This window comes from Amphiura filiformis, chromosome 2 (genome assembly GCF_039555335.1).
Source record: "Amphiura filiformis chromosome 2, Afil_fr2py, whole genome shotgun sequence".
Taxonomy (NCBI): domain Eukaryota; kingdom Metazoa; phylum Echinodermata; class Ophiuroidea; order Amphilepidida; family Amphiuridae; genus Amphiura; species Amphiura filiformis.
In genome coordinates, this window is record NC_092629.1 from 22870 (window position 1) to 167048 (window position 144179).

Consider the following 144179-nt stretch of genomic DNA (forward strand, 5'->3'; position numbering starts at 1 on the left):
ATTCCTTTTTATGTGATGTTTGATTGATTTTTTGTATAAATGTTATTTGTAACTTTATAATTTCTAGGGGAGGCGATATATCTGGCCTTATTGGCCTTCCAGCCTCTTCCTCCATAATGTGTTGTTTTCTGTAAATTTTTAATTTGATTGTTTTTGTGAATGTCAGTTTTTTATGGAAATAAAATGAATGAATGAATGAATGAATGAATGTTCATGTTAAGCTTCTTGACGCCGGAACTGTGATTCAATATCTTCTTTAATCTGCATTATAATAAAGTCATCCTACCATTCAAGCACACAGAAGAGAGTCCAGGAGAGTTTGTGGTTAACATGACAAACTCTTGATGTCCATTAGGATGGCATTCACTGCCAAATCTGGAGACATTTGTCTCCCGTAAATTATGTCACCTATCACACGATGACATCCATTTTGTCAGTCCTCATATTCCAGAGTTTTGTATCATGACATCATATCTCTTTATGAATATGCAAATTAGAGTCTACTTCTCATTGATATGCAAAGTAAGAGTCTGCTGCCCTCTGGTTGCTGTAAATCATCCATAGAGAATATCTGCTGCCCTCTGGTTGTTGTAAATGATCCATATAGAGGGTGTACTACTAAGTTATCAACCTTGGCACCAATTAAGATCATTATTTCTTTATGATTACTTTTATATAAGTTTTCCTTGCACAATCATTCAATATAATATCCAACTTCAATCAACTGGCATGACAAGGGTCAAGGGCGTAACACCACCCCCCTTAAAGGAAAGAAATCTTCACAAAAGATTTCTTTACATACTTTTTACTGAAATTTTTAAATCATCTAAAGTTACTTGCATGTAATTTACACTGCAAGTTTTACAGTGTAAGAACTAGTTAAATTGTAACTAATTCATGTTTCACAAATCTTTCAGAACATCCAAATTTCAACCAAAAATATACTGATCAAAATTTCCATACATAAATTCTGTGGTGTCGAAATAACCTTTTCTTAATTTTCATGGAAATTAAGTTTTTTGAATTAAATGAATCACCTTTTCCTGAACTGGTGATTATTACACTTTCAAAACAATATTTCAAACACACTTTTATCACCACACAATGTTTTCATAAGTCACATTTTAACTAACATTGTGACATAATTCAACTAGGCACTATTATATTCAATATTGATGTACATACATTTTAACATCAGAAAATCCTGTGTCCTTTTATTGAAGGTACACAAAGTATGTACACTTAATATGCTCTTGAAAGAGCATCTGGGATGACATTGTCCTTCCCAGCAATATGCTGAATGTGGAGGTCAAATTCCTGGAGGAAATGGACCATCTCATGATGCGTCTGTTTTTGTTCTTTAATTTGTGTAAGAAGGTCAGTGGGTTGTGGTCAGTGAATACCAGGATGGGGAATGCAGCGGCGCTAAGGTACACTTCAAAATGCTGAACCGCCAGAATCAACCCAAGGCACTCCTTTTCTACAGTGCTGTAATTTCGCTGGTGCTTGTTGAATTTTTTGGAGTAATAGCACACAGGGTGGTCAATACTATCAGGACCTTCTTGAAACAGCATAGCACCACATCCCACATCACTAGCATCCACAGCCAATTTGAATTGTTTGTCAAAATCAGGGGCAAGCAAAACAGGTGAACTGATCATGATTGACTTAATCTTTTGAAATGCATCGTTGCATTCATCAGACCATACAAATGGTGTATCTTTCTTGAAAAGATTGGTCAAGGGGCTGGCTATGGTGGAGAAATTTGAGCAAAACTTTCTGTAGTAGCCCACCATGCCAAGAAACCGCATCAAGTCTTTCTTCCCTTTTGGTGGGGATATTTCTCAATGGCTTCTACCTTTGCCTGCAATGGCCTCACTTTACCCATACCAACTTCATGACCTAGATACTTCACTGTTGCATGACAAAATTCACTCTTGAGGAGATTTATGGTCAGGTTTGCCTCTGATAACCTTCGGAATAGCATATCGAGTGCTGCCAAATGCTCCGGCCACGTTTCCGTGTGAATAATCAAATCATCTACGTAGGCTTCGCAATTGTCAATGTCTGATACTAGATTGTTGACCATTCTTTGGAATGTGGCAGGCGCATTTTTTAACCCAAATGGCATGACTCGATACTGATACAACGAAAATGGTGTGCAAAAGGCAGATATCTCTTTTGCTCTGTCTGTTAAAGGCACCTGCCAATATCTCTTGAGTAAATCAAACTTACTGACATATTTGGCGTTTCCAACCCTATCTATACAATCGTCTATCCTAGGGATTGGATATGAGTCTGTTTTGGAACACTTGTTGACTTGTCTCATGTCTGCCACAACTCTAAATGAGCCATCAGGTTTTGGGACCATTATGCATGGTGATGACCACTCACTTTTGCTCGGTTCAATTATCCCATTTTCAAGCATGTAATCAATCTCCTGTTTGAGACATTTCATTTTCTGAGGATTGAGCCTATAGGGATGTTGCTTGATGGGTGGAGTGTCACTCACATCAATATCATGCATAGCAGCACAAGTTACTGATGGTGTATCTGGGAATAAACTCTCATCTCTCTGAATCAAAGCTTTGATTTGCTCTTGATGATCTGGTGGCAGATGGGAAACTTTGTCATCAATGTTTGCCAAAACATCTGAATTCTTCAATTTCACATTATAGTCATTCAATTCCACGTCAGGTGGTTGACTACATGTACCTGTGTGCAAGCTTTGCACAGTTGAATTATGTGCAATTTCAGACTCACTGTTTATAGTTTCTCTGGTGTCAGAATTCACAGCCACACACACAGGATTACAATTTGGAGATTCTTCTCTCTCCACAAACTTCTTTAACATGTTCACATGACATAATTGTGTTTTCTTCCTACGATCTGGGGTTTTCACAATGTAATTCAAATCTCCCTCCCTTGTTTTCACCACATAAGGTCCTGAAAACCTAGCCTGCAAGGGGTTTCCCAGAACTGGAAATAACACAAGCACCTTGTCACCTGGATCAAATTGTCTGGATTTTGCATGTTTGTCATACCAAACCTTCATTCTTTGTTGGCCCTGTTTCAAGTTTTGTTTTGCCATTTCTGATGCCCCCTTTAGTCTAGTTTTAAACTTCGACACATAGTCTAGCAAATTGACATCCATGTCTTCACCCAACCACTTCTCTTTGAGCAACTTCAGTGGACCTCTCACACTGTGACCAAACACGAGCTCAAATGGTGTGAATCCCAAAGTTTCTTGCACTGAATCTCTGACTGCAAACAAGAGCAAATGAATTCCCTCATCCCAATCCTTTTCATTTTCAAGGCAGTAGCATTTGGCCATATTCTTCAATGTTTGATGGAACCGTTCCAAAGCTCCCTGACTCTGCGCATGATAAGCAGTTGCTAAATTTTGCTCTATGCCTAATTCTTTGAGAATTTGCTTGAACAATCCTGATGTAAAATTGCTACCTTGATCTGACTGAATGGTTTGGGGCAATCCAACAAGTGTGAAAAACTTCACCAGTGCCTTGACTATTGTTTGAGCTCTAATATTCCTAAGTGGGATGGCTTCTGGAAACCTTGTTGCTGCACACATTATGGTGAGGAGGTACTGATTACCTGAACGTGTTTTGGGCAAGGGCCTACACAATCTATTATCACCTGACTGAATGGTTCAACAAAAGCAGGAATAGGCTGCAACGGGGCTTGGGGCACCCTTTGGTTTGGCTTCCCCACAATTTGACAGGTACTACAAGACCTACAATAAAGGGCCACATCCTTACTCAAGGAAGGCCACCAAAAATTCTGTAATATACGATCCTTGGTCTTTCTAACACCAAGATGTCCAGCCATAGGACTGTCATGACCTAAAGACAACACTTCAGACCTGTACACTCTAGGTACAACTATTTGATGGACTACATTAAAGTCCTCATCTACCTTGGACTCTGGGGGTCTATATTTCCTCATCAACACCCCATGTCTCTTGTAGAAACATACAGCTTCACACTGCATTTCTTCAGTACTGACTGCTTTTTCCGCAGCTTGTAACACATCTGGATCCACATTTTGCTGTTTTATCAGCTCTTCCCTGCTAATCACATCATGCACATTTGGCTCTGTGTCAATGTCACTATAACTTGAATCCAATTTTGACCCTTTGTCCAAACTTGGCTCTTTGTCCAACCTGGGACCCTGTGACTTGATCAACTCTTCAGCCTCAACTGCCTTTTTATGCATAGCACGCGTGACTGCACATGACGGAAATATTACACCATTGTAATCCCCACTGTCTTCAAGACATGGTTTATCAGATACTATTGGTTCTGCATGAACTTTATCACCAGCCAAGTCATTTCCAAGAAGCATATCAACTCCTTCAATAGGCAGCTCCTTCCGAACTCCCATCTGGACTGACCCTGACACCAGACTTGACTTCAAATTGACTCTATGAAGGGGCACACTCAGTACCTCCATGCCTATACCTTGTAATAGCACATGGTTTCCAGTAGCACTATTTTCATCAAAATCAAGAGCCCCTCCAATATCACACTTTGTCCAGAACAAGTATCTCTCATTATTTTGACTGAGATTTCCTCACCGTTTGCATCCAGGGACACAGTGCCATTACTAACAAATGGTCTAAATTCCTCCCTGACTTCATTATAGTCATGTTTTGACTCTATTTTTGGAGGTCCTTCCCCTCCCACAACTTTACGTTGACCTGAAATAGCTGTGACACAACCCACTCCTTTCGAGCTTTGATTTGAAGGTTTGCCATGCAAACTCCAACAATCCCTTTTCTTGTGCCCAACTTTTTCACAATGAAAACATTTCATCTTTGATTTGTCATCTTTAGCAACCCCGGTGGTGCTCTTGTTATTACCAGCATTAGTACCACTGCTCCCCTTTTGTGCTTGAGTATAACTGTGACTCTGTGTGTGACTATAATTACTGTAACCAGAACTCTTTTCTTTGACTTTATACAACTTGTGAGTCATCTGATACTCGTCAGCTTTTACAGCTGCCTCTTGTATAGTTGCCACTTGTTTTTCCTCTAGATACGTTTTTACATTATCATATATGCAGGTTTTAAATTGCTCTATCAGAATCAGTTCTCTAAACTTTTCGAAGCTGTCTCCAACATCCTTGGCTGAGAGCCACTGGTCAAACAACTGTTCTTGTTTTCTCGCAAATTCCACGTGGGTTTGTTCCCCAGACTTTCTTTCTGATCTGAATTTCTGTCTATAATATTCTGGAATAAATTGGTACCCTTTTAGAATTTGTTGTTTCACAATGTCATAGTTGTTAATTTGGTCCGCCTTTAGACTGGCGTATATCTCTCGCGCTTTTCCAATAAATTTGTGTTGGACCAACAACGTCCAGTCCTCTTTAGGCCACTGATGTAGGCCAGCAGTCTTCTCAAAGTGTTGAAAGAACTGATCGACTTCAGTCTCCCTAAATTCAGGCACCATTTTTAGGTGCTTGGCTACATCAAATTTTGATTCTGGTTTTGCCTCAGTTTTGGTTTTTTTTCCAATTCTTTAATTTGTACCTCTAGATGTTTCATTTCAACAGCCTTTTGGTTTTCTAATTCTTTCATTTTTATTTCATGTTCCAACTCCATTTGTTTCAAAGTGACCTGAAGTTTCATTTCCATTTCACTCATTTGTGATTCTTGTATTTCCACCTTTTGTCCAAATATGCCACATCAAATTTCTTTGACTTCACAAAATGGTCTATCAGTTTGTTTTTGAAAGCCTGTTTTTTCTCATTTGAGCTCATTTTTAGCCCTACATGCTCTGCCAAAACTTGAAGATGAGACTTCTTTAGTGTATCAAACACTTCAAATGTACCTTCTTCAAGAAACGTTTCTGGATTAAAAGCCATGTTTAGTTTTTAATTTGACATACACTGCACAAATCACTATTTGTAGATCTCTTGTAAACTTGTAACTTACCACAAGATATAATAGGCCCAATTAAACTTGTAGGCCTACAATAAATTTTTGCTCACAAACAGGGTCAATATCAAACAAGTAGTTCATGTACACTTTTGATATACCCGGTACTTTACATAGGCATTACAATATTCATAACACTTTTCAAGTGGGGTGAAAATTTACCATGCCAGCTGATTGACCTTTTGATTTCACTAATTTTGATTTTCATTTTCTATTCCCAAGATGACTTTGCATTTGAGAATATCTCGCGGACGAGCCCCCATGTTACAAGCCTGGCTCACTGACTTGTAATCAATTGAAACAAAACCACCAAAACGACATATTAATTGAAGAATCTATGACCAATATATATATTCTATGGTGTTTAATATCACCAAAACGTTGTATTAACGTAACAGATCAAAGTTGTTACATAAACAATAAAACAATGCAATTACTGATTTAGGTTATTGTAAATCTTTATAGTTTTGATGGTGCAAGGTTTTAGTGAATATTCAGAGTTCCAGAGTACTTTAAAGTGATCACGTTGGAGCGCTCATGGAAGCTTGCATTGAAGTTACCACATTACTTGCTGTTCATGTTAAGCTTCTTGACGCCGGAACTGTGATTCAATATCTTCTTTAATCTGCATTATAATAAAGTCATCCTACCATTCAAGCACACAGAAGAGAGTCCAGGAGAGTTTGTGGTTAACATGACAAACTCTTGATGTCCATTAGGATGGCATTCACTGCCAAATCTGGAGACATTTGTCTCCCGTAAATTATGTCACCTATCACACGATGACATCCATTTTGTCAGTCCTCATATTCCAGAGTTTTGTATCATGACATCATATCTCTTTATGAATATGCAAATTAGAGTCTACTTCTCATTGATATGCAAAGTAAGAGTCTGCTGCCCTCTGGTTGCTGTAAATCATCCATAGAGAATATCTGCTGCCCTCTGGTTGTTGTAAATGATCCATATAGAGGGTGTACTACTAAGTTATCAACCTTGGCACCAATTAAGATCATTATTTCTTTATGATTACTTTTATATAAGTTTTCCTTGCACAATCATTCAATATAATATCCAACTTCAATCAACTGGCATGACAAGGGTCAAGGGCGTAACAACAGTCAAATAGAACTTACGTCTGAGCACGAATTTTGAAGACGTGTGGAGAAATTTCGTGAATTTATTTTTAGTGCATAAGAATAGTTCGAATAAAGAATAGTTATAACAAACTGTAATGACTCGTTACCTAGGTAAGCATTCAGAGAAGTACCAGTAGGTCAACATCAGTAGGACTCAGTTGACAATGACCTATTTTAATGTGTTACCAAGGCAACAAGTCATTCTAGGTAGTTCAAACTATTCATTATTCGAGTTGTGGTACAGAAAGACCAATTTGAAACCATTTTCATTAAAATTGGAGCATTTTTCAATTTCAACCCCTGTGGGAGTTCTCTATTTAACCTTTGACCTTTTTACTCATAACTCCACAATGATAAGTCGTAGATATGTAAAACTATATATTTTCTGAATCCTTATGACAAGAGGAATAATTTGACATATGTTTGGACAAAATTGGACAAGTTTATAATTTTGACCCCTGTATAAACTTTGACCTTGGATATCTCGAATTGCCCAGGGTGGCAATTTTACATCCCTCGAATCTCATTTTGTACTACCAACAGAACAATAATCCAGAAACAAAAACACTTTAACGGGCAAAACCAACCTACCTTGGTCTGCCACCGGACTATATGGTTTTGTTTAATTTGCCATTTATTCAATTATGAAATATGGAAATTACACAAAAAGTAATAATATATTATATAAAATAAAGATCCCAGAACACACAAAATATTTTACACAAAACGTTTAAATGTCAGGTTATATAAAAGGTATAAAAAGTTTTTCGGTTGACTGGTTAATATAAACGTGTTTTCTTTCTAAGAATTGAGCAAAATACAAGATGTCCCATAAAAAGGTTACATGTCGAAAATGAACTGCATTTTCTGATGGTACAATAAACCAACGTCAATTTTTCAGATAACATTAACTCATCTTTCTTGTAATTGTGTGCCAAGTTTCAACTCCTCATCTTAAAAGCAACTAAACTTATAAGTGCAACATGCCGGGGATATCAAGTGTGACTAACCATCAAAATATAACTAAGTATTCCTGTATGTCCTTTTGAATGGGGGCACAGTGGACCATTCACGAAGGAGACTACTACTGGCTTGTACAGGTTGCGGCAAACAATGAACATCAACTTAGTCAAACCAAAATCTCGAAAATATCAACTAAACAAAATTAGTATAATGTCGCGACGACTTTACACCGATTTCGTGGTAGCAAGTCAGATATAACACGTTTATGTTCAAGAAAGTTCATAACAAGTTTATATCGTTTTAAAAATATTTTGTGTATTTGCTGGGGATACTGTGTACAAACAAAAGCTACTAGTTTAAGTGGTTTCTAATTTACAATTACTGTTAATTTATGATGCCTTACCAAATACCAAATTATCAATACAAACTTATATTTACAAGGAGTTCAATTTGCTTCTGACGGTGATAGGATATACATATACCTTCATATAAGCAATATTTTAATATGCCCCCTGAGCAGATTACTTAACGAAAACCTTGGACTATGAAGTATATAAACTGAGCTCAAAAAGAAACTTATAATTTTTCACAAAGTCATATTTTAAAATCCTGTCCATCAAAATAAACAAAAATTACACACATGTTTTCTTAAATGCTCTACTCTAAACACATGTCAGTAACCAATCAGTTCTCCAACTGACATAACAGCAAAATGCACGATCATGGAACAGCTTCCCGGACCACATTCACAGCCCAATAATTGGCACCAAGCAAAAGAAATTTATGAGAATGGGTACAAGATCCTTGCACATAAGATAATTCCGAAAGAGTAAGTGGAATAGTGTGGAACAAAATTTGTTTCTTGAAGAAAGTGTGTGAAAAGAAAAAAGTAACAACGTTTCATCATATGTGCCAGGATCTTGCATACTCGCAGATTTTTGTGCTGGATGTTAAATATTGGGTTGTAAAAGTGGTCCAGGAAGCTGTTCCCTGTCAGTGTCTTTTGTTGTTGTGTCAGTTGGACAATTGCTTGGTTACTGACATGTGTTTTGAATAGAGTATTGTAGTAATCCTGGGTGTAATTTTGATTCATTTTGATTGACAGGCTTTTAAGATATGACCTTGTGATTCACAAGTTGTGAACAATTAGAAGTTTCTTTTTGAGCTCAGTTTACTATAATCAGGTAATTTCTTTTGGACGCATCAAAACAATAATAACATTGTTTAAACACGTTTGAGGGTTTTTGTAGGTACGTGGTATAATGCTTCTGCCACACACAAACCCACATACATCAACTTCACAGTTATAAGGCCCAAAATGTTCCCATAATACCTGGCTTAAGACCAACCATGAAAATTCCTGGAAATTCATTAAGACATATTAAAGCCTTAATGTACGATCTTTTTAAATTTAAATTTTTTTCTTCCAAAATGATAATATGCAATCATTATGAAAGTTCCCAATACATTTGGACGCGAAAAACAACATCATAAACTTCACCTCCATCACTCGAAACATCTCGCACTATTTGGATTAGGACAGCGAGTGCGGCCTCAGAGTTAGTCTCCTACGCGGCCAGTTTGGTTACTCTCCCTCCACAAGTGGAGGGAGCGTAACCAAAATCGTTTTGTAGGAGACTACGGTAGGCGATCGTGGCCGACATAAAATCATAATCTAAAAAATTGTGATTTTATGTCGGACCAACAGAAACTCATCCCGTTTTACTACAAATAGGGCGAATTTGACAGTTTGCTCATAGATTTAAGTTAGAACATGTGTAAGTATTACTAATATGCCAAAAAATCCGATTTGAAAAAAATAAAGGCAAATTCTGAAAAAATATCGTACATTAAGGCTTTAAGTAATTAAGATTTGTGTTATACAATCACAAAAAGCAAATAGATAATACATACGAGTGGATAATACATATTTTACAGGGTTCGCAGGTTTTTCCCGCAGGTGGAAAAACGCGGTTTTACCGCTTGGCAAAAACATTTTTGCCAGTTTCTACCGGCGAAAACTAAAAGAGTGATTTATAATTTCATCTCAAAACAAAATATCAAGTTACACAAATATTTGCCTGAGTGTAACAAGGCCAGATTTTGTAAGTAACACGTGAAGATATTAATGGGTTTTCATTGCTCAAGTGAATTTAACCGAAATGTGGCATATATCAAATCAAAACTTTTTAATTTTAAGAATTTGATGAGACAAAAAATATGTTGAATGATTCATTCAAAGTTTTGTGTTAACTTTTTATGAGCTTTCTGTGTTACTTTTTAATATGTGTGTCACTACGAGTGAGTTTTGGCCTGTTTTGTCATTTTTCCGGTTTAAACCGGGCAAAAACTTTTGACAGCTTTTGCCACCCTTGCCGGCAAAAACCGAACCCTGATATTTTACATCTTTGTTTTCCGATTATAATATATTTTCTACAGCTACAAAAAACTTAAACACATTATTAAAATTATAATAAACTAAAAAATATTTTGTATATATTTTTTTGACAATGAAACCCCGTTGAAACCCTGTTGAATTATTGTTACATTACAAATGTACAGTGGTTATAGTAATACCTATATATCGGATATATGAGGTTTGATGTCATAGTAACTTTACCCAATGTTGGTGAAATTATCACCACACATAGTCGCCAAATATAATTGCATACCGAATTAAAAAAGACTTGTTTGCGTCAGGGCAACGGCGCGTTGTGATTGGTTGCTGACCTGTGTAGTACGGCATTTTTGGTCTGGTTGACAGAATGTCAGACGCAAACTAGTCTTTTAAATTCGGTCTTCAATTATAATTAGCACTGATGCTATTTCAATCAACGTTGCGCAAAGCTAATGTGCATTGGATGTATAGAGGTTGACCGTTAGTAAATCGTGTTTATAGAAAGACAATGATTAAACACCAAAATATCATATCTTAACTATGTACATTTTAGATTATTACATAAAAGAGCCTTTTAAGTTTCCAAACAATGAAGGGGCTGAAGTACCAATGTATGGTTGTACCACTGTTTAATTTGAAAACCAAACCTTATTTAATGTTCAACGCTAGTCGTGGGTAGTGAAGAAAAATAGTCATCACAATCATGTTACCTGGTGATTTTGAGTTATTTATGACGGTTTGTCTTCTTAATCTTATTTATGACGGTTCTTAATCTTATTTATGAGATATTTCTTCAGCAAATGTAGCTTTTACAAGTCTTAAATACTTTATTCTAATTATCGCCAAACATTCTCATAGGACAAACAGCGGTACAACCATAAAAGAATAAATTTTGTTCCGAAGCAAACTTAGTTTAGAAGTCATGCCCAGGGCCGTCGCCATGGGGGTGTAGGGGGTGCGACACCCCCTGGCGATCCCTAAAAAGGGAAAAAAAGAGAGAAAGGAAGAAAGAAATGGAGAGAGAAGGGGAAGAGAGAGAGGGAGGGAGATAGAGAGGGGGGAGGGGAGTGAGGGGACAAAAACTACATTCAGTTCGTAATATAGGACCCAATGTCAAAAAGAACTTCATACTCCACCAGTTTAGCTTCAATCAGGTAAATTTTTCTCGCGCTTCGTGCGCATTTGCATCATAAACTGATTTTATCACCAAAAGGTGCTGGATTCACTATGTTTAAGAGATACTTTCCAACCCCATTCCCCAATGTTAAATAGAAATCTATGCCACTGGTCATAGGGCAGGGTACGGTGGCAAGTCAGTCCCCTGCTCAGTCGACTGAAATGTTGTGACAAAATTAACCATTTGCATCTTCCTTTTGGTCTATTTTAGACCCAAAATAAGCAATTTTTGGAACATTTAGTATTAAAATGTCAAATTGCCGCGCACTTCGCGCGCATTTATATCGACAAACCCATTCTGGGAGTAGATCAGCGGGACGCCCCATTGGTAATTCCTTTTTTTTTTATCTTTATAACTCTATCCTTTCTATTATGTAAATCATTAATATGAGTGATAGGGCAACTCCTGGAATAAGCATAAAACTCTTGAGCTCGATCAAAATGCCGGTACTAAATTAACCAAAAGTTTTAAAAGGCCTATGCATCTTCCTTTGGCACGATTATCCTCAATTGTGTTCATTTTAGCATCAACATTGCATTTTTTTTGCGCGCTTCGCGCACATTTGTCCCAGTACCGGGTAATGTTCTTTTAGTGGCAGATCAGTGGGACAATGTGGTAACTTTTTTCCCCTGGCTCGGTGACTCAGGTAAATTTATCTTCCTTTAATTTCAGCATTGAAGTATCAAATTTTTGAAAATTGTGTACGTTTTTATAACGGTAATGGAATTCTGGGGATTGAAAAAAAATTGGGTTACAGTGTGTGGGAGGGATGTCTTCTATCCGAAGAGCTAGGCAATCATGTTGCGAAGGGGCCAGCTAAGGTAAATCAGGAATAATACCAGAAAAAATGTCTTGCCCCCCCCCCCCCTATGGGAAAATGGTCTAGCGACGGCCCTGGTCATGCCAGACAAATGTGTAGAGTTGAAGTGGCTCAGTCCGCCTGTTCCTATAGGGCTGGGCGGTAGCATTATGTTCACTTGGTGCAAAAGTAAACTTTAGCCCGGTCAGGTTAGATATGTACTTTCTCTGTGGGCAATTCTTTTACAGAAACTACAAACATGGAAAATTCTTGACACTAACTTACTCGAAATTTACCCGGACAATTACTAACAAATACAATATACAATATATTTTGGCCCAATATATTTTGGCCCGTAAGTAAATATTTAGATATGGTGTAAATCGGGCCAAGAGGGGTGGGGTGGGGTGGGGGGGGGGGGGGGTCACACTGCAATGGTGGTTCAATTTCTGTACGGTAGATCGGATAGGTCATCCTGGCAAGCCGCCCTTCCGGCCTGAATTTACCTTGTGCACAATCTGTAACCTACCTCACCCCTTTTTTTGCTGGCTGCTTCACTATGCTGTTATTTCCGTTTGTGTGGGAGAGGGGAGTCTTTCGGTCGTTATGCGTATGAATCATGCAAACTAGCAGGGAAGAAAATAATGACTTCATGACCTGATAACTATTACTAAATATTGCAGCTTTTCAGGCTACACGGTTTTACAATAAGTAAATAAATGGCATAGCTGAGCAAAATTCAGCAAATAAGCATTGAACTCTCTAAAATATATTTACATTTCTTTACCGTATCGTGTAGCACTTTATACAAAATAATATGCCTGCGCTTAACTAAGCAAAATCACTTTTATCTCATTATTGGATAAAAGAAATAATATTATAACTCAAATAGTCAATTATTATTGAATTTGATTCAATATTTTCTTTTTCGCTTAGTAATTTATTATGTTTTTGTATAATTATATTATAACTTTAAGTTTCATTTGATTCACTCGTCCGGCGAAACTTTTAAACTATATGCGTTTGTTTGTTTGTTGTTTTTTCCTCGTCGTGTATACTGATGTGTCTTATTGTTATCTATTTCACACTAATTTTTATTTACATTTTATTAACTCAATTACAGGCTCACGATGATTTTAGAGTCATATTATTCCAAACATTACGTAACTGATTGAGATTCAAAATTAATTCAATATCAAGATATCATCGTGATTCCCGCATACTGACAAACCCAGAATGACTATAAACCGTCCATTTATGTTATAATGACAATAGAGGATCACGTTAGATCAGTGGACAGCTTTATTTACCATGGTGGCTACAATACACGCGCTGAATGAAAACTGCCACGGTTTACAAAAACTGCCACGGGTTATATACATAGCGAAGGTTATATAGTAAACCGATAATAATCAATGTGCGGAAATCACAGTATCGCGGTATCGAATAAGATAAGGTGGTCATCAAATCCAGTCTGCAGCCTCAAACATCCACATAGGCATCGTTGACTGTTCCAGTATTCGCCATATTCTGTAAATAATAAAAAAACATGAACTATATTATATTATTATTATTATTATTATTATTATTATTATCACAATAACCATAGTAGTAGTAGTAGTAGTAGTAGTAGTAGTAGTAGTAGTAATGGTCCTTAATGTGAATTGTCCGCTAATGCGCAATAGGTGTCCTTATACGTCAATATATTCCACCTTCATTCAACAGGTTTAAACTATAATATAATGCTATAATTTGTGGTATGATTGCACAATTCCAATACGTAATACACGTTTAAAAGGAGGCTGGTGAAGAATTGGGGCATTGTTATTTTATTCTTTCCTTTATTTATTTATATATCTATTTATATATTTATATAATTATATTTATTTTATTTTTATATATTTATTTATTTATTTATTTATTTATTTATTTATTTATTTATTTATTTATTTATTTATTAAAAGAATGATACATCCTATAAAGATGGGACATTTATTTATTTACTTATTTATATATTTATTAATATTAAAACAACGATACATGCTATGAAGATGAGATATCTAAATGCAAAATAACAACGCCATAATCTTTAGTGCTCATCACGGGCAATGATAAAAATGCAAGATGAAACATACAATTATAACAAAAGCACATTACACAGCTATTTTTATTTATTTATTTATTTATTTATTTATTTATTTATTTATTTATTTATTTATTTATTTATCTATTTATTTATTTATACTAAAAGAACGATACATTCTATAAACATGAGAAATTTATCTATTTACTTATTTATTCATTAATATTAAAAGAACGATACATCCTATAAAGATGAGACAACTAAGTGTAAAATAACAACGCCATGATCCTTGGTGCTGGTATATTTAATGCTCATCACATGCAATGATAAAAATTCAAGATGTAACAATGCTATTGTGATATTATGTAGGCCTATACAGTATAATACTGTAGTATACCCTTTATACTAGACGACAGTCTCATTAGGCATAATACGTAACAATTTTAAATTGAGGTATATTTCAAGAAGAAAAAAACAAAAATCAGACTTTGTTTTTACTACATTCACAATCGCTTCTACACATATTGCTCTTTTACCCTCCCCCTCTTATTTTTTTTAATTAAACATAAACTCTTCGTGCGCGTACATTAACAGTCATCATTTTAAAGTCCTCGCCAAATGAAAGTTACAAGCTATTTCATAACCTCTATTGCAGATTGGACCTATAGAATTTAGCCTTTAAAAATAAATCTCTGCACGCACTTGTTTGCCATTTTTGTTACCCACAATTTGCTTGACGTATCTTACTATTTTTTTTACACAGCTTCAGTAATAATAAAACAGGAATTATTATTGCTTTGTCTCTAAATGTACACTATGAAATAATCATAATTATGCCTATTATGTACCAGTATAGGCTACAGTATAGTAACTGAACATTCTGTTCTTCAAAACATGTGTAAGGCACTTTAACATGTTTAATAGGGAACATACCCCGGCTGGAGTGAATGAGTAGAGCGCCATCATGTGATGATCCCAAAATGCATATGCATTTAGCATGTTAGTATGGTCGTTGGACATTTTGACCAGGAAAAAATTGGTAAAAAGCTGATTTTTGCACCAGACAAGCAGAATATATCATAGAACATCATATCCAAAATCCCCAGAAATCCTCCTTGGGGAATTTGTTTTATCCAAGATGGCCGCCAAAATGGCCGCCACAACATATAATTAGCAGTATCTTAGCTTCTAAAGCAGATATGATGATGATTTTAGTGTCTTTGAATAGGTCTAAGAGGTCAGAGAATTCAAATTTGTACAAATCTAACATACTGATGTCTTCAATCACACTGAAATCCAAGATGGCCGCCAAAATGGCCGCCACAACATATAATTAGCTGTATCTTAGCTTCTAAAGCAGATATGATGATGATTTTAGTGTCTTTGAATAGGTTTAAGAGGTCAGAGAATTCAAATTTGTACAAATCTAACACACTGATGTCTTCAATTACACTAAAATCCAAGATGGCCGCCAAAATGGCCACCACCACATATGATTAGATATATCTCCGCTTCTGAAGCAGATATGATGATGATTTTAGTGTCCTTGAATATATTTCAGAGGTCAAAGAATTCCAATTTGTACGTATCTAAAACACTGAAGTCTTCATTCACACTGGAATCCAAGATGGCCGCCACCACCACGTTTTTAAGAGAATGTAGGTTTTAGGGGTTGCAGATTTCAATGTTGCAATTACTTAAATCACGGAAGTAAGTGCTCAGTAACAATAGAATCCAAAACAGCTCCCACCACATGATTTTCTATATCTCAGTTTCTGAAGCAAAAGTATCTATCTTCGACTTCATCTGCAAGTATAATCGCCTCAGCGTTTTGGCAATTTTCTCCTCTGCAATCTCCACAAGCTGTGACACATTTAAATCCCTTTTTGCGACAGGAACATCCGTTATTTCCACAAGGACTCCTGGAGGATAGTTTACATATGTATCGTACAAACTTAAGCAAGCCTTGTGGTGCTGTATCTCCATCCGTAAGGACCGGTGCTAGTACGGTGTCAGACAGTTTCCAACCCCATTGATTTGGATCCAAGTTATTGTTTGTGAGCTTTCTCCAAAGTATGACCTCCAAAAGAACACTCAGACTGTGAAAATACGCTGCTCTTTTTAACTAGGTGGAAGCTTTTTTGGATCAAGTGATGCTTTATTTGATGATACCATCGCCATGAATTAAGCGAACCGCAGACCGTTTAATGAATCTTCTTTTCTGCCACCACATAAGACAATAAATACTCTGATGCCATTTGTACCAATCTGTTCTAATGTCGCCTCAGGATCGCTCATCTAGGATGATATCTGCTGTAATTCTTCTTATCTTCTGCAACAAACTTGTCTTTCCATGTCCAAATGTTGCAGAAGTGGAGTCACAACCACTCCATGCATGGATAAACAGGACCTGCGATGGAATGTCAATACTTCACCAACGTTGTTAATAAGGTCTTGAACTTCCCAACCCACCGATATCAGCTATATTCTGGTCCCCAGTGGCACCTGGTCACCAGTGGCACTTCTCTTCCTTGTCTTGAACATTGAAGGAGTCTTGAAGGGTACATTCCAATATCAATGTGTCAGCATCTCCGGTACTATTGTGCACCGTCCATCGACTCAGCAGCGACATAAACTGGCATTTGTTCTTATCATATTCAGCTCACAGAATCTATGAAGGTTCTCACCATGACCAGCAGACCTTCCTCTTGAATGAGAAGAACAACAATCAGTTTATCTCGCTGCTGAGTCGATACTTGGAAACCAATGGTCAGATCGTGCACAATAGTACTGGAGATGCTGACACTTTGATAGTGAAATGTACCCTTCAATTTGCAAGACAAGGAAGAGAAGTACCTGTAGTAGCAGATGACACAGATATACTTGTCCTTTTGATGTACCATTGAGACCAGACTATGGCTGATATCTACTTCCATTCAGAGAAGAAAGGGTTGGTGGTTTATAAAGTTCAAGACCTTGTTAACAAAGCTGGTGAAGAAGTGACATCCCATCTCCTGTTTATCCGTGCATGGAGTTTTTGCGACTCAACTTCTGCAACAAGAAGATAAAAGAATTGCAGCAGATATCATCCTAGATGAGCGATCCTGAGGCGACATTAGAACAGATTGGTACAGCTGGCATCAGATTATTATTTTGTTGTCTTATATGGTGGCAGAGAAGAAGATTCTTTAAACGGTCTACGGTTCGCTTAATCCATGGCAATGGTATCATCAAATAAAGCATCATTTGATCCACAGCTATCGACAAAAGCTTTCACCTACTGAAAGAGCAGCGTATTTTCACCGTTTTTTATTTCTGCGGGTTGTTTTACAGGTCATACTTTGGAGAAAGCTAACAAACAATGACTTGAATCCAATTTAAAGCAATGGGGCTGGAAAAATTCAGACATCGTACTAGCACCAGTCCTTACGAATTTAGATGCAGCACCACATGGCTTGTTAAGCTTGTACGATACAATAAATTTATTGTAAACTTTCCTCCAGGAATTATTGTGTAAATAACGGATGAACCTGTCGCAAAAATGGACTTAAATGTGTCACAGCTTGTGAAGATTACACTGGAGAACATTGCCAAAACGCTGAGGCGATTATACCTGTAGATGAGAATGAAGACAGCTACTTTTGCTTCAGAAGCTGAGATAATATTATTCACATGTGGTGGCAGCTATTTGCGATTCTATTGCGACTTGCACTTCAGTGTTATAAGCCCGGGTTTTAAGTAATTGCAACAATTCTCTGACCCTTAAAACCTACATTCTCTTAAAAACTTATTCAAAGATTAAAACCACCATTATATTGGCTTAAGAAGCTGAGATATTTAGCTAATCGTGTTTGATTTGAGCAATATTGAGGGCCATGTTGGATTGCAGTGTCAGTGAAGACATATACTTATGAAGATAAATACAAAATTGACTTCTACGTCACCTAAAACCTATTCAAAGACACTAAAATCATTATCATATCTGCTTCATAAGCCAAAATATACCTAAACATAACACGTGGTGGTGGCGGCCATTTTGGCGGCCATCTTGGATTCCAGTGTGAATGAAGACTTCAGTGTTTTAGATACGTACACATTTGAATTCTTTGACCTCTGAGATATATTCAAGGACACTAAAATCATCATATCTGCTTCAGAAGCGGAGATATATCTAATCATATGTGGTGGTGGGATTTTGGCGGCCATCTTGAATTTCAGTGTGATTGAAGACATCAGTGTGTTAGATTTGTACAAATTTGAATTCTCTGACCTCTTAAACCTATTCAAAGACACTAAAATCATCATCATATCTGCTTTAGAAGCTAAGATACAGCTAATTATATGTTGTGGCGGCCATTTTCGCGGCCATCTTGGATTTTAGTGTGATTGAAGACATCAGTGTGTTACATTTGTACAAATTTGAATTCTCTGACCTCTTAAACCTATTCAAAGACACTAAAATCATCATCATATCTGCTTTAGAAGCTAAGATACTGCTAATTATATGTTGTAACGGCCATTTTGGCGGCCATCTTGGATAAAACAAATTCCCCAAGGAGGATTTCTGGGGATTTTGGATATGATGTTCTATGATATATTCTGCTTGTCTGGTGCAAAAATCAGCTTTTTACCAATTTTTTCCAGGTAGCCACTGTTTTTCCTCTTCAACGACCACACTATGTTTAGGAAAAATGTCTGGGATACTAGCGTATTAGATTTCGGTCATGCGGATTCTACAAACGCGTTTTTAAAAATACTAATGCGATTAGGCCTATATTACATACCTTATATAAAAGCAGGCCTAAAGTGGCTTTACCGTAACAGTTACAAAATCAAAATGCAAACCAATAAAAAAAATGTACAATGTAGGCCTTAAAGAAACCCACTATAGTATAGTGACAGTATGTATCCCAAAATAATTTCAAGGTTTTATATTTTTAAAGTATAAGCGTTTTTTTATAGTCATAATTCATTTAGTTATCTTAAAGGGGATTTATTTTAGTTAAATAGATTATGGATTTTACTCGAGCTTATGTGAAATATCGCCCTTTTATGCATCCAGGTAAAAACAATAACATTTTTAGTGTAAATGGGATTAATTAACATAGGCCTAATTATAGCAAGGTTTACATACGCTGCCCGTCCTCCTAATCCACTAATGATTAATTACATAATTACTGCTTTCTATAGTATAGATAGTAATAATGAATTGAATGATTACTGTCAGTATAATAACAATAATAACATGCATAGGCCTACTTCTTCTTCAGTAGATTCAGTATAATTATTCTATTATGACTGTCTTCAGGAGATAGTAAGAATACATTAAATAATTACTGTCTCCGGTAGATAGCAATATACAATTGATCACTGTATTCAATGGATAACGATATCAATATTGTCTTCAGTAGATAGTGGCTCCAAATGACGCTGCTCCACAAAGGGACCTTAATTAGTCTGTCTTCAAAGTGACCACAAATGACTACTGACGCCACAGTTACCTAAAAATGTTCTTTAACCCAAAATGACCCTTACCCCAGACCCCAAATCCAAAAATGGATATACTTACTCCCAGAATTAATTAAATAGGGTCTAATTGCCATCTCCAGTAGATTGCCATATAAATTACCTAATAACTGTCTTCAGTAGATAGCAATAATAAATTGCATAATTTCGATGACACCAAATGACCCTGCTCCACAAAGTTACCATACTCCGATAAAAGTTGCATAATTACTGTTTTAAACATTAATGAATAATTTCATAATTGCTGTCAGCAGTAATAACATTAACACATTTGCATAATTTGCAAGCTAATACGTACTAAAATTCACGAATGGTTTACATGCTGAACCTGTCCTCCTACTTTACATGGGACCAATGGCGTAGTGGGGAAGGTGTGGGTGAAGCTGCTCCTGTGGGATATATTGCCCTTCCCCCACGTGCTCGACCCCCGGGGTCCGCCGTGATATTTTAGACATTTAGGACTTGTACTTTTAGCCTATATAGGTACATTTTAGTCACATTTCCCCTTAAACCAACCCCCACGCCCCTCTCCCTCCCAACAATCCTGGTAACGCTACTGATCGTAGCTACTTCCAAGAGCTAATGTTTAATTAAGCATGCAATGATGAAAGAGGGTGATATTTAATAGGGATTCATTTTAGTGCACAAAATTGCAGTATGGTGGTGCAAGATGCACATTTTGCATACATTGACATATCTTTATTGACCCTATACAAGTGGTCACATTTAATGAAATAAATAATCATTTTACTTAATGAAGTGTTTTAGCGCCCTCAACGGCGTTTTTTCTTTTTCATTCACTGACGCTTTAGTTCCTTATATTTGATTTTTAAATTGCGTGCAATTTGCTTTCATAATGATTTACTAATAAATCATTAGAGTGTTGATCAATTGTATAGTTTATTTAAAAGAATATTCGACTTTCCCAAAATGGTCTATGTGCATTGACGTAAGCGGGCGTGAACATTGCACATCAGAGGACATGATACGTGAAAAACGCAAAATCGATTAAAAGCTCTTTATTTGAATAGTATTTAACCCATCATCTGATAGGTGTATTAGGGCGTGTCAGGCCTCCTTCCCTGAAAATTTGAGCCTAATTATGATGGAAATAAAGAAACTATGGTCTATTGGTGTTTTGCAAAATTTCATCAAAATAAACATTTCATGCATGTTAGGTCTTAATATAAGACAACTTCATTTTTTCGTCAGGTGGTTGTATAGGGTCATTTTATAATCAGTAGTAGAGTTATGATGCTAAAATATCAAAATAACAATTAAACTATGTATTTCTGTCTAATTTGTACCTGAACATCATCTATAAAGATCAATTAACAGGCCATCACTTTTGGTCCCTAACAGTGTCCACTAATGGCCAATACTTAATAAAAAATAACAAATTTTGCTGATACGATTATCAAAGATCAAATTTAATGTGTTTATAAGAATGGCAATTGTTTATTGTGTATAATTACCTTTTTATTTGATTAAAATCGGTTAATAAATAAAGAAAATAGCACAAATTTAAATTTAAGGACCATTGTAGTAGTAGTAGTAGTAGTAGTAGTAGTAGTAGTAGTAGTAGTAGTAGTAGTAATAGTAATGATAATAATGTAATAATAATAATCTGTCCTATTACCCGGGAGTAGTAATGTTTAACTTAAAAAAAAAGACGAGAAATCTGGGGTAAGCTGCCCTATTGCCTGAGAGAAGAAATGTTTAACTTACCAATAATGACGGGAAAGCTGGGGTAAGCTGTCCTATTGAATGGGAGTGGTAATTTGTATTTACTAATAATGACGGGAAAACTGGGGTACGCTGTCCTATTACCGGAGAGTGGTAATTTTTAACTTACAATGTTGATGGGCAAGCGGGTGTAAGCTGTCCTATTGCCTGAGAGTACTAATGTTTAACTTAACAATAATGACGGGAAATCTGAGGTAAGCTGTCCTATTACCTGGGAGTAGTAATGTTTAACTTACCAATAATGACGGGAAAGCTGGGGTAAGCTGTCCTATTGCCTGGGAGTAGTAATGTTTACTTACCAATAATGACGGGAAATCTGGGGTAAGCTGTCCTATTACCTGGGAGCAGTAATGTTTACTTACCAATAATGACGGGGAAGCTGGGGTAAGCTGTCCTATTACCTGGGAGTAGTAATGTTTATTTACCAATAATGACGGGAAAGCTGGGGTAAGCTGTCCTATTACCTGGGAGTAGTAATGTTTATTTACCATTAATGACGGGAAAGCTGGGGTAAGCTGTCGTATTACCTGGGAGTAGTAATGTTTAACTTACCAATAATGACGGGAAAGCTGTTGGAAGCTGTCCTATTGAATGGGAGTAGTAATGTTTATTTACCAATAATGACGGGAAAGCTGTTGGAAGCTGTCCTATTACCTGAGAGTAGTAATGTTTAACTTACCAATAATGACGGGAAAGCTGGGGTAAGCTGTCCTATTGAATGGAAGTAGTAATGTTTATTTACTAATAATGACGGGAAAGCTGGGGTAAGCTGTCCTATTACCTGGGAGTAGTAATGTTTATTTACCAATAATTACGGGAAATCAGGTGTAAGCTGTCCTATTACCTGGGAGTAGTAATGTTTAACTTACCAATAATGACGGGAAAGCTGGGGTAAGCTGTCCTATTACCTGGGAGTAGTAATGTTTAACTTACCAATAATGACGGGAAAGCTGGGGTAAGCTGTCCTATTGAATGGGAGTGGTAATTTGTATTTACTAATAATGACGGGAAAACTGGGGTACGCTGTCCTATTACCGGAGAGTGGTAATCTTTAACTTACAAATGTTGATGGGCAAGCGGGTGTAAGCTGCCCTATTGCCTGAGAGTACTAATGTTTAACTTCACAATAATGACGGGAAATCTGGTGCAATCTGTCTTATTGCCTGGGAGTAGTAATGTTTATTTACCAATAATGACGGGAAAGCTGGTGTAAGCTGTCCTATTACCTGGGAGTAGTAATGTTTAACTTACCAATAATTACGGGAAATCTGGGGTAAGCTGCCCTGTTGACTGGGAGTAGAAATATTTAACTTACCAATAATTACGGGAAATCAGGTGTAAGCTGTCCTATTGCCTGGGAGTAGTAATGTTTAACTTACCAATAATGACGGGAAATCTGAGGTAAGCTGTCCTATTACCTGGGAGTAGTAATGTTTAACTTACCAATAATGACGGGAAAGCTTGGATAAGCTGTCGTATTACCTGGGAGTAATAATGTTTAACTTACCAATAATGACGGGAAAGCTGGTGTAAGCTGCCCTGTTGTTCTGTAAATGCTTTCCAGTGGCGTATCAAGAATGAGTTGACTAGGACCTTCCACTTCTATGTAAGGGTCCCTTACTACGTAAGACGGTAGGGGAGGTTCTATGTCGAAAGGTATGTTAGTTCTTCCGACTCTTCCCATACGGCAATAAATACAACAGAGAGCTGCTAAAAGTGCAGCTAAAGCAGAACAACCAACCCCATATCCGAGGGCGATCCAACCATGCGTTGTTATACCTATGTCATTGAAATAAATATAAATAATTCGTCATGGTTATACAAGGTGTCTCAAAACATAGTATTTACACACGGTAAAACCAATGGGGGTAAAATGCAGTAGTTAGCATTGCGTTATTATTCATACAAGATACCGTATAATATTAAAGTATATATATTTCAAAGAATCTAAACTGTTTAATACAATAGTATCGGTTATTAAAAAAAAACCCGTATATTAAATAATCTTCGATTTTTGCTTTTATTTTATTTTTATTTAGTTTTGTTCTGCAGTGCGATATTCTTAAACAGATCAACTGTAAGCGCGAGCATCCCATGATACCCTTGAGCAATCATCCGCGCACAATATACACACAAAAACTGTGACCGGTTCACCAAGCACTCCCCGATATGTATGTGGCTCGTAACCGGGCCGAAGAAAACAAAAATCTCTCAAGCTTTTACATTTTTAGAGCATGAGCAGCGACGTAGCTTGCGGTGCCATCACGGCGACTTCATTCAGTGTAGTGATTACTCTCCTCCGATCACCTGACCACCTGGTGGATAGTCAGATGACATTACATCGTCATAGATGACGGGTAGGTCATATCAGGTATCTCTGTTGAGTGTGAGTCTGTGGGTCTTTATTTCCCAGGCTTCTCTGATCCAAAAGTTATCCTCCATGCCGATAACTTCAACATTGTCCAAACTTATGTTATGTTTGTGATTAGATGTATGTTCACCAACTGCAGTCAGCGGGGCTGTGGATCTAGTATGTTCATTGAACCTAGTGATGAGTGTTTATATAACACCATATTTGTTAGAGTCCTGGGCCGATATTCATAAAGCCTTGCTAAATTAGCAACCAACTAGTGCTTAGCAAGATGCTAAATCCACTAGTTGATAGCTACGTAGCAATCAACTAATTTCTTATTCATAAAACCTTGCTAAACACTTTGCTAACTAGCTATCAACTAGAAATATTTAGCTGATAACTTATTTGGGTGTTTTGGGTGCTATGGCCTTCAACAGTTGTGTAACATCTAATACAATAGGCTTATATAATACATGTCTATTATACTTGAGCTCTGAACCACAGTCAAAATGATCAAAATGTAATGACTCATTGCTGATTGTCTTCATTGAGATTTCGTTAATAAAATTACATGTGTATTTTGTAAGCTATATAGGCCTACAAGGTTGTTACGGCAAATTAAATTAAAAAAGATACTCTGAACAAGTAAAGTTCATATACATGTTAAGTCCTTGGTTTGTTGTAAAAACATACTATACATACTATATTGCTTCATCTAATAGAAAACAACATGCATCCACTTAACGCTGCTCATTTAGCTTCATGAGCAACACTGTGTAAATAATATTAGATAATTTAATAGCATATGATATATCTTGCTTGTTGTCCTGACAAAAGCCAAGCATGATTTATCTTTATCAAATTGACATATAATTTGTTATTGAAAATAAGTCATGCATCTTTACCAAAGAGAACATTGGTAACATGTCTCCAAAATATATATTTTACGTATCAAACAATTGAACAGAATTGCTTCGATTGAACATATCTGCTTAACTAAAGATTACTTGCTATATCATAATCATTTTTCTTGTGCAAATTTGGTTAAACAATACTGGCTTAGTTCAATGTTTATTCATTCACCCTAAATTTGTTGTGTGTTTTTAAGACAGTTTCTTATGTGTAAAACACACTGAAGACCTCAGAAACAGAATATTCTGAGAACATTATTTTTCATAATTGACAACAGTTAATATGAAATTAAAACAATAAATCATGTCAAACTTAGTTCAAAATCATTAAGACTAGTTGTCAACTAGTGACTTAGCGCTGCCCCAGATCAACTCTAAGTTTTGGCAAAATTTTAGAATGTTGCTAACTCTAACTGGGTTTTATGAATAAGAATTAGCAATCAGCTAGGCTTAGCAGCTTGCTAAAGTCAATTTTAGCTGTCAACTAGGCCTAGCGTGGTTTTATGAATATCAGCCCTGGGTTCTATCCTCAGGATGGACTAGGAAAGACTTTATCGACCGTATTAAGCGGCTTGTGGTCCGCGTTGACCCTGTTGTCACAGATGTTTGTTAGGTTTTCCGACAGACCCTTGATATATGGAAGGGGGACATTGAACGCGTGGTCATGTGACCGAAAGAGAGTAATCACTACGATGAATGAAGGCGCCGTGATGGCGTCGCAAGCTACGTCGCTGCTAAATAAAAAGTAGCTTTTTAAGCTTATATCAACATGGCAGAGTCTAATATCAGTCTACATGCTCCAACCTTTCTCTTCTGCCTTTCTTACTTTTTTCCTTCTTTCTTTTCTCTCTGTCAAAAGGAAGAAAAGTATAAGCATTGAATATTTACCATTTGCAGTGTTGCCAGTACCGTTGATTCCTTGGCATCGACCGCCACTTACACCAGCATCACATCTGCAAACAGTAAATGTATAAAGTAATGAATATATCCAAAGCTATAAATAAGAACTGTCTTTAAAAAGACAACGCCTTGATGAAGAACATGTTTCATAATTTTACATTGACAAGTACTGGGAATGCTAGTAATTTTTTGTGCGTGGCACATCTAAACCGGGTGGGATATATCGGTGCTTATTGGTGAATACCACCAATGATATAGGCCTACTAGAAGATACTCGGTAATTTTCATGTTCAAAGCTGAATTGAAATAGTTGTGCTAAATGGGTGAAAAAAAGGTACGAATATGAACTTTTAACCGCATGAGATCTTAGGAATGGTACACAACTAATGTACCTAAAGGTATAATTAATAAATATACTTCCAAGCACACCCCCATACAGACACCCCCCACACCCACCCCAACCTACAAATATTTCTACACAAAACCTACGCACATCTCACTTACACAACTGTACATTCACAATCCACGGCTACAAGAGCCTCTCAACGAACAATTCTAAAAAAAAGTAAATTAATAAAAAAATCTAAATAACGTTACCTCGGCCTTAAAAAACTCACCCTGTGGCTTTCTACTTTCCGTTCTTGAAAAAATGGACACACTTGGTGGAAATGCCGTGTACGAGTTGTTTTTAAGATCATGGAAATAATAACGTATAGTGCAGGATGGAGAAGGGATGACAGTTTCATTTCTTGATATGATGTGTCCCAAGACTGTTTCCAAGATCATAGACAGGTTTTCATATAGCCAGAGGCAAGCATGGCTTTCATTTGACACCAATAAGACATCAATACCTCAACAAAATACTGATGAAATTGTCGAAATACTAATTTTAATTTCCCTCTTCAAATGTAGACAGGTAAATTTATGAAAAATACACCCGAACAAAAACACAAAAAATTACTACAACATTTTTTTTCAACTGTCTTTGGTAGTAATTGGCATCAAATATAACATGTTAAAAATCTTTAAAAAATCGGATTTCCGCAGAAAGCTGCTTTTAAGATGGCGTCCAGGGTGGTCACCATTGAGTTGTAATTTTGGCGACAATCTTCAGGTTTTTGGGGTCTGGAAACCCGTTGGACCAATAAAAATGTTATTGAGTAATCAGGTAACCTTCAAATCTATAATGGCGTCCAAAAAGACCACTTATACACTAAAATGGCTATAATTCGTCAATTACAATTCACCTGAGAGTTGTAATTTAGATGTGTATGTGTATGGGGATGAGGAAACCCATTTAGACCAATTAGAATGTCTTTGAGTAATCAGGTAACCTAAAGATGGCATCTACGCAAGTTAATGTCATAAACTACTCACCTTGGAGTTGCAATGTTGGTGTCTATACTATGATCAGGTCTTAATAGGCGGGAATTATTCCGTTTTTGTTACTGCGCTAGTCAATAAAGTTCCAACTTACCTACGCGTAAATTCACAAAAGCACGCGTCATTCACGCAAGGCGCAATTCGCGTAGGTGCTGCGCCTAGCTGTGTGTACGCCATTCTGTATCAATCCACGATGTTATGAGTCCGGCCTATTAAGGGGGTACTACACCCATGTGGTAAATTTGTGACTATTTTTGCATTTTTCTCAAAAAATAATTACACACTGGTAACAAAAGTTATGTATATTATTGGGGCAAGGAATCCAATTACTACGTTGAAATTGCAGTGACTCAAGGCAAGCGGTACCTTATTTCTGATCATAAATAACAAACCGCTTGTCTTGGGTCACTGAAATCCAGTGTAGTAATTGGATTCATTGCCCCTATAATATACATAACCTTTGTTACCACTGTGTTATTAGTTTTTGAGAAAAATGCAAAAATAGACACAAATTTATCGAGGGGTGTAGTACCCCCTTAAGAGCTGATCAGAGTATACCCTATGTTGAGGAGTTCTATAAACGCCTTATTATTTTTAGTTCTGTGCCCTGACATATTTGTGCATCTATCGCTTTAAGCAAGTTCATCAAACTGTGGAAACAACCCAATCGGCTATTCGGCTATACATCAATGATTATCTCAACAGCCTTCCAAAATAGGGGTTGTCCAATGTTATTATTGATAAAAGGAGTTGCTAAAGGAACTCCGAAGTGGATAAAAGGCAAGTGTATAATACATGGCTGTCAGTGGTTCATTCCACCGATTACAGATTTATGATAATAGACAAATTTAATTCTCATTGAAGTGTTTTGGCAGCCATATTGATGAAATCAGGAATTATTGATTACCTGATTACTTGATGATACTTAAAATATTCTTAGTGAGTTGCATGGTCCTATGCCCTAAAACCTAGGGGTAGATATCAGCATTGCAGATGGTAAATGACTTAAGAGTATTGTCAGTCTTGGAATTGAAGGTTACCTGATTACGCAATGACATTTTTATTGGTCTTAGAGGGTTTCTTGAACTCTAAAATCAAGAAGTAGACGCCAAAATTACTGCTCTATGGTGTATACATAATGACCTATATCCATTTTGGCTAATTGCGGCCATCTTGAACGCCATCAAGTACTACCAACAAGCGTTGAAAAACCTTTTGCAGCAATTCTTTTGAGGTCAAACTGTATTATTTACCCGACTAATTGAGGTTTTGGGTTTTAAAAGATCATTTTCACCCCCCCACATGCTCAACGTTTTGATAAGTAAGTTCCTGTGTATTCTACGGAAAATTCTGAACAAGATGCTAGTTTGCTTCCGACATGGTTTATTATATAAGACTCTTTTAACGTAGCAGTAAACAACCTAACTATATGACTTATAACCACCACCCCCTCCACGCACACACATGACTTGCAAACTTACATGCAACTAAAAGTGAAATCAGCTTGCACGGTACAAACACCTCCATTAGCGCAAAAGGAACTTGGGCATCTATCTAAAGAGAAAAAATGAAAAAAAAACCAATTAATTAAGTTAACAATAAATAATTTAATTCAATCAATGACTAATAAATTTAGCAAAAATAGAAAAACAAGAGGAACAAAATGTAAGTCATTAACCAGCTTGCTTGAACAGCGGGTCAAGAGTCATTGTGAAATTTTAAATTTCAGGGTCCAAACACGGCTAATTTTGCACTGATTCACTGGACAACAAAGATTTTGCTACTGGGGTAAAAGTATGTGTTCTAGGCCAAATCGAGCATCCGTATTCCGAATCAGGCTGAAGTCAGAATTTGCCCATCACGTTGATTTTAAGATATATGTAAGGTTGCTTAAAATGAGTCTAAAAATGTGCTTCTTGTATTGTCACTTTGCTAATGAGAGTGATGGAAATGATGAGAATGGTAAAAGGTTCCATCAAGACATTTCAGTGATAGCAACTAGGTATCAAAGACAGTTTAACCCTAACATGATGGCGGATATATTTTAAATATATTTTTATAGAGCATTCTCAATAAAAAACTGTAACGTGCTAATGGACTTTCCTCAGTAACAGATAAATGTTTAAAGAGTGATAGAGTTACGCAATCTGCTGTTTAGTTATCAATTAGAACTTTGCAGAGAAACATGACAAGATAGCTTTTCACTGTACCTGATTGAAATACCAAAAAGTATGTCAATATTTTGGTGCACTCTTAGCTATAATTTTTGCTTTTGCAAAACATGCATGCATGGAGGCCGGATTATGTGGTTTTATATTAAAATTCCACTCAGCCAAAATTATTCCTAAAATATATAGGAATATCGAATAGACACGAGAGGTTCTTTAAATATTTTAAGAAACTCGTTGGAAGCTATTGTAGGACGCGTTTCCATTAACTGTGATCAAATTAATTTGATCTATTTTGGTTAATCTCATCAGCTACATTTTGCTGTGTTTGATCTTAGGATAGATGCCCATTTTAGGCTGTTTTGTCGCACATATATACCAAATGACCGTCTAGCTTTTTGATATTCAAATTGGTAGATGTGCGGATCAAACACAAAAGCGTGTTATATTTTAATCTTCACTACTTATATGGATGTATCTGGTCTTGATAAGACTAAGAAAACAAACCGATATAATGAACAAGTTTGAAAATACAACATACTTTGGTTTTGTTGGTTGAAACTATGATTATGAGCCCGTTTTAGGCATGTTTTTATAAAGTTCTATACCTAGGCCTACAGTGCAGCGTTATAAATGTGCATATAAAAGAGCCTTATTATGAGGACCATATGATTACCCGATTGGGTGTGGTTTTATTATGGTTCATTATAAGGTCTATATATTTAAAATAACATGTTAACATGCAGATCAGGTACGTATAAGAACAATGGAACTAGTGTAACCAACTAAAGTGTCAAGGAAGCTCGTAAGGAAACATTCATGAAGATAATGTGATGATAGATAATTAATTTTCATCTAATAGATCCAACAAATCTCTCAGTGTAGGAGACATAGGGCAAATTCCGGTTTTGGAGTTAGCATCCGCTATACTTTGCAAAGTCGGAGTCAAAGATATATTAGGGTTTTGGTCTAAAGTTATCTTTGCTCTGATAAGACGCTCTCCTGTGTTTTGAGTGCGTCTTAAAGCTAGTATAGGGGGGCAAGGGAAGAGTTTGCACAGGTTATGATTATTTGATATAAAATGCCAGTTCCTGAGAAGTGCCTTTTTGATTTTTGCATTACCTCTTAGGGGGTAGTGATGCGTGCAGAAAACTAGAGGTATTTCCTCACGTTTTTTGGAACATCCTCTAAGTAAATATTTCGTCTATTGTATGAAATATCTGCTAGGCATGCGAGCACTTCTGGTTTCTTATATCCTCTTGTGAGAAGTTTTGAGATAAAGAAATCAAGTTTGTGCTCATATTCTGTCTCCGAGCTGGAGTTTCGAATATATCTTATAGCCTCACCCTTAACCATGCCACGAAAACACGAATTTGGGTGAGACGAATCTCTTGAAAGATATTGAAATGTGTCACAGGGTTTGCTGTAGCATTTTATATCTAAGATCTGTTTGTCATGAAATCTTTCATCCTTGTATAGAGTTAAGTCTAGAAAATTAATTTCTGTTTTTGACCACTCATGTGTGAATTTCAGAGTCGGGTGCATAGAGTTGATACGACTTATGAAATTAGCTAACTCGTTTTTATCTCCTAACCAAAACATAAGAATATCATCACGATAACGGAACCATTTGAAGATTTTATCGCTAAGGGAAATGAATTTCTTTTCCAACGAATGGAACATTATGTCACATAGTTCTGGGGAGCATTTTTGTCCCATAGCTACGCCTGTCGTTTGCAAATAGTATTTTTCATTAAATGAAAAACAGTTTCTATGCAAAATCAGTTTTAATAATGCTTCCATATGACGGATATGTGGCATTCTAGGAAAGTACATTCCTGGATTAACTTCTGAAAAAGTCTTTAAAACTTCTTTTTCAACTTCATTTTGAAGAACATTAGTGAACATTCCAATGCAATCTATTGTAACCAAAAGACATTGGGCTGGAAGTTTTAATTGCTCAATTTTTCTTATCGCATCTTTTGTGTCTCTCAAGTATGTGTTTTGTTTTTGAACGAGAGGGACTGCAAAAAAGTCGATAAATTCACCAATTTTTTTCACATGGTCCACTAACATTACTGACTATAGGTCTTCCAGTAAAGACCCGGCCAGTAGGGGTGGTTTTGTGAGCTTTTGGCAAAAAGTAGCAAGTTGGTGTTCGAATTTTATGTTCTATCGGATACAGATAGTCGTGTGTATTTTTATCAATACTTTGATCCCATAACATGAGGTTAAGCTGTTTTTGAACCAATTTTACCGTATCAAATGTCATGTCTGCATCGATTACAGTGTATTCATTTGTTGTCCAGTGAATTATTCGTCTCCATTTGGGCTATTCCATTAAAGGTAGGTCTGAACACTGGAAATATGCAAATGTTCGTGCCTCATAACTGCTAAATTGTTGGTGTAAGGTATATAAAAGTATACATATTTAGAATGGCAAAGACTTGATAAGTTCATCTGTGAGGTCAAATTTGGGCCAAAATGCTCATTTTTGGCCCCAAATCCCCAAAAACGGTTTTTGGACCACTTCTTTTTCGTAAATCGTAACAAAAATATTCTTGGGCCATTTTTTAAAATTAATTTGTAAAAACTAGATAACAATATGTAGGAGCCGTTTTTTATTTTTTGGAATTTCGACCAACTTTGCGAAATTTGCACCAAAAATGGTAAAAAAAAACCGCTGAATTTTCAAAAAAAAATCATACTAAAGCCCATTTTTCGCCCAAGTTTCAAATATAATTGGTCACAATTCAAAAAAATAAAAAAAACGGCTCCTAGATATTGTATCTAGTTTTTAAAAAATGATAAAGAAAATGTTGGGCCCAAGAAATTTTTTGTTACGTTTAACGAAAAAGAAGAAACAAAAAAAACACAAAAATTTGACCTCACAAATAAATTGATCAAGTCTTTGCCATTCTAAATATGTATACCTTTATATACATTACACCAACAATTTAACAGTAATGACGCCCGAAAGTTTTCATAATTCCAGGGCTTAGACCAATCTTAAAATCCACACTTTCCCTGTGGATTTTGGAAATATCTTCCAATGGGGGGAGTATGAATTTCAAATGGAATGAACACATTTGAAAAGTACCCTCCCTCTGTGGAAGATTTCCTTAGAGGGTGCATGTAGTTCAAATAGAGTGGCCATTTTGTATTCATTCTATTTGAAATTCATACTTCCGAGATGGAAGAAATTTCCAAAATCTTCGACAGGGGTAGTGTCAATTTTAAATAAAATAGCCTATTTCACATCTTCCTTTCACATTAGTAGATTTAAGTCATGATGTAAAATGTCATAACGCTATTACGTCATGTCCCTCAAATTGTTGTTTAAAATCTAGACTACAGCACAAACATGAAAATATCTGATTCGGATGCAATTTATATGGCTCCACATCTCAAATGTTCACCCTGCTTAATAGTAGTGTGGTAATTACGCCACATTCTACACTGTCAGCGTGATTTTAACGGTTCTTAAAACAATCAGATAGTTGTAACCTTTTCTGTAGCCAGATATATCTTTAGTTCTTACCACCAATCGACAAAAGTAGTAGGTCTGTGTTTCCTAAATATCCAGACAAACCAGTAGTACGCGCGAAAACCTCATCGACGTCGCTAACTGTTGCCGGTGAAGTGCTTGCTACCGGAACTTCGTAGACCACACCGATCATGTCTCCGAGCGGGTAAACTTCCTTTACTCGAGGAGGACCTTGGAGTCCTTCAAGATCATGGAATATTGGTGCCAACTGTGACGAAACAGGAGAGGATAAGAACAGGTGACACTCTTGGAGCTCATTCTTCTATTATATTTCCAAAGTTTTGATTACAATTCGCTGACGTAATTGATATTACAATCTCGAAACGGCCTGCCATGTATGTCATATTTAGGCCTTTAAACTATAGGGAGGTTAAGCATAAACATAATAACATGTACTCCTGACGTTTAACTACAGCATTATTTTGTACTTCTTTTGTCCTACTATATACCAGTGTCAGGCCTTTAAACTATAGAGAGGTTAAGGATATTTGGATAGCGTTCTTCCCAACCTCACTAAATATGTTTCATACCATATTGTACAACGCGCATTTTTGAAAAACGTGGCTAAACAGGAACAATATTTAGTAGGTTGATACAGCAAGGCGCTCGAAACATGGTTTCTGTAGCATTTTAAACCAGCTCATCATCTATGCCAAATCTTGATCGGACCTTCTTTTGAGTTACGTTTTGTCCGTGGTTAGGCAGAGGCCAAGCTTCGTTATCATGGCACCAATAGGGTAAAATACACGTTTTCTAAAACTAAGCGTCATAGTTTAGTACACTATTGTTCTGAAAAACGCTCTTCAAAATAACCCAAAAAATCTGGAAACACCCTAAGGGGACAGATCAAATGAACTGTATGCGTTAATAGTGGTTTCCTATACACCATTTAATGAAACTTTGCAAAAAGCCTTTTCCGAAATTGTGCCTGTTTTGAATGATACAAGCAATTGTTACACGTACTGCTGGGTTAACTTCACTGGCAAATTGAAGAAACTCGGGACTATTCGTGTCCAGCAATCTCGGGTCGAACTCCTCTCCATTGCTCGCATAAAATATGCCTTCGATACTTCGTGCGTATTGTCCTTGTTCTGTGATAAAGTAAAAATATGACTAGATCTAGCTATATATCGTAGCCGTTAAGCAGAAATGACCCCTAAATTATCTTTGACATGTTTTTAACATGTTTAGACTCCTGTAAGGATCATTCCTGTTGAATCTGAGCTCGATCAGACCAATTTTAACATTTGACCTTTGACCCCTAAACGTTGACCTTTGCGGTCATAAATATTTTTAACATGTTAGGAATGTCATAAGGATCATATCTGTTGAATTTGATCTCGATGGACCAAATTTAAAATTTGACCTTGTACCTATAAACTTTGACCTTTGGGGTCATAAATATTCTTAACATCTTTAGGATGTAATAAGGATTATATCTGTGCAAGTGGTATTAACATAATATGTAGTAGATATGAATTTTTGAAGATCTTTTAAATTTTAATCGGAAATGACCCTTAAAATGACTTTTGACCCCAATTCTGTGAACACCTTATAGCCAATACATATGTGCAAGTGACGTCGTCGTGCTATGTAATTTGTGGCAGAAGCATTTTGAAGATATTTCGTTTTAGACCGGAAATGACCCCTTAATGACCTTTGACCCCAAATCTTTGAACACCCTCATTCATTCATTCATATTTATTCAGTACTCACATAAAAAATATTACAGCACATATGATAAAAAAATATACATTATAAATACATACAAGATGTGGTCAATTGCATGAAAAACCAGATATAGCAACGAAATGTATGGATTATGGAGTAAACACCAGACGAGTACCAAGGATAACCCAAAAAGCCTCAATAAAATTGAGGCTTATTTCCATTGGGGTCCTTAAAGAAAAAAGAAAATGGGGGAAACAACCCTATTATCCCTATAGTCACTGCATATAGTCTATCCATGTGCAAGTTGTTTGTAATTTGAAGCATTTTTAAGATATTTGGTAATATACCGGAAATGACCCCTTAATGACCTTTGACCTCAAGTCTGTGAAAACCCTATAGACACTGGACATATGTGCAAATGACGTAGTTGTAGCATGTAACATGTAGGAGAAGAAGCATTTTTAAATTTGTATCAAATTTATTTTGCCAGAAGAAGAAGAAAGATCCTATAGCATGCCAAGACCTAGCCGTGACGCAAGTTTAGGTTAGGTAATGGTTGTGGCGGTGGATGTGGTGGTGGTGGTGGTAGTGGCTGCGATGGTGGTTGTGGTGGCTGTGATGGTGTTTGTGGTTTTGGTGGGTGGTGTTGGCGGTGGATATAGTGCTGTGATTGTGGTTGTAGTGGTTATGGTTGCGGTGGTGGTGGTGTTTGTGGTGGTGGCGATGGTGGTGATAGTGGGGGTGGTGGTGGAGATGATGATGATGATGAGGATGATGATGATGAGGATGATGATGAGGACGATGATGATGATGATGATGATGATGATGATGATGATGATGATGATGATGATGATGATGATGATGATGATGAGATGATGATTATGATGATGATGACGGCGATAACGGTGATGATGGTAATGATGATTTTCGGTTGCTTGCTTATATTAGTATTACCTATGGGTTTGGCAATTCTCAAGGTACTGTCTCCCAAATACCCATCTGGTGTTATACTCCCTGCGACGAGGGTGTCAATATCCGTCGCGTCAGTGCGTGAAGCGGCAGCCACACTCGTTTCAAATACTACTCCCACGTGTCCGTCTGACGTAGGAAATATTCGTGCAACAGATACGTCATCAAAACCATCGACGGCAGGTGGCAGTATATTGCGAAGCTACAGAAATTTCAATACGAGACAAAAGAGAAAACAAAATATATAATTATATTGTTGTACTTTACAAAAGAAGCGTTAAAGAAAAACACATACAACTTAGACCCTCCCTCGGGTCCATGGAGAACGACTGGTAATGTTGATTATATAACCGTAAAAAAAACTCGATACATGGACCCTCCCAATCTGTAGGCAAGTTGCCTTCCATTTCCCTGCATTTTGTGGGAATTCACTTTTACCGACCCTGGGTCAGTCGAGTTTTCTATATATCATGTCCGTGGTCTCTCTGTCTTGTCGTTTGTGTAAGCGGCTACTTGGCCTGACCAACCAATGTAGATCTCAGCAAGCAAGGCGATATTTGAAGTGGTTTTCATTGATAGTCTAATGATCATAACCAACGCGCGCGCAAAATGACAATAGAACTGGGTCATGCATGTTGTGTGCCTACCATATTTGAATTGACGCCCGGGCGTGCTATCATAATTGACGCAACAGTCACGTTACATAGCTTGATAATTATTTGGAAGGGACTTCTCTATTCAAAATGTAACAGTCTCGGATTAGAAAAGCTATTATAAACAAAACAGGTTGATCTGTAGATTAATTGACTTTTCGTCGACATACAGTGCTCCAGAGCACTATTACTTGGTTGCTGGCAGTATAGGGCTTGGTGGTGTGTTGGTATTAATCAATGGAGTGAAGGAGAAGGTGTGTTTAGCGCTAATTATTTACCAAGAGATGGAACCGAGATTAACATGATGTTAAAATATTTGCAGTAGGTTTCCAACAAATGTTTTTGAATGTTATGAAAACGTTTTATACCCTTATAATGTCCTTTATATAACACGACATTTAAACGTTATCTGGCAACCTTTTCTAACTTTTTGCGAAAAAACGTGAAAAACGTTTTGTGTTTGCCGGGACCTATATCACGCACCGAAAATTCCTGTAGTTGTAACTATAACGTATGAAACATGTCGATTCAATATCGTTGATTCTAGAATGAATCTCATCATGACCATCGACATACCCATGTGATGGTGTGTGTGTGGGGGGGGGGGGTGGGGAGGGGGTAACGGGGGGATAATGGGATTCCGCGCATGTCATATATTTAACGTGGGTATTACACATCTGCGGATAATACGGAATTCGCGAAATTAGAGCCTTTATTATATAGTGAGATTATCAGCAATTGGACAATTTTGAAGATTGTGTGCGATTTTTCATTTATTCCATGGACATGGGACATGGGACCTATCAATTATACTAACTTGAGTTTCAACAATATCCGCCAGGTTTTTAAATTCTTGACTATCAGGGTCATACATTTCTCTCACAAACTGGAGTGGTAGGCCATCTAACTCATCTGCGTAGATTCGTCCAATAAAAGTTTTCGTTTCACCTACATGCAGCAAATACAAGAAAGTGATACGCATTTATTAACCTATTTTATATACGAGCAAAAATCCATGATTTTGGCTATTATTATAACAAAATCAACTTCTCAAAAAAGTTTGGAAACTTTCAGAAACGGCCGTATATCAGAAATGTTTGAAATCTATCTCCATATGGTTTCATATCAGAGAAATAATTGTTATTTCCTGTCAATAATGACACCTCATTTGTGACTATAATGTATTCCACGGCTGTGTAATATTCTTCGAAAGACAGAGAGGTCTCAAAGAAAATGTGCCAAACTGACCATTGTCTGCGATCATCTTATTTCTTTGAATGAATACTTTAATACTTGAATAAACGAATGAATGAAACGTTGTTTGCATCATGTTGATTGATGGGCTAGGATGGGATTAACAGTTATACATGTGGATTCAAATGGATCAACGCAAGTCAATCTCTCTTGCTGGTCACTTCTTCATAGTGGTCATATGCTAGAAAGTTCTAATCAACCATGGTTCGATTATCAGACCTGGATAAGGCTCGAGCTATTCATGGTCTGCTTGAGGTTGCCATACCTCAGAATCAAGTTGCGGTGTTTTTAATTAGGTCCATTATTCCCTATCCCAACATTAGTAGGACTACAGCTGCTCAGTTAAACTCTCACTTCCTAATCTGTTTTTAAGTGATGGCTTTAAAAAACATATTTTGTCGCTTATGTTTAATCAGAGCTTGTTCTAAAATACAGTACTTTTCTCATGACCAGCTGTTTTGATTATATGTTCAATCGCATAATTAGATATGCATTTATAAGATGGTCAGATCAATAATCTCATCAACACTTTATTACCACTCAAATGGATATTTTGGTATCATCTGAAAAACCTTTTGATACTTGACTCTGTAAAATATTAAAACTATAAGATGCTTTGTTTTATTTACATCATTCCATAAGGGCACCTGTCATATGGGTTGAAATACACGACTATGAAACTCTATAGATGGATAGTAATGGTCAAGGTGTCTCAGCTTAAGGGATCTAAAATGAGCGTTTATTGCGTTTCGACAGTATTTTTTGTGGGTCATGAGAGCACCTCAGACCTATCGAATTGCATTCTGAATACGAGCCATGTCTTTCTGATATCAAATAATTTTCATTTTTTGAAAATCACAATATAATACAAATTTTATGACAAATTATAAAAATTTGATATTTTTCAAATTTTTGATATATAACAGTCCTTGAAGTAAAATCTAATGTTATATTCTTAAAGTGTATGTAGCAGGGAGGAAAAGCCGACGGTCAATTGAAAATTTTAACCTTTCATATTGAAGATATGGACTTTTTTCCCAAAAAGACCTAATTTTTTTTGGTGTTTTGGGATTTTTCAATACGAAAGGTCAAAATTTTCAATTGATCGTCGGCTTTTAATCCCACCTACATACACTTTAAGTATAAATCATCAGATTTCTAAAGTTTACTTCAAGTACTGTTAAATATCAAAAATATCAATTTTAATGATTTGCCATAAAATGTGTATTAAATTGCGAATTTCAAAAATCAAAATTATTTGATATCAGAATGACATTCTTCGTATTCAGAATGCAATTCGATATGTCTGATGTGCTCTGATGTCCCAAAATAAATACTGTCCAAACGTTCATACCCACCCCTTAAGTGAAAGTATAATCTAAATTCCAATATTAACTTACGAACACATCGATTGCCTTCAAGCATATATTCTGGATCCGTGCAAATGCATTTGTAGGTTCCAACTTTGTTGAAACATTCTATGTTGTTGCCAATGCACATTGGTGGATTTAACTCACACTCATTTTTATCTATATTGAAAGGAAACGTATACAAATAGACAAAAATTATCAACCATAATTTGAATCACACCCTCATTAACTTGACATAGTTAGTACTTTGCAGTTAGTGGCGTCCGGTTTTCAAAAGTGAGGGGGGTACTGGTCTCGATTCCCCAGACTCTACAAAAGTGTTCGGCTCGCTTCGTTCACCGTAATAGGTGCTTGTGGGCCCACAAGCCCGAATTTTCCCAAACTTGCTACGTTCCTTCACCCACATTGACTAACAAAAGTCCCCTCTACTCTGCACACGTCACTCTTTGCGGTGAAACTTCAATAACAAGATAATGTTGTTTCTCTCTGCTTTTTAAATTATACGTTACACTACTATGACACACACACAAATAATTACAAAATAAAATATAGCCCTTATCATTCTCGCATAATGACGAGTCCCGATTACAAACCGTCCCTTTGTATTATAATGACTATACAAGGTGACTATATAAGGCGTCACTTTCTTCTCCGTGTTTTATTTTCAAAATTTGCCAATTTTGATACTTACAATTCATCGTTTTGACTCTTATAAGCTAAATTTATACTTCATCGCTGAACGTCGAGCAATTGGTTTCTAGCCATGTTTTGAGCTTTTACTTTCGTTGGGAAAAGCTCTCTACCTCATTGGTCAAATACAACTCGCTCACTGCACAGCAATTGAGTATTAATCAAGTTTCATAATAATCTGATAATGAACATTATGAGGAAATCACGATGAGTTATATGGTACTCGTATTTAGATTGATCTACTGCTATGTTTATTCAAATGAAATAAATTCCAGAATTCCTACCGTCATCACAAAATTTGCCTGTATATCCATCTGGACATTGACATTCATCTGGCCCAACACAGAAGCCGCCATTTCGACAATCTAAAGCGCATGTGACTGAAATATTGAAAGAGAAAGTGGCATGAATAGAATCGGCTGGTAAGACTACGATGATACTGCATACACTTTAGCTCACTTTTGTGTGAAGCAAACTCCTTACTACAGCTTAATGATTTTATTAAACCCAAAATGCGTTCACTGTGTATCATCTAAAGTGCAAGCGTATTTTATGATATACGAGTGGATATGGTTGTAAGTTTTTGCCATAATTTTGGTGTCCCACTTGGAGAGTTATGTTGGTCAATTTTGATTGCTCGTAATTTGCCTAAGGTTGCTCATTTGGTAATGAATGAAGTCTCCTCAGATGACCACAAGGTTAACCTTAAGACATGATATCATGTCTTCGGAACTCAGAAACTTTTGCTGATGGGCATTTGAAATGTTGGTCATTTTCAGTGTATAAACAACATAAATTGGTTGAAACTGGGACTTCTGATATTGATTTACAATGCAAACAGTGTTTAATGTTATGTTTTAATATTTGCTGGCCAATTTAGTATTTTAAGTCAGATATATAAGATATCACACAATTGATAAATCAATTATTCTGGATTGAAAAACATCCAATATTGTAACAAATATGCTAAAAACTGAAGTAAAGTTGAATTTTTGTACTTTTTTGCAGTGTTGAAAAAATAATGCAATTTTTAAAATGATGTAGAACTTTTTCATTTTCTCATTATAAAGGATACTAAATCACATTCAAATATGAATTTTAAGTCATTTCGAGATGTTTTCTATTTCTGAAAATGAAGTAAAAATATACATTTGGTGTCACAGTTATGTTGGTCATTTTTTCATGTTGGGTCTGAATGTGAGTTTTCAGTAGAAGCCCAGCAAATTTAAAACCATTTATTTTTTTTGCATATTTTAGACAATGCTTTATCTAAAAGCACCTTTCAAATTAGTTTTATGCCATTTTGAAATTTTGAGTCATTGTCACACTTTTGGACCCCTTATTAATGGACATGCCGATAAACAATCTGGGATCGTATATTAAATCACATACGCTAAAAAAATGTCACGCCAATTACATTGGTGAATCCGCCAGGAAGCTTGGGAAAAGGCTTAGCGGACGCAAGTCTACTGCTGGCATCTCCAAATCAGCGACCAGGCAACATGTTGTGAGATCAAAAGGTCACCAGATTGATTGGGGAAAACGCCATGGTGCTCGAACGGGAATAAAACGAATGTTCCCGGAGAGTTCTTGAAGCTATACACACAATGATCATAAACGAGACTGAACAGTGACTAAGGATAAGATACAGATCCCATTTGAGATAACCTGCTGATACCCATGTCGTCACCAGTGAGGAATGTCCCGAGTGCAGACAAGATATCATCACATCATCACCATCTTCTGAAAACGTTAGTTGAACTAGTGAAAACCTTCCAGGTAAGCAAAAAGTTTAGCGTCGAAGTAAAACTAGTATGATATCAGGGTATTTGACTCAAAATCGGAATATCGCATAAAAGAGTAAAGCATTCAATATTTACAATATTATATAAATATTGTGTCTTTTACAGTCCATATGAATGGTAAGTAATGTGTGAATATTTAAATCATATTACATTGTATTTCAGTTCCCTCCAGTCAAACAATAAATTCCCATACGAGTCGTTTTATTGGGAACTTGGGGACCATTTGGTTTAATATCATTTCGTCTAATACCTATTTTGTCTACATCCATTTGGTCTAAACAAATGAGCTCTATATCCATTGCGTTTAATATCGTTTGGACCATAACCATTTGATGATCTTATATAATAACCGATAAGTTTAAAATCATTTAGTTCAATAACCATTTGGTCTGATACCTATACAACTATACAAGTAATTCTACTGACAATTTCTGGGAACAATGTATAAGATTTGATAGCCTTTTTGATAATTGAGCAATGTTTTGCTAATATGATAATTGAGACTAAATGGGAATTAGACGAAACGATATTATACCGAATGGCGATATAAATTTTCAATAATATCATGTTTATGACTCACTATCATCACTTATGATGGTAACCACAGCACTACTTGGTGCACTGAGTTGAGCGGCTATGTCACTCGCCAGTATTACTTCAAACTCCTCAGGTAATTCATAGAATGTATCATCCACAATATCGATGGTCACAGTCTTAGAGGTTTCACCCGGAGCAAAAATCACATTGTGAGAAAGTTCTTCCAGAAGTGGCAGGTAGTCTTGGTTGGGCTCAGATGAAGATGCTGATATATCTCTGGTGAAAATATCTGTAACAAAAAATGTATTGAACGTATTTGAGGTAACTGATTCGCTTATCTGATCGTATTATGCTGAGTTTGTAATACAAGTGGGGTCAAAGACCTTTATACAACTTTTAAAATATGTAATGATCTTTTAACTCTCAAGATGTTTATATTATACTAATAAATTTAATTTCCCGCTCATTATAAGTTAAGGCAGAATGTACTATATTCCGGTGGTCGTTTTCACCCAAATGTGGTAGTAACGTCAGCGCGTTGAGACAGCTGTTTCGCAGCGATGCGACGTTTAATCATGTGCGTGTGTAGACATGTACTTTAAAGCTGCACGTCACTGCCACATCTGGGTGATAAAATGGTATATATCGTTATGAACACGGCAGAGTGCCGAATACGCAAAGTTGTTGTTCTGAGTAAACGGCATTTGAAAATCTTGATACCATTCCATTGATCTTTCTAAAAATATAGAACATTCGTGAGCATTCATTTGAAATGTATATTATAGAAGTGAATGTACACGAATTATTGGCAATGCTTGCATGTTCTGAAATAATCGATATACTCTTAAAACGGGTTTTAACAGCTATTCGGCTTTATGCTGTATCCAAAATGTCTCTACCACTGCGCAGAGAGAGGTCGAATACGCATTCAACTACGTGTAAACCATAGCACGCATTCTTGATTTGGGGCTTTTGTGTAGACTTAACTTGCTATATAAGTTATAAATAGTCATCCCTGTAATATATAGCAAAAACTCGAGGATTTTAAAGCAAAAATAATAATATTAGCCTATATTTTGTGTATGATTTTCCGGGATTTTCCAAATTCACGGGCGCGCACTCATATTATTAAAACGCAGGAATATCATGTGGGGAATGTTTGTACTTATTTTGGCCGGATAAAAGATACCTACAGCTATATGTTGGTATCAAATATATTAGTATAAGATTCGTAATATAGAAAATTCGGGGTTTCCCGCTACACAATACTATAGATCAACATGATTTGTACAGCTAAGTATACGATTCGTCTCTCTGCCGAATTCATTTATCGCACTTAGGCGCGATTCGTCCGATTCAAATTTCATTAACTACGTCGTTGAGTAATATTTACCATTAATTTTTGGTATAAATAATATATAACCTGAAACATAATCATAAGCATATAAAAACTCAATTTGCTCAAAATTCTCGATTCGTCACTTTGCCGAATTCATAACGATATAATACCCATTTAATACACTGAACTGAATTATACAAGCTTGTGCAAAACCCCACAACACAATAAGCCATCCCCTCAGGTAAATGGAATTTCATAACTGCAGATGTAAAGGATAAAATTCACACATGCTTGACGAACAAACGTTGACATACAAACCCTCACAAGGAAACTCGCATGAATTTGACTGTGGTATTTACTAGTTTTTGTCGGTTCTCTTTTCCCTTTTAAAATGTTTTTTTTTACTGAAGGTATAATTTCTTTCACATAATTGAATGTCTTGTATGTAATGGTATTCAGCGGTGCCCAACGTAATTTAATGTGATCATTTAGTGATCACGGTAAACAAAGTCAGGACTATTTATGGATGGGGAATCCCGAGAATGTAAAATGGATAAATTCCCCAGGGGATGTTGCAACGTGAAAGGTTAGTTAATGTTTAAAATTAGCTTGGGAATTTCTAGGTTACATTTGATATCTTGAATGAAGTGAAGGGCTATTAATATAATGGGACGTTTTTGTGTTTAATATACTTCTTTTTTAAAATGTAAATATGATTTAGGGGAGAGTTTACTACAGCGTTGTTGTAGCTAGGTAATGTGCTTACCATCCATTTACCTATGGGTAATTGCGAACCAGACACATGTAGTCAATATAAACTGAACCCATAAAGTATCGAAACGATTATAGATGGTCAGATATATCGGGAACTAAAATATATAGCAAAAACACAAGCGCCCATAACTCGACCAAATGATATCGTAGAGCAACAAAAGAGATATCAAAATGCGCAGGAGAATGCTGCGCTATATACATTAAATAAGTTTTTGCTATATATTTCAGATCCCGATATATCTGACCATCTATGGGTTGAGTTTACTACCACTATTCAGTAACAACGGAGACGATTTAGAATACGTCAAAGTGCGTACCTCTTCCAAGAATTCTTCTATCGGTATATTTTGCGTTCGCCAGGAGATGGTTAGCACAATTTTCCAATAATATACCTACCAATTGAGGTTTCTTCGTTCAGATTACCATCTCTTGTTACCGTGAATTTAACTTCGCCATCGGCTTCGGATCCACAGATCTTAGTAGAATCCAAGCTGTATGTTACTAAAATAAACAAACATAAACAGTTTGTTCAAAGTGTCAGTATCTTATTATTAGTTTTACTTTGTTATCCCTTTTATTTGGTAACTTTTTTGTTCTTTTTATTTAGTAAGATTTTTTGATTTTTTTTATGGCTACATATTAAACTGTAAAACGCAAACGTATTCTACAAAAACATGTCACATCTGTGAAAGTATTTTCTGAACTGTTTATGAAAAACCATAGCTACACTTCAGAAATTAGATAAAGTAACACAGCGTTTTCTTTGAATACCGCGTATACGCGTTTTGGCACTTTGCATGCATCTTCAATTTTAAACATCTTCACTTTGCATGCATCTTTTTTGCCAAAATGTTTGGCAAAAAATAGTTTGCAAAAATATTTTACAATAACATTTTGAAAACATTTTTGAAATTTGTTGTAGTGTGTTTTCATACAAAACGTTTTAAAATGCTTCCTTGACCGACATTAAATGTTATTAAAACGTTTTTATCTAAATCAAAACCCAAAATATAACATGTTTAAAACGTTTTAAAAACATTTGAGTGTTTGCTGGGTATATGCAAGATATCTCCAAATTTGAATATGACAGTGTTATATTGTCATGTAAAGCACATCTAAAATGTAACCCCACTCACCATCGTTGTCTTCAATGAAGACCTCTGCAATCCTGGGCTCACCGATAAGACCATTGTTGATATTTTGTAGTTCCAGATGAAACGTCTCTAAATGCTCCACTACATCGTCATCGTTAACAATGATATCAAAACAAACCATGTTTTCCTGAGGATCATCACCTGCACCAAATACTACGGTGTGAAGGACATCGATGTAGTCTTTTGTAGCACCAGCTTTGGCATTGACATCTGACGAAACAACATCTGTAATGGTGTAACGATAGGGAAGCATGGAATTCAAAATTAGTTTGGGTAATTTATAACAGTACTTAAGGAGTTCATTGACAAAGAGGAAAATATCCTCTTGATATGTGGACCTTGGGGTAAAATCCGTTTATAGAAAAAATATTATAGTCCTCTCTGTTGAATCATTGGGTCTAATACGATCTTTCGAATGTATTTTTAGGTTCAAACAAAGAAAATACAGTGCTGTAACCTGTTTGTACTTTTGTAGAGATTGCCAGGTTAATTTACGTTGAAGTAATCAAATCTAAATTCTATTGTAAGTGTGTAATATGGATCGGATTATAGAACTGGGAATTGTACGAGAGAGCTCCAGTGTGCGAATGATCTCCTAAACGCATTCAATCAGGGACTCTGCACTGGGTAACATGGACCATTTGGTCAACTTGCAGAATTGTACACTATGCAGCACAGTTAAGCTAACCATCATTAGTTCTGATGATTCCTGTTAAGCATGTGTTTTTTTAATCTTTTTTTAGATAAATTGCTTTTTGTTTCAGCACTATTGTATACCTACCAGATTTTCAAATGCAAGTAATTTATATTTAAAGTCAATAAACTGCCAAGTAATTTGCATGTTAATTTGTATATTAAAAACTTAAAATTGATTTACACAGGGGCCCAAATAATCCCACTTGTTGGTGTAATATGGATTAAGTTACCACTTGTCATAATTTATTTATCATTTCTTCGTAAATCGCGAAATTTAGTTTCATCATGTTTGTGATGGCACCACCGTGAAGCACGGTGGCCCAGTGGTTAGGACGCGAGCTTCATAATCGAAAGGTTGCGGGTTCGAGCCCCACCACGGCCAGTGTATTGCGCCCTTAAGCAAGATAGCTCAATTCCTTATTGCTTCACTCCACCCAGGTGTAAAATGGGGAGCTGCTTTGGGAAATTGCAATCTAAGCCGCTGAGAGCACCTACGCATCAGTTGCGAACTTGGTAAAGCGGAAATTATTCTGATATATCCCAATGGCAGCGGAATCATTGTTGAAGTGTGCTGATAATTAGGCAATGCTTAGCTGAAGCGCACGTTAAATCAAACAACTGGGTGGTTTTTTTTGGTTTTTTTTAATATGAAATCCTTTAAGTATGAGTTGATATCAAGTTCCGTAGATTGGTGTTTACTGGTGCTTTATATTAATCTAGATCATCTCGACTTTGGCTTTCTTTTGGCTGAATTCATCAACCGTTAATTGTCTACGCACGGTACCTATGCGTTAATAGTGTGGTGTGGTAATGTCAAGAAAACAGCTCCCGTATGATTCTTGTGTTAAAATTGATTTTTTTTTTTGCAGTTCTGGGTTCTTAAGGGTCCAAACTATCGCAAATTGACGGGGTTCAAAGTTTCCCGATGCCTGCCCTCTTTCGAGGGGGTCACCCATTTTGGGACCCCCAGAACAGTATTTCAGCCAATTAACAACCAATTTTCGTAAAATAAAAGTTATTTTGTAGGTTTTCAAATATTCCGAGTTGATTTATTACACTTTAAAACCAATCAGAGGTGTCTTTTTCTGACTTTCAGAGCAGCAGCAAGGGTCTCTATACAGCTGGGATCCCCAGACTGACCCCGTCTCTTTTTCAGTCATCATTATATTCCTCGGTCTAATCCTCTAGCTCGTTCTCTTTTCTTGGCCAATATAAGAACAACATTTACCACTCTTTGATCATTTCAGGGGCATCCATTGACAATTAACCGTTTTTTACTACAGGCGCAGAACATTCTGAAGGGCATTTCCTGTGGTTCTGTTCTGATTCTGCAAAGTCCAAGGGTTGAGATATGTCATTGATTCTCGTTCGTTCCTTTCTTTAAATTACAGGCACTCTTGTAACGATATTAATTAAGCCCAATTTAAAGTTAAAAACCCTTCACAGTCCTCCAAAAGTTACACACGTAAAAACACAGCGGTTATTGCTCCAGTGTTTACACCTCATCATTAGACTGGACCCTCTATACTGCTATGTAGTTAACCCAGGGCATCTCTACCACTGTCGTTGGCCTTCATAGGGAGACCCTGATAACACTAGATCGTGACCTTTTAGTGCGTTGAAGATTCAGCAGTCGGATGGAAACACCAATTGGATTACTTTGCTGCCTGACATGCTCTTGGTAAAACATATTATTGATGGAAGTGGCCTTTACACCTTGTGCTATTGAAAGTGGTGCACATCAGGAGCTGTTCGTGTGATCTTCGATGGCAAAGCTTACAAGCGAGGTCTTGAGTACCACATCAGTACCAGCCTTGAAATCATGATTATTAATGCCTGATGATTGATGAAAATAAAATATGAATGAATGAATGAATGAATGCCATCTTATCGATACTTCCAAAATGTCCAGTTCGTATCCCGTGTAGTGATCTCAAGGGCAAACTCCACAAATGTAGCCCACAGATAGTAGAGAACTTTGGAGAAATCCAGTCCTGGTACTCAAGAAATGTCAAGATGGAATGAGAACAAGAGCTAAATAGTCATGCGAGACATGACACACAAGCCGACCTGTTAATGGGTCAAGTTTGAGCAATTTAGAAATTTGACCTTTGACCCCTAAACTTTGACCTTTGGGGTCATAAATATTTCTAACATGTTTAGAATGTCGTAAGAATAATTCCTGTTGAATTTGAGCTCGATTGGACCAATTTCGAAATTTGACCTTTGACCCTATAACTTGACCCTTGGGTCACGGATGGGGTCAACTGCTCTTGCATTGTGCTTAGGATGTCATAAGAAAGATTCCTGGTGAATTTCAGCTTAATCGGAACTTATACATGGATTTTGATTTTTATTTACAGTTTTGATTGCCCTTTTGACCCCCTTAATGAACTTTGACCTCAATGAAAAAAACCCTTATGTACACCGACAAAATGCATTGTTTTAATTTTAATTAAAAAATTCTACTATGTTTAGTTGTCGAGATAAAAATTCTTGAAGTTATTTAGCTAAAAACAGGAAGTGACCCCTTAGTGACCTTTGACCCCCAAAATAAAAATACCATGCATACATCAGGTAACACTAATTCATGTATGATGGTTATATTACTCTGGTCTGTTTACATTTTGAGATAAAATTTGTTTGAATATTTTTGATAATTTTGGTTTTTGACCGGAAGTAACCACTTAATGACCTTTGAGCCCAAAACTGTAGGCATTCTAATGACCCTGGCTAGTAGCAATGCATGTGTGCTAATAGCGGCTCTCTGCTATATAATTTGTAAAGACAGTGATTTTTTGAATATTTTTTACAAATTTTTCAGACTTTTACCGGAAATGACCCCTTAATGACCTTTGACCTTAATTCTTTTTAATAAGTTTTAAGCACTGTCACATGTTGATTCATATGCATGAGTCACATGATCATTGCATGTAATTTGTGGAAGGAGTAGCATTTTTTGTGAAATCAACATTTTTGGCCATAAGGTCATGGTCAAAGGTCACAATCAGGTCAAAGTCAAATGTAAGGTTTGGCCTAGTCCAGTGGTCATTTGGCTCAAGTATGGTTGAAATCTGTCAAAGCATAATCTCTTAGGCTAGGGCGAAACGTGGCAAGTCACGCAAAATGTCACGAGTTGCCAGAGGAAAGAAAGAAAGAATTAGAAGAAGACAGAACAAGCCGACGTTCCGTTGTCGGCTTGTAAAGACATTAACAAGTTCATTCAGTTCTTGACTCAGTATCTTCACCAGGTATAGAATGTTCTTTATAATAATCAGCTCTTGTCGTTCAGGTGATTAGGAGGGCTACTTGTCATCATTAGATAACTTTGTCCAGCATGATTTCTTTAACTATGCTCGTCTGATGCCTGTCCATCTTGCTCAAATGAATGCATTTGAAAAAGATGACCCATGAGCATGGAATGCACTGAAGTCTGGTGAATTTGTAGTGGTAAGATCAGATACCCTTCGCGCATTTCTTCACTGATCAAGGCCTCGACCAGGAAATCAAGAAGGTAAAGGGACATGGTGGGGTGGTTAGACTCAGTGGAGATGAAGCCGCACCAGACCGACTAGTCACTACCACAGCCCTTGCTGGTCTAGTGAATCAATATCTCAACAGCTTTCCAAAAGCTTCCAGATCTTCTGTAAGGACAGACCATTATCAGCTCTCAGGAGAGACTGCAGTGAGGTCAAGAGCAAATGCTCCGAAGCTGCGTCACCTGACTGAGTTGCACTGTAGAGACAATCCATTGATGAGTCTGGATCAGCGCTTGTGTCAGATGAGGCAAAGAACGGTATTCTGCAGAAGCGCTTTGACGAGTTCATTTCTGAACATTTGATCTCTACATCAAGACTCTCAGTGTGGGACAAAATGTAGAAACTCAAGTTAACGACCTTTTCGAACTGGCTAGAGAAAAGGAAAGTGCGAATTGGAGAAAAGTTCATCAAGTTGCTTGGGGAAAGTGAATTGATGGGAAGATTTCTAATAATCCAAGGCAGCCGACTATTTTTTGTTCCTAAATTTGAGGAAACGATCGGCAAGTATGAGTAGACAATTGTTTGCTTATGATGGAACCTTATACATCCCCACAGACAAAGCCAGTGTGATGAAGGCTGTTGAAAATGCCAAGTCAGCGCCCCCTCACAGCCTGGTCTGGTGCAAAAAGATTGTTTAGTTGTCCCCTAGTCTGGTCTGATGCAGGAGGATCCTCCAGATGTCCCACGGCCTGACCTGGAGGAGAAAGAACAGTCTGTCAAAGTTCTAATAGTTGACGCCATGGCTGTGCTTCAGAAAAAAAGTCGCCAACCATGCTGATTCGGAAGCTGTGAGATTGTCAGAATGCATTCAACAAATGCAATGAAAAGATGGTGGATGGCTATGATGAGGGTTGAGTTGTCTTGATCGATACATGTACCAGTCATTAAAGAACAAGACTCTTCAAGTCTACATCGGTAGAATACCGAATCCACCCAGAAATGAGCTTTACCCTGGCCATCAAGGAACTAGTATCTGCATCATCGAACAAGAAGAAGCTGACGTGTTTGTCAGGCCAGGACTGCTTAAATATTTATCAAGCGACAGTTATTTCCTGTTGATCGTAATATATGATACCTTCATCAAGGGACATGATTTTAGAAGGGTGCACAAACATGAAGAGGCTGATACCCTGATTGCACATCAAGTCCTTGCCTCGGCTGTTAATGGTGTCTACGAGAAATATGTGTTTGGTGAGCCGACACTGATGTCTTCCTGTTGATTTAGTATCATGTGGACGCATTTCAGCCCTCACCTCCCACTTTACTGACATTTTCAACAGGCAAGGGTATAAAGAAACGAGAAATAGATATATTGAAGCGAGTTGAGCTACTCTACCAGTCCAGCTACTCAACGACTCTATGTCTAAAGTGAGTGACTCCACATTGAGAGTCATCTGACTAACTTGAAGAGTCATAATTTTTGGACTCTGCTAAAGAGTCACCCGTTGATGACTCTACACAGGAGTAATCTGACTCTACACAGGAGTCATTTGAGTCCCAATATGTAGTCATTTTAGACATACAGTCACGCTATGGCTGAAGTCTGCTTAATGTCAGGTTAAAAATGTTCCTGTCTCCTGTGGAATACAGTTCAAGACTCTGGTTTAAGACCAAGTTTAATAGCCTACAGCATGAAAATACCACATCACACCAAACACCAACATATGATACACCATGCGAATGACCAGCATGCTGAACAGCAGCAAACAGCAACAATATAATGCAAAATGGCCACTACCACAGCAATACACGTGTACCGTGTAGATGACTCCACAGGTAGAGTCAATTAGCTCCATGGGTAGAGAAAATTGACTCTGTAGTAAAAGTCAGGTTCGACTCCTTTTGAGAGTCAGTGTTAAATAACTACCACGTCGTGCGCGACTCCACAGGTAGAGTCAATTGACTCCACGGGTAGAGTCAACTGACTCTCTTGTGACAGTCAGGCGACTCCTTTTGAGAGTCAGTGCTAGTTTACTCCACTTTGAGAGTCACTTGACTCCATTCTGGCTGCCATTGAAACTGAGAATACCAAGAAACCAAAAATCTGACTTTGTGAATTGGACCATTAGGGGTCCAAGGGGTCCAATGATGAAGAAGGACCATATAAATGGGTACAAAGATACTGAAAGTGGCTTAGAAAGTATAGTAAATATATTCAGTATACTTTAAAAGATACAAAAAGCTTCAAACATTATTAAAATTCGTTAACAAATGGCAGAAATAGGTGCAAAAATAGGTTAGGGGGGCCAAAATTGAGGTGACCCCCCAGGAAGTGAAGGAGGGATGTGGAAATTTGAACCCCATCATTTTCTGACAGTCTGGTCCCTATAGAAACTAAAACACCAACAAAATTAATTTTAGCAAACAAATCCTACGGGAATACATACCATACCATACCATACCGCACTGTAAAACCTGTCGTAAATTTGTATACCTGTATTATAGGATTCAGGCTACTGCTAAAGATGATGTTAGCTCAGAGAGGTAAAAGTTCGGGCTCAACATCAGGAGCATTTACCATCTAATGTTTTAATAATTATGTAAGTAACCAGAAGTCAGAAATATGCAACTGTTATTTGCCTTTTTGAACAAATACAGGAAACAATATATTTTAAATGAGGTGTGATTACGTAATAATATTTATTATTATCAGTGGTGTAGCTTGAGTCAACCTATGGGGGCACCGACTTTGAAGGAGGGCACCGGGCTGACTTTGGGGTAAAGCTGTTTTTCCCACAGGATGTTCTATTTTTTAAAATCGATGAGGGAGGCACCCTCATGACGCTACGCCACCGATAGTTATCTAACATACAAATAATTGATGATGGCTAGAGGTCGGTAGATATGTCAATATGCACAACCCTTTGTCAATGAAGAAACAGTATAAGGACCGTTATGAACTTCTATAAATCTGAGGCCACGGAGGCACTGCTCCAGCTAATGCGATATCTGCTAAGCTCGCATGGTCGAACAAAATAATTCAGCCTGAATCAAATTAGTTTTCCCAAGTTTTAATATGTACCAAATGCTTATTTGTTAGTAAGTACGGTTTAACTTCGTCATCTCTTTCATCAGGGAGCAATCGCTGAGGATTAACATGATTTAAGAGTTTTATTAATCAGTGTTTGTCTTACCGACACTGACGATATTATTGAGATATCCTCTTCGGACAACTTTGACAGTTACAACGCCAACACCTTCGTTTACTGTGTATGTCACGTCCCCGAATATGACTTCAGCTACAAAAAAGGAAATGGCGAATAAATGAGATTTATTTTAATATGTGACCAGCTCAAAAAAAAAAAGAACAAGTCATCAGACATGTTTTTGAGTTATAGGTCTTTAAAGATGACATTCCCATAAAAAAATCAAGTTTTGGAATTCTTAAAATCATGATATTTTACTTTGGGACTTAATGGACTTTCAAATTCTTGAACTTACTTCTTAAAAAGAGGTTTATTTATTCAATAAATAACAGTTAAACTATCCTGTGTAAGGCCGGAAACTAATTGGTCCACTACTCAGAATAGCAATTTGACAAAACTATCAAGGTATTATTTCATTTACAAAATTATCCATATCTTGAAAAGTATTGGTACTATTTATACTTTTGGCATCATTTTAAAGGTTATTGTCTTGTGCTCACATTTGTTATTCATATCATGAAATGTCAAAAATGCGACTTCACATTATATGCAATTTGTTGGAACCAGATTTCGGTATAGTATCGGTGTAACTGAACATTGATCAAACTTTAATGTTTGTGAAAAATCAACCAAATTCGTCGGCTGTATCCATAGTGGCGTAAGCTGTTTTTTGGTCTCTTTTGTTTTAAATTGGCACATATGTGCTTGATGATGTTCCTTTACTTTTTCAACAGTCAAGTTTTGTTAACAAATAATTTAATTTGGCGTATAGCTATCACCTTGTTTCATTCCACAGTGGCGTAAGGTCACCTTATGCCATTATGGAATGATGCCGATGTAAAGAAACGCAATTGGGATTCCACGGCGACTGAGGTGGCGTAGGGTTATGTATTTGTGTTTTGAGTATTTTTCACATTGACTCGTACGTATTGTTTTCAATTTGCCAGTATTAATATATCTTAATTTTTTCTTTTGAAAGTTATTATATAAAGATAACAATACATAATATATTTGTACAACTGGATTTTATATTGACATTTCTTCAAACTTAATTTTCTCAGAAAGTTTTTTATTCACGGTGCCCCACATTACGCAACTATAGAATGAAGACGACAAATTATAACATAAGTGTGACAATTGTAAGTCACGAGGAACGTGGATAAAATCTTCATACAGTCAATAGAATATTTATACGCACACGGGCACACTTACTATCACAATCTTCTATGACAACGGTCGTGCATCGAATCAGTCCATATAGTCCTAAAACACCCTGAACAGGATTACTTAGACACAATTCGAAACGCTCTTCTCCTTCAACGCGAAAGTCAGGGGAGGACGTTAAAACTTCGAGAGTATGATTTGTTTGCTGGACGTCGAAAGATAGAGGTCTGTTGGTTATGAATCTATAGTCGGCATCCGCCAACGCAGTTACGTCATTTGTACTGATAACTAAAAACAACAGGTGGAGATGAATCGTTAAAAATAAAGTGTAATAGCTTCGTTATTAGTCGTAACATAAATAAAAGTGATACATTAATATAATACCAGTATACGTGGTAAAATATCGGCACTCTTTCAATAATCATTGACCAGATACTTTTAGGTTCGGTTCTTTAGACATGATATAAAAATATAGCGTGGTTGTAAATTTGATACAAGCTAGATGTCATTCCACTCTAAAACTGTGAAGCAAAATAGATTTGTCTTAACAGATTGCTCAGACAATCAAGGAAAAAATGGTTGGCACACTTTGTCAATCTGTTAAATGTCTTCATTGCCGCTCTTCTAAGCCAGTGAAATTGGTTAAAATGTGTGATGAGAAGTACAAACCCATTCCCCCTCAACCAATGTTGTGGGACTGGATAACCCAATGTCAAAATTGCTTTCATCAACATTGAATTTGGGGAGATGGGGAGAGGGGCTGCGATTTACAATTAGTGTGCCAGAGTGTACCTACATTAATAATGATTGTAGGGCTACAATTAAGAAAATGACCCTATATACAATAGCCTTTCCTGTACACTTATGACACCTGACAGTTAGTGCAGGTTGAGCATTCTTTCACTATATCTTCGATTTGAAAAAATCCTTAACGGGACCAATATATACTAGGTATATTTATTAGCTCCATTTTGCTTTATGACAAAAATATATGTCAAGTTGGCCAACAGCATGTCTACTTCAACAGCATCGAAGGCTTCTTAAACTTTTGGGTGTAAATTGTGGGATATGCTTTTACGACGGGAATTCATAACAATTAGTGGGTTTTTACCGGGTTCGCCGTCGGACAAGTATAGAAGTGCCAAGCTTTCGTCAGGAGCTAGAGCTACTCCTGACGAAAGCTTGACAGTTCTAAGTTTGTCGAACGGCGAACCCGCTAAAACCCACTAATTCTTTTGGGTGTAGTCATTTAATATGATATGGTGTTACCCTTTATTTTTAATAGTCACATGAAGTTAAAGTATGACTTTAACATCAACAAATTGTACATACCAACACTGCCCCTAACTTTAAGGCAGCCAAGACGAACGATGTTAACCGTAACAGATGAGTCTTCTTTAACATAGTAGACGGGTTTATCGAATCCGAACACAGCTGTAAATGATAGAAATTGGTGATGAAGTACTTTAAAATGCAAACTCATACTTTAAAAGATTACTTATTGTACAAATTAATATTACAGGCAATTGCTCTGTACTACTATAACGGTCGTAGATATCATTAGGATACAAGTGTTTTTAAGAATATAATGTGATATATTATATATATAATTTTTTATTCAGCCAAATTGGTGGTCTTAATCTCCCACAAAGAGGGGTGAAGGGAAACCATTTCATTTGAAACTTACACTTTCTATGTGGAAGGTTAGGTCCATGTCTTCCATACGGGATGTAAAGGCTTCAACTGAAATACCCCATTGACAACCAAATACCTCAAGTGACTTTCTATTAGAAAGTCAAGACTAAATATGGTTATCGTAAGTAAAAAAAACCATGGACTCATTTATATCATGCATCTGGTTATAACTGTTTATGATCACCTCAGTGAATGATAGGAAATCTCAGAGAAACTCAACTTGTGATGTAAATGTGTAAGGCGGGTGTAAGGTAATGAGAATATCAACACAATATTTGCTTACAATCGTCGTCTTCAATGTAAACAATAGCGCACTCTGGTGGATCGATGGTTCCAAACGTTGGGTTAGACATACATACTTCGAAGTATTCTTGTTTGTCAACGTCTACGCCATCAGCGAGACTAATGGTGTGATGTACAATCCGATTACCGGCAGGGAACTTGATAGTTTCACTTTCAAAACCGACAAAATCTGTACCATCTTCAGCTGTCAGGAATCTGTAATCAACGCCGTCTACAGTGCTTATATCTGTAATTGTAGCAAAGAATGTGTCAATAGATTAAAATGAATTAATTAGCGGTATTGTTTGATCAGCTCGTAAAAGGCGTGAAATGTTAGGCGTTTATCACTACGCCGTATACCCACGTTAAGAGTGCTATTGTTGACCTGTCTGGTCTTCATTTTGCTGATTTTGTGTGTTAATGAATGTAGAGAAAGTATAGGATAATTCGTGATGGTTCTGGTGAAGAAAATTCTCAAAATAAGATATTTTGATATTAATCGTCCGTCAATTACGAGCTGAACAAAGTATAACGTCGGCCGTATTATACTGACGTATTTGCAAAATACGCATTTCCAGACAATCGAACTGAAAATTTAGCGATTCTCATTTGCTGCATGATATTATTGTCGATTAAAACCTGGTTAAATGTAATGCAAATATATCATATTTTCAATGTTATTCACTTATTACTCTCAGAGGTTAACTTATTCTACAAAAATCAATATTAAATAGAATACATCACTATGGGAAAAGTACTAATGACAATTTCGCCGTTTAAATTATAAATACGTCGTGCAAATTCGTCACTATGTGGAGCATTTGCGCAAATACGTCACTATGTGAAAAGGACAAAACAAACAATTGTACCGTTCAAGTCGCGCAAATACGTCGCGTAAATACGTCACTATGTGAAAACGGTAAATTCTTCCCAATTGCAGATACGACATAATGGACTTGCGCAGTATTGATGATCGGCAAATACGTCGTTACGTGATACAAATAAATTATTTCAAGGTTTTGCAAATACGACATAATTATATGAATTAATATCCTACTAATTAAGCCACTTTGAGGCATGGTTTTTGACGTATATATAGAGTAAAACATAACAAATATAAGTTCCAATTTTATCAAAATGTTAAAAATGTCGAATACACCTTGGTCTGGGGCGGACATTTTATAAATGAATTTAGAAGAGCATCAACGACACCACTTGCATTACATTCCAGATGTTAAATCTACATAATATGCAAAATTTGAGGAAAAAATGAACGAGTCAGTTTTATTTTAGGGCCATTTTCCTATAACTGGTCTTTACATGTAGCCCTATGGCGAGAGTGCCCGTTAAGGGCGCTATAACCCACATTTTAGGAACAAAAATGTGATTTTAAAAAACTGACCAATGCTAATTTTCAAAAATTTTCAGAGTATGTGGTATAAACATGTAGAAATATAATCAAGTAGTTGCCCCACCTGCTCTTCTCTGAAAAATAAAAAAGTCCTATGGCAGTCAAGTTAGCTCAATCGATAAGGCGTTCGACTATGGTGCGAGAGGTTGCGGGTTCGAACCCTGGCGGTGCCTAGTACGCTCTCGTGGAAAAAATTGAATAAGCTTGAAATTCCCCTGGACAAGGAACTTACTGCTAATTTGTCTCATTGTAACCCGTACGAAACTCGGGGAGCTGATCCTGGTTGCGAAGGTTACTTGTGGAATGTCTAGGGTGTGCGCTCTTGAAGCAGCAAAACCCCAGATTTGTTGTTTCATGGTTATGGAATGATGTGGGGCCGTAGTGGTCAGCGACCGCCTGTAAAGTGTGCTGAGGCTTGTGGATCAACGTCTAGGCGTTATGCAGGTGCGTAGCGCACTATAAATCACTGCGCTATATGATAATGAAACCTAGGTGAATACGTCAGTATGTGATACGGCTAACGATTTTAAACATCTAAAATGTATGGAGTAAACCTCCAAGTAGCCGTCCAGATGATCTCAACAGGGCGATTTGAATGACACATGTCTTTAATCCAATAGCATTGTACAATAACGAATGGTCTTTGAATCTAAGGTACTCCAACTCATGCTGCTCAACTGGATGTCAAATTTTTAGATTAATTAATGAGCTATGCCACTGGAAATAAGACATTTCGGCACACTATGGTTTATATTGTTTTGTTTTGTCTTACCAACAGATCCATCAGTATCACTAACAAGAGGCCCGTCACGCAAAAGAGTGATGATTACAGATCCACTAGATTCGGTGACGTGATGTACCACTCTCCTAAACGAGTATGTAGCTGTAATTAAAGATAGAAAGATTCAACGGTGTAAATACGACTTTTTTCTGCCCTTCAGGTCCTATGAAACGCATATACCATAATATTAAAATGTAGATATTGCATGATAATAATCCGCGCTCATCTCAATCAATTTGTTTTTAATTGTAACAATAATTCTACTTACATGAGTCGTCATCGTCATATATCGTCACAATTGCTTTATGTAAATCTCCCAGTGCTTCAGCCGTGTCAGGATCGTAAAGATACACCTGGAACTGCTCATCTCCTTCGACTAACGTATCATGAGTTATATCTATGGTAACTGTCTCCACCGACTGACCTGGGTCAAAGTCGACTTGCATATCGATAGGCGTGAAGTCTGTGTCTGATGAAGCTGTTAACTCAACGGGTGTTAGTCGATCTCGTGTTCCAATCCCTATAATAAATGATTAAATATTTTCGTCGTTATCGCTGTTATCAGAAAGAATTGGGCTGTTATCTTTTGAAAGTGGCTTTGCTGGACTTTTTGCGGAGCAGAGGAACACAGGAAACACACACACCCCACACACCCCACACACACCCCCACACAGATGTATGAACAGCGACATTTTCAGGTGTTTTGGGGGGACCTGAGAGCACATCAGACATATACATGTAGAATTGCATTTTGAAAACTTCCTTCTGATATCAATTTCTTTTTAAATTCACGATTTAATGCCATTTTATGGCAAATGATTAAAATTGTTATTTTTAAATTTAACAGTCCTCGAAGTAAATTGTATAAATTTAATGATATGTACGTATACTTAAAGTGTATGTAACTGGGACAAAAAGCCGTCTATCATATGAAAATTTTGACCTTTCATATTGAAGATAAAGATTTCTTCCCCTAAAAACACAAAACACACAAAAAATGGGTCTTTTTTGGAAAAAACTCGATATCTTTAATATGAAAGGTGTACATATCATTAGATTTATGAAGTTTACTTCGAGGATGCATGGTTAAATATCAAAAATAAAAAATAAAATATCAAATTTTAATCATTTGCATAAAATGTGTGTTATATCGCGAATTTCAAAAAAATACAAAAATATTTGATATCAGAAGGACATTCCTCGCATTCAAAATTCAATTCGATATTTCTGATGTGCTCTCAGGTCCCATAAAAAATACTGCGCAAACGTTGCTATCCGAGCCCTTAACCCAAAGAGAAACGTGTGAAGAACATTCTTTGGGCGATTGATTGATTGATTTTGAACTCCTACTCAGCAACACTTGGCGTTTCCTTTTATTTCTTTTATAATAAACTACACATTTCTGTTTATGTATATTACCCCATTGGAATGGTCCAAAAATTTGTCTGTTTGTACAAATTTAATTAGCTCAGTAACGTGTGAGCGGATTTGGATCATGTTTGCACCATTGTTAAGCATACACTTCATGGTTTTTGAATCTTTAAGAATTTTTTTTTATTTTACTGCCGATATTTTAAGTTATGCGCCAATTTCCATAGGGCCTATTTTTATTGAGACACCCTGTATAGTAATATAGAATCCAGTAAGGTTCGCCGCCTGTTATGTAGGGACGGTTTATAGTAATATAGAATCGAGTAATGTTCGCTACCTGTTATGTAGGGACGGTCTATAGTAATATAGAATCGAGTAAGGTTCGCTACCTGTCATGTTGGGACGGTCTATAGTAATATAGAATCGAGTAAGGTTCGCTACCTATTATGTATGGACAGTCTACAGGAACATAGAATCGAGTAAGGTTCGCTACCTGTTATGTAGGGACAGTCTACAGCAATATAGAATCGAGTGAGGTTCGCTACCTGTTATGTAGGGACGGTCTAAGCGTTAGGTTATGAATTGATATTCATAACCTCATTAATAAACTCAATCAATCATATGTGACCCGGCAGCACAAACGAGCCGTAAATTCCCTAAATTGTATTCTGAGTTATGGTGTAAAATGTGTACGAAGGTCGTATTCATCGGTCACTTAAGCTGGCGCGACATCTGTCTATTTTGGATAGTCACAACACCAATCAATAATCCTATTATTGAAGTGGATAATAACCTTCTACCTTTAGATGGCTTTAGAACTTTTAATAGCTCTGGTCTTTGTTTGCTTTTGCTAAATCCTTTTCAAGTGGTGGGTTATTTGTATAGGTATGCATAACCAACAATTAACAATGAGAGAACCTTCTTAAACCTCGTTGACTTGGGGATTATTTGAAATGACCGCCAATTATGACTGTTTGATATTTATTGCCAGCAATGTGGAAAAAGAGACACACATAGAAACCAAAAAGCTATAATTTTGTTGAAGGAGCAAAGTTTAACTAACCATAACTCCGCTTCTGGATATCGTTTGAAGTCAAATGATATACCATTTTTAAGTTTATGATTTTTATTTTTTAAACACGAAATGAAACAAAATTGACCGGGGGAGGAATTTACGGCTCATCCGCCATGGACGGTCACATATTGTATTATTTGTGAAAACGCGAACGCAAATCGAGATCATTAATATCTCACAATTGACCGCAAAATGCGTAATTGTTCCAATGTCGCACACAATTGACTTCTGCGTGCGCCGTATAGTGCGTCCAACAAACTGCGCGCGCTAGCTGCCGTATTTTGGTTGCGCGCTACCATATTTGCACATATTCTGATACGCACTTTTGATATTGGTCGTCTTGTTTTAGCCTGATCGATTTTGGGAAAGGGAAGATGTAAAAATTGTTTATTTTTACAAACTTTTGAGTAAAATTTTGTGTTATTTTGTAAAGTTAAAAGATCAAAGTGACGCTTATGAATGATATTAATAACTTTGCATCGGTAATATGTCGGGCATTGTGAAAAATCTAAACATTTTGCTTTGGACCTCGGAATATCCCTCGAGGCGTAGATATTTCTCGGTTCCAAAGGCAAAATGTTTAGATTTTTCACAATGCCCTCCAAATAACCGATGCGCAGTTATTAACCTCTAATTAGTAGGGATCAGAAAATATAATGAAAACTTTCTTAAACCAAGTTCATCATTTTAAATGCTGTTTAGGGGGAGTCAACTTAAATTTTCATACCTTTATTTCATACGTTTTACTTCAATATTTTGAAAACTTTAACTGATTACTATATATATCTCAAAATGCCAAAATTGGACTTTGGCACTTTTATAGCTAAGGTCTACACTTACAGACATGTCCCGCGGTTCGGAGATCTCCTTTCTTACAATAATTATGTTAACTTCCCCAGTGGACTCAATAACGGTGAAGTCTGCACAGTCAAATACGTACCATGTGGCTAGAGGATTAATATAGGTTAGATAAATTTATTGGTAGGTATTTCATGATATTGAAGCCATGAACCACATCTAATATATAATTGATGTTTAGCTTGTCAGATATAGGACAACTCAAATATACCGTTAATATGTATGGAAATGCACGTAAGATTATTATATTAAATAAAGAGCAATAAGAAATGTTATAATTTTTGTACTGTCAAAACTAAATCACGGTATCTTGTTTCCACTACGATAGTCAAATTGTGCAATACTTTTATCATGCTACTTACGGTCTTTTATGATGACCTCTGACACAGATGGTGAATCAAGTCTCGCAGTATCTAACAAAGTTGAACCGGCTGGTATTTCGATTTCCAAAAAGAACATCTCGTTGTATTCTAAAATATTATCAGGCTCAATGTCAATCATCTTTGTTGCAGTAGTTTCATCGTCATTGAAGGTGATGGTGGCATCTCCGACTGGAGCGTAGTCTTCAGGATCAGTCGCTCTTGCATCGGTGTATGTCACCTCTAATATAAGTGATGAAATAATACATCGAGGCTGTCAGCAGGATTGTGTTATTGCACGTAGACTCATTGTCTATGCCTACATTATGTACTGCTATATCAGTTCGGGGGCGCTGTGAATTCACAGGCTTTTCACTTTGTTTTTTTAATTTTAGCAGTAAATTAAATACTTAGGCAGTCTGTTTGTTATGTCTATCTGTGCAAACTTTTAAAGCAAAGCAGAATGGTGCAATTTAGTTGAATTTTCCAAAAAGTTGTAGCATAACTTTGTTCAGTGTTTTTTTTTATAAATATATTATGTAATTATAGAAGATAAATGAGAAATGTTTAACCTACAACATGCAATAAGAAGTTAGTAATCGTATTTCTCACATGGTCTGTGATTATTCAGTGGTGTCTGTATATTTCCCGGGAATATTCATAAACTCATTTGATAGTAAATGCTGAGAAGTTTTTTGATGTTTGTATTTAGGTTCATTTTCTGTGTATGTAGGTTCATTTTCTGTGCCTGCAATCTGAAAGTCCTACCTTTCATTCAATTCATTGAACACTCTGTATCGACTCAGTTGATTGTTATTACTGAGAATTGTTGGAAGTTTGCAAAAATGTTCCCGCCTAAAGATGACCCACCAAAGTAGCAGGACACATTAAATGTCGGGGGCATTTTGATTAGAACCAAAGATTATTGACTCCGCCATGTTTGTGTGTGGCTCATGGAGGGCCAATAGTGCGGTTAATTTCGTCTAGCAAAGTCAATGTATATGTCGTTGTTGGCGTTCTGTGTGTAACGCGTTGTGCCTAAATACGCGCTACGCCCTAAGTGCGCAACGCTTCTAACGATAACTATCCTTAGGTTTCGGACCTTTATTTAAAAAAATGCTTCAGTGGTAACGGGGTGTCACGGTATGTAACATGGTTAAATCAGATTCTGCCATGTAATCGTGTTCATAGCATTCTTAAGTTATCGAAAATTAAGTCCCAGAAAACTCAATTCAAAATGGTTTAATAATCTAGTTCACATTGCAACAGAGTTCGATGCTACTTTTATTTGTGACATCCCTTGGAATGGCCCTAAAACCAGTTTTAAAAAGTCAATCGAAAAAGCCGTCGGTACTCATGATGTGAGCGCATGTGCATAACAATTAAAAGAACTCAGTATTGCGCAAACTCAATCCATAGTCACACACCTATTACATCCGTTCGCCCAAGATAACCACCTCTGTGAAATGTAACTGGTAACGTGGTTTCCTCAAATGCTATAAACTGCTTTTCTTCTATCCAGAAATACGCTGTGGAGGAAGAATGATTGAACATCAAGAATACTATTGCAATCAATAAGGTGTTGTACAGGCAAAGACTACATCGATTGATGTTCACAGTTTTTGCTTGCTTGTCCAAGTTGACTAAATTGCATATTTGAAGGAATATTTAAAGAAAGGAAAATATGAAGGAGAACGCAAAATTTAAGCAAGTCGACAAGGTTTATTAACACCAAGTCTTAAAACATTTCAAATCTATTGAAATCCACCACTGTATTCTATTCATAAAACGTACTACCAATTTTGCGTACAATCAATAATAAACACTTATGAATTTTCTCTACCACTGGCATTTTGCATGATTTAGTCCATTGTCTAAGGCATTTTTTTCATTTTTCATGATACCTCCTATGTTACTCTTCGCTGTCATAAACTAGATCATGGGCCATGACAAAAAAGAGAGGGTAGACTTATAGTACCCGGGCAATAACTCTGCAAGAGGTCATTGAACTTTGTCAAAAGCAATGTTTCTAATGATTGGTTTAATGTAGGTTTACCTAGTTTTGGGCTCTGCATAGGTCAAAGAGGCAAAAATGCTCCGATTTTGATCAAAATGTTCGGTTTGATTAATCAACCGAATAAATAATAGTTTCATCATCTATGGTTTTTTGACCAATGGTAGCATAGGAAAATAGGTCACTGTCAATATGGAGGCCATGCTGAGAAAGGGCCCTCTAATCAAGGTTTCACGCAACATTGAGGACACGTTTCTAATTTAACTCAATTATAACTTATTGCAGATGGCCAATTGCAGATGTAGTAAACGAATTCAACTTCATCTTCTGTTTTTATATAACCGCAAAGATAAAAAAAAATTAAATAACCTGATCGTTTTAAATGGAATTCTGAGAAATTTACATATCACTATTAAAATAGGGATTATCTAAAATTCAATTGTTTTCAAATATTCTTGTACTTTGATAGGGATTACGGCAATAACAACCAGCGACTCTGAAAATTATGTTTTAAAAAATGCGCAATCTGTCACAATGATATATATCTTTTAAAGGCTATTATCTCAATGACATATAATGGGTTTTGTAAGAACGGGGACACTGTTTCAATAATAGGTTCAACGCTGTCAATATACAAATCGTCAACCTACACATGAGGCGCATAAATATTAATGTATACAATTAGGCAATGTATACCATTAGGCAATGTATACCATTAGGCAATGTATACCATTAGGCAAACCATATATGCCTTTAGTCCATTACTGATATATACCAAGGTGTTCGGACATTTGAAAGCGTATTCTGGACTTTCTGTGGGATGTTGGATTTTAAAACGTTACAGTTCCTCAATTCAAAAAAAAAAAAAAAAAAAAATCATAGGCCTACAATTCCACGCGAAAAGCTTGGGACAGTTTGTTTATTTTACGCATCCCCGCTCCCCTTATTCAATGTTGAATTCTGAAAAATAGTAAAAAGTGGTTGCGCTCAATGTCTGCTCCAACATTGTTTCCAGGGGGAGGGGAGGAGGAGTAAGCAAGTACATAACGTGAGCTATGAAACGTATCATGTATTTTCAGCCTTATGTTCAATTAACAGGAATTTGATCTATAAAACATCATCTGTCCCAACGACTTTCGCACAAGATTGTAGATATCGAACATTTTAGAATCGTAAATTACGTCCTTAATATTGAAAGATTGATTGATTGATTGATTTGATTGATTTGATTTTAAACTTACATGTCAAGTCCAAGATAAATATGTTAGCTGTGTTCAACATAGGATCCACTGTTGTTTTAGTAGGATCAGCTACCGTCACGGCTCCAAGAACAGCTTGAAAGTATTCAATACCTTCCACGAGGGCATCAGTCTCTAAGTCGAGGAGTAGTTCTTGCACAATCTCGCCTTCCGCAAAGTCAATAGTTGTTGCCCCGCCAATGTCAGCATAGTCGCCGACTACTGCGGTTTGCGGAGTCAAAGTTATTGCTAATTTTAAGAAAGGCAAGATGTTAATAATGTCAGGCATGATTTTTTTGGCAACAAGTATGATACTCAAGTAGAGTGTGATATCATTCATTGATAAATTGATGCGGTATTTAATTTTTGTATTATATCTCGAATTTAAAAAAAATCTTAATTATTTTATATCAGAAGGACATTCTGTGTATTCAGAATGCAATTTGGTGTGTCTGATGTGCTCTCATGTCACCCGACGAGCTTTTGGGATTACATCGTGTGAGTGACTCCCACCCAACTCAGGACCACTATGCATCTGTTCTGCCCAAGATCAGAACTACCAGAGCGTGGGCTGGTATAAAATTATTTAAAGAGGATGGTCTAACGCTCAACCCTGTCTTATAGATGCAATGACGCCGGATTAGAATTGTCAAAAGATTTGCTTCTTGCATAATTAGAAAGAGTGGGTACCCTTTTCACTAAAGTACCAGAAACCTAAAATCTAGATGACAAGAAATATTGATCAAGAGGAAAAGAAAGTCGTCAAGTTAAATTTGCCATAGTTAAACTCTATAGTGCACAAAAACAATAGTCAGCTGCGCTGATAATTCAGTATATGCATGTATAAATGCAATGAATAAGTTGAAATGAAAAATGAGAAAGGTAAAAGTGTGCGGAAATGATGGTGTATTCGCCATATTGGGTAATAAAGTATAAATACCAAACAGAAATTTAACAAAACTGAGTTGGCGCCTTTAACCTGTTATCTTTCGACAGGCATGCATATTATACATGTATATAAAGTTTTACTGTGCGTGTCTCGATGAACTACACGCAAACATGTTGTACAGAGACATTTGGTACTTACCAACTGATGTGTCTTGTCCAACGTTACCAAATCGATGGACCTGGAGCTTAACCATACTGCCTTCTTCACCGGTGTATGTCGAATCGATCCATATGATAGCTGAAAAATGTTTCAAATAACCGTGATCGATGTGACAGTGTCAAAATAAACAGAATAGTAGCAACAAAGTATACATAAGAATCTTAAACGTTAAAGAAAATATGACTCTCTGGTTTAAAAAGGTAAAAAAACATTTTACAGAACACGTTTAAATATCGATATAAAGCGTATAATTATAACAGACATAATGAAGAAGCCTTTTGAAAAATTTATATAATGTCATTAACGTGTTGACAAAATACTTTGCACAAAAGATAGATTTTAAAATGTTGTTGCAATGCCTTTTCACATAACGTTTAAAAACGATTTCATGATTTTTAAATAACCCGACATGTAAATGTTATTAAAACATGTTGAACAAAACCAAAACAAAGGATTTTTATAAGGTAACAAAAAACAAAACAAAAAAACACATTGATTTTAGCCAATTTATCACTTAGGTTAAAAATAGACAAAACAATCAACGTTTCAGGAGCATAAAAACATCTCTTGCAAATTATATTATCTAAATGTTAGTACTAGTAACATTTAGGGTTGATAAAAGAACCTAAATTTCACAGAAATCGCCGTGAATATAATTATGTCGTATAGGCCGTGTGTATATACAGATGGTAGCTCTGTGGGTTCATTTGGAAATGGATTATTCTTTATGATATGATATGTAAAAAGGACTATTTTTACAGGATATATCTAGCTCTAAACTCATACGGCACGCAAGATTTGGAGATTTTTGCACGCATGTGAAACAGAGAATATCGGAATTTCGGTGTTTTTTTCTGTACCTTAAGCTATATAATCCGTCATTATGTGAAACGGAAGATTTAAGGTTTTCGGCTCGTTTCAGAAGTATACGCCAAATTATTCACGGATGAAGTGCCTAAATGTTGATCTTACGTGAGTTTGTGAAACGCAAGATATTGGATCAATTCACGTTGTTTATTAATTGTAGTTGAGCTTTCTTACTTGGTGTACTTGATATTGAAAACCGTTGGGTCACATTTGTGAGCTGAAAGATGGGTTCTATTGATTTAAAACTTGCACGTCAGGAACTGGTTAGATATTGCATGTATAAAACAGACCACACTCATTGTGTTATCACTAAAAAGTACAACGTGTTATGTGATCCCAAATATCCCATGATACCCATTAAATGTTATGCATTTTGTCATCAGACATTAGTTTCCACTAGTTTGGATATTTATTTCCTGGTTCTATGTGGATTATCCTGGAAATTCAAGAATATTCTGAACATTCAATGGAAAATGCTGGAAAATTATGTAAACCACTAGAATGATCATGACTATTTTCAAGTTTCTAGACCATTAAGTAGTGGCGCTATTGCAGTAACCATCTATACACATTAATGAAATCTGATTGGCTTGTGGTTATGTAACATGTATTATGTAATGTACTATAATTTGGGGAAGATTATTCTAGAAGGGTAAGAAACTAGATATAAGGACTGGAGAGAAATTTAAAAACACTAGCAGAGGCTGCACAGCAGCTCGTATAGTGAAAGTGTAGTCTTTGACAGAGACTGTAATAGACCAGGGAGTTTCCCTTAGGTAGACAGGATCTTGGTTATTTCGGGATCTTGGATCAAGAAATGATATCATCAAAATAATCTCATCAGAAAGTCAGCCAATCTCCACCCCTAGCTACCTATTGGCATAAAGAAGTCTTTGTGGTAATTTAAGTTTAATTCTTGTACAATATTGTAGAGTGGTTTGATTGATTGCCACACTGCACTAATTAATAAAAAATCATAACTTGTTCTATTATGATATGCAGTGTGATTGCGTCTTTGGTGTTGTTTTATTTTGGTCTGGGTCATTTTAGTGACCATAATAAACGGAGTTTAAAGACAGCTACGTTTCCCTACTTACTTGAATGATCTAGGATAAACACTTTTGCGGTATTTAAGACTGGATTGACGGAAGCTTTTGCCGCATTCGTCCCACCGGGTGTTGTTATAACAACCTCAAAATATTCAATTCCTTCAACCAGGGCATCAGGTGTTAGGGTGATTGAATGAGCAACAACACAATCACCAGCAATAAATGAAACCTTATCAGGTGTACCCATTAGTATTTCAGTGAAATCCGTGGTAGTAGCAGATACGGCTGTCGTGTATATGTCTGTAAAAAATGTTTGAATTAGGTTTTCAGTTCTTTATTATTATCCCAACCATCGTATACCATTTACACAGTAACACAAATTTTAAGCTTACCGACTTGATCATCAGTGTTTCCCAAAAATCCTTCTCTGTGAACGAATACTTCCACCGTACCATCACACTCATCAAAGATATAAACGGGATCAATCCAATATTTGACTGTAATAAATTGGTATTATTTGATTTCATGAAGGTTATTAATTTCACCTTTGATGTTATGTTACTGATGAAAAATGTGTGTGTTTGTGTGTGTGTTTTGTTGTTTTATTTTGTTGTTGTTGGTTTTGTTTATTTGTTTGTTTTTTAAAGATATTTTAAAAGCTTGGGTTCATCTGCTTGTTAGCTGTCACATGTCAAGGCTTTGCCGATGCAATTTCCTCACCACCGTGAGGCAGTTTTAACTTTGAGCTTTTTCAGTTTGCAAAATCATAAATTTTACGGAATAGTAGGGGTTGAGGCTCAGACTTATTGCAGTTAACTTTATAATGTAATAGCGTCAATTAGGAGAACAAAGTTTAGGGAAGGCGGTTAATTTACAGAAGTAATTTGGACTGATAACATAACTTATTTTCACAGATATAACCTGAAATATGTGTCTTTTAGTCTGTTTCAACAAACACGTAAGCATGCAACAAGCACGTGGTAGTTTTATAACGGTTTGCTTACGTGAATAAATTAGACTTGAACCTAAACAGTATATGAATACTAACTATCATTGGGTGTGATGTTTGAATTATAATCACGAAGTAAAATGTGGATTCTGCTGATTTAAACCTCCATGTCAGTAACTGGTTAGACATAGCATGTATAAAACTGACCACACTTATTGTATTATCACTAACAGTTATAACGGAAAAGAGTTCAAAGACAATTAAATGGCTGCCCGGTGAAGCAAAATGTGCATTGGAATAACACGGCGAGTTTGGATAGATGGTATGATTTCTTTTTAATACAAATGTATGTTCCCCCGTTATTAAAGCTTGTTGATTCAGATATTTGGAAAAGAATAAGTAATTGAACATAGAGCAAGTACTAAAATCATAGCTTTTATATTTTTTGATATATGATGCTAACTAGTTCATCACGTATAGCTACAACACAGCGCTACCAGTAGGGTTCAATTACCTATTGTGAGTGCCCCTGTGTTGTGTGCATACATGTAGATAACAATAACTGCATGATATGAAACAGTATATAGTTGTTCCCTCACTATGCATGTGATGTTGGAATTATAATTATGAAGTAAAAGTTGTAATATCTTGAGTCGAAACCTCCATGTTAGGAACTGGTTAGACATTGCATGTATAAAACTGACCACTCTCAATGTATTATCACTAAAAGGTATAAGAGACAACAGCGTTTCCCTACATACTCGAATTATCCAGAATAAACACTTTAGCTAGACTCGCTTGCCAGTCCTATATACGCCGTACCTATGTATATTGAGGACTGGCTTACGCCATTTTGGATGTCAAGGGGAAATACACACTTAACGATTTGCGCCGGTTAGAAACTTGAAAAAAAATCTTTAAAATTTCATCAATGTATATAAAAGTGGTACCAACTTTATTGTGCTTGCTAATTTAAGACTCGGTTGAAACAAAATTAAGGATCGAATGCATTTTAGTGTTCAAAAAGGCAAAATTATCGTCAAAGTTCTGCCGAAATCGGCACCCTTGCGAAGGGTTCAGAATTCGAATCGGGAACGAAAATATCCGATCTTTGCGATCAAAAACACAAAATTACAACTTTAAACATACTATTGGCAAAAGACATTATTACCAAACAATATAGAATAGAAAATTTATAATCATTTTCTCAAAATATTGAAGAAATTTGCTCACTAGACATCGAAAAAGTACGCAATCCAATTCCCGTTCAAACGCGTGGGAAACTGAAAGTGCATAATCCCCACTAACTTTCGGTATTTAGGACTGTATGGACCAAATTATACATTGTCTTATCACTAAAAAAAATAACGAAAAAGAATTGAAAGACAGCCACGTTTCCCTACTTACCGGATGTATCCAGGATAAACACATGTGCGATATTTAAGACTGGGTTGACGGAAGCCTTTGCCGCATTCGTCCCACCGGGTGTTGCTATAACAACCTCAAAACATTCAATATCTTCAAACAGGTCATCAGGTGTTAGTGTGATTGTATGAGCAACAACACAATCACCAGCAGTGAATGAAACCGTATCAGGTGTACCCATAGCTATTTCAGTGAAATCCATGGTAGAGGCAGATACGGCTGTCGTGTATATGGCTGTAAAAAGGTATTAATTGGGTATTCAATGCTTTAAATATTCAAACAATCGTATACCATTTTACACAGCATTACATAATGTTAAGCTTACCAACTTCATCATCAGGGTGCCCTAAATATCCATCTCTGTGAACGAATACTTCAACCGCACCATCACATTCTTTGAAGACATAAACTGGATCAATCCAATATTTGACTGTAATAAAATGGTAAAATTTGATTTCGTGAAGGTTATTGATATCATACTTATAATTTTGTTACTAAGAAGGGTATTTATTAAGATATTGTAAAAGCTCGGATCCATCTCCTTTTAAGCTTTTACACGTTTATGATTTTACGAGGCAATTTCTACACCACCATCAAGCAATAAAAAATATGAGTTTTCTTCAGTTTCAAAAATCTCACATTTTTACAGAATGGAGTGGGAGATAAGCCTCACATTTTTATACAATATTAATTTTGTTATGTAACAAAGCCAATCCATGATACAAACTGGTTAGCATTGCATGTATAAAACTGACCACTCTCATTGTATTTTCACTAAAAAGGACAATAACATTTTCCTACTTACTCGAATTATCCAGGAAAGAGTAAAGGGACTGGCCCCATGAAAATTTTAAAATATTTATCAAAAATCATCGCTTAATTCAATACATTTAACTTATATGTAAACATGCCATATTACGGTGATTTCTGTTCAATTTTGATCAAAAAATGTAATTTTTTCATGGGAAAATTTTTGAAAAATGACATATGCATCATCTTGGAAAGTGTATCAATTTAATAGAATGGATGTCTGGATCAAAAAAACAACATTTTTCTGCGACCTATGGATTTTGACCTATAAACTCTTGGAATTCACAGGTAGGCCTAGTATGCACGGTTTTAGTGATTTTCGTCATTTTGACCAAAAATGGACACACTTTTCCAATACTTTTTAAAAATGCATTGCATTATAAAAGTTTGAATTACACTTTATATTATTTATATACAGGTCTTCTGTAATTTTAAGCTATTAGGAAAAATCAAAGAATAAACAGTTTCCATAGAAACGGCCATTTATACAATTTTTTGTCAATTTAACTGGGAAATACGTAAGCTATATTATTTTACAGGGGATATCTGCTAAAAAATGAGCATTAATTGCCGTTGCCATTAAAAGTGCATTCTCTTTTAATTTTCTCAATAGTTTAAATTTTAAAAAGCATTGTATATCAATAAAGTTAAGTGTAATTAAAACTTTTATAATGCAAGAAATTTCTAAAACTGGTCATTTTTGGCCAAAATGACCAAAATCACTAAAAACGTCCATTTTAGGCCTACCTATGAAATCCAAGAGTTCATAGGTCAAAAACCATAGGTCACTGAAAAATGTTGTCTATGATTTTTTAATCCAGACATCCATCTTAGTAAATTGATATGCTTTCCAAGATGCATATGTCATTTTTCAAAAAAAATCCTGAAAAAATCACCAAGAATGGCATTTTTACCCATATATGCGATAATTTTGTTTACATATTTTAAATATGCTAGTGACATGTGTTTTGCATGCCAAATATGAAGTTGAAGCAAATGCAGCATACACTGCATTATCACTAAAATATAATGGAAATATAATCAAAGACAACAACGTTTCCCTACTTACTAGTCCATACAGGACCAACGCAATATTTAGTACTATAATCAACGCCGTCAGGCGTTGGTCCTTATAGACCACTTGACATCACTGTTTATCAACAAAGGCGAGGGACTCGTCTATCGATATGCTCGTACGAGCCCCTACACTGTTCAATGGCTTTCCTGTACTATATGAAATGTGGCGGGCGATTTAAAATGCACGTGCCCTTAGCAGACTACGATGCGTACGCACACTGCAGGGCAAAGAACAATTGAAATTGCCATAATGCACGCGCATACTGCCGGGCAATGACGTCAGATGCCAAATGGTCTATTTGTGTTAAGTTTCTTTAAAATGTCGACATCGCCATAAAATGTAGTCATTTACTTGATTTGTAGTTTAGTCCAATTCCTATTAAAGTGAGGTAGGCCTATTCACTTTCTTTACTAATACAATATTTCAAGAGTTTGTTTCCAAAGGCATTAGTTCAATAGCTGCCTTGTGTAACATTTTGCTGGAATATTTTTACATTCTAAAGTTTAAATGACATTTAACGATTGGAATGGATATGTTTGCACATCTGGCTTATTCTCTGTCAAGGATAGAGTTGTCCCCGAAAATTGTCAAATCCAAGGTTTTAAAATGGCTGCCATTGCACTTGATGCCTTTTTTCTTCTTCGCACGTGGGAAGTTAAAGGGATTTGCAATTATTTGCAAAAATTGTTATAACTATATATTCTACTACGCCAATGTTATTAGAGTGGCAAGGTTACTGCTACTCAATATTTTCAAATAAAAATCCCACAAAACAGTCTTTGGACTTAATGCCTTTTGGAACCAAACTCTTCATTTAATGATGTTCAAATTTTCTCCATTATTTTAGGACCCTGGAATAAGGCAAAAAAAAGACCATCGCTTAATTCAATACATTTAATTTATGGGTAAAAATGGCATTTTTGGTGAGTTTTGTTCAGTTTTGACCAAAAGAACAAATTTTTATATGGGATTTTTTTTTTAAATTGACATATGAAGAGCTTTGTTTCAAAACCCCTTACGTCCACTTTTGGCGAAATTGGGTTATTGGCATAATATTATAGTATGGGTATAAGATACATTTTGGTGGTTGTTTGACCTTCATACTACCTTCCCTTCCGGAGTTATCGCATATTTCCCGTTTGGGAAATCTTAGGGAATTTCCGGAAATCTGAACTTAAAATGAATATAGAATTGTTTTGTTTTAATTTTGTTGATGTATAATGGTAGCCTGGGATGTTACCTATTAAAACCAAAAGGAACTGTTTTTTGGGTCACTACGTTTTAAAAAATCATTTTAATTAACAAAAGGTGTAGCTTCGGAAATACCCAAAAAATGCCATTTTCCCGAATTTAATTAAAATTCATAATTAAAAAAGTAAATGAGATATTTCAATTTTTCTTTTTGATTTTCAAAGCATTAGTCAAGTTACATAATGTAGTGCAAACAAATGGGCTCAAATTTGATTGCAAAGGTGGTTTCTAGAAAAGGGTATATTTATTTTGTTGCAAAACCCTTACATCCACAAAAGGTGCGATATGAAAGAAATAATAAAATAAATAGGAAGGCTTGAAAATTGCCCCAAACCTATTCTTTTAGTTTCTATTCATCAACACTTTATCCAACCCCAAATTGAATCAAATCGAACAAGTAATACATGCACAATTACAAAAAGCTGTTTTTCTCAAAAGGTCAAAAGTGGATGTAAGGGGTTTTGCAACAAAGCTCTTCAATTATACATCTTGCAAAGTGTATCAGTTTACTGAGATGGATGTTTGGATCAAAAACGTCAATCATAACATTTTTCTGCGACCTATGGTTTTTGACCTATGGCCCCTTGGAATTCATAAGTAGGCCTAAAACGGGTGTTTTTAGTGATTTTGGTGTGGGGGGACAAAATATTTTGGTGTATACAAAAAGGATCCAAACAGTTTTGAATCTATAAAAAAAAGGTGGTTCTAAAAGTTTAACATGTGTAGGGGCGTCAAAAAAGTTTTGACATACCGAAATCAAAATTTTCCAGCCCCAAGTATTTATGAACGTTCCCTTAGCTTTTTAAGTACTGTATCTCTACCAAATATGGCAAATTAGGCTTATAAACATTTAGATTTGGCAGTGTTCCTTTTTTGGACCTCGCCTCATACAAACAGACGGCTGCCAAAAATTGAAAAATGATGAAAGCAGTGCACTTTTTAAAATTGGGTCTTGTCTTTTCTTTAGTTGTTTGTAGCTTTGAAATGAAACAAAGACCAGGAAAGTATTACTATCAACGGAGCGGAGAGCCGTTGCCTCAGCTCCGTCCGTGAATGACGTAGTTAAAAGTGATGAATCCCATGCCCCTCGGTTAAAACGAGAAGACCATGGTTTTTTTTTAAAGATTTGATATTAAAATAGTTTAAATCAAAACCCTAAATTCAAATAGTAATCACAGGCCCTTTCATGCCTTCGGGATTAAAGAAATATACTGTGATTTTTTTCCGTTCCTTTTTTTTCACATGCATTTGAAATATCAACACATTCAACAGTAGGCCTACTTGCGAGTGATATCGCCTTTTATTTTATTTCACTCACTCTGTTATTTCCAGTTTGGTGTTAAAGGGTTAATGTACGATTTCTTCAAATTTTTGATTTGTCATTATATATTCAAAATGCTGAAATAATACCAGTAATAGGCCCTAATTATCGGGAATGGCTTCTGTCCATTTTGAACTGAAATAACGAGGTAAACACTGTTTGTTATTTTGGCCGTTTAACACGCAGTTCTATAGGAGGATATCAAGTCATAATTCTTGAATTATGACTTTATGTCGAACTTTGCTCTGTTTACCTACAAACACAACAAATTTGGCTGATTCCATTTAAATGCAAGTTGTGACATGTGTATACATTACAAATATGCCATAAAATCAGGTTTGAAAAAATTAACCAAATTCATATTATAAGATCGTACATTATGACTTTAATAAATCAAAGTTCAGTTCCAAATAAACGGTGTGTAGAATTGATGTTCTTTTAGCTTTTTTAATGGTATCACAGTTAGGCCTATCGACAAATGTGACAATATTAAATAAAAAAAAGAAAACAAACCTAGAATCATACAAATGACTTTTTGTTAACACTGATTAGGCCTACATTATCTCTGCACTGATATAGCAACTAATTACTTTCATTTAATTCCTACCAGCCCGATTTACACTGGGCATGGAAATAGTAGATATCTACTATTTCCATGCACTGGTAAGCGACCTCAAAAGTTTGTATTGCTTTGATTGCATTATCAAAATCAATCGATTGGGATACCAAGTACTTGAGATGACTTGAGAGTCCCAGTTATGTAATAGATGCGGTTGAATGATGGCCCGAATGATGGGCGGGACTATTTCCCATATTTGGATTCATGACGTAACTTATCGACTGGTTTGGTTTTGGTCACTGTTTATTAAAATGAGGGTGCACTGCTGGGGGTAGCGAACGGATTTGTAAGGACCAACACCTGACGGCGTTGATTATGGTGCTAAATATTGCGTTGGTCCTGTATGGACTACTACTTACCGGATGTATCCAGGATAAACACATGTGCGATATTTAAGACTGGGTTGACGGAAGCCTTTGCCGCATTCGTCCCACCGGGTGTTGCTATAACAACCTCAAAACATTCAATATCTTCAAACAGGTCATCAGGTGTTAGTGTGATTGTATGAGCAACAACACAATCACCAGCAGTGAATGAAACCGTATCAGGTGTACCCATAGCTATTTCAGTGAAATCCATGGTAGAGGCAGATACGGCTGTCGTGTATATGGCTGTAAAAAAGGTATTAATTGTGTATTCAATGCTTTAAATATTCAAACAATCGTATACCATTTTACACAGCATTACATAATGTTAAGCTTACCAACTTCATCATCAGGGTGCCCTAAATATCCATCTCTGTGAACGAATACTTCAACCGCACCATCACATTCTTTGAAGACATAAACTGGATCAATCCAATATTTGACTGTAATAAAATGGTAAAATTTGATTTCGTGAAGGTTATTGATATCATACTTATAATTTTGTTACTAAGAAGGGTATTTATTAAGATATTGTAAAAGCTCGGATCCATCTCCTTTTAAGCTTTTACACGTTTATGATTTTACGAAGCAATTTCTACACCACCATCAAGCAATAAAAAATATGAGTTTTCTTCAGTTTCAAAAATCTCACATTTTTACAGAATGGAGTGGGAGATAAGCCTCACATTTTTATACAATATTAATTTTGTTATGTAACAAAGCCAATCCATGATACAAACTGGTTAGCATTGCATGTATAAAACTGACCACTCTCATTGTATTTTCACTAAAAGGACAATAACATTTTCCTACTTACTCGAATTATCCAGGAAAGAGTAAAGGACTAGCCCCATGAAAATTTTAAAATATTTATCAAAAATCATCGCTTAATTCAATACATTTAACTTATATGTAAACATGCCATATTACGGTGATTTCTGTTCAATTTTGATCAAAAATGTAATTTTTTCATGGGAAAATTTTGAAAAATGACATATGCATCATCTTGGAAAGTGTATCAATTTAATAGAATGGATGTCTGGATCAAAAAAACAACATTTTTCTGCGACCTATGGATTTTGACCTATAAACTCTTGGAATTCACAGGTAGGCCTAGTATGCACGTTTTTAGTGATTTTCGTCATTTTGACCAAAAATGGACACACTTTTCCAATACTTTTTAAAAATGCATTGCATTATAAAAGTTTGAATAACACTTTATATTATTTATATACAGGTCTTCTGTAATTTTAAGCTATTAGGAAAAATCAAAGAATAAACAGTTTCCATAGAAACGGCCATTTATACAATTTTTGTCAATTTAACTGGGAAATACGTAAGCTATATTATTTTACAGGGGATATCTGCTAAAAAATGAGCATTAATTGCCGTTGCCATTAAAAGTGCATTCTCTTTTAATTTTCTCAATAGTTTAAATTTTTAAAAGCATTGTATATCAATAAAGTTAAGTGTAATTAAAACTTTTATAATGCAAGAAATTTCTAAAACTGGTCATTTTTGGCCAAAATGACCAAAATCACTAAAAACGTCCATTTTAGGCCTACCTATGAAATCCAAGAGTTCATAGGTCAAAAACCATAGGTCACTGAAAAATGTTGTCTATGATTTTTTTATCCAGACATACATCTTAGTAAATTGATATGCTTTCCAAGATGCATATGTCATTTTTCAAAAAATCCTGAAAAAATCACCAAGAATGGCATTTTTACCCATATATGCGATAATTTTGTTTACATATTTTAAATATGCTAGTGACATGTGTTTTGCATGCCAAATATGAAGTTGAAGCAAATGAAGCATACACTGCATTATCACTATAATATAATGGAAATATAATCAAAGACAACAACGTTTCCCTACTTACTAGTCCATACAGGACCAACGCAATATTTAGTACTATAATCAACGCCGTCAGGCGTTGGTCCTTATAGACCACTTGACATCACTGTTTATCAACAAAGGCGAGGGACTCGTCTATCGATATGCTCGTACGAGCCCCTACACTGTTCAATGGCTTTCCTGTACTATATGAAATGTGGCGGGCGATTTAAAATGCACGTGCCCTTAGCAGACTACGATGCGTACGCACACTGCAGGGCAAAGAACAATTGAAATTGCCATAATGCACGCGCATACTGCCGGGCAATGACGTCAGATGCCAAATGGTCTATTTGTGTTAAGTTTCTTTAAAATGTCGACATCGCCATAAAATGTAGTCATTTACTTGATTTGTAGTTTAGTCCAATTCCTATTAAAGTGAGGTAGGCCTATTCACTTTCTTTACTAATACAATATTTCAAGAGTTTGTTTCAAAAGGCATTAGTTCAATAGCTGCCTTGTGTAACATTTTGCTGGAATATTTTTACATTCTAAAGTTTAAATGACATTTAACGATTGGAATGGATATGTTTGCACATCTGGCTTATTCTCTTTCAATAATAGATTTGTCCCCTAAAATTGTCAAATCCAAGGTTTTAAAATGGCTGCCAATGCACTTGATGCCTTTTTCTTCTTCGCACGTGGGAAGTTAAAGGGATTTGCAATTATTTGCCAAAATTGTTATAACTATATATTCTACTACGCCAATGTTATTAGAGTGGCAAGGTTACTGCTACTCAATATTTTCAAATAAAAAATCCCACAAAACAGTCTTTGGACTTAATGCCTTTTGGAACCAAACTCTTCATTTAATGATGTTCAAATTTTCTCCATTATTTTAGGACCCTGGAATAAGGCAAAAAAAAAAAAAGACCATCGCTTAATTCAATACATTTAATTTATGGGTAAAAATGGCATTTTTTGGTGAGTTTTGTTCAGTTTTGACCAAAAGAACAAATTTTTATATGGGATTTTTTTTTTAAAATTGACATATGAAGAGCTTTGTTTCAAAACCCCTTACGTCCACTTTTGGCGAAATTGGGTTATTGGCATAATATTATAGTATGGGTATAAGATACACATTTTGGTGGTTGTTTGACCTTCATACTACCTTCCCTTCCGGAGTTATCGCATATTTCCCGTTTGGGAAATCTTAGGGAATTTCCGGAAATCTGAACTTAAAATGAATATAGAATTGTTTTGTTTTAATTTTGTTGATGTATAATGGTAGTCTGGGATGTTACCTATTAAAACCAAAAGGAACTGTTTTTTGGGTCACTACGTTTAAAAAAATCATTTTAATTAACAAAAGGTGTAGCTTCGGAAATACCCAAAAAATGCCATTTTCCCGAATTTAATTAAAAATTCATAATTAAAAAAGTAAATGAGATATTTCAATTTTTCTTTTTGATTTTCAAAGCATTAGTCAAGTTACATAATGTAGTGCAAACAAATGGGCTCAAATTTGATTGCAAAGGTGGTTTCTAGAAAAGGGGTATATTTATTTTGTTGCAAAACCCCTTACATCCACAAAAGGTGCGATATGAAAGAAATAATAAAATAAATAGGAATGCTTGAAAATTGCCCCAAACCTATTCTTTTAGTTTCTATTCATCAACACTTTATCCAACCCCAAATTGAATCAAATCGAACAAGTAATACATGCACAATTACAAAAAGCTGTTTTTCTCAAAAGGTCAAAAGTGGATGTAAGGGGTTTTGCAACAAAGCTCTTCAATTATACATCTTGCAAAGTGTATCAGTTTACTGAGATGGATGTTTGGATCAAAAACGTCAATCATAACATTTTCTGCGACCTATGGTTTTTGACCTATGACCCCTTGGAATTCATAAGTAGGCCTAAAACGGGTGTTTTTAGTGATTTTGGTGTGGGGGTACAAAATATTTTGGTGTATACAAAAAAAAAAAAGGATCCAAACAGTTTTGAATCTATAAAAAAAAGGTGGTTCTAAAAGTTTAACATGTGTAGGGGCGTCAAAAAAGTTTTGACATACCGAAATCAAAATTTTCCAGCCCCAAGTATTTATGAACGTTCCCTTAGCTTTTTAAGTACTGTATCTCTACCAAATATGGCAAATTAGGCTTATAAACCTTTAGATTTGGCAGTGTTCCTTTTTTGGACCTCGCCTCATACAAACAGACGGCTGCCAAAAATTGAAAAACGATGAAAGCAGTGCACTTTTTAAAATTGTGTCTTGTCTTTTCTTTAGTTGTTTGTAGCTTTGAAATGAAACAAAGACCAGGAAAGTATTACTATCAACGGAGCGGAGAGACGTTGCCTCAGCTCCGTCCGTGAATGACGTAGTTAAAAGTGATGAATCCCATGCCCCTCGGTTAAAACGAGAAGACCATGGTTTTTTTAAAGATTTGATATTAAAATAGTTTAAATCAAAACCCTAAATTCAAATAGTAATCACAGGCCCTTTCATGCCTTCGGGATTAAAGAAATATACTGTGATTTTTTTCCGTTCCTTTTTTTTCACATGCATTTGAAATATCAACACATTCAACAGTAGGCCTACTTGCGAGTGATATCGCCTTTTATTTTATTTCACTCACTCTGTTATTTCCAGTTTGGTGTTAAAGGGTTAATGTACGATTTCTTCAAATTTTTAATTTGTCATTATATATTCAAAATGCTGAAATAATACCAGTAATAGGCCCTAATTATCGGGAATGGCTTCTGTCCATTTTGAACTGAAATAACGAGGTAAACACTGTTTGTTATTTTGGCCGTTTAACACGCAGTTCTATAGGAGGATATCAAGTCATAATTCTTGAATTATGACTTTATATCGAACTTTGCTCTGTTTACCTACAAACACAACAAATTTGGCTGATTCCATTTAAATGCAAGTTGTGACATGTGTATACATTACAAATATGCCATAAAATCAGGTTTGAAAAAAATTAACCAAATTCATATTATAAGATCGTACATTATGACTTTAATAAATCAAAGTTCAGTTCCAAATAAACGGTGTGTAGAATTGATGTTCTTTTAGCTTTTTTAATGGTATCACAGTTAGGCCTATCGACAAATGTGACAATATTAAATAAAAAAAGAAAACAAACCTAGAATCATACAAATGACTTTTTGTTAACACTGATTAGGCCTACATTATCTCTGCACTGATATAGCAACAAAAAACTTTCATTTAATTCATACCAGCCCGATTTACACTGGTCATGGAAATAGTAGATATCTACTATTTCCATGCACTGGTAAGCGACCTCAAAAGTTTGTATTGCTTTGATTGCATTATCAAAATCAATCGATTGGGATACCAAGTACTTGAGATGACTTGAGAGTCCCAGTTATGTAATAGATGCGGTTGAATGATGGCCCGAATGATGGGCGGGACTATTTCCCATATTTGGATTCATGACGTAACTTATCGACTGGTTTGGTTTTCGTCACTGTTTATTATAATGAGGGTGCACTGCTGGGGGTAGCGAACGGATTTATGTAGGACCAACGCCTGACGGCGTTGATTATGGTGTTAAATATTGCGTTGGTCCTGTATGGACTACTACTTACCGGATGTATCCAGGATAAACACATGTGCGATATTTAAGACTGGGTTGACGGAAGCCTTTGCCGCATTCGTCCCACCGGGTGTTGCTATAACAACCTCAAAACATTCAATATCTTCAAACAGGTCATCAGGTGTTAGTGTGATTGTATGAGCAACAACACAATCACCAGCAGTGAATGAAACCGTATCAGGTGTACCCATAGCTATTTCAGTGAAATCCATGGTAGAGGCAGATACGGCTGTCGTGTATATGGCTGTAAAAAAGGTATTAATTGTGTATTCAATGCTTTAAATATTCAAACAATCGTATACCATTTTACACAGCATTACATAATGTTAAGCTTACCAACTTCATCATCAGGGTGCCCTAAATATCCATCTCTGTGAACGAATACTTCAACCGCACCATCACATTCTTTGAAGACATAAACTGGATCAATCCAATATTTGACTGTAATAAAATGGTAAAATTTGATTTCGTGAAGGTTATTGATATCATACTTATAATTTTGTTACTAAGAAGGGTATTTATTAAGATATTGTAAAAGCTCGGATCCATCTCCTTTTAAGCTTTTACACGTTTATGATTTTACGAAGCAATTTCTACACCACCATCAAGCAATAAAAAATATGAGTTTTCTTCAGTTTCAAAAATCTCACATTTTTACAGAATGGAGTGGGAGATAAGCCTCACATTTTTATACAATATTAATTTTGTTATGTAACAAAGCCAATCCATGATACAAACTGGTTAGCATTGCATGTATAAAACTGACCACTCTCATTGTATTTTCACTAAAAAGGACAATAACATTTTCCTACTTACTCGAATTATCCAGGAAAGAGTAAAGGGACTAGCCCCATGAAAATTTTAAAATATTTATCAAAAATCATCGCTTAATTCAATACATTTAACTTATATGTAAACATGCCATATTACGGTGATTTCTGTTCAATTTTGATCAAAAAATGTAATTTTTTCCTGGGAAAATTTTTGAAAAATGACATATGCATCATCTTGGAAAGTGTATCAATTTAATAGAATGGATGTCTGGATCAAAAAAACAACATTTTTCTGCGACCTATGGATTTTGACCTATAAACTCTTGGAATTCACAGGTAGGCCTAGTATGCACGTTTTTAGTGATTTTCGTCATTTTGACCAAAAATGGACACACTTTTCCAATACTTTTTAAAAATGCATTGCATTATAAAAGTTTGAATAACACTTTATATTATTTATATACAGGTCTTCTGTAATTTTAAGCTATTAGGAAAAATCAAAGAATAAACAGTTTCCATAGAAACGGCCATTTATACAATTTTTTGTCAATTTAACTGGGAAATACGTAAGCTATATTATTTTACAGGGATATCTGCTAAAAATGAGCATTAATTGCCGTTGCCATTAAAAGTGCATTCTCTTTTAATTTTCTCAATAGTTTAAATTTTAAAAAGCATTGTATATCAATAAAGTTAAGTGTAATTAAAACTTTTATAATGCAAGAAATTTCTAAAACTGGTCATTTTTGGCCAAAATGACCAAAATCACTAAAAACGTCCATTTTAGGCCTACCTATGAAATCCAAGAGTTCATAGGTCAAAAACCATAGGTCACTGAAAAATGTTGTCTATGATTTTTTAATTCAGACATCCATCTTAGTAAATTGATATGCTTTCCAAGATGCATATGTCATTTTCAAAAAAATCCTGAAAAAATCACCAAGAATGGCATTTTTACCCATATATGCGATAATTTTGTTTACATATTTTAAATATGCTAGTGACATGTGTTTTGCATGCCAAATATGAAGTTGAAGCAAATGCAGCATACACTGCATTATCACTAAAATATAATGGAAATATAATCAAAGACAACAACGTTTCCCTACTTACTAGTCCATACAGGACCAACGCAATATTTAGTACTATAATCAACGCCGTCAGGCGTTGGTCCTTATAGACCACTTGACATCACTGTTTATCAACAAAGGCGAGGGACTCGTCTATCGATATGCTCGTACGAGCCCCTACACTGTTCAATGGCTTTCCTGTACTATATGAAATGTGGCGGGCGATTTAAAATGCACGTGCCCTTAGCAGACTACGATGCGTACGCACACTGCAGGGCAAAGAACAATTGAAATTGCCATAATGCACGCGCATACTGCCGGGCAATGACGTCAGATGCCAAATGGTCTATTTGTGTTAAGTTTCTTTAAAATGTCGACATCGCCATAAAATGTAGTCATTTACTTGATTTGTAGTTTAGTCCAATTCCTATTAAAGTGAGGTAGGCCTATTCACTTTCTTTACTAATACAATATTTCAAGAGTTTGTTTCCAAAAGGCATTAGTTCAATAGCTGCCTTGTGTAACATTTTGCTGGAATATTTTTACATTCTAAAGTTTAAATGACATTTAACGATTGGAATGGATATGTTTGCACATCTGGCTTATTCTCTTTCAATAATAGATTTGTCCCCTAAAATTGTCAAATCCAAGGTTTTAAAATGGCTGCCATTGCACTTGATGCCTTTTTCTTCTTCGCACGTGGGAAGTTAAAGGGATTTGCAATTATTTGCCAAAATTGTTATAACTATATATTCTACTACGCCAATGTTATTAGAGTGGCAAGGTTACTGCTACTCAATATTTTCAAATAAAAAATCCCACAAAACAGTCTTTGGACTTAATGCCTTTTGGAACCAAACTCTTCATTTAATGATGTTCAAATTTTCTCCATTATTTTAGGACCCTGGAATAAGGCAAAAAAAAAGACCATCGCTTAATTCAGTACATTTAATTTATGGGTAAAAATGGCATTTTTTTGGTGATTTTTGTTCAGTTTTGACCAAAAGAACAAATTTTTATATGGGAATTTTTTTTTTAAATTGACATATGAAGAGCTTTGTTTCAAAACCCCGTACGTCCACTTTTGGCGAAATTGGGTTATTGGCATAATATTATAGTATGGGTATAAGATACACATTTTGGTGGTTGTTTGACCTTCATACTACCTTCCCTTCCGGAGTTATCGCATATTTCCCGTTTGGGAAATCTTAGGGAATTTCCGGAAATCTGAACTATAGAATTGTTTTGTTTTAATTTTGTTGATGTATAATGGTAGCCTGGGATGTTACCTATTAAAACCAAAAGGAACTGTTTTTTGGGTCACTACGTTTAAAAAAATCATTTTAATTAACAAAAGGTGTAGCTTCGGAAATACCCAAAAAATGCCATTTTCCCGAATTTAATTAAAAATTCATAATTAAAAAAGTAAATGAGATATTTCAATTTTTCTTTTTGATTTTCAAAGCATTAGTCAAGTTACATAATGTAGTGCAAACAAATGGGCTCAAATTTGATTGCAAAGGTGGTTTCTAGAAAAGGGGTATATTTATTTTGTTGCAAAACCCCTTACATCCACAAAAGGTGCGATATGAAAGAAATAATAAAATAAATAGGAAGGCTTGAAAATTGCCCCAAACCTATTCTTTTAGTTTCTATTCATCAACACTTTATCCAACCCCAAATTGAATCAAATCGAACAAGTAATACATGCACAATTACAAAAAGCTGTTTTTCTCAAAAGGTCAAAAGTGGATGTAAGGGGTTTTGCAACAAAGCTCTTCAATTATACATCTTGCAAAGTAGCTCAAAGTGTATCAGTTTACTGAGATGGATGTTTGGATCAAAAACGTCAATCATAACATTTTTCTGCGACCTATGGTTTTTGACCTATGACCCCTTGGAATTCATAAGTAGGCCTAAAACGGGTGTTTTTAGTGATTTTGGTGTGGGGGTACAAAATATTTTGGTGTATACAAAAAAGGATCCAAACAGTTTTGAATCTATAAAAAAAAGGTGGTTCTAAAAGTTTAACATGTGTAGGGGCGTCAAAAAGTTTTGACATACCGAAATCAAAATTTTCCAGCCCCAAGTATTTATGAACGTTCCTTAGCTTTTTAAGTACTGTATCTCTACCAAATATGGCAAATTAGGCTTATAAACATTTAGATTTGGCAGTGTTCCTTTTTTGGACCTCGCCTCATACAAACAGACGGCTGCCAAAAATTGAAAAACGATGAAAGCAGTGCACTTTTTAAAATTGTGTCTTGTCTTTTCTTTAGTTGTTTGTAGCTTTGAAATGAAACAAAGACCAGGAAAGTATTACTATCAACGGAGCGGAGAGCCGTTGCCTCAGCTCCGTCCGTGAATGACGTAGTTAAAAGTGATGAATCCCATGCCCCTCGGTTAAAACGAGAAGACCATGTTTTTTTTTTAAAGATTTGATATTAAAATAGTTTAAATCAAAACCCTAAATTCAAATAGTAATCACAGGCCCTTTCATGCCTTCGGGATTAAAGAAATATACTGTGATTTTTTTTCCGTTCCTTTTTTTCACATGCATTTGAAATATCAACACATTCAACAGTAGGCCTACTTGCGAGTGATATCGCCTTTTATTTTATTTCACTCACTCTGTTATTTCCAGTTTGGTGTTAAAGGGTTAATGTACGATTTCTTCAAATTTTTAATTTGTCATTATATATTCAAAATGCTGAAATAATACCAGTAATAGGCCCTAATTATCGGGAATGGCTTCTGTCCATTTTGAACTGAAATAACGAGGTAAACACTGTTTGTTATTTTGGCCGTTTAACACGCAGTTCTATAGGAGGATATCAAGTCATAATTCTTGAATTATGACTTTATGTCGAACTTTGCTCTGTTTACCTACAAACACAACAAATTTGGCTGATTCCATTTAAATGCAAGTTGTGACATGTGTATACATTACAAATATGCCATAAAATCAGGTTTGAAAAAAATTAACCAAATACATATTATAAGAGCGTACATTATGACTTTAATAAATCAAAGTTCAGTTCCAAATAAACGGTGTGTAGAATTGATGTTCTTTTAGCTTTTTTAATGGTATCACAGTTAGGCCTATCGACAAATGTGACAATATTAAATAAAAAAAAGAAAACAAACCTAGAATCATACAAATGACTTTTTGTTAACACTGATTAGGCCTACATTATCTCTGCACTGATATAGCAACAAAAACTTTCATTTAATTCATACCAGCCCGATTACACTGGTCATGGAAATAGTAGATATCTACTATTTCCATGCACTGGTAAGCGACCTCAAAAGTTTGTATTGCTTTGATTGCATTATCAAAATCAATCGATTGGGATACCAAGTACTTGAGATGACTTGAGAGTCCCAGTTATGTAATATATGCGGTTGAATGATGGCCCGAATGATGGGCGGGACTATTTCCCATATTTGGATTCATGACGTAACTTATCGACTGGTTTGGTTTTCGTCACTGTTTATTATAATGAGGGTGCACTGCTGGGGGTAGCGAACGGATTTGTAAGGACCAACGCCTGACGGCGTTGATTATGGTGCTAAATATTGCGTTGGTCCTGTATGGACTACTACTTACCGGATGTATCCAGGATAAACACATGTGCGATATTTAAGACTGGGTTGACGGAAGCCTTTGCCGCATTCGTCCCACCGGGTGTTGCTATAACAACCTCAAAACATTCAATATCTTCAAACAGGTCATCAGGTGTTAGTGTGATTGTATGAGCAACAACACAATCACCAGCAGTGAATGAAACCGTATCAGGTGTACCCATAGCTATTTCAGTGAAATCCATGGTAGAGGCAGATACGGCTGTCGTGTATATGGCTGTAAAAAGGTATTAATTGGGTATTCAATGCTTTAAATATTCAAACAATCGTATACCATTTTACACAGCATTACATAATGTTAAGCTTACCAACTTCATCATCAGGGTGCCCTAAATATCCATCTCTGTGAACGAATACTTCAACCGCACCATCACATTCTTTGAAGACATAAACTGGATCAATCCAATATTTGACTGTAATAAAATGGTAAAATTTGATTTCGTGAAGGTTATTGATATCATACTTATAATTTTGTTACTAAGAAGGGTATTTATTAAGATATTGTAAAAGCTCGGATCCATCTCCTTTTAGCTTTTACACGTTTATGATTTTACGAAGCAATTTCTACACCACCATCAAGCAATAAAAATATGAGTTTTCTTCAGTTTCAAAAATCTCACATTTTTACAGAATGGAGTGGGAGATAAGCCTCACATTTTTATACAATATTAATTTTGTTATGTAACAAAGCCAATCCATGATACAAACTGGTTAGCATTGCATGTATAAAACTGACCACTCTCATTGTATTTTCAAAAAAAAGGACAATAACATTTTCCTACTTACTCGAATTATCCAGGAAAGAGTAAAGGACTAGCCCCATGAAAATTTTAAAATATTTATCAAAAATCATCGCTTAATTCAATACATTTAACTTATATGTAAACATGCCATATTACGGTGATTTCTGTTCAATTTTGATCAAAAAATGTAATTTTTTCATGGGAAAATTTTTGAAAAATGACATATGCATCATCTTGGAAAGTGTATCAATTTAATAGAATGGATGTCTGGATCAAAAAAACAACATTTTTCTGCGACCTATGGATTTTGACCTATAAACTCTTGGAATTCACAGGTAGGCCTAGTATGCACGTTTTTAGTGATTTTCGTCATTTTGACCAAAAATGGACACACTTTTCCAATACTTTTTAAAAATGCATTGCATTATAAAAGTTTGAATTACACTTTATATTATTTATATACAGGTCTTCTGTAATTTTAAGCTATTATGAAAAATCAAAGAATAAACAGTTTCCATAGAAACGGCCATTTATACAATTTTTTGTCAATTTAACTGGGAAATACGTAAGCTATATTATTTTACAGGGGATATCTGCTAAAAAATGAGCATTAATTGCCGTTGCCATTAAAAGTGCATGCTCTTTTAATTTTCTCAATAGTTTAAATTTTAAAAAGCATTGTATATCAATAAAGTTAAGTGTAATTAAAACTTTATAATGCAAGAAATTTCTAAAACTGGTCATTTTTGGCCAAAATGACCAAAATCACTAAAAACGTCCATTTTAGGCCTACCTATGAAATCCAAGAGTTCATAGGTCAAAAACCATAGGTCACTGAAAAATTTTGTCTATGATTTTTTAATCCAGACATCCATCTTAGTAAATTGATATGCTTTCCAAGATGCATATGTCATTTTTCAAAAAATCCTGAAAAAATCACCAAGAATGGCATTTTTACCCATATATGCGATAATTTTGTTTACATATTTTAAATATGCTAGTGACATGTGTTTTGCATGCCAAATATGAAGTTGAAGCAAATGCAGCATACACTGCATTATCACTAAAATATAATGGAAATATAATCAAAGACAACAACGTTTCCCTACTTACTAGTCCATACAGGACCAACGCAATATTTAGTACTATAATCAACGCCGTCAGGCGTTGGTCCTTATAGACCACTTGACATCACTGTTTATCAACAAAGGCGAGGGACTCGTCTATCGATATGCTCGTACGAGCCCCTACACTGTTCAATGGCTTTCCTGTACTATATGAAATGTGGCGGGCGATTTAAAATGCACGTGCCCTTAGCAGACTACGATGCGTACGCACACTGCAGGGCAAAGAACAATTGAAATTGCCATAATGCACGCGCATACTGCCGGGCAATGACGTCAGATGCCAAATGGTCTATTTGTGTTAAGTTTCTTTAAAATGTCGACATCGCCATAAAATGTAGTCATTTACTTGATTTGTAGTTTAGTCCAATTCCTATTAAAGTGAGGTAGGCCTATTCACTTTCTTTACTAATACAATATTTCAAGAGTTTGTTTCCAAAAGGCATTAGTTCAATAGCTGCCTTGTGTAACATTTTGCTGGAATATTTTTACATTCTAAAGTTTAAATGACATTTAACGATTGGAATGGATATGTTTGCACATCTGGCTTATTCTCTTTCAATAATAGATTTGTCCCTAAAATTGTCAAATCCAAGGTTTTAAAATGGCTGCCATTGCACTTGATGCCTTTGTCTTCTTCGCACGTGGGAAGTTAAAGGGATTTGCAATTATTTGCCAAAATTGTTATAACTATATATTCTACTACGCCAATGTTATTAGAGTGGCAAGGTTACTGCTACTCAATATTTTCAAATAAAAATCCCACAAAACAGTCTTTGGACTTAATGCCTTTTGGAACCAAACTCTTCATTTAATGATGTTCAAATTTTCTCCATTATTTTAGGACCCTGGAATAAGGCAAAAAAAAATAACATCGCTTAATTCAGTACATTTAATTTATGGGTAAAATGGCATTTTTGGTGATTTTTGTTCAGTTTTGACCAAAAGAACAAATTTTTATATGGGAATTTTTTTTAAATTGACATATGAAGAGCTTTGTTTCAAAACCCCTTACGTCCACTTTTGGCGAAATTGGGTTATTGGCATAATATTATAGTATGGGTATAAGATACACATTTTGGTGGTTGTTTGACCTTCATACTACCTTCCCTTCCGGAGTTATCGCATATTTCCCGTTTGGGAAATCTTAGGGAATTTCCGGAAATCTGAACTTAAAATGAATATAGAATTGTTTTGTTTTAATTTTGTTGATGTATAATGGTAGCCTGGGATGTTACCTATTAAAACCAAAAGGAACTGTTTTTGGGTCACTACGTTTAAAAAAATCATTTTAATTAACAAAAGGTGTAGCTTCGAAATACCCAAAAATGCCATTTTCCCGAATTTAATTAAAATTCATAATTAAAAAAGTAAATGAGATATTTCAATTTTTCTTTTTGATTTTCAAAGCATTAGTCAAGTTACATAATGTAGTGCAAACAAATGGGCTCAAATTTGATTGCAAAGGTGGTTTCTAGAAAAGGGGGAAATTTATTTTGTTGCAAAACCCCTTACATCCACAAAAGGTGCGATATGAAAGAAATAATAAAATAAATAGGAAGGCTTGAAAATTGCCCCAAACCTATTCTTTTAGTTTCTATTCATCAACACTTTATCCAACCCCAAATTGAATCAAATCGAACAAGTAATACATGCACAATTACAAAAAGCTGTTTTTCTCAAAAGGTCAAAAGTGGATGTAAGGGGTTTTGCAACAAAGCTCTTCAATTATACATCTTGCAAAGTGTATCAGTTTACTGAGATGGATGTTTGGATCAAAACGTCAATCATAACATTTTTCTGCGACCTATGGTTTTTGACCTATGACCCCTTGGAATTCATAAGTAGGCCTAAAACGGGTGTTTTTAGTGATTTTGGTGTGGGGGTACAAAATATTTTGGTGTATACAAAAAAAGGATCCAAACAGTTTTGAATCTATAAAAAAAAGTGGTTCTAAAAGTTTAACATGTGTAGGGGCGTCAAAAAAGTTTTGACATACCGAAATCAAAATTTTCCAGCCCCAAGTATTTATGAACGTTCCTTTAGCTTTTTAAGTACTGTATCTCTACCAAATATGGCAAATTAGGCTTATAAACATTTAGATTTGGCAGTGTTCCTTTTTTGGACCTCGCCTCATACAAACAGACGGCTGCCAAAAATTGAAAAACGATGAAAGCAGTGCACTTTTTAAAATTGTGTCTTGTCTTTTCTTTAGTTGTTTGTAGCTTTGAAATGAAACAAAGACCAGGAAAGTATTACTATCAACGGAGCGGAGAGCCGTTGCCTCAGCTCCGTCCGTGAATGACGTAATTAAAAGTGATGAATCCCATGCCCCTCGGTTAAAACGAGAAGACCATGTTTTTTTTTAAAGATTTGATATTAAAATAGTTTAAATCAAAACCCTAAATTCAAATAGTAATCACAGGCCCTTTCATGGCTTCGGGATTAAAGAAATATACTGTGATTTTTTTCCGTTCCTTTTTTTTCACATGCATTTGAAATATCAACACATTCAACAGTAGGCCTACTTGCGAGTGATATCGCCTTTTATTTTATTTCACTCACTCTGTTATTTCCAGTTTGGTGTTAAAGGGTTAATGTACGATTTCTTCAAATTTTTAATTTGTCATTATATATTCAAAATGCTGAAATAATACCAGTAATAGGCCCTAATTATCGGGAATGGCTTCTGTCCATTTTGAACTGAAATAACGAGGTAAACACTGTTTGTTATTTTGGCCGTTTAACACGCAGTTCTATAGGAGGATATCAAGTCATAATTCTTGAATTATGACTTTATGTCGAACTTTGCTCTGTTTACCTACAAACACAACAAATTTGGCTGATTCCATTTAAATGCAAGTTGTGACATGTGTATACATTACAAATATGCCATAAAATCAGGTTTGAAAAAATTAACCAAATTCATATTATAAGATCGTACATTATGACTTTAATAAATCAAAGTTCAGTTCCAAATAAACGGTGTGTAGAATTGATGTTCTTTTAGCTTTTTTAATGGTATCACAGTTAGGCCTATCGACAAATGTGACAATATTAAATAAAAAAAGAAAACAAACCTAGAATCATACAAATGACTTTTTGTTAACACTGATTAGGCCTACATTATCTCTGCACTGATATAGCAACAAAAAACTTTCATTTAATTCATACCAGCCCGAATTACACTGGTCATGGAAATAGTAGATATCTACTATTTCCATGCACTGGTAAGCGACCTCAAAAGTTTGTATTGCTTTGATTGCATTATCAAAATCAATCGATTGGGATACCAAGTACTTGAGATGACTTGAGAGTCCCAGTTATGTAATATATGCGGTTGAATGATGGCCCGAATGATGGGCGGGACTATTTCCCATATTTGGATTCATGACGTAACTTATCGACTGGTTTGGTTTTCGTCACTGTTTATTATAATGAGGGTGCACTCAGAGAGTAGTTATTCTTGAGAGGGCACTCACCTCATTTGCATGGCAAAATTACCCGTCTCCTCTGCAGCCAATTTGGTTTCGCTCCATCGAAATCAAGCTGGTCACGGAGGAGACTACTTTCCTTTGTGTTTGTTCATTTGTGTATGGAGAGCCCTTCTTGGAGTCCGTTTGGACTCAGGCTACGCTCTCAGCTAGAGTCCGACGCTGCATTGTACTAGAAACACCTTCTCTGTGAACTCGCTAGAGCAAGGAAAATAAAAACTGGTTTCATTACTATCTGTTTTTGAGCTTTTTTGCAGGTCTGCGACCATGGTGTTACCACAACTGTCTTTGCGTCATTAACATGTGCTGGAGTCTAGCACAGGTCAACCAAAGTCCCGGATTTTAATAAGACAATAATGATTGACACACACACCAGGAAGTTTCTCATCCAAAAGAATGAGAAAATTTAAATTCTCACCATTTTGGCCGTTTCTCATCAAAATGTCCGTTTTCTCATCCAAAACTTCCTTTAGTGTATTAAGTTAGCTTAGGCCTATTGATCCTAAATTTGCTGGTAGGGTAAAACTCGTTTTAGGGGGTGTTTAAAAAGTTGGCCACACATGCGTATAGGCCTACATTATCATACTTGAGTGCCCCTCCCCGGTGAAATTTGAGACTCATTTGGTCACCGTCCTAAGCGTCCTTGCCCACACGAGTCGCCCAGGAGTAGGCCCTACCCGGCATTATTAATTATTAGTGGTTAGCCTCCTAAATACAGTCGCGTATCGTGTTGTCAATTATCGTTACTTGTGTCCATGGATATGACCCCATGTATAAGTAGTCTTCATAGAATTCACACAGTCTATGCCATGTCATTTACGGATACAAAGAGGATAATAATGTTGAGGGCGCCCACAAAATCTTACACCGTCTTACACAATGTTCCAAGGCAAAGTTCAGTTTAATATTTACTCATCGTAAAAATACAGACGTTTTATTATGTGATGATGTTGTCTGGATGGGTGGACAGTTGTCACACTGTGGAAAAACAACAACCGGGAATCCGCATTCATTTACAAATAGCATTAAATTAGTATCACATAGTGGCCTCCGTGCAGTGGAAAACCTTAATTCTTTCATCAAAAAGAAATGAAAATGACAAAAAAAAACGGATCCACCTGTACGCCTATAAAACGGGCACAGAAATTTGTCTCAAATATGAATGAATTTTAAGAAACATACGGGATATGATGAACCAATGACCTGACGCCATGATAGTAGGATCTATTAGTCGTTTTATATACAATGTATATACCGTGTTGTCATAATACCAATATTTGACATAATATATAACGAGTAATATTTAGTATTGTAAATATATGCAGTTCATATGCACAAACGAACACTGATCTTTATGATATTCAGGTTGTTGTACATCTCATATAACATGTCATATAGGAGGTCATATGTGTTGACCTTCTCCTATTGTATTTGTTCATCTGTGTATGGAGAGGATTAGCGCCATTAAAACTCCATCAGTATTTGGGCGTAGTTCAGTGAACTCACCAGATTGCTATTCCAAGTACTTTGATAAATACAGATAATATGTATTAATGGGTCGAGGCGATTGCATTGAAAAACTAATAAATTATTCATAACAGTTACGTAATCAATCGATAGTGCGGACACTTTTCATTTACAAACCACCAAAATTCGTAATCTTTTAGCGTTGGAAAAGAAACCACGTGAATAGAGTGTCATGGCCCTGGTGCACTGCTGGGGGTAGCGAACGGATTTGTAAGGACCAACGCCTGACGGCGTTGATTATGGTGCTAAATATTGCGTTGGTCCTGTATGGACTACTACTTACCGGATGTATCCAGGATAAACACATGTGCGATATTTAAGACTGGGTTGACGGAAGCCTTTGCCGCATTCGTCCCACCGGGTGTTGCTATAACAACCTCAAAACATTCAATATCTTCAAACAGGTCATCAGGTGTTAGTGTGATTGTATGAGCAACAACACAATCACCAGCAGTGAATGAAACCGTATCAGGTGTACCCATAGCTATTTCAGTGAAATCCATGGTAGAGGCAGATACGGCTGTCGTGTATATGGCTGTAAAAAGGTATTAATTGGGTATTCAATGCTTTAAATATTCAAACAATCGTATACCATTTTACACAGCATTACATAATGTTAAGCTTACCAACTTCATCATCAGGGTGCCCTAAATATCCATCTCTGTGAACGAATACTTCAACCGCACCATCACATTCTTTGAAGACATAAACTGGATCAATCCAATATTTGACTGTAATAAAATGGTAAAATTTGATTTCGTGAAGGTTATTGATATCATACTTATAATTTTGTTACTAAGAAGGGTATTTATTAAGATATTGTAAAAGCTCGGATCCATCTCCTTTTAAGCTTTTACACGTTTATGATTTTACGAAGCAATTTCTACACCACCATCAAGCAATAAAAAATATGAGTTTTCTTCAGTTTCAAAATCTCACATTTTTACAGAATGGAGTGGGAGATAAGCCTCACATTTTTATACAATATTAATTTTGTTATGTAACAAAGCCAATCCATGATACAAACTGGTTAGCATTGCATGTATAAAACTGACCACTCTCAATGTATTTTCACTAAAAAGGACAATAACATTTTCCTACTTACTCGAATTATCCAGGAAAGAGTAAAGGGACTAGCCCCATGAAAATTTTAAAATATTTATCAAAAATCATCGCTTAATTCAATACATTTAACTTATATGTAAACATGCCATATTACGGTGATTTCTGTTCAATTTTGATCAAAAATGTAATTTTTTCATGGGAAAATTTTTGAAAAATTACATATGCATCATCTTGGAAAGTGTATCAATTTAATAGAATGGATGTCTGGATCAAAAAAAACATTTTTCTGCGACCTATGGATTTTGACCTATAAACTCTTGGAATTCACAGGTAGGCCTAGTATGCACGTTTTTAGTGATTTTCGTCATTTTGACCAAAAATGGACACACTTTTCCAATACTTTTTAAAAATGCATTGCATTATAAAAGTTTGAATTACACTTTATATTATTTATATACAGGTCTTCTGTAATTTTAAGCTATTAGGAAAAATCAAAGAATAAACAGTTTCCATAGAAACGGCCATTTATACAATTTTTTTTTCAATTTAACTGGGAAATACGTAAGCTATATTATTTTACAGGGGATATCTGCTAAAAAATGAGCATTAATTGCCGTTGCCATTAAAAGTGCATTCTCTTTTAATTTTCTCAATAGTTTAAATTTTAAAAAGCATTGTATATCAATAAAGTTAAGTGTAATTAAAACTTTTATAATGCAAGAAATTTCTAAAACTGGTCATTTTTGGCCAAAATGACCAAAATCACTAAAAACGTCCATTTTAGGCCTACCTATGAAATCCAAGAGTTCATAGGTCAAAACCATAGGTCACTGAAAATGTTGTCTATGATTTTTAATCCAGACATCCATCTTAGTAAATTGATATGCTTTCCAAGATGCATATGTCATTTTTCAAAAAAAATCCTGAAAAAATCACCAAGAATGGCATTTTTACCCATATATGCGATAATTTTGTTTACATATTTTAAATATGCTAGTGACATGTGTTTTGCATGCCAAATATGAAGTTGAAGCAAATGCAGCATACACTGCATTATCACTAAAATATAATGGAAATATAATCAAAGACAACAACGTTTCCCTACTTACTAGTCCATACAGGACCAACGCAATATTTAGTACTATAATCAACGCCGTCAGGCGTTGGTCCTTATAGACCACTTGACATCACTGTTTATCAACAAAGGCGAGGGACTCGTCTATCGATATGCTCGTACGAGCCCCTACACTGTTCAATGGCTTTCCTGTACTATATGAAATGTGGCGGGCGATTTAAAATGCACGTGCCCTTAGCAGACTACGATGCGTACGCACACTGCAGGGCAAAGAACAATTGAAATTGCCATAATGCACGCGCATACTGCCGGGCAATGACGTCAGATGCCAAATGGTCTATTTGTGTTAAGTTTCTTTAAAATGTCGACATCGCCATAAAATGTAGTCATTTACTTGATTTGTAGTTTAGTCCAATTCCTATTAAAGTGAGGTAGGCCTATTCACTTTCTTTACTAATACAATATTTCAAGAGTTTGTTTCCAAAAGGCATTAGTTCAATAGCTGCCTTGTGTAACATTTTGCTGGAATATTTTTACATTCTAAAGTTTAAATGACATTTAACGATTGGAATGGATATGTTTGCACATCTGGCTTATTCTCTTTCAATAATAGATTTGTCCCCTAAAATTGTCAAATCCAAGGTTTTAAAATGGCTGCCATTGCACTTGATGCCTTTTTCTTCTTCGCACGTGGGAAGTTAAAGGGATTTGCAATTATTTGCCAAAATTGTTATAACTATATATTCTACTACGCCAATGTTATTAGAGTGGCAAGGTTACTGCTACTCAATATTTTCAAATAAAAAATCCCGAAAACAGTCTTTGGAACTAATTCCTTTTGGAACCAAACTCTTCATTTAATGATGTTCAAATTTTCTCCATTATTTTAGGACCCTGGAATCAGGCAAAAAAAAAGACCATCGCTTAATTCAGTACATTTAATTTATGGGTAAAAATGGCATTTTTTGGTGATTTTTGTTCAGTTTTGACCAAAAGAACAAATTTTTATATGGGAATTTTTTTTTTTAATTGACATATGAAGAGCTTTGTTTCAAAACCCTTACGTCCACTTTTGGCGAAATTGGGTTATTGGCATAATATTATAGTATGGGTATAAGATACACATTTTGGTGGTTGTTTGACCTTCATACTACCTTCCCTTCCGGAGTTATCGCATATTTCCCGTTTGGGAAATCTTAGGGAATTTCCGGAAATCTGAACTTAAAATGAATATAGAATTGTTTTGTTTTAATTTTGTTGATGTATAATGGTAGCCTGGGATGTTACCTATTAAAACCAAAAGGAACTGTTTTTTGGGTCACTACGTTTAAAAAAATCATTTTAATTAACAAAAGGTGTAGCTTCGGAAATACCCAAAAAATGCCATTTTCCCGAATTTAATTAAAAATTCATAATTAAAAAAGTAAATGAGATATTTCAATTTTTCTTTTTGATTTTCAAAGCATTAGTCAAGTTACATAATGTAGTGCAAACAAATGGGCTCAAATTTGATTGCAAAGGTGGTTTCTAGAAAAGGGTATATTTATTTTGTTGCAAAACCCCTTACATCCACAAAAGGTGCGATATGAAAGAAATAATAAAATAAATAGGAAGGCTTGAAAATTGCCCCAAACCTATTCTTTTAGTTTCTATTCATCAACACTTTATCCAACCCCAAATTGAATCAAATCGAACAAGTAATACATGCACAATTACAAAAAGCTGTTTTTTCTCAAAAGGTCAAAAGTGGATGTAAGGGTTTTGCAACAAAGCTCTTCAATTATACATCTTGCAAAGTGTATCAGTTTACTGAGATGGATGTTTGGATCAAAACGTCAATCATAACATTTTTCTGCGACCTATGGTTTTTGACCTATGACCCTTGGAATTCATAGGTAGGCCTAAAACGGGTGTTTTTAGTGATTTGGTGTGGGGGTACAAAATATTTTGGTGTATACAAAAAAAGGATCCAAAAAGTTTTGAATCTATAAAAAAAAAGTGGTTCTAAAAGTTTAACATGTGTAGGGGCGTCAAAAAAGTTTTGACATACCGAAATCAAAATTTTCCAGCCCCCAAGTATTTATGAACGTTCCCTTAGCTTTTTAAGTACTGTATCTCTACCAAATATGGCAAATTAGGCTTATAAACATTTAGATTTGGCAGTGTTCCTTTTTTGGACCTCGCCTCATACAAACAGACGGCTGCCAAAAATTGAAAAACGATGAAAGCAGTGCACTTTTTAAAATTGTGTCTTGTCTTTTCTTTAGTTGTTTGTAGCTTTGAAATGAAACAAAGACCAGGAAAGTATTACTATCAACGGAGCGGAGAGCCGTTGCCTCAGCTCCGTCCGTGAATGACGTAGTTAAAAGTGATGAATCCCATGCCCCTCGGTTAAAACGAGAAGACCATGGTTTTTTTTAAAGATTTGATATTAAAATAGTTTAAATCAAAACCCTAAATTCAAATAGTAATCACAGGCCCTTTCATGCCTTCGGGATTAAAGAAATATACTGTGATTTTTTTCCGTTCCTTTTTTTTCACATGCATTTGAAATATCAACACATTCAACAGTAGGCCTACTTGCGAGTGATATCGCCTTTTATTTTATTTCACTCACTCTGTTATTTCCAGTTTGGTGTTAAAGGGTTAATGTACGATTTCTTCAAATTTTTAATTTGTCATTATATATTCAAAATGCTGAAATAATACCAGTAATAGGCCCTAATTATCGGGAATGGCTTCTGTCCATTTTGAACTGAAATAACGAGGTAAACACTGTTTGTTATTTTGGCCGTTTAACACGCAGTTCTATAGGAGGATATCTAGTCATAATTCTTGAATTATGACTTTATGTCGAACTTTGCTCTGTTTACCTACAAACACAACAAATTTGGCTGATTCCATTTAAATGCAAGTTGTGACATGTGTATACATTACAAATATGCCATAAAATCAGGTTTGAAAAAATTAACCAAATTCATATTATAAGATCGTACATTATGACTTTAATAAATCAAAGTTCAGTTCCAAATAAACGGTGTGTAGAATTGATGTTCTTTTAGCTTTTTTAATGGTATCACAGTTAGGCCTATCGACAAATGTGACAATATTAAATAAAAAAGAAAACAAACCTAGAATCATACAAATGACTTTTTGTTAACACTGATTAGGCCTACATTATCTCTGCACTGATATAGCAACAAAAAACTTTCATTTAATTCATACCAGCCCGAATTACACTGGTCATGGAAATAGTAGATATCTACTATTTCCATGCACTGGTAAGCGACCTCAAAAGTTTGTATTGCTTTGATTGCATTATCAAAATCAATCGATTGGGATACCAAGTACTTGAGATGACTTGAGAGTCCCAGTTATGTAATATATGCGGTTGAATGATGGCCCGAATGATGGGCGGGACTATTTCCCATATTTGGATTCATGACGTAACTTATCGACTGGTTTGGTTTTCGTCACTGTTTATTATAATGAGGGTGCACTGCTGGGGGTAGCTATCTGTAATGTAACGACCAACGCCGGGCGGCGTTGATTATGGTGCTAAATATTGCGTTGGTCCTGTATGGACTACTACTTACCGGATGTATCCAGGATAAACACATGTGCGATATTTAAGACTGGGTTGACGGAAGCCTTTGCCGCATTCGTCCCACCGGGTGTTGCTATAACAACCTCAAAACATTCAATATCTTCAAACAGGTCATCAGGTGTTAGTGTGATTGTATGAGCAACAACACAATCACCAGCAGTGAATGAAACCGTATCAGGTGTACCCATAGCTATTTCAGTGAAATCCATGGTAGAGGCAGATACGGCTGTCGTGTATATGGCTGTAAAAAAGGTATTAATTGGGTATTCAATGCTTTAAATATTCAAACAATCGTATACCATTTTACACAGCATTACATAATGTTAAGCTTACCAACTTCATCATCAGGGTGCCCTAAATATCCATCTCTGTGAACGAATACTTCAACCGCACCATCACATTCTTTGAAGACATAAACTGGATCAATCCAATATTTGACTGTAATAAAATGGTAAAATTTGATTTCGTGAAGGTTATTGATATCATACTTATAATTTTGTTACTAAGAAGGTATTTATTAAGATATTGTAAAAGCTCGGATCCATCTCCTTTTAAGCTTTTACACGTTTATGATTTTACGAAGCAATTTCTACACCACCATCAAGCTATAAAAAATATGAGTTTTCTTCAGTTTCAAAAATCTCACATTTTTACAGAATGGAGTGGGAGATAAGCCTCACATTTTTATACAATATTAATTTTGTTATGTAACAAAGCCAATCCATGATACAAACTGGTTAGCATTGCATGTATAAAACTGACCACTCTCATTGTATTTTCACTAAAAGGACAATAACATTTTCCTACTTACTCGAATTATCCAGGAAAGAGTAAAGGACTAGCCCCATGAAAATTTTAAAATATTTATCAAAAATCATCGCTTAATTCAATACATTTAACTTATATGTAAACATGCCATATTACGGTGATTTCTGTTCAATTTTGATCAAAAATGTAATTTTTTCATGGGAAAATTTTTTGAAAAATGACATATGCATCATCTTGGAAAGTGTATCAATTTAATAGAATGGATGTCTGGATCAAAAAAAACAACATTTTTCTGCGACCTATGGATTTTGACCTATAAACTCTTGGAATTCACAGGTAGGCCTAGTATGCACGTTTTTAGTGATTTTCGTCATTTTGACCAAAAATGGACACACTTTTCCAATACTTTTTAAAAATGCATTGCATTATAAAAGTTTGAATTACACTTTATATTATTTATATACAGGTCTTCTGTAATTTTAAGCTATTAGGAAAAATCAAAGAATAAACAGTTTCCATAGAAACGGCCATTTATACAATTTTTGTCAATTTAACTGGGAAATACGTAAGCTATATTATTTTACAGGGATATCTGCTAAAAAATGAGCATTAATTGCCGTTGCCATTAAAAGTGCATTCTCTTTTAATTTTCTCAATAGTTTAAATTTTAAAAAGCATTGTATATCAATAAAGTTAAGTGTAATTAAAACTTTTATAATGCAAGAAATTTCTAAAACTGGTCATTTTTGGCCAAAATGACCAAAATCACTAAAAACGTCCATTTTAGGCCTACCTATGAAATCCAAGAGTTCATAGGTCAAAAACCATAGGTCACTGAAAAATGTTGTCTATGATTTTTTAATCCAGACATCCATCTTAGTAAATTGATATGCTTTCCAAGATGCATATGTCATTTTTCAAAAAAAATCCTGAAAAAATCACCAAGAATGGCATTTTTACCCATATATGCGATAATTTTGTTTACATATTTTAAATATGCTAGTGACATGTGTTTTGCATGCCAAATATGAAGTTGAAGCAAATGCAGCATACACTGCATTATCACTAAAATATAATGGAAATATAATCAAAGACAACAACGTTTCCCTACTTACTAGTCCATACAGGACCAACGCAATATTTAGTACTATAATCAACGCCGTCAGGCGTTGGTCCTTATAGACCACTTGACATCACTGTTTATCAACAAAGGCGAGGGACTCGTCTATCGATATGCTCGTACGAGCCCCTACACTGTTCAATGGCTTTCCTGTACTATATGAAATGTGGCGGGCGATTTAAAATGCACGTGCCCTTAGCAGACTACGATGCGTACGCACACTGCAGGGCAAAGAACAATTGAAATTGCCATAATGCACGCGCATACTGCCGGGCAATGACGTCAGATGCCAAATGGTCTATTTGTGTTAAGTTTCTTTAAAATGTCGACATCGCCATAAAATGTAGTCATTTACTTGATTTGTAGTTTAGTCCAATTCCTATTAAAGTGAGGTAGGCCTATTCACTTTCTTTACTAATACAATATTTCAAGAGTTTGTTTCCAAAGGCATTAGTTCAATAGCTGCCTTGTGTAACATTTTGCTGGAATATTTTTACATTCTAAAGTTTAAATGACATTTAACGATTGGAATGGATATGTTTGCACATCTGGCTTATTCTCTTTCAATAATAGATTTGTCCCTAAAATTGTCAAATCCAAGGTTTTAAAATGGCTGCCATTGCACTTGATGCCTTTTTTCTTCTTCGCACGTGGGAAGTTAAAGGGATTTGCAATTATTTGCCAAAATTGTTATAACTATATATTCTACTACGCCAATGTTATTAGAGTGGCAAGGTTACTGCTACTCAATATTTTCAAATAAAAGTCCCACAAAACAGTCTTTGGACTTAATGCCTTTTGGAACCAAACTCTTCATTTAATGATGTTCAAATTTTCTCCATTATTTTAGGACCCTGGAATAAGGCAAAAAAAAAGACCATCGCTTAATTCAGTACATTTAATTTATGGGTAAAAATGGCATTTTTTGGTGATTTTTGTTCAGTTTTGACCAAAAGAACAAATTTTTATATGGGAATTTTTTTTTTAAATTGACATATGAAGAGCTTTGTTTCAAAACCCCTTACGTCCACTTTTGGCGAAATTGGGTTATTGGCATAATATTATAGTATGGGTATAAGATACACATTTTGGTGGTTGTTTGACCTTCATACTACCTTCCCTTCCGGAGTTATCGCATATTTCCCGTTTGGGAAATCTTAGGGAATTTCCGGAAATCTGAACTAAAAATGAATATAGAATTGTTTTGTTTTAATTTTGTTGATGTATAATGGTAGCCTGGGATGTTACCTATTAAAACCAAAAGGAACTGTTTTTTGGGTCACTACGTTTAAAAAAATCATTTTAATTAACAAAAGGTGTAGCTTCGGAAATACCCAAAAAATGCCATTTTCCTGAATTTAATTAAAAATTCATAATTAAAAAAGTAAATGAGATATTTCAATTTTTCTTTTGATTTTCAAAGCATTAGTCAAGTTACATAATGTAGTGCAAACAAATGGGCTCAAATTTGATTGCAAAGGTGGTTTCTAAAAAAGGTGAAAATTTATTTTGTTGCAAAACCCCTTACATCCACAAAAGGTGCGATATGAAAGAAATAATAAAATAAATAGGAAGGCTTGAAAATTGCCCCAAACCTATTCTTTTAGTTTCTATTCATCAACACTTTATCCAACCCCAAATTGAATCAAATCGAACAAGTAATACATGCACAATTACAAAAAGCTGTTTTTCTCAAAAGGTCAAAAGTGGATGTAAGGGGTTTTGCAACAAAGCTCTTCAATTATACATCTTGCAAAGTGTATCAGTTTACTGAGATGGATGTTTGGATCAAAAACGTCAATCATAACATTTTTCTGCGACCTATGGTTTTTGACCTATGACCCCTTGGAATTCATAAGTAGGCCTAAAACGGGTGTTTTTAGTGATTTTGGTGTGGGGGTACAAAATATTTTGGTGTATACAAAAAAAGGATCCAAACAGTTTTGAATCTATAAAAAAAAGGTGGTTCTAAAAGTTTAACATGTGTAGGGGCGTCAAAAAAGTTTTGACATACCGAAATCAAAATTTTCCAGCCCCCAAGTATTTATGAACGTTCCTTAGCTTTTTAAGTACTGTATCTCTACCAAATATGGCAAATTAGGCTTATAAACATTTAGATTTGGCAGTGTTCCTTTTTTGGACCTCGCCTCATACAAACAGACGGCTGCCAAAAATTGAAAAACGATGAAAGCAGTGCACTTTTTAAAATTGTGTCTTGTCTTTTCTTTAGTTGTTTGTAGCTTTGAAATGAAACAAAGACCAGGAAAGTATTACTATCAACGGAGCGGAGAGCCGTTGCCTCAGCTCCGTCCGTGAATGACGTAGTTAAAAGTGATGAATCCCATGCCCCTCGGTTAAAACGAGAAGACCATGGTTTTTTTAAAGATTTGATATTAAAATAGTTTAAATCAAAACCCTAAATTCAAATAGTAATCACAGGCCCTTTCATGCCTTCGGGATTAAAGAAATATACTGTGATTTTTTTTCCGTTCCTTTTTTTCACATGCATTTGAAATATCAACACATTCAACAGTAGGCCTACTTGCGAGTGATATCGCCTTTTATTTTATTTCACTCACTCTGTTATTTCCAGTTTGGTGTTAAAGGGTTAATGTACGATTTCTTCAAATTTTTAATTTGTCATTATATATTCAAAATGCTGAAATAATACCAGTAATAGGCCCTAATTATCGGGAATGGCTTCTGTCCATTTTGAACTGAAATAACGAGGTAAACACTGTTTGTTATTTTGGCCGTTTAACACGCAGTTCTATAGGAGGATATCAAGTCATAATTCTTGAATTATGACTTTATGTCGAACTTTGCTCTGTTTACCTACAAACACAACAAATTTGGCTGATTCCATTTAAATGCAAGTTGTGACATGTGTATACATTACAAATATGCCATAAAATCAGGTTTGAAAAAAATTAACCAAATTCATATTATAAGATCGTACATTATGACTTTAATAAATCAAAGTTCAGTTCCAAATAAACGGTGTGTAGAATTGATGTTCTTTTAGCTTTTTTAATGGTATCACAGTTAGGCCTATCGACAAATGTGACAATATTAAATAAAAAAAGAAAACAAACCTAGAATCATACAAATGACTTTTTGTTAACACTGATTAGGCCTACATTATCTCTGCACTGATATAGCAACAAAAAACTTTCATTTAATTCATACCAGCCCGAATTACACTGGTCATGGAAATAGTAGATATCTACTATTTCCATGCACTGGTAAGCGACCTCAAAAGTTTGTATTGCTTTGATTGCATTATCAAAATCAATCGATTGGGATACCAAGTACTTGAGATGACTTGAGAGTCCCAGTTATGTAATAGATGCGGTTGAAGCAAATGCAGCATACACTGCATTATCACTAAAATATAATGGAAATATAATCAAAGACAACAACGTTTCCCTACTTACTAGTCCATACAGGACCAACGCAATATTTAGTACTATAATCAACGCCGTCAGGCGTTGTCGACATCGCCATAAAATGTAGTCATTTACTTGATTTGTAGTTTAGTCCAATTCCTATTAAAGTGAGGTAGGCCTATTCACTTTCTTTACTAATACAATATTTCAAGAGTTTGTTTCCAAAAGGCATTAGTTCAATAGCTGCCTTGTGTAACATTTTGCTGGAATATTTTTACATTCTAAAGTTTAAATGACATTTAACGATTGGAATGGATATGTTTGCACATCTGGCTTATTCTCTTTCAATAATAGATTTGTCCCCTAAAATTGTCAAATCCAAGGTTTTAAAATGGCTGCCATTGCACTTGATGCTTTTTTCTTCTTCGCACGTGGGAAGTTAAAGGGATTTGCAATTATTTGCCAAAATTGTTATAACTATATATTCTACTACGCCAATGTTATTAGAGTGGCAAGGTTACTGCTACTCAATATTTTCAAATAAAAATCCCACAAAACAGTCTTTGGACTTAATGCCTTTTGGAACCAAACTCTTCATTTAATGATGTTCAAATTTTCTCCATTATTCTAGGACCCTGGAATAAGGCAAAAAAAAAGACCATCGCTTAATTCAAATAGTAGATATCTACTATTTCCATGCACTGGTAAGCGACCTCAAAAGTTTGTATTGCTTTGATTGCATTATCAAAATCAATCGATTGGGATACCAAGTACTTGAGATGACTTGAGAGTCCCAGTTATGTAATAGATGCGGTTGAATGATGGCCCGAATGATGGGCGGGACTATTTCCCATATTTGGATTCATGACGTAACTTATCGACTGGTTTGGTTTTGGTCACTGTTTATTATAATGAGGGTGCACTGCTGTGGGTAGCGAACGGATTTATGGGACCAACGCCTGACGGCGTTGATTATGGTGCTAAATATTGCGTTGGTCCTGTATGGACTACTACTTACCGGATGTATCCAGGATAAACACATGTGCGATATTTAAGACTGGGTTGACGGAAGCCTTTGCCGCATTCGTCCCACCGGGTGTTGCTATAACAACCTCAAAACATTCAATATCTTCAAACAGGTCATCAGGTGTTAGTGTGATTGTATGAGCAACAACACAATCACCAGCAGTGAATGAAACCGTATCAGGTGTACCCATAGCTATTTCAGTGAAATCCATGGTAGAGGCAGATACGGCTGTCGTGTATATGGCTGTAAAAAAGGTATTAATTGGGTATTCAATGCTTTAAATATTCAAACAATCGTATACCATTTTACACAGCATTACATAATGTTAAGCTTACCAACTTCATCATCAGGGTGCCCTAAATATCCATCTCTGTGAACGAATACTTCAACCGCACCATCACATTCTTTGAAGACATAAACTGGATCAATCCAATATTTGACTGTAATAAAATGGTAAAATTTGATTTCGTGAAGGTTATTGATATCATACTTATAATTTTGTTACTAAGAAGGGTATTTATTAAGATATTGTAAAAGCTCGGATCCATCTCCTTTTAAGCTTTTACACGTTTATGATTTTACGAAGCAATTTCTACACCACCATCAAAAAAAAAAAAATATGAGTTTTCTTCAGTTTCAAAAATCTCACATTTTTACAGAATGGAGTGGGAGATAAGCCTCACATTTTTATACAATATTAATTTTGTTATGTAACAAAGCCAATCCATGATACAAACTGGTTAGCATTGCATGTATAAAACTGACCACTCTCATTGTATTTTCACTAAAAAGGACAATAACATTTTCCTACTTACTCGAATTATCCAGGAAAGAGTAAAGGGACTAGCCCCATGAAAATTTTAAAATATTTATCAAAAATCATCGCTTAATTCAATACATTTAACTTATATGTAAACATGCCATATTACGGTGATTTCTGTTCAATTTTGATCAAAAAATGTAATATTTCATGGGAAAATTTTTGAAAAATTACATATGCATCATCTTGGAAAGTGTATCAATTTAATAGAATGGATGTCTGGATCAAAAAAACAACATTTTTCTGCGACCTATGGATTTTGACCTATAAACTCTTGGAATTCACAGGTAGGCCTAGTATGCACGTTTTTAGTGATTTTCGTCATTTTGACCAAAAATGGACACACTTTTCCAATACTTTTTAAAATGCATTGCATTATAAAAGTTTGAATTACACTTTATATTATTTATATACAGGTCTTCTGTAATTTTAAGCTATTAGGAAAAATCAAAGAATAAACAGTTTCCATAGAAACGGCCATTTATACAATTTTTTGTCAATTTAACTGGGAAATACGTAAGCTATATTATTTTACAGGGGATATCTGCTAAAAAATGAGCATTAATTGCCGTTGCCATTAAAAGTGCATTCTCTTTTAATTTTCTCAATAGTTTAAATTTTAAAAAGCATTGTATATCAATAAAGTTAAGTGTAATTAAAACTTTTATAATGCAAGAAATTTCTAAAACTGGTCATTTTTGGCCAAAATGACCAAAATCACTAAAAACGTCCATTTTAGGCCTACCTATGAAATCCAAGAGTTCATAGGTCAAAAACCATAGGTCACTGAAAAATGTTGTCTATGATTTTTTAATCCAGACATCCATCTTAGTAAATTGATATGCTTTCCAAGATGCATATGTCATTTTTCAAAAAATCCTGAAAAATCACCAAGAATGGCATTTTACCCATATATGCGATAATTTTGTTTACATATTTTAAATATGCTAGTGACATGTGTTTTGCATGCCAAATATGAAGTTGAAGCAAATGCAGCATACACTGCATTATCACTAAAATATAATGGAAATATAATCAAAGACAACAACGTTTCCCTACTTACTAGTCCATACAGGACCAACGCAATATTTAGTACTATAATCAACGCCGTCAGGCGTTGGTCCTTATAGACCACTTGACATCACTGTTTATCAACAAAGGCGAGGGACTCGTCTATCGATATGCTCGTACGAGCCACTACACTGTTCAATGGCTTTCCTGTACTATATGAAATGTGGCGGGCGATTTAAAATGCACGTGCCCTTAGCAGACTACGATGCGTACGCACACTGCAGGGCAAAGAACAATTGAAAGTGCCATAATGCACGCGCATACTGCCGGGCAATGACGTCAGATGCCAAATGGTCTATTTGTGTTAAGTTTCTTTAAAATGTCGACATCGCCATAAAATGTAGTCATTTACTTGATTTGTAGTTTAGTCCAATTCCTATTAAAGTGAGGTAGGCCTATTCACTTTCTTTACTAATACAATATTTCAAGAGTTTGTTTCCAAAAGGCATTAGTTCAATAGCTGCCTTGTGTAACATTTTGCTGGAATATTTTTACATTCTAAAGTTTAAATGAAATTTAACGATTGGAATGGATATGTTTGCACATCTGGCTTATTCTCTTTCAATAATAGATTTGTCCCCTAAAATTGTCAAATCCAAGGTTTTAAAATGGCTGCCATTGCACTTGATGCCTTTTTCTTCTTCGCACGTGGGAAGTTAAAGGGATTTGCAATTATTTGCCAAAATTGTTATAACTATATATTCTACTACGCCAATGTTATTAGAGTGGCAAGGTTACTGCTACTCAATATTTTCAAATAAAAAATCCCACAAAACAGTCTTTGGACTTAATGCCTTTTGGAACCAAACTCTTCATTTAATGATGTTCAAATTTTCTCCATTATTCTAGGACCCTGGAATAAGGCAAAAAAAAAGACCATCGCTTAATTCAAATAGTAGATATCTACTATTTCCATGCACTGGTAAGCGACCTCAAAAGTTTGTATTGCTTTGATTGCATTATCAAAATCAATCGATTTGGATACCAAGTACTTGAGATGACTTGAGAGTCCCAGTTATGTAATAGATGCGGTTGAATGATGGCCCGAATGATGGGCGGGACTATTTCCCATATTTGGATTCATGACGTAACTTATCGACTGGTTTGGTTTTGGTCACTGTTTATTATAATGAGGGTGCACTGCTGTGGGTAGCGAACGGATTTGTAAGGACCAACGCCTGACGGCGTTGATTATGGTGCTAAATATTGCGTTGGTCCTGTATGGACTACTACTTACCGGATGTATCCAGGATAAACACATGTGCGATATTTAAGACTGGGTTGACGGAAGCCTTTGCCGCATTCGTCCCACCGGGTGTTGCTATAACAACCTCAAAACATTCAATATCTTCAAACAGGTCATCAGGTGTTAGTGTGATTGTATGAGCAACAACGCAATCACCAGCAGTGAATGAAACCGTTTCAGGTGTACCCATAGCTATTTCAGTGAAATCCATGGTAGAGGCAGATACGGCTATCGTGTATATACCTGTAAAAATATTAATTGAGTTTTCAGTGCTTTATTTATCTAAATCATCGTTCATACATACTCACGATATAACGACGTTTCTGATTGGATTTGCGCTCTCTTTTGCTGGTCATAAATACCGATTATGACCAGTACGCAGGGCATAAACAAGCTGCGTCACGCAGCGTTGGAACCCAATTAACACGATCCACGATTTGCTAGTGTTGCGTACACGCGCATGTCACCGCGCCCATCTCACGCGGAGCGCAAAAGATGACGCGTATCACGCGTTGACTCCCGGCCGTTGACCTCATGAGCCGAGCTGCTTCCTGCAAGTAGGCCTACTCATTTTCTTCCAATTTATGAAGGCAACCGGTATGGAAATGTTATTTAAACTTGTAAACCCTTATTATTTTCATCTGTATTGCCTTGCTAAGAATGTTGGGTATGTATGAACGGGGTTCATTCATAGGATTTCAGGCATGATCGCTGTTTATGCCCTCGGCTTTCGCCTCGGGCATAAACATCGATCATGCCCTCAATCCTATGAATGAACCCCTAATTTTTAGTCATTTACACAGCATTACACATATTTTTAAGCTTACCAACTTCGTCATCAGTGTTCCCTAAATATCCATCTCTGTGAACGAATACATCCACTGTACCATCACACTCTTTGAAGACATAAACTGGATCAATCCAATATTTGACTGTAATGAAATGGTATTATTTAATATTATTTACATACAGGTCCTCTTTAATTATAAGATATTAGGAAAATCAAAGAATAAACAGTTTCCATAGAAACGGCCATTTACACCAATTTTTTTTTCAATTTAACTGGGAAATACGTAAGCTATATCATTTTACAGGCTAAAAATGAGCATTAATGGCCTTTGTCATTAAAAGCTCATTCTCTTTTAATTTTCTCAATAGGTTAAATTTAAAAAAGCATTGTATATCAATAAAGCTAAGTGTAATTAAAACTTTTGTCATGCAAGAAATTGCTCAAAATTGTCATTTTTTGGCCAACATCACTAAAAACGTCCATTTTAGGGCTACCTATGAAATCCAAGAGTTCATATATAGGTCAAAAACCATAGGTCACTGAAAAATGTTGTCTATGATTTTTTGATCCAGACATCCTTCTTACAGACAGTGTATCAGTTTACTGAGATGGATGTTTGGATCAAAAACGTCAATCATAACATTTTTCTGCGACCTATGGTTTTTGACCTATGACCCCTTGGAATTCATAAGTAGGCCTAAAACAGGTGTTTTAGTGATTTTGGTGGGGGTACAAAATATTTTGGTGTATACAAAAAAAGGGATCCAAAAAGTTTTGAATCTATAAAAAAAGTGGTTCTAAAAGTTTAACATGTGTAGGGGCGTCAAAAAGTTTTGACATACCGAAATCAAAATTTTCCAGCCCCAAGTATTTATGAACGTTCCTTAGCTTTTTAAGTACTGTATCTCTACCAAATATGGCAAATTAGGCTTATAAACATTTAGATTTGGCAGTGTTCCTTTTTTGGACCTCGCCTCATACAAACAGACGGCTGCCAAAAATTGAAAAACGATGAAAGCAGTGCACTTTTTAAAATTGTGTCTTGTCTTGTCTTTAGTTGTTTGTAGCTTTGAAATGAAACAAAGACCAGGAAAGTATTACTATCAACGGAGCGGAGAGCCGTTGCCTCAGCTCCGTCCGTGAATGACGTAGTTAAAAGTGATGAATCCCATGCCCCTCGGTTAAAACGAGAAGACCATGTTTTTTTTTAAAGATTTGATATTAAAATAGTTTAAATCAAAACCCTAAATTCAAATAGTAATCACAGGCCCTTTCATGCCTTCGGGATTAAAGAAATATAGTGTGATTTTTTTCCGTTCCTTTTTTTTCACATGCATTTGAAATATCAACACATTCAACACACTAGTGAAAGTTTTGGATGAGAAAACGGACATTTTGATGAGAATCGGCCAAATTGGTGAGAATTTAATTTTCTCATTCTCTTGGATGAGAAACTTCCTGGTGTGTGTGTCAATCATTATTGTCTTATTAAAACTGGTGACAATTGCTAATCCCCGATTATTATTTTCTCATCCAAAAGAATGAGAAAATTAAATTCTCACCATTTTGGCCGTTTCTCATCAAAATGTCCGTTTTCTCATCCAAAACTTCCACTAGTGTTATCTGACAATTGCTATATTGCCCATATTCATGACATTTAAAGATGTCCGGATCTATGTGTGTCTTTATTACAATTTAAAAAAAACAATCAATTATCATGCCATAGATAAATTAGGGTTTTAAAACTTATTTTCGTGTTTCACAATGTCAATTGTCATGAATATAGAAGAAAAGTTTACTGGTTTGAATAAGTCACACACACACAAAAAAAAAAAAAAAGTGAAACTGTTGGGGCTCGAACCACTAGCCTTTCGTTTCACCGTCTGAAGTACTGTCCATTACACCACGCTGTCATTTTGAAATAATTACGGGATTCCGTGATATATGGGTGCGCATTGCATTCTCGTGATTAAGAAAATGGTAAATCTCGACAGACGATTTACATTTGCTAAAATCAGTAAAATGTAAATAATGTTAGAGCTAACAAAACGTAAAATAGTAAAATTAGATGTAGTTTTTAACAAGCTTTCAAACAAAACACTTTACAAATAAAAGTTGACACCAAATCGGCCTAAATTATGAATTTTGTCAACGGTTTACCATTTCTACATTAAAGAAACTCCTTGTATTAATATTCAGTATTAGACTATGGTAAACCGTCAAATCACTATGTGATTCAATGGGACGATTTACAATTGCACTTTACCATTTCACGCAAATAAAATGATCAATTTTAAAGATATCTCTGCATGAGTAGGCCTACTTCATGAGCGTACTAATGCGATTTTTTTATTGGTTCGTTTTGTTTTTGTTTGTTTTTTGCTTTGGGGGAGGGCGTTGATCTGAAAAAGGTGAAAAAGGTCGTTTTTGACTATATTGCCCTGCACTGCAGCGTTCACGCGATACATATGCATTGAACTATATCATGCTGATCACTCACATTTGTAAGATTAGTATGTTTGAAAAGAGCGCTATTGTATTCAATCTATGATTGTAGACATACACTGGTGATGGGTGCAACCTGCTTGTAGTGCAGGGCGATATAGTCAAAATTGATACAATTAGTTGTTTTATTTTATATCCACATCATAGCTTATGCATTAACTAATATTCATTGAAAATTTGGAGTAATTCTATCAAGTAGTTTTAAAGTTACAGCCAAAGTTTAAAATCAGATGTTAATTTTAGCGATTGCCTCATACAATCCCCGAAATATGTCTTGAAACATTGAAGCGTCTTAGGGGAAAATAAGGCCCCCCGCTCCCCGTGCAATGTTGAAACGTGCAAATGTGTTCAGCGTGTCTCCAAAGTGTCGCAACATTGAATAATGGGGGTGGGGAAGGAAAAAGTGTTAATTGATGGCCCAGCTTTCTTCTAATTCCAAATATTCAACATTTTTATCCACATTAAAAATACACTTTTGATTTCATTCAAGATGCCTAAAGCGTTTCAAGGACATATTTCGGGGATTGTCTGAGGCAATCGCAAAAATTAACATCTGATTTTAATCTTTTGCTATAACTTTAAAACTACTTGATAGAATCACTCCAAATGTTCAATGAATATTAGTTAGTGCATAAGCTATGATGTGGGTATAAAATAAAACAACTAATTGTATCCATTTTGACTATATCGCCCTGCACTACAAGCAGGTTGCACCCATCACCTGTGTATGTCTACAATCATAGATTGAATACAATAGCGCTCTTTTCAAACATACTAATCTTACAGATGTGAGTGATCAGCATGATATAGTTCAATGCATAGGTACCGCGTAAAAAAATTTCCATGACTATTTATTAATAGATAGGCTATGATGTGGGGTGGGCACAAAATAAAACAACTAGTCTTTTATTTAGATAGTGGTCAAATAATTCTTTTGTACTGCATCCATTTGCATATCTTCTGGAGCGTGCCTATAGAGGAGATGATTTGAACTAATGACCTTATGTGCAAGCACTCTATAAGGAAATACTTATGAAAACGTATGAAACTTGAACGTAGGGTGTGTGTGGGGGAGGGGGGTTACACGATAATCGATTATCGATTTTCCTCCACCACCCTCAACCACACAAATATAACCCCCCCCATCATTCTTAGCGACTGCGATTGAACATGACAGTCTGTGATCATCATTTCCGTGTTAGGTTTTAGAATTTAATTGAATATTGACAATTAATTGATCATTGATTGTCGGTTATCGACTGTCTATTACCCCCCCTCCCAACACCAACAACAACTCAAACACTGCTTAACAACGATATCTACCGGCGTGACGTCTTAAATAAAGACTGTGATCACGAACTCCTACACTAGTGGAAGTTTTGGATGAGAAAACGGACATTTTGATGAGAATCGGCCAAATTGGTGAGAATTTAATTTTCTCATTCTCTTGGATGAGAAACTTCCTGGTGTGTGTGTCAATCATGAGTGTCTTATTAAAACTGGTGACAATTGCTAATCCCCGATTATTATTTTCTCATCCAAAAGAATGAGAAAATTAAATTCTCACCATTTTGGCCGTTTCTCATCAAAATGTCCGTTTTCTCATCCAAAACTTCCACTAGTGACAGTAGGCCTACTTGCGAGTGATATCGCCTTTTATTTTATTTCACTCACTCTGTTATTTCCAGTTTGGTGTTAAAGGGTTAATGTACGATTTCTTCAAATTTTTAATTTGTCATTATATATTCAAAATGCTGAAATAATACCAGTAATAGGCCCTAATTATCGGGAATGGCTTCTGTTTATTTTGAACTGAAATAACGAGGTAAACACTGTTTGTTATTTTGGCCGTTTAACACGCAGTTCTATAGGAGGATATCAAGTCATAATTCTTGAATTATGACTTTATGTCGAACTTTGCTCTGTTTACCTACAAACACAACAAATTTGGCTGATTCCATTTAAATGCAAGTTGTGACATGTGTATACATTACAAATATGCCATAAAATCAGGTTTGAATAAAATTAACCAAATTCATATTATAAGATCGTACATTATGACTTTAATAAATCAAAGTTCAGTTCCAAATAAACGGTGTGTAGAATTGATGTTCTTTTAGCTTTTTTAATGGTATCACGGTTAGGCCTATTGTGATGTGCCCTGAGTAATTTAATTTAATTTAATTATTTAACTTTGTTTACAAGCTGAAAGTATTTCATGAGATGGGAAACCCCTTGTATTTTGGAATTCCCCCAAATTATTGTAAACAAAGTCAGATCTATGTTTGGAACTTGGAAAGCCCCAGTTCATTATTGCACCATCAGGAAAACCCCCCAGGAAGTGATGTAATGTGAATGTGTATAATTAATCTTGGGAAATCCCAAGATTGCAGCAATGTTGTGAAAATGTGATTGAAGTAATGGTTTATTAATAGATGATGGGTTTTTTGCATGAGGACTGATATAAAAAGCTTGAGGCTTTTGTTGGGACTTTACAGAATGCCATGGGAGATTGAGATATTCCACATGTGTGTGATGGTCTTCGTGCTTCAAAAAAGAAGTACATTTTAACCAGTTTATATAGCCAATAATTGAGCTAATTTTAATACAGCAACGAAGAAGACAGCGAGCACACAAAAGTGCTCTTCCTCATCAAAGGATTAAAAGTTCTTCTGTCAAATTGCTGGAGTTTGCTGGGTTTGTGAAGGCAACGCATCTGTCAAAAACAGCGGAGCTGTGTTAAAGAAACCTGTTCCCTGGAAAAAGAGTGATTGGTGAAAGAAACACCATTTTTGGAGAAAGCAGCGCAAAGAGATATTGCGGAGAAAGCAGCGCAAGGAGATATATTTGTGGAGATAGCAGCGCAAAGGAGATTGGAGGAAGCATCATCATTTTCGTATGAGGATTTTATGTGCAAGGATTTATAAATGCAAGTGTACGATGGACTTCGCTGATTTTCGCAGAACAAGTGAATAAGGATATATTACATCAGTCGTCCAGAACATTGCAAGAACTCTAGAATCACCAACAAGAATACCGCTGGTTAAGTACCGATATAGTAAAACTGATTGTGTGATTTTATTGTAATTGTTGTTATATGTACCAAGCATACTCTATTTTCAATTAAAGACTTAGATTTGTTAGCTTAAAATCAAACAGTGTATTTGTGTTGTGCATTCGTGTGAATTTGGGTAAAAGGTGATTTTGGCCTTGAGTCAAGTACAACTCGTAACAAAATTGGGGGCTCGCGTCCGGGATAATACACTGTAAAAAAGTTAACATTATTAATACTGAGTCTTGAAAGTGAAAGTACAGTATGGCAGAGTTCAAAGCTGAAGAGTTTCTTGAAACTATAGATTGGGAGAAATTTGATAAGTTGAAGAAGCCTGATTTATTAGCACTTGCCAAACATTATGACTTGAAAGTAAAGCAAACTACAAGAAGACAAATAATCAAAAATGTCTTGATTGAGGTTTTAGTTGATGAAGAGTATTTTGATGAATCCATTTTGGGCAAGAGAAAAGAGGTCGAAACTGAAATCGGTGGGGACTCTGCAGTTAAATTGAAAGAGTTGGAAATTCAATTAGAACTGAGGAAAATAGAAATGGACCAAAAAGAAAAACTGGAAATGATCAAGTTAGAGAATGAAAATAAAGAAAAAACAAGAAAGGCTAGATATGGAAAAACAGAAAATGTTTATTGAAGAAAAGGAAAAGGTGGCAAAATTGGAACTTGAGAAACAGAAAATGGCAATGGAAGACAAAGCGCGCCATGAAAAGATGGCGCTGGAAGCACATTTGAAAGAAAAAGAAATTGAGTTTGAACAAGAGAAGTTGGCTAAGCTAGGTGACAAATACTCATCAAGTTTCTCCTCAAAGTCAAAGTCAGGCTTTGATGTTACAAAGTATGTAAAGCTTGTGCCTAAATTCAAAGAAAAAGAAGTTGACGAGTACTTTCAACATTTTGAAAAGGTAGCTACAAATTTGAAATGGCCTCCAGAGCATTGGACCCTACTGTTACAAAGTAGTTTTGTGGGAAGGCCAGGAAACTTACTCAGCTCTACCAATAGAGAAGTGTAATGATTATGAAGAAGTCAAACAGGCAGTTCTCAAGGCCTATGAACTGGTGCCTGAAGCATACAGACAAAAGTTCAGAGATTCAAGAAAGCAAGCAGATCAAACCCATGTAGAATTTGCTAGAGTAAAAGAACAAATGTTTGACAGGTGGCTTGGGTCAAAAGAAGTCAAAGATGATTTCGGCCAACTTAAGCAATTAGTTCTTATAGAAGAGTTCAAGAAATGTGTCCACGTTGACATTAAAACCCATTTGGATGAAAGCGCTAGCAAAATTAAAACGCTTAGTGAGGCGGCGACAATGGCGGACGACTATGGCTTAACTCACAAATTGAATGGGAGTAGATTTGGTCATAACAGAAGTTATTCAAACAGGTTCAGCCATAATCAACCTAGAACAAATCAGGGTGGTACACAAGAAGGAGATCTCAGTCTAATTCACAGCATAGTGCTGGTGGTAGAGGGACCCCAGGGAGTTCAGGTAACAGAGCAAAATTTGGGACTGAATTTAAAGCCAAAGTAACTTGTACTCATTGTAAGAGACCAGGGCATACGATGACCCAGTGTTACTTCTTAAAAGGCAGACAAGACGCACAAAAACAGCAGCAAACTGCTAGTAATACTGTGGGATGTGCAGTGTCACTTGAGTCAAAGAAACAAGTCAGTCAAATCAAGAAACAAGAATTCCCACAAAAGGGAGGTGAGACAGACAAGGTGTGTGAAGAATTTGAACCATTTGTGTTAGAGGGAGTAGTATCACTTGGTGATAATGGTAGTCCAAAGCCCATTAAGATTGTGCGAGATACGTGTTGTGCACGGTCTATGATTCTGGAAGGAACTTTGCCCTTTAATGAGGCTAGTTCAGCAGGTAATGCTTTGATCCAGGGTATTGGGATGGAAATAATTAGTGTACCTCTCCACAAAGTTAACTTGACATCTGACTTGGTTTCTGGTCCTGTAATCATAGGAGTTAGAAATGAATTGCCAGTCAAGGGAGTGTCCATGTTGCTAGGAAATGATTTGGCAGGGGGAAGGTTTTTCCTGACCCAATAGTCACAGATAAGCCCTGTATACAGGATGATAATAGTGAGGAAGAGGAGATATTTCCTGCATGTGCAGTGACACGGGCAATGAGTAAGAAGGCCTCATTAGAAACAATTGAGGACAACCAAATTGATGACATAGGCTACAATTTGGAAGACACTTTTGTGTCAAAGTTGAATGAGAAAGAAGATAAACTTCCTTCTCCAGGGGATAAAAGACCCCTCAAAATGACACAGCCTCTGAGCATGAACAAATTGAGGAAACCATGAAAGACCCATTAAGTCATGACAAGCTGATTCTGGAGCAACAAAATGACCCAGAACTCAAAGAGATCAATCAAAGGGCATTGACCCTAGAAGAAGCAGAACAAAATTCTGTCTGTTTTTACAAACAAGATGATGTGCTAATGAGAAAATGGCGCCCCCCCTGATGCACCTGCCGATGAAGAGTGGAAGGTAGTGCACCAAATTGTGGTACCAAAAGTCTACCACACTGAAGTTATTAACATAGCACATGATAGTCCCATGGCAGGGCATTTGGGTGTTAAGAAAACTCATGAAAGAATTCTGAGACATTTCTGGTGGCCCACTCTCAGAAAAGATGTTTCTGAATATTGCAAAACATGTCACATATGCCAAGTAGTAGGGAAGCCAAATCAGAAAATACCTCCTGCTCCATTAAAGCCAATTCCAGCCTTTGATGAACCATTTAGTAGGGTTATTATTGATTGTGTAGGCCCCCTACCAAAGACTAAGTCAGGTAATCAATACCTTCTGACAATTATGTGCGCGTCAACACGCTTTCCTGAAGCCATACCATTGAGAAATATTAAAGCAGTGACCATAGTGAAAGCTTTAACCAAGTTCTTCACATTTGTGGGGCTCCCCAAGTCCATACAGTCAGACCAAGGATCAAACTTTACTTCTGGAGTATTTCAGCAGGTCATGTATCAATTAGGTATAGAACAGTATACCTCAAGTGCTTACCATCCAGAATCACAAGGTGCACTAGAAAGGTTTCACCAAACATTGAAAAACATGATCAGAACATACTGTTTGGAATTTCAGAGGGACTGGGATGAGGGAGTACACTTGTTGTTGTTTGCTGCTAGGGAAGCTGTTCAGGAAACTTTAGGATTTAGTCCTTTTGAGTTAGTGTTTGGACACACAGTGCGCGGACCCTTAAAGTTGTTGAAAGAAAAGTGGCTCAATGAGAAATCAGATATCAATTTGTTGGATTATGTCTCCAATTTTAAGCATAGGCTTAACAGAGTAACTGATATTGCCAAAGAAAACTTGAAACAGGGTCAGGCCAAAATGAAACAATGGTATGATAAACATGCCAAAGAGAGAGTGTTCAAACCAGGTGACAAAGTTCTAGTACTGTTTCCAATTCCAGGACACCCATTACAAGCCAGATATCATGGCCCATGTGAAGTAGAGTCAAAAGTGGGTGAAGTAGATTATATTATCAAGACTCCTGGTAGACGCAAGAGCAGGCAGTTATGCCACATAAATATGCTCAAAGAGTATGTTGAAAGAAGTGACAGTGGCATTCCAAAACCTGTGTGTACAGTAAAACATGCTTATAATGTAGACAAACATGCCGATGTAGACAAAATTGCCAATGTAGACAAGAGTAAAGATGACAATTCTGATGTCACATTTGACCAGAATAAAGAGCTGGAGCACAAAGAGTATAATGTAAAATTGAACAATTCTGATGTGCTCACTAATTTGGACTCAAAGTTAGGTCATCTTTCTCAAGATCAACAAAGTCAAATTGCAAATTTGATTCACAAATTTGACAATATATTTCCTGATACGCCAAGTAGAACAAATGCTGCATTTCATGATGTAGATGTTGGTGATACTAAACCAATTAAGCAGCATCCTTACAGAGTCAATCCATTGAAAATGGAACATCTCAGAAATGAGATCAATTACATGCTAGACAATGATATCATAGAACCAAGTAGTAGTGAGTGGAGTTCACCATGCATTCTTGTTCCCAAGCCTGATGGTTCATACCGATTGGTCGCAGATATGAGAGCTGCAAATGTTCATTCAAAGACAGACTCGTACCCAATTCCAAGAATTGATGATTGCATTGACAAAATTGGGAATGCAAAATTTGTTAGCAAATTTGATCTTTTGAAAGGGTACTGGCAGGTTCCACTCACAGACCGTGCCAAAGAGATTTCTGCTTTTTGTACACCATTTGGTCTTTACCAATACAAAGTTATGCCATTTGGGTTGAAAAACGCACCTGCAACCTTTCAGCGAATGGTAAACCAAATTGTGGCAGACATAGAGGGATGTGAAGCGTATGTAGATGATTTGATTGTTTACAGTCAAACTTGGGAACAACACATGGAACAACTCCATCAATTGTTTAAGAAGCTGTCAGAAGTACAATTGACAGTCAACCTGGTAAAAAGTGAGTTTTGCCATGCCACAGTCACATACTTGGGATATGTTGTAGGTCAAGGTCAGGTGAAACCTATCAAAGCCAAAGTTGAAGCAATTGAGCAATACCCACACCTGTAAACAAGAAGGCACTCATGAGATTTCTAGGAATGGTTGGCTATTATAGAAAGTTCTGCCCAAACTTTTCAGAGATAGCAAGTCCTTTGACTGATTTGTTGAAGAAATATGCAAAATTCATTTGGTCAGAACAGTGTGAAAATGCTTTTCACAAAGTCAAATCTATACTCATGAGTTCACCAGTACTTACTGCACCTGATTTTCAGAAGCAGTTCAAGTTGACTGTTGATGCCAGTGACATAGGCTGTGGAGGTGTTGTGATGCAAGAGGGTGAAGATCAAATAGATCACCCCATTTGTTACTTTTCAAGGAAATTCAACAAGCACCAGAGAAATTACTCCACAATTGAGAAGGAGTGTCTAGCATTGCTATTAGCACTGCTACATTTTGATGTGTATTTGGGTACCACAGTATACCCTGTGCTTGTTTTCACAGATCACAATCCCTCACCTTCATCAACAGGATGAAGAACAAAAACCAAAGACTGGTGAGGTGGAGTTTGACCTTGCAAGAGTACAATCTGGACATCAAACATATTAAGGGAAAAGACAATGTAATGGCTGATGCCCTGTCCAGAATTGCATAAAACCTGACAAACAAAAAAATTTCCTTTAAAAGGGAAGTTGTGTGTGACAAGTAGTCACTGTGTATGATGAGTTAAATACTCAAAGTTGATAATATGTTGAAGTTGATGTAAAAGAAGAAAACATTTAAGAAAGTTTTCATTACATTCGAACTTTCTTCTTTTAAGGGGGAGGGTGTGATGTGCCCTGAGTAATTTAATTTAATTTAATTATTTAACTTTGTTTACAAGCTGAAAGTATTTCATGAGATGGGAAACCCCCTTGTATTTTGGAATTCCCCCAAATTATTGTAAACAAAGTCAGATCTATGTTTGGAACTTGGAAAGCCCCAGTTCATTATTGCACCATCAGGAAAACCCCCCAGGAAGTGATGTAATGTGAATGTGTATAATTAATCTTGGGAAATCCCAAGATTGCAGCAATGTTGTGAAAATGTGATTGAAGTAATGGTTTATTAATAGATGATGGGTTTTTTGCATGAGTACTGATATAAAAAAGCTTGAGGCTTTTGTTGGGACTTTACAGAATGCCATGGGAGATTGAGATACTCCACATGTGTGTGATGGTCTTCGTGCTTCAAAAAGAAGTACATTTTAACCAGTTTATATAGCCAATAATTGAGCTAATTTTAATACAGCAACGAAGAAGACAGCGAGCACACAAAAGTGCTCTTCCTCATCAAAGGATTAAAAGTTCTTCTGTCAAATTGCTGGAGTTTGCTGGGTTTGTGAAGGCAACGCATCTGTCAAAAACAGCGGAGCTGTGTTAAAGAAACCTGTTCCCTGGAAAAAGAGTGATTGGTGAAAGAAACACCATTTTTGGAGAAAGCAGCGCAAAGAGATATTGCGGAGAAAGCAGCGCAAGGAGATATATTTGTGGAGATAGCAGCGCAAAGGAGATTGGAGGAAGCATCATCATTTTCGTATGAGGATTTTATGTGCAAGGATTTATAAATGCAAGTGTACGATGGACTTCGCTGATTTTCGCAGAACAAGTGAATAAGGATATATTACATCAGTCGTCCAGAACATTGCAAGAACTCTAGAATCACCAACAAGAAGACCGCTGGTTAAGTACCGATATAGTAAAACTGATTGTGTGATTTTATTGTAATTGTTGTTATATGTACCAAGCATACTCTATTTTCAATTAAAGACTTAGATTTGTTAGCTTAAAATCAAACAGTGTATTTGTGTTGTGCATTCGTGTGAATTTGGGTAAAAGGTGATTTTGGCCTTGAGTCAAGTACAACTCGTAACACTATCGACAAATGTGACAATATTAAATTTAAAAAAAAGAAAACAAACCTAGAATCATACAAATGACTTTTTGTTAACACTGATTAGGCCTACATTATCTCTGCACTGATATAGCAACAAAAACTTTCATTTAATTCATACCAGCCCGATTTACACTGGTCATGGAAATAGTAGATATCTACTATTTCCATGCACTGGTAAGCGACCTCAAAAGTTTGTATTGCTTTGATTGCATTATCAAAATCAATCGATTGGGATACCAAGTACTTGAGATGACTTGAGAGTCCCAGTTATGTAATAGATGCGGTTGAATGATGGCCCGAATGATGGGCGGGACTATTTCCCATATTTGGATTCATGACGTAACTTATCGACTGGTTTTGTTTTGGTCACTGTTTATTATAATGAGGGTGCACTGCTGGGGTAGCGAACGGATTTATGAGGACCAACGCCTGACGGCGTTGATTATGGTGCTAAATATTGCGTTGGTCCTGTATGGACTACTACTTACCGGATGTATCCAGGATAAACACATGTGCGGTATTTAAGACTGGGTTGACGGAAGCCTTTGCCGCATTCGTCCCACCAGGTGTTGCTATAACAACCTCAAAACATTCAATATCTTCAAACAGGGCATCAGATGTTAGGGTGATTGTATGAGCAACAACGCAATCACCAGCAGTGAATGAAACCGTTTCAGGTGTACCCATAGCTATTTCAGTGAAATCCATGGTAGAGGCAGATACGGCTATCGTGTATATACCTGTAAAAAATATTAATTGAGTTTTCAGTGCTTTATTTATCTAAATCATCGTTTTTAGTCATTTACACAGCATTACACATATTTTTAAGCTTACCAACTTCGTCATCAGTGTTCCCTAAATATCCATCTCTGTGAACGAATACATCCACTGCACCATCACACTCTTTGAAGACATAAACTGGATCAATCCAATATTTGACTGTAATGAAATGGTATTATTTAATATTATTTACATACAGGTCCTCTTTAATTATAAGATATTAGGAAAATCAAAGAATAAACAGTTTCCATAGAAACGGCCATTTACACCAATTTTTTTTTTTTTTAACTGGGAAATACGTAAGCTATATCATTTTACAGGCTAAAAAATGAGCATTAATGGCCTTTGTCATTAAAAGCTCATTCTCTTTTAATTTTCTCAATAGTTTAAATTTAAAAAGCATTGTATATCAATAAAGCTAAGTGTAATTAAAACTTTTGTCATGCAAGAAATTGCTCAAAATTGTCATTTTTTGGCCAACATCACTAAAAACGTCCATTTTAGGGCTACCTATGAAATCCAAGAGTTCATATATAGGTCAAAAACCATAGGTCACTGAAAAATGTTGTCTATGATTTTTTGATCCAGACATCCTTCTTACAGACAGTGTATCAGTTTACTGAGATGGATGTTTGGATCAAAAACGTCAATCATAACATTTTTCTGCGACCTATGGTGTTTGACCTATGACCCCTTGGAATTCATAAGTAGGCCTAAAACAGGTGTTTTAGTGATTTTGGTGTGGGGTACAAAATATTTTGGTGTATACAAAAAAAGGACCCAAAAGTTTTGAATCTATAAAAAAGTGGTTCTAAAAGTTTAACATGTGTAGGGGCGTCAAAAAGTTTTGACATACCGAAATCAAAATTTTCCAGCCCCAAGTATTTATGAACGTTCCTTAGCTTTTTAAGTACTGTATCTCTACCAAATATGGCAAATTAGGCTTATAAACATTTAGATTTGGCAGTGTTCCTTTTTTGGACCTCGCCTCATACAAACAGACGGCTGCCAAAAATTGAAAAACGATGAAAGCAGTGCACTTTTTTAAATTGTGTCTTGTCTTTAGTTGTTTGTAGCTTTGAAATGAAACAAAGACCAGGAAAGTATTACTATCAACGGAGCGGAGAGCCGTTGCCTCCGCTCCGTCCGTGAATGACGTAGTTAAAAGTGATGAATTCCATGCCCCTCGGTTAAAACGAGAAGACCATGTTTTTTTTTAAAGATTTGATATTAAAATAGTTTAAATCAAAACCCTAAATTCAAATAGTAATCACAGGCCCTTTCATGCCTTCGGGATTAAAGAAATATAGTGTGATTTTTTTCCGTTCCTTTTTTTCACATGCATTTGAAATATCAACACATTCAACAGTAGGCCTACTTGCGAGTGATATCGCCTTTTATTTTATTTCACTCACTCTGTTATTTCCAGTTTGGTGTTAAAGGGTTAATGTACGATTTCTTCAAATTTTTAATTTGTCATTATATATTCAAAATGCTGAAATAATACCAGTAATAGGCCCTAATTATCGGGAATGGCTTCTGTCCATTTTGAACTGAAATAACGAGGTAAACACTGTTTGTTATTTTGGCCGTTTAACACGCAGTTCTATAGGAGGATATCAAGTCATAATTCTTGAATTATGACTTTATCGAACTTTGCTCTGTTTACCTACAAACACAACAAATTTGGCTGATTCCATTTAAATGCAAGTTGTGACATGTGTATACATTACAAATATGCCATAAAATCAGGTTTGAAAAAAATTAACCAAATTCATATTATAAGATCGTACATTATGACTTTAATAAATCAAAGTTCAGTTCCAAATAAACGGTGTGTAGAATTGATGTTCTTTTAGCTTTTTAATGGTATCACGGTTAGGCCTATCGACAAATGTGACAATATTAAATAAAAAAGAAAACAAACCTAGAATCATACAAATGACTTTTTGTTAACACTGATTAGGCCTACATTATCTCTGCACTGATATAGCAACAAAAACTTTCATTTAATTCATACCAGCCCGATTTACACTGGTCATGGAAATAGTAGATATCTACTATTTCCATGCACTGGTAAGCGACCTCAAAAGTTTGTATTGCTTTGATTGCATTATCAAAATCAATCGATTGGGATACCAAGTACTTGAGATGACTTGAGAGTCCCAGTTATGTAATAGATGCGGTTGAATGATGGCCCGAATGATGGGCGGGACTATTTCCCATATTTGGATTCATGACGTAACTTATCGACTGGTTTGGTTTTGGTCACTGTTTATTATAATGAGGGTGCACTGCTGGGGGTAGCGAACGGATTTGTAAGGACCAACGCCTGACGGCGTTGATTATGGTGCTAAATATTGCGTTGGTTCTGTATGGACTACTACTTACCGGATGTATCCAGGATAAACACATGTGCGGTATTTAAGACTGGGTTGACGGAAGCCTTTGCCGCATTCGTCCCACCAGGTGTTGCTATAACAACCTCAAAACATTCAATATCTTCAAACAGGGCATCAGATGTTAGGGTGATTGTATGAGCAACAACGCAATCACCAGCAGTGAATGAAACCGTTTCAGGTGTACCCATAGCTATTTCAGTGAAATCCATGGTAGAGGCAGATACGGCTATCGTGTATATACCTGTAAAAAATATTAATTGAGTTTTCAGTGCTTTATTTATCTAAATCATCGTTTTTAGTCATTTACACAGCATTACACATATTTTTAAGCTTACCAACTTCGTCATCAGTGTTCCCTAAATATCCATCTCTGTGAACGAATACATCCACTGCACCATCACACTCTTTGAAGACATAAACTGGATCAATCCAATATTTGACTGTAATGAAATGGTATTATTTAATATTATTTACATACAGGTCCTCTTTAATTATATTTAGGCACATGCATATTTGCCTACATAGAGTTAAAGAGAGCCCTCAAGGATTATTTTCAGACTTTCTGGCTGGATGGGTTTTCATCTCTAGAGGGGGCTATTATTGATTCTCAGCAGTCTTCATCAGGTGATGAGCTAATTTGCATATCACCTGGCGGAAAATTTTAAAGTGCCACATGTACACATGTGGCATCTTCATTGGGCAGGTGGCTTGGAAATAGAATCACTTTTGTGAATGCTGTTGGAGTATCAACACCTTGGACAAGTTTGCTGCTGACAAGAAGCAGTTTGTAATTTTCTCATCGGTTACTGCATGGAGATAGAAGATTTTCTTAATTTTTCATCGGTGACTGTGTGGAGATAGAAGATTTTCGAATTTTATCATCGTTGACTGAGTGGAGATAGAAGATTTTCTGAATTTTTACTGTGTCGGATATCGAGTACGGTGTGGAGAGAGAAGAGATCCTCAGTATCAGTAATTGGAATACTGGTAGGTTGAATTGAAATTGTTTGTGATACATGGGGAAAGTAAATTATTATAGTTGCATTTCATTATCACTGCTGTGTAGCCAATTTGAGAGAGAATAGTATGCCTGTTATGGGAGCATGGTATGGTGTTTAGCCGTGGGTGCTTAAATTTTGTTGTATTTTTACGCTTGAGCTATTGGGCAGATGGGGCAGTGGTGAGAGGGCTCCCACATGGGAATCACATGTTTGAATCCTGCTGCTGCACATTTTTTCCTATTCATGCAGAGTCATATTATTTGGGTTAAGTTTCTTCTCTTCGCTCAGGAAGGAAAAAATAATTGCAATTCATATACATGTACTGCTTGTCAGCGAACCAAGGTGGTATTTCTTTGATTTTTAATTTTGTATGACCAAATGGTGTACAAGTTCAATTTTGCTAATGGCTAGCGTGTGTCTCAGTTCATTTGTAGATCCTAGGATGCCGAAAGCAAGACGTGGTCGGAGCTGTCGGTGGGCCAGTGCGACAAGGAAGAAGTTTAGGTCAACAACAACGGAGACAGATGGCGGAGCCGCAGCTTGAGGAACCATTCCAACTTGTGCGGCAGAGGACTGAAGAAGCTCAGCACCAGTCTCTTCGAGTTGCCAGTCCTCATAGACGAGTTTCCGAGAGTGCAGGTACCCCAAGCTCAAAATCCAGGGCCTTCCTGTGGTCTAGGGCAATGTCGCCCAAACAGTAGTGACGGGATGTTAAACCCCACAAATGGTGAGTTCAATAGTATGCCTCATTTTGCTTTTGTTAATAATGAAACGTTGGGTTGGGGATGAATAAGATACAAAGCATAACCAAATTCTATGAATGCCACACAGACAAACATAAAGTCTGAAAAATCAGTGAAGCATAAAATGCGCACTAAAGCAGCGCATGTAAATCCATCATACAGGTGAAAGCACTTTACTAACTTTATCATGTAAATATCCATTGAGGAAGTTTTGTTTGAATGTTGTTTTTAATACTGTCGGAGAAGGGGTGAGTTTAAGGGAGTGGTCAAGATCATTCCAGAGGAGAGCACCATGTGTTTTGATGGTATTTCTAGCAAAATCCGTATTAAATAATTGGATGTGAAAGTCTTTAGAATGTCTGGTATCGTGGGTATGGATGTCATCATTAGTAGTAAAGAAGTTGTCGTAGAGGTCATCTGGTAGCATTTTGTAATGAAGTTTATGCATAAAATTGCTGTTTGAAATTTGAACATGTCATGGATTTTAAGGGCGTTTAATTGGTGGAAAAGTGGGTCAGTGGTAGGAGAAAAAGAGAATCCAGATTGCGTTGTTTTTATCTGCCCAGACAATTGCACAGTAAGTTAAATAGGGAAGGACAATTGTATTTTAATAAGGTTTGCAAAGAGGCCTCCGGTAGAAAAGTGCGGACTTTACGTATAATACCATTTTATTTTGACACACTTTTAGTGACGTGTATAGTGTGGGATTTCCAGCTGAGGTTATCATCAATAAGTAGGCCTTGAAATTTGGTAGTATGAACCAGATTTAATTCTGTGTTATCTATTAGTGCTTTTATATTTGTTTCAGATTTATTATTGTATTTATTTCTGAAAGCATGAGTGAACATTTAATTTAAACCAATTTGATATTAAATTAAGCTTAGCATTAATAATGATTCGAGGTGATGGTGATGTTAATGCGAAAAAAGTAAGTTGGTATCATCTGAAAAAAGGATAAAGTGTGGGACTTTGGAACAAAGGGGAAGGTCATTAATATGTAATAAGAAGAGGAGGGGACCAAGAATTGACCCCTGTGGAACTCCGCAGGTGATATTAGTGAGAGGAGAAACTGCTTCATTCAATACCACACATTGTTTCCAATCACTGAGATAATTTCGAATCCATGTATTGGCCAGACCTCTGATACCATAATGATCGAGTTTGTTCAAAAGGATGTTGTGGTTTAAGGTATCGCATGCCTAATTACTGAGGTCAAGGAAAATGCCTGCCACGTGTTGCTTTTTATCAAGGTTTTCGGCAATTTTGCAATAAAGCTCTTAGAATATCATGAAGTGAAATAAAATTTAAAATACGATTATAAATGACTTTTTCAAGAAGTTTGATAGTGATGGTAGAATTGATATAGGCCTATAATGAGAGAAATTGTGACAATCGTATACTTTAAAAAATGGGTGTGACTTTAGCAATTTTTAGTTTTGTGGGTACAATACTGGATGATATTGAGGAATTGGAGATGTGGGTGAGAGTAACGCTTATTTCGAAGATAATTGATTTAGAAGATTGGAGCTTATTCCGGCTACACCAGAGCTATATGTGTTGTTTTTTGAAGAGAGCTTGATAATTTACTCAATTGATGTTGGGGAAAGGAAGAGTCTTTTGTTGTTTGGAAAGTCATTGAAGGTTGACGGGGAATTATTATCGGGTTCGGTATTTTTTTTGCAAAAATGGTCCGATGTTTGTGACAAAGTCATTAAATTTCAATGCAATGTCTTTATGATTAATGGCTTTATGACCGTTAACGGTATCAGTAATGAAATCGGGAAATTTCATTTTTCTGTTTTATTTATTTATTCCTACCTAAGAGTTGTTCGAGTTTGCCACATTTATTTTTTTCATGTTATGACTATGAAATTCAATTTCGGAGGTAATGCACAGTTTCTTTGAGTACGTAGCAGGGAGTTTAAATAGTTTCTATATTTGGTATATTTTATTTCATTCTCGACAGTGGGCTTGGAGATATATTTTTCATAGAGTCTGTCGTTAGTTTTAATCGATTTTATTAGGCCACTTGTACTGTAATCCATGGTCTCCGAGGTGATTTTTCTTTAGATAATTTAGTGGTCGTGATTGGACAGTGAATATCAGTCAAGATGGTTAATTTGTTAGTGAATTCATTTTAAGCACCTTCTGTGTCATTGTTTGTAATGAATGACCATTGACCAATCCACAAGTGCAAGAGCATATTAAAACCTCTGATGCTAGGGGAAAGTACTTGGAAGTTGCCTCCCAATCTAAAAAGATTTTGCCACTTTCAAGAGCATCCATTTCAGTCTCATTCACTTCGAATTGGTGCAGCAACAACTGCTGGGCAAATAGGCATATCGGACCAACCGATTCAGGCAATGGGATATGCATATGTTATATTGCATGGAAGCCTAAATGGGGGATCTGCAGGAGCTTCTAGTATCTTCAGATGACGTCCCCGACTTGCTTGTCTTTCACCTTGGGTGCAACAATTTGTATTTTATTAGCAGTTCAGGTAAAGCATTTCACTATAATTATGGTGAGCAACCTTTTCTCTTTCTGTGCGGAATTTTTGCCTCCTACCCAACTCATTTGGTCCTGCATATTCCCTCGGAAAATTTGTAGATTTTTTAGATACGATGGGTTGGAAGTTGACGCAAGTGAACAGGAATGCAAAAAATCTCTTCCTCAGGGCAGGTGGCAAGGCCATTGGCCATCCGGAAATCCATCCCTTTGGGTGCAGAATTTGTTTAGGGGCGATAATGTTCATTGGGACACGCTTGGATTAGACTTGTTTGTCAATAACCTGAAAGGTGCCTTGGGAGTTTTTCCACCTTCAACCTTAGGCCTTGGTATTTCCACATTGGATGCTGCGGTAAGCTTACAGACAGTTTGGGCGACATTGACAGGGCCCAAAAGCGTCTTTTGGGGTGGGTCAGTTTGTTTATAACAAGTTCATTATTCAGCAAATAAAGTAATAAGGTTAAGCAATGTTCAGGCTCTCCACAAGCACATTGTATCCAGTAAACGGGATAATTTTAAATTCCAATTTGATATGTTGGAATTTCACAATTCCATCAAAAAGAGACAATCCTCAAGTCACAATCAAAAATTACATAAGTTTGCAATTGCAATAATGCAACAATTAAAGAATAAGAAAGGAATCATCAAGTGCACAAGCACAAATACTGTAATTTCACAATGTTAATTTTAAAGAATAGTAAAACAATCGTCAAGTGCACACGCATGAATTTTATTGATTTTCACACATTGTCTTTTAATGACCAAACCGTGTGCCATGAGCTTGAGTACTTGGCACATGTTGATTGTAGTCTGGTATGATCAGTATGATCATGGTCATCGGAAATAAACTTGCATTCACAAATGGCAATACATTTTGTGTTTTCAGCTTCTTTCTTGAGGTGTCTTATTTAATTATATTTAGGCACATGCATATTTGCCTACATAGAGTTAAAGAGAGCCCTCAAGGATTATTTTCAGACTTTCTGGCTGGAGGGGGCTATTATTGATTCTCAGCAGTCTTCATCAGGTGATGAGCTAATTTGCATATCACCTGGCGGAAAATTTTAAAGTGCCACATGTACACATGTGGCATCTTCATTGGGCAGGTGGCTTGGAAATAGAATCACTTTTGTGAATGCTGTTGGAGTATCAACACCTTGGACAAGTTTGCTGCTGACAAGAAGCAGTTTGTAATTTTCCTCCCACCCTCCCATATATTTTCTCTGGGAGGCAGCTATCTTGCCGGCAGTTTGGAGGTAGTGGTTAATTAAATCTGTGTGGTTTGGAGGAGTTCAGGTAAAGATGGAGCCATGGATTTGGGTGGTTGGCCTTTTAAAGGCTGAGCTATACTCAGGGGATATATATATTTCTTATTTCAAGTAATATTTCGGGAGGAATAATGTTCAGTATGGACTAGTTATATGCAACCCTTGTGTCTACATACTGGGTAAAGCAATGTTATGTAATTGCGACTGCCTTAAATCATACTGTTCCTTTTACAGGTTATGCTTTAATAAGGTCTTGGAGGATCTAATTCGTCACATGTCTTGAGCCTACGCGCTTTGCAAAGCAAAAAGATGGCATTGTGACAGGCCTGAAAGGTCCGTGATAAGCGATTTATATGCAAGCCGTGAGCCTTTGTACTTGGCAAAGCAAAACATGGCTTTGTGAAATGCTTTAAATGCAGTCCAGGATGGGCTAATTATATGCAATTATGCCTTGAGCCTGTAGATGTACTTGGCAAAGCAAGATATGGCTTTGTCAAATGCCTTAAATATAGTCCATGATGGGCTAATTATATGCAATTATGCCTTGAGCCTGTAGACAGACTTGTAGTATTGGGACCCGTCATGAGTACGGGTACGGGTACGGGTCCCGGACCCACGGCCGTTTTTAACGTCTACTTTTATCGAAAACAACGAAAACTGAGGGGGTAAACTATTAGTCTCGTATACACGTTTGTGGCGTGTCAGACGCCTACACAGCGAATGCCCACCGTTACTGATGAGTACGTTGAAGATATGGACACGTAATACGCTTTAAGCTTACTGAAAGTTAAGTTTTTAAGCTTACTGAAAGTTAAGTTTTTAAGCTCACTGAAAGTTAAGCTTCCTTAAAATCCCATTAGATCATGGTTATATAATAGTTAAAGTGTCCAATATCTTCAATTTAACAATAATTTTGTCTCTAAGCTAAAGCAATTAATTAGTTTAATTGAATCTATTCCAAAGTGAAAGTCCGATTCTTGAAGACCCGGTCAGTGGCCCGAATGTAGACGGGTGGAAAAATTCGGTCTTTTTTCACCAAAACATAAACTGTGACGGTGAATCTGAACATACCGGTACGCTATTTTAGCCTATTTAACATCGTAAAGAAGTACGACACAGCAAAATGTACAATTTACTCCAGATTTTAGGCCCCGTAAAAAATAAGTTACGTAGCTGGTTAAAATAGACTAAAACTTATCGTGTATTGTTGCGTACATAATTGGTCTTTCGTAGGAGCTTAATGATGAAATCTGAACATACCGGTATGTTATTTTAGCATTACTACGGAACCCGGTAAATTACTACGGAACCCGTAAAATACTACGGCACCCGGTAAATTACTAAGGCACCCGTAAATTACTACGGAACCCGTAAATTGCTACGGAAACCGTAAATTGCTACGGAACCCGTAAATTGCTACGGAACCCGTAAATTGCTACGGAACCCGTAAATTGCTACGGAACCCGTAAATTGCTACGGCACCCGTAAATTGCTACGGAACCCGTAAATTGCTACGGAACCCGTAAATTGCTACGGAACCCGTAAATTGCTACGGAACCCGTAAATTGCTACGGCACCCGTAAATTGCTACGGCACCCGTAAATTGCTACGGAACCCGTAAATTGCTGCGGAACCCGTAAATTGCTACGGAACCCGTAAATTGCTACGGAACCCGTAAATTTCTACGGAACCCGTTAATTGCTACGGAACCCGTAAATTGCTACGGAACCCGTAAATTGCTACGGAACCCGTAAATTGCTACGGCACCCGTAAATTGCTACGGAACCCGTAAATTGCTACGGAACCTGTAAATTGCTACGGAACCCGTAAATAGCCTACGGAACCCGTAAATTGCTACGGCACCCGTAAATTGCTACGGCACCCGTAAATTGCTACGGAACCCGTAAATTGCTACGGAACCCGTAAATAGCCTACGGAACCCTTAAATTGCTACGGCACCCGTAAATTGCTACGGAACCCGTAAATTGCTACGGAATCCGTAAATTGCTACGGCACCCGTAAATTGCTACGGAACCCGTAAATTGCTACGGAACCCGTAAATTGCTACGGAATCCGTAAATTGCTACGGAACCCGTAAATTGCTACGGAACCCGTAAATTGCTACGGAACCCGTAAATTGCTACGGACCCCGTTAATTGCTACGGAACCCGTAAATTGCTACGGAACCCGTAAATTGCTACGGAACCCGTAAATTGCTACGGAACCCGTAAATTGCTACGGAACCCGTAAATTACTACGGAACCCGGTACATAAAATTATATGTAATGTAGAATTTTATCGGAAATTTTGGCCCGTAGAGCATTTAGTTACGTAGCTGGTTGAAACAAGCTAAAACTCATCGCGAAGCGTTACATTTGTAAATCGGGCCAAATTGATTCTTCGGAAGAGTGCGACGATGATACCAGAACATACCGATACACTATTTCGGCATTGTAAAGAACTACGGAAGGACAAAATATAAAAAATGGAGAATTTATCGAGATTGGTAAAAACAAGCGACAAGTCATAGCGTATCGTTACGTATCTCACACGAAGCAAATTAATGCTTCGTAAGGGTTTGACAACAAAATCGCAACTCACAATGATTTCAGTCAGCGCACACACTACATGTTATACTTTTGGGTTTCTATGTCGAGTTTACATGTACATGTACTGTACTGTAGTACAGTATCATGAGTGGCTATAATAGTGCGTGTATTATCAGTACATGCAAAGTATATGGACTGTGACACTGTTATGCTCGCACAAATTATTATCATTAGCATCTGTTTTACTTGTAAATAAAGAGAGGATGATATTATTAACTGTTTTATGTTCCAATATTCTGACTAAAATACGCTATACCGTACGGTATGATTCGCATTTTGTGCAGTGAATTTAGTGATGGTGTACGGACATATGTTGTCTATTATCAAGCATCTAAGGAGTGTGAACGGTAACTCTTGGATAGCATTTTTATCTAAAGCTTCTGGTTTACTTGAAAAAAATAATAAAATATAATTGGGAGTGTTTTTGTGGGTCTATTCTAGTGATCAAAATGGGCTATTTTCAACTTCGAAAGGACATTTCGTCGCCATTATCGGCGACCGATTACATTCGGTAACTATGTAGGGTTGGGCGGTATGGGAATTTTGAGTCAACAGTACCGCTATACTTTTGTGTCCTCAAGAAAGAAGCTGAAAACACAAAATGTATTGCCATTTGTGAATGCAAGTTTATTTAATTATAAGATATTAGGAAAATCAAAGAATAAACAGTTTCCATAGAAACGGCCATTTACACCAATTTTTTTTTCAATTTAACTGGGAAATACGTAAGCTATATCATTTTACAGGCTAAAAAATGAGCATTAATGGCCTTTGTCATTAAAAGCTCATTCTCTTTTAATTTTCTCAATAGTTTAAATTTAAAAAAGCATTGTATATCAATAAAGCTAAGTGTAATTAAAACTTTTGTCATGCAAGAAATTGCTCAAAATTGTCATTTTTTGGCCAACATCACTAAAAACGTCCATTTTAGGGCTACCTATGAAATCCAAGAGTTTACTGAGATGGATGTTTGGATCAAAAACGTCAATCATAACATTTTTCTGCGACCTATGGTTTTTGACCTATGACCCCTTGGAATTCATATGTAGGCCTAAAACAGGTGTTTTTAGTGATTTTGGTGTGGGGGTACAAAATATTTTGGTGTATACAAAAAAAGGATCCAAAAAGTTTTGAATCTATAAAAAAAAGTGGTTCTAAAAGTTTAACATGTGTAGGGGCGTCAAAAAAGTTTTGACATACCGAAATCAAAATTTTCCAGCCCCCAAGTATTTATGAACGTTCCTTAGCTTTTTAAGTACTGTATCTCTACCAAATATGGCAAATTAGGCTTATAAACATTTAGATTTGGCAGTGTTCCTTTTTTGGACCTCGCCTCATACAAACAGACGGCTGCCAAAAATTGAAAAACGATGAAAGCAGTGCACTTTTTAAAATTGTGTCTTGTCTTGTCTTTAGTTGTTTGTAGCTTTGAAATGAAACAAAGACCAGGAAAGTATTACTATCAACGGAGCGGAGAGCCGTTGCCTCAGCTCCGTTCGTGAATGACGTAGTTAAAAGTGATGAATCCCATGCCCCTCGGTTAAAACGAGAAGACCATGTTTTTTTTTAAAGATTTGATATTAAAATAATTTAAATCAAAACCCTAAATTCAAATAGTAATCACAGGCCCTTTCATGCCTTCGGGATTAAAGAAATATCCTGTGATTTTTTTCCGTTCCTTTTTTTTCACATGCATTTGAAATATCAACACATTCAACAGTAGGCCTACTTGCGAGTGATATCGCCTTTTATTTTATTTCACTCACTCTGTTATTTCCAGTTTGGTGTTAAAGGGTTAATGTACGATTTCTTCAAATTTTTAATTTGTCATTATATATTCAAAATGCTGAAATAATACCAGTAATAGGCCCTAATTATCGGGAATGGCTTCTGTCCATTTTGAACTGAAATAACGAGGTAAACACTGTTTGTTATTTTGGCCGTTTAACACGCAGTTCTATAGGAGGATATCTAGTCATAATTCTTGAATTATGACTTTATGTCGAACTTTGCTCTGTTTACCTACAAACACAACAAATTTGGCTGATTCCATTTAAATGCAAGTTGTGACATGTGTATACATTACAAATATGCCATAAAATCAGGTTTGAAAAAATTAACCAAATTCATATTATAAGATCGTACATTATGACTTTAATAAATCAAAGTTCAGTTCCAAATAAACGGTGTGTAGAATTGATGTTCTTTTAGCTTTTTTAATGGTATCACGGTTAGGCCTATCGACAAATGTGACAATATTAAATAAAAAAAGAAAACAAACCTAGAATCATACAAATGACTTTTTGTTAACACTGATTAGGCCTACATTATCTCTGCACTGATATAGCAACAAAAACTTTCATTTAATTCATACCAGCCCGATTTACACTGGTCATGGAAATAGTAGATATCTACTATTTCCATGCACTGGTAAGCGACCTCAAAAGTTTGTATTGCTTTGATTGCATTATCAAAATCAATCGATTGGGATACCAAGTACTTGAGATGACTTGAGAGTCCCAGTTATGTAATAGATGCGGTTGAATGATGGCCCGAATGATGGGCGGGACTATTTCCCATATTTGGATTCATGACGTAACTTATCGACTGGTTTGGTTTTGGTCACTGTTTATTATAATGAGGGTGCACTGCTGGGGGTAGCGAACGGATTTGTAAGGACCAACGCCTGACGGCGTTGATTATGGTGCTAAATATTGCGTTGGTCCTGTATGGACTACTACTTACCGGATGTATCCAGGATAAACACATGTGCGGTATTTAAGACTGGGTTGACGGAAGCCTTTGCCGCATTCGTCCCACCAGGTGTTGCTATAACAACCTCAAAACATTCAATATCTTCAAACAGGGCATCAGATGTTAGGGTGATTGTATGAGCAACAACGCAATCACCAGCAGTGAATGAAACCGTTTCAGGTGTACCCATAGCTATTTCAGTGAAATCCATGGTAGAGGCAGATACGGCTGTCGTGTATATACCTGTAAAAAATATTAATTGAGTTTTCAGTGCTTTATTTATCTAAATCATCGTTTTTAGTCATTTACACAGCATTACACATATTTTTAAGCTTACCAACTTCGTCATCAGTGTTCCCTAAATATCCATCTCTGTGAACGAATACATCCACTGCACCATCACACTCTTTGAAGACATAAACTGGATCAATCCAATACTCAACTGTAAAAAAACGATATTATTTGAAGGATATTAATTTATTACTTGTTGGTTAGTTTTTTTTACAGATACAACTGCTTTTTATAAGATTTTACCTCTTTTGTAGCAGCATGACCTGAATTTACCGTATATGGCCTTATATTTCTTTACCACGGTAAAGATATCACAACAATAAATAGAATTCGACAGTATTGCTGGTTTTACTTTTACCTGGAGTAAACATTAAAAGGCGCTGAAATAAGACTTAAGCTAAAATTTGGATTGGTCATGACTTACTGTATCTAGCATGAAAGTCTATCATACAGGTTATAGATTAAGTACGTTTTTATAGAGAGAATAATTTTGCTTTAAGAAAATCCACTATCTTTTGTTAACTGATGGCACAATAAACAAAAGCATGTTTAAGCATGTTTTTTAAAACTATTTTCAAACAGAAATAAAAATTTTCATTTCATGAGCTAAATTTATTTGTGTTTTGGTTTTATTTCCAAATGTGCGTGCAGACATTTAAAAACAGCTTACTTTGTGGATTTGGTTGTGATAATAGATACTTTGCGAAGTGAAGTTAGAAACCACAAACTTTAACGTCTAGAGGATTATTGAGGATTATGCATTCAAAACCACTCTGCCATTAAAGCCGCTTGAAGTTAGAGTTAACGCGAGAATCTATAGTGTGCCGTAAATTGTGATGAAAATACGTCATAATTAAGAACAATGGTTTGCATATTTCCTCATAGACTACATAATTACCACTTATGTATTATCTAGTTAATAGACCAATTATTGGAAAATTACTGATTGAATTAGATCAAAATATTTTTTTTTCCAAACGTCACACTTGATATATACTTTTGTGTGTGCTCATGACGTACACCAAATCAGTTTGCGGAACCAAATTTTTGGCTTCGACTTCAACGCCAAGGGGATTAAGTTACCCTAAAATGGTCTGATTTTACTGGCAGTGTACTAAACTTCTGCGAATTGCAGCTACTGTGAACATTTTGTTACAACGTTGCGTGTCTTATAATTACACCTCTATATAACCAAAAATGTTTGTAGGCCTACTGTATTTTATTTAAGTATTTAAGTATTTTATTTAATTATTTATTTTATTCATTTAGGCCTACCTTGTGTATACCCCGATTCAGAAGAATGCTAACATGTGCCACGCTATACGCTCACACTCTTCAAACACACTCATCAAACAGAAGTTATACATAGGGGCATTATGGATATTGTATGTCAACCAAATTATTCATTATTAAAAGAGTAGGCCTATTGTTACCAAAAAATAAGCATTCTAACTTTGTGGTCTTGGACAACATGTTTTTACATAAAAACCGGTTGAATTGTTCGGAATTAGGCCTACACATATTTTTTATAATTAGTGTTGTAATATTGGAACTGCATACATCAATATCTACATAGGCCTACTTCTTCAGTAATCATGACAATGGAAACCAGCCAATGTGTAGAAAAGATTATTGTAGTTTGGGTAAGGGGTCGTCCATAATTCCGCCATGGCACTTATACGTAACCTTTTACCCCGCCCCTCACCGCTCGAATTACGCACACAAAAAATGGCGAAAATTTACCATGAGAACTATTGATAAACGGATATACTCACTATCAAGCCAAACTAAAAAAAAGTACAGTGGCCGGGAAATGACAGTACACCGTAGTGGAAATGGGGTATTAAAGCAGAGGATAAAGTTTGAGGATAGATGAATAGATGGAGGGAGGGGAGGATATGGAGAGTTGGTGGCGGTGGGGGGTTGTTAGGGAGAGCAAACAGATAAAATTGGTGTTACGCTTTGTGTTCTAATGGAAATGTATATATACAATTGACAAAGCTAACGTTTACTGGAATAATTGAGCTTTTATTATAATAATCTGGGATAATAACATAGGCCTATCACAAGAATATTTGATTGAAACATGTTAAGAGTATAATATTAGCGTATAGCTCATAACGTATGTCTAATTCCCATTGCATTGGTCATCGCCTTGAGATGTAATCCATGTTTAGTCAAACTAAGCGCCAATTGTATTGAAGTATTACTAACAAAGCACTTCAGCAAACAAAAGGGAGAAATTTGTTGCAGTCGCTTTTACATACCCTCCTTTTGATCACCCATTGATATACTTCCCCTAGTTTAACCTACAAGACGCTGTTGGTACAGAAACCAATCTGACGTTCGCGTTGAAGTGAATTTGAGCAAGAAATCCAATCAATATTTTTGACGTTGCCGTTAAAGTTCCAGTAACTTCATTTCGCGAAGTCTCTAATGACTGATTTCTTTCTTTCTTTCTTTCGTGTACAAATACAGTTTCATTGCTGATATATAAATGGACTCAGTTTTAACTAACATTGTATAGGTATTATATGAAAACAATATTCTTAAATGCTGTTTGATTCCTTACTATCTTCGTCCTCAATTGTGACCGTAGCTTTGTGAAGAGGCTCAAGAAGTGCCTGCCCAGCAGCAGCAGCAGTAGCAGCATTATCAAATCCAATTTCTACCACCAGTTGTTCTGTATGCTCTACAAGCGTATCATCGGTTATAGCCAAAGCTACTGTTTTTGTGTGTTCATTCGCTGCAAATACCAAATCTGTTGCTGGAGTAAGCGCTCCGTAGTCCATTGCTGATGTTGCCGATTGGTCCGTTGCTGTTAAAGCTTTATTGGTCAAAAGAAAAATAAATGTAATATTCAGTTGGTGAATTAAGTGATTCATATGGTCACAAACTGAAAACAAACCTTAAAGCCATATTGTACGATTGAGTTCCTTGGAGGACTTTTACATCTTATAATAATTACGACTTTATGTCAAAATTGCTCTGTTGATCTACAAACAAAACATATTTCGCTGATTCCATTTAGTGTAAGTTGGGACATGTATAAACATTACAAATATGCCAAAATAAAAATAATAAAAAACGAAATAACCAATTTAATATTGTAAGATCGTACATTATCCCAGCAAACACAAAAACGTTTTAAAAACGTTTTAAATAAGTTATATTTTGGCTTTTGGTTTAGGTAAAAACGTTTTAATAACATTAAAATGTCGGGTTATGTAAGGTCATGATAACGTTTAAAAACGTTTTGTATGAAAACACACTACAACAATATTTTTAAATGTTTTCAAAAATGTTATTGTAAACTATTTTTGCAAACATTTTTGCCAAATATTGTGTCAATACTTAAATAACATTATGTTAAAATATTTGAACCCAACAAACACAAAAATGTTCTTAAAATGTTTTTTTTTCAAAACCTTTAATAACATTTAAATGTCGGGTTATATAAAGGTCATCAAAACGTTTTTAAAACGTTATTGAAAATATTTTGGCTAACATTTTTTGCAAAATATTTTTTCAATCCCAAAATAACATTCTGTTTAGAATGTTTTGTATCAAGTTTTCAAGAATGTTTTTGGAAAGTTATTAAAATGTTTTTATACCCTTTATATAACCCGACATTTAAACGTTTTCTGTAAAACATTTTTGTTTGCTGAGCAGTAGATTATTAAAAAAATTATTTTTAGTTTATGAAAACGTTTTATACTCTTAATATACCCTTTATATAACCCGACATTTAAACGTTTTCTGACAATCTTTTATAACCTTTTGCGAATGATGTCGAAAATGTTTTGTGTTTGCTGGGATGGCTTTAAGGGTTGTGGGTTAATGCATGGCTGTGTTAATTTTAATCTTTAAAGGTCATTTTGATTTAATAAAGATTCTTCTATAGGATGGAAAGCTAAGACCACTTTTAAAACATGGAATAATATGTGCATTCAGTATTTGGCAAATTTGAAAATTATTAGTGAAAATATAATGACGTCATCATCATTGACTAAAAATGCGGAAGATTTAATCACTATAATTGTACGGCGGTGGGGAAATTCCTCAGAAATGAGCTGAAGAAACGAATTGATGATGTGTTAACACTGGCTTGGTAAATTCATATTCAACCATTATCATGCTGTAAGTATGATTTATGACTCCCTATCAGAAATAGCCTTTTCATCATTGTCTCACAAAAGGCTGTCCGTGTCTTTGAAAATCGTTTTTTTTTTTTTTTGGCTGCTTCGACCAACAATACCTCGTATACCCTTAAAGACTTCAATTATTGCTTAACTAACGCGTGTGTGGGGGTGTATGAGGTTGGGGTGGTGGGGTGGTGGTGTGGGGTGGGTGTGTGTTGAGGTGCGGGTGTGTGTCGCAAAAGTTGTCAATCGTCTCAACCTATACAATTTCTTTATTTCATCATGTTTGGTACAACAAAGTGATAATAACCAAAAGGAGAAAAGCTCGAGCAAAGTTAAGTAATTTTTCTTTCTTCCATTTTGATCCAGAGATTTATACACATAATCACAATGTTAATCGTCTGTAAAATTTCAGATCAGGCACCATGCAAAAATATTTTGTCGGGAATGCTACACACAAATTCAAAAATGATTGCCTTAATGTCATCGGCCATTCTTTAAGAAAACCAAATCGCACTTATATTGTGTTGCATAGAAATCATTGTAAATAACTTACTTATTGTTTGTGAGACACTCAGATCACCTTGTCTTCTGATGATAATATCGATAGTCCCAGTTGCCTCGTCAACATAGTAATCGTTACAATCCAGGAAATACACAGTTACTGCAAATTTGTAACCAATCAAGATAATTTATGTAAACAAGAAATTATACATTAAGTCATGTAAGCTGTTGCATTTGCATTTACTGGCAACATCAGTTATTAAAGGTATAAGAGAAAGACGTAAAGTACTAAAACAATAACTACCACGGCCCGAAAATATAAGTTAAAATTATGATATTAATGATACTTATACAAATCCCTTGTGATAAGTTTGGAAAAGAGAAACGATGAAAGAATAAAATTGTTCAAAATGTGTATATTATGTATATTCTTTTTATTTGGATTGTGATTACTAGTATACTCTACATTGAGTGCGATATATAATTTCAAGGAATCAAGTAAGTACTGGCTATTGCAGAAAGTCTAAGCATCCTCCTAAAGAAGGTACGTGTGCCTAATTAAATTCCAATTTTTTTTTCTTATGAGAATACCCTTGTCTTCTTTAGGGGAGGTGCCAAAAATGTCTGTAAGGGCCCAGTGCAATTACGATAATAACTGATATGTTCTAATAATTGCTCGACATTTTATATACAATAATAGTTATAAATTAATGATCAACTTGTACACATATTTGGGTGAAAGGTAATTAAGGGGGTAAAATTAACACGTCCGATCAGCACGACAGAAAATAAACTGCTCATCAATTGCATGATCTAGACATCTGTAAAAGGTTATGGGCTCAAACTCAAATGAATGATCAATATAATTCTTCACAATGTACATGCATTTTGCATTAAAATTACAATTTCTCAAAAAATACGGGCGTAAAATAAGTGTCGTGTGAAAAAAGAGAATTTTATCGCTGATATAAAATTAAATAGAATCAGTTTTAAGTAGCATTATCAGGACAATTAGTGGGTTTTTAGCGGGTTCACGGTCGAACAAGTTTAGAACTGTCAAGCTTTCGTCAGGAGTAGATCTGACTTCTTCAGGACAAAGTACCTAAGAATGAGACATGTAGACCGACTCTTGCCTACTGATGGCTCTAAAAAAGAACCGTTCACTAAAGACTGCTTCTTGTCAACAGAGAACAAGCCTATCCCACAATTAGCATTACCAAGTATTATAAAACAATCTAACATGCTACTTGACTCCTTACTAAAATCGTCATCCTCAATTGTGACTGTAGCTTTGTGAAGAGGTTCAAGAAGTGCCTGTCCATTAGTAGCAGCAGTAGCAGCATTATCAAATCCAATTGCTACCATCAGTTGTTCTGTATGCTCCTCAATGCCATCATCGGTTATAGGCAAAGTTATTGTTTTCGTGTGTTCAGTCGCTAAAAATATCAAATCTGTAACTGCAGCAAGCGTTCCATAATCCATTGTTGATGTTGCCGATTGATCCGTTGCTGTTAAAGCTTTATTAGTCAAATAAAGAATAAATGCAACATTCAGTTAGTGAAATAAGTGACTATTATGGACACAAACTGAGAACAAATCCTTAAAGCCTTAATGTACGATTTCTGGCAAATTTTGATTTTGTTAATATTTACCCAAAGTGCTAAAATAAATATAAGTAAAAATTGCATTGAAGGGGTTATCTCCATTTTAGGTTGATATAACAAGGTACAATGAAAGAAACTCCACTGGCTATTTTGGTCGTTTAACATTGAGTTACTTAGAGGACTTAAAGTAATAATAATTATGACTTTATGTCAAGATTGTTTGTTGACCTACAAACACAACAGATTTGGCTGATTCCATTTAGGTGTAAGTTGGGAAGTAGTTAATGTGGGCTTTTTCGGAGGTTGAGTTCAAAGGTCACGATGGCGTCACAATGTTAATCGTCTGCTTAATGTCAGATCAGGCACTAGGCCTAGCAAAGGCATTTTGTCGGGGATGCTACACCCAAGTTCATTGATGACTGCCTTAATGAGAACGACCATTCTTTACGAAAACCAAATCTCACTTAGTTTGTGTTGCATAGCAATCATAGTAAATAGCTTACTTATTGTTTGTTGGACACTCAGATCACCTCGTCTCCTAACGTCAACATTGAGAGTCCCAGTTGCCTCGTCAACATAGTAATCATTACAATCCATGAAATACCAAGTTACTGCAAATTTTACAACCAATTAAGAATATGTAAAGAAGATATCATACATTATAAGTTGTTGCAATTTTTTTTAATTTGATCATTTCAATCTTTATTGCAATCATTAAAAAACATACAAACTTTAAGCACAATGATTGAAAAGAAAACACATGCACCAGACTAGAGAATGGAGAAGACAAAATGCCATCCCCATATCTCCGCAGGTGCATAAATACCAATACATACAAAACATTCATAATTATATAAACACAGCCAAAAAAGAAAGTCTCCAGTAGTTCCATCCCCATTTAATCAGAGTCTGATGAGTTTATGGCAAAATAATTTATATAATAGTTTTCTATACACTTTCCTTCAAATGTTGATACCAAATTTGATATCAAAAGTTTAATCATCGTGAGCATAGAAACCGTTGTTTGGAAATTCGCGCAATTTTAAAAATGACATAGGAATTGTATCACGTAGCAGAGCTAGCGTGAGTACCAAGAATTACGTCGCCTGAATAGGCCGGCAGGTTAAAGGTTTACCCATGCATGTCAAAATGCAAATCAAATAACCCGCTCTTTCAATTGTGCGCAGGCAAGTGTGCAATGATTCCTGTACCTGTTGCTTCAGGCCACATAATAAGCTGATACCATGCATTGGATTTTGCGTGGCCAATTCGTAATTTGTCATTTTTAAATTGCACGAATTTCCAAACAACGGCTCCTATGCTCATGATGATTAAGTTTTTTATATCAAATTTGGTATCAACGTTTGAGGGAAAGTGTATAGAAAACTATTATATAAATTATTTTGCCATAAACTCATCAGACTCTGATTAAATGGGGATGGAACTAATTGAGACTTTCTTTTTTGGCTGTGTTTATTTGCATTTACTGGCTACATCATTTATTAAAGAAATAAAAAGAAATGGACTCAAAGTACTAACATAGTAACTACCACGGCCGAAACATGTTAGTAAAAATACAATTTTAATAATACTTGTACAAATCCCTTGTGATAAGTTTGATTAATTTTGCTTGATCGCATCACATATAGGAAATCGCGTATTTCTCACAAATATAGGAAATGGTAAATTTACCGTGAATTCGCGGGGCGATAATCATGCATAAGTGTCGTCTGTGCAAATACAGTGTTATCGCTGATATCAAACTATTAAAGGGAGTCAATTTTAACTAGCATTATTAAGTATATATTATAAAACATAATCTAAAATGCTGCTTGATTCCTTACTAGGCGAATCGTCATCCTCAATTGTGACTGTAGCTTTGTGAAGAGGTTCAAGAAGTGCCTGTCCATTAGTAGCAGCAGTAGCAGCATTATCAAATCCAATTGCTACCATCAGTTGTTCTGTATGCTCCTCACTGTC

At 35.8% G+C, this 144179-nt stretch overlaps 2 protein-coding genes across 2 annotated transcripts; both read right to left on the bottom strand.

The window, feature by feature from the left end:
* Positions 1–1810: 1810 nt before the first annotated feature.
* LOC140172150 (uncharacterized) lies at positions 1811–3589 on the bottom strand. The gene has a single exon (XM_072195489.1). It carries the CDS (start codon positions 3587–3589, stop codon positions 1811–1813), a length of 1779 nt encoding a protein of 592 aa, XP_072051590.1.
* A 10325-nt stretch (positions 3590–13914) lies between these two features.
* Positions 13915–108980, bottom strand: LOC140172163 (uncharacterized). The gene is made up of 45 exons (XM_072195496.1): positions 108761–108980; positions 105968–106072; positions 105624–105875; positions 99662–99766; positions 99318–99569; positions 94208–94312; positions 93865–94116; positions 87002–87106; positions 86659–86910; positions 81542–81646; positions 81198–81449; positions 76075–76179; positions 75731–75982; positions 70618–70722; positions 70275–70526; positions 68311–68415; positions 67967–68218; positions 65982–66080; positions 64898–65143; positions 63070–63171; positions 61646–61885; positions 61266–61372; positions 59792–59843; positions 58248–58499; positions 57971–58081; positions 55789–56034; positions 55143–55244; positions 52635–52739; positions 50109–50194; positions 49620–49818; positions 45248–45490; positions 44508–44612; positions 42042–42287; positions 39941–40036; positions 38997–39125; positions 37160–37290; positions 35675–35891; positions 34013–34140; positions 33044–33257; positions 28816–28888; positions 25940–26004; positions 23295–23566; positions 22340–22441; positions 17203–17340; positions 13915–13962 (listed from the first exon to the last, which is right to left on the bottom strand). The coding sequence occupies exons 1-45, from the start codon at positions 108978–108980 to the stop codon at positions 13915–13917; spliced, it is 7230 nt and encodes a 2409-aa protein (XP_072051597.1).
* Positions 108981–144179: the final 35199 nt, after the last annotated feature.

Coding starts and splice junctions, on each gene's coding strand:
- LOC140172150 (XM_072195489.1), bottom strand. CDS start 3,589: ATGTGTGCAGCAACAAGGTTTCCAGAAGCCATCCCACTTAGGAATATT.
- LOC140172163 (XM_072195496.1), bottom strand. CDS start 108,980: ATGGATTTCACTGAAATAGCTATGGGTACACCTGAAACGGTTTCATTC. Junction 58,500..59,791: donor AGACTGTCCATACATAATAG/GTAGCGAACCTT, acceptor CATTTATTATAG/GGATTGGAACACGAGATCGA. Junction 49,819..50,108: donor TTTTTGCACCAGACCAGGCT/GTGAGGGGGCGC, acceptor TCCCACACTGAG/AGTCTTGATGTAGAGATCAA.